Raw genomic sequence first — 144,179 nt, forward strand, 5'->3', positions numbered from 1 at the left:
AGGTTAAGAATTAAGTCAGCTGCTTCAACTGTGAAAGCTTCTCCTCTGACTTCACAGACAGATGTTTTTCTGTCTTCTGTAAAACTGTTAAGTGTCAGCTTTAGCAGCGATCATACAGGTGTCATCTTCAAAACTAAATAGAAACTGCGTGTGGGGAGGCAAATGAGCTACTTGGGGAAAGCTCAATTAACATGGAAGGAATAGTCTCTGTGACCAGAAATTGAGTAAAATGGGAAACATCATGTCTATGTGTGTTTCTAAGTGGTATAAATGTCTTTTAGGTTGCAGAACGAGCACTATACTACTGGAATAATGAGTATATTATGAGCTTAATCAGTGACAATGCAGCGAAGATCTTGCCTATCATGTTTCCATCCCTGTACCGGAATTCAAAGACGCACTGGAACAAGTAAGGAGCTATTGAAGTATAGTGCTTGGTGCACTGAGATTTAAAACTGCCCAGCTCACAGAATTTCTTATCTGCATACAAATTTTTGGTAACGTTTCTGTAGTGCACTTTCCTTATATACGATTGTATGTCAAACAGGACAGGTGAAGTTACATGTCATATCACAATAATGGAGAAAAAATGGGTAGATAGATGATTGAATCATATATAATCTGTTGATTTGTGCAGTTTTCAAACATACACTCATGAAGGGTATGAAACTGAGTATGAGGTTAACAAAAATTCCTCCTGTACCTCTGTATATAGCAGGAGTAGACATCCTATAACCTATGGACTGCATACAGCCGCTGAGGGCTCTGTTACCTTTCAGTATCTTTTTAAGCAGTATTTGCGTGCTCCCCCCCCCTCTATTTTTCTATCTATCTATCTATCTATCTATCTATCTATCTGAAAAGGTGCCTTGTGTTCTCTGAGAGAAATTTGGCAGGATAATTTCACTATTATATTTCCTTCTCCTCCCACCCTCCAAAAAACCCATCATGTTTTAGGACAGAGGAGGCCTTTTTTAAAAAAACACAAGCGGCTTCCAAGTCACTTCCATGTTTCTTAAACTAAAAAAGCAAAGCAAACCTCTCTGGATTTAAATCACACCAGGGTGGGTGAAGACAGTTGTCCCCTAGAGGATGAATGAATGAAATTTATTATGGTCAGTGACCAGTACAGAGGATGAGAGGATACTTTTCTATTGAAGAAGGTGGTGAATCTTTCGGAGGTGCAGCAAGGAGAAGTGAATCCTTCTGACGTCTACCAAGGGACAACTGAAGCCCTCAAATCTAAGGAATTTCCCCATTCATTGTGTCACAGAGAATCTTCAACATATAGTGGAAGATCTAGGCAGAAAAGGACAAGACTAGTAGGTTTTAGCTCTCCAGATTCATAGGGGCAAAGTCTTTCATGAATCTTTTTTTAATTAGCTGGTTAGAACGGTAAAAGACAGTTGTAATGGTATCAGGCTCTGCCAGTTTTACTATGGATCTATTGACTGAGCACGTTTCAGAGCAATAAGTGAATACAACTTGGGGGACCATGGAGAGAAATGTACAAAAGCAATATGTCATATTTCAAGACATTTATCCAATCAATTTGTAGATCAGTTCAAGACATTTATTCAGCTGATAACATGTCCACATCCAGATATAGAGCCATATTTCACATCATATGTATTTTCTACTGCTGCTCTTTCTTATGGCTATCCATTATCTATAGAACAGTAAATTTGGGACTTTGAATTGTGATCCATAACCACCTTTTGAAATTATTTAGCTTTATCAGTTTTAAGATCATTGTATTCTCCCTTTCTTTTCTTTTCCCCTCTCTTTCTATATTTCTGTCCAGTTTGTTTGTTCTTTTGTTATATACAGGTGTGTCTTCTGTCAATTTTCAGCCACACAATAGTTTAGAATTCTGGCATGAACCTAATTCTGTCCACTTTGATTCTGCAACTGTTTATGTCTAAAGAAGCTTGTATTTGAGCTGCTGTGTGAATGCTGGCTGCACTGGCTGTTGCAAAGCCTGGTGCTAGTTATGGACTAAGAAATACTGGTGGGGTGGCCAACAATGCATGATAAATCTGCCCTTCAACAGTGTATAAACAAAACATAGTAAATAAAAGAAACAGCATAAATGGTATCAATAAGGGTTGGTTCTTATTAACTGAATGTAATTAATCCATAGATATACTGATTTTGAAGTAACATGGGTTACTGTATTAAAAAACAAACTATTGTTAATTTTCTTCACCATTTGTGGCCATCCTGTCCTGTGCATGAATAACGTCACCGCACACGCACCGTATGACACATCTTTTCACCTGTTTATCTTGCATGGTGCAAGTAACCATAATACTTTGCCTCTTTGATCCAATAACATAACATGTGATAGATTACTTTTACAGAATAACTTAACTTCCCTGGCAATGAGTGCTGTCTGATTCAGGTGAAGAGCTTTTTCCCTTAATTTTTAAATACTGATCTCTAATCTTTGAAATGGGCTTTAACAATGAAAGGACGGGGTAACCTAATATATATTTTTCACCAGTGGCCAGTCTAGGAGGAATGCATCTTGCATATTGCTGTTTCCAGGGAGCAGCCTAAGCCAGTATGTTTGCAAATGTAATGCAATTGACTAATTTTCATAGCCCCATGCATGTCTTTTGGCTAATGTTTTTATTGCTATATGGAATTTAGCCATGTTAGTTATTATATGTCTTCACATTCTTAAAATCAGTTGAGTGTTAATATAGAAAGGTTAACATGAAATTAAAAGTATTACATTACAACATCTAGTATTTGATAGGCTGAGTGATGAAAGGTTATAAGTCTAGAATGCCTATAATAATGTATACTTAATTTTTTCATGTAATTTGGCATGTTTAGATTACACAGTTATAATGCAAGAATTCAATTTTAACTGCCATGGTTCTGTCCTGTGAAATTCTGGTATTTGCACTTTAGGGAGAGATGTTTAGAATTCTGTCAAAGAGCTATAGTATCTCACCAGACGACTCCCAGGATGCAGTAGGATGCAGCCATGGCAGTTAAAGTGGAATCATAGTACAGGTTTGAATATCCCTTATCTGAAATGCTTGAGACAAGAAGTTTTCTGTATTTTGGATTTTTTTGGATTTTGAAATACCTGTATTTGCTTATACATAATGAGACTGGAAGAGAAACTGAAGATCTGTGAAAGGGTGGGTGGGAATCTTAAGCATAGTGTTTGACGTGAATCCATCCAGGGTGGGAATCTAAATGTAGTGTTTAGCATGAATCCACTGTTTCATAGATCCTTTCATCTCTCCAGCCATATTTCTCTCCAGCCTTGCAAATACATAGAATCATAGAGTTGGAAGAGACCGCAAGGGCCATCCAGTCCAACTCCCTGCCATGCAGGAACTCTCAATCAAAGTACAGTACAGATACATTCCTCTAAAAGTTGGATTTTGGAGTATTTCAGATTTTTGAGTTCTGGATAAGGAACTCCAATACTTAACCTGAAATACAAAACGTATTGTTTGAAAGGGCCCATAGCTTAGCCCATGGAAACATCCATTGATTTTTGTGTGTGTGTTTCAAAACAAAAAATGCAAAATTTACTTTATAGGACAATACATGGCTTGATTTACAATGCTCTGAAACTCTTCATGGAGATGAACCAAAAACTTTTTGATGACTGCACACAGCAATTTAAAGCAGAAAAAATTAAGTAAGTTTTCTCTTAATATGCTTTCTTATTTATTTATTCATCACTTATTTAGAAGAGCTGTTGTGATTGTACAGTGGACCCTTGTTATACGCTGGGGTTTGGTTCCAAAATCCCCCGTGTATAACAAAATCCATGTATGCTCAAGTCCCATTAGATATAATGACATAGCAAAATGGTGTCCCTTACAAAAAATGGAAAATCAAGGTAAATTTATACTTTTTTGGAACATTTTCAAACTGTGTATGCTTGAATCTGTGTATAAAAAATCCGTGTATAAGAAGGGCCGACTATTTCTTTCTTGGTTCTGTGGAGCCAACTATACCTGAATATTGCAAATCTAATCACAATTTAGGTCCTGATGTATATTATTTTTAACAGCAGCACAACTAATTATATATTAAATTTGACAGATATCACTATCCTAAAAGTTCCAAGCATCCAAAGAGAACCCAGTACAGAACCTGATTGCAGGACTCTTCTGCCTTTGGTGCTCAGTAGTATTGTAATGTTTGGACGTACACTCATCCCTCCCTGTTCGTGGACTTATAGTCCACGGTTTTGGTCCTTCACGGACGGCAAGCAATGAAGGACAAAATGGTGTGCGCAGGAGCATGCCTCCATTATAACCAATGGGGTTTGAAAATCGGGTGGTGGTGGCCCAGAACGGATCCTCATGAATCGGGAGGGACAAGTGTAATATGAAATCTCTTACACAAGATAAAAAGGCCATCTCCGTATCTGTGGCAACTGCAGCTCCTCTTCAGCTCCCCTCTCTTTCTGACCTCATCTAGCAAGTACAGCCTCCGTAGGGTTTCCCCAGCCACTTTGTCAAACCAGTAATTCACAAGGGTTACATCAGTGTAAAAGAAGCCTGTGTGTTTCTCTAAAAATATCCAGTGATTGCTCTTAGCATTATTTTACATTGCACTTCTTCATAAATCGTCACATGAAATGTATGAAATTCAGCTGAGTTGGAGTTGGAATGCTACTAGTCTTTCCAAACCTGTTTTGAGTAATACTTGGGAATTTTTCCCGAAGTCAGAAAGATGGAATCTGAGTTTCCAGTTCTTCTGTCCCATCATTTTCTTCTCCACATTTTTCCTAATTAAATATTATGTGGAATGTTGCAGGATGAACTGCAAAAGGCAATCGCTATCCCTACACTTTCAGTTTTCTGTACTGAAGGTTTCTGAGTCTTGCAAATACCCTATTTTTCTCAGGAACTGTGGGAGTTGTGTGTGTGTGTGTGTGTGTGTGTGTGTGTGTATTTCTGTTCCTTTGGCAAATAAATAAGGTAAGGAAGAGTTCTTCCTACAATCAGCCATCAAGTTCTCTGTGTGTAGAAGTGTTCAGTATGGAGTGAACTGTCTACCTTAGAAATGTTTATACTCCCGTACTTTACAGTTCAAGGTAACGTAAAAATAGCCTGTGGCTTGGTTCCTACATACTTTTGTGTTCTTTTTAATTAGGGAGTAAAAACATTTTGACAGATCCCCAAAAATTATCTTACAAAAATAGTTTAAACAACCTTCAGTATTGTCCCTTGCTTCTGTAGTTCAGACATACAGCTACATTCTTTACTTCTTCATTAATCTTCGGAAAGTGTGAGAGAAATAAAGAGAAATTGCCAAATCAAAAGTAAATTCATTCATTTTTTGGAAAGGCGGGGTATAAATAAAATTTATTATTATTATTATTATTAAATGTGCCATTGGCGTAGGTTATAATGACTTGGATTTTAATGTACCAATTTTTTCTAAAATTATTCTCTATCCAAAAGATCTACTGGCATTAGTCACACATTATAAAGTAATAAATTGTTATTTTGATAATATGTGTAAAACTCTAAAATAATAAAATGTTTAAATCCCATGCTTTTACATGTTTCAGTAGTTTTTATGGTAATTTAAATTCTTTGAACAGTTAATGAGCTTTGCCTGTGATGTGTGTGATCTTTTTTTCTTTAGGGAGAAGCTAAAAATGAAGGAACGGGAAGAAGCATGGGTTAAAATAGAAAATCTAGCCAAATCAAATCCCCAGGTATCATTCAAAAGCTTTTTATTAAACTTTTTATTAAATCTTTCTGGAAGAATAAGGGCCTCCACAGATATTTCCCTATTCATATTTTTAAAAGAATGTGAGGATAATAGCTAAATAGCACCATCTCATCTGATTTTGAAAACTAAGCAGGGTCAAGTCTCATTAGAACTTGGATTACAACAGTTAGGAAGTACTGTGAGATAGAGAGAGGCTGTACCTTTGTGGTAGATAGAACATGTGCTTTCTCTAAAGCGTGTCCCAGATTCAATCCCTAGCTTCTCCAGATAAAGCTAGAGAAAGCGTCTCTCTGAAAGCGTCACCCCATGAAAATAAATGGTGTAATTTAGGCTTTGTTCTGGATTAAGGCCAGTGAGCTATGAGAAAGTTTAATATTAAATTACATATTGTTAATCTAAATCCTGCTATCTGAGCAAGATCAGAAGCTATACTTTTGTTTAAAAAATTGCAGCAATGTGATTTCCTTTTTGGCAACAATTTTGAAAGTAGTTTGATTTGAGATAGCTGACTATTTTTGTTCTTCTCTCCTTTGCACCCCTGCATCTGCACTCAAGAGTCTCTTAGCCTTACAGGACACATATTGAAGATCCATGGGGAAAGGATAATTACCTCCCAACCCATTTTCTGACAGAAACCATTAAGGCGTTCATCGGATACTGCCCCATAAGTTTCAGCGTTCCCCTATTGCTAACCATTAAACAGATATGAATACAGGTTTAAATATATAGCTTGGACATATTAACTGCACAGATGAATAGTTCTTTAATTTATAAAACAACACATAGTGTCCTGGTTTAAGAGTTCATTTATCATAATATACAGTAATATAAATAGTTTGGGAAGTATTAATATGATAATTTTATTTTGAATACTTTTAATCTGTGGTGATGCTGTTTTATTTATTTTATGAAAAGGTTTGTTTGAGATGCCAGAAGAATCCTGGTGAGAGTTCCCAATAGAAAATCTTGTGCCTTGTCAGTTGAGATCCTTGAATTAAACTTCAGTTCTAGACAGACTTACATAGGAGTAAATCCTGTAAATCACAGTGGGATTTAATTCTTAATAAAGATCTATAAGATTCCTCTATGAGGAAAAGTCTATAAGTTTGCATTTTATATCATTTTTACTTTTACTTTCTACCCAAAAAAAGGCTCTCAAAGTAGCTTACAAAAATATATTGAGATTGCCCCTGCTCTAAAGCTTAGAGTCTAGAGAATATGACAACAAGGAAAAGGGAATGGAAGGGAGGTGGAGAAAGGGGCACTTTAGGTAGTAGAATCATAGAATCATAGAGTTGGAAGATACCGCAAGTACCATCCAGTCCAACCCCTTGCCATGCAGGAACTCTCAATCAAAGTATCCCTGACAGATGGTCATCCAGCCTCTGCTTAAAGACCTCCAAAGAAGGAGACTCCACTACACTCCAAAGGAGTGTGTTCCACTGTCAAACAGCCCTTACTGTCAGGAAGTTCCTCCTAATATTGAAGTAGAATCTCTTTTCCTGTAGCTTGCATCCATTGTTCCAGGTCTTGTTCTCTGGAGCAGCAGAAAACAGGCTTGCTCCCTCCTCAATATGACATCCCTTCAAATATTTAAACAGGGCTATCATGTCACCTCTTATCCTTCTTTTCTCCAGGCTAAACATCCCCAGCTTCCTAACTTGTTCCTCATAGGACATGGTTTCCAGACCCTTCACCATTTTAGTCACCCTCCTTTGGACACACTCCAGTTTCTCAATGTCCTTTTTGAATTGTGGTGCCCAGAACTGGACACAATATTCCAGGTGGGGCCTGACCAAAGCAGAACATAGTGGCACTATTACTTCTCTTGATCTAGACACTATACTTTAGTCCTACTTTAGTCCTACTATACAGTAGTCCTACTTACACATTTCATTAACTTGCAAAAACTGAAATACTTTCTCAGGAGTTGCTGTAATGTAGTTGGACACAAACCTTATGATATGGGGCCTCAGAATTCTGACCTGTAGGAGAAATCTGCCATCTCCCGACCCCTATCATGGAAAGTAAGCATGTATTGGTCCAGATGATACACCTTCCAAGCATATGCACTTTTTGCTGTAGGCTACTCACAATTCAGAAGCAGAAATTTCTTATAAACAGCTGCAATGCAGCTGGAAACTGCCAACCCAGAGAACAGAGCCTTATCTTTCTGAGGCCTTGATAAAATCTGTCCTTCTTTGTCCTTATTCCTGCATTGCAGGAAAAGTTTGAAAAGACTCCAATGATACCTGCCTTGAAAGACAGTCCTGTGGCTCTTAATTATTGAGCAATTGGTTCCAGTGACCACTGTGTGTGGTGATGAGAGGTCCCACCCACTTATTGAAAGCAATAGCAAGTGAAAGAATGAAGATGGCAATTTACCTTGGTGACTGCTATTCATATACAGTTACCTTTGAAAGCATTCCAGCATATGTAGCTTCATTAAATTCCATTTTAAAATAGCTAAGAATTTTTTTTCTATAAAAGTAGATATTTATTCTAATAATTTCAGGAACCATTGGTCTGAATCCTGTTGGTTAATCTACAGTAGACGTATTTGAATTACTTGTGGAATGATGAATCAACACATAGGTAAAACCACTGATGCAAAGGATCTGTTGTATTTGAAACAAACAAATAGGATTTAGGTCATTGTTTTATTCCAAGTTAATTTAATGTTTGTCATGTATTTTCTCTTTTTTTAAACATATATTTCATGTATCTAATATTAATGGGACTTTTGGATAGTTGTTCAAATCAGTAACATGACTTGGCGTAGATTTGGTGATTCTTACACTAGGATGAATGTAACTTGTATCCTTGCCTCTTATTGTTGTAGGGGTTTAATATAAATTGTTAGAAGATCTGAAGCTGACTTATATGTACCCACCAACTACGTGGGTTTTTTTGAACCACACAATCATTTCATGAATCACAATTTGTTTTTGAATCTGTCCTTTCAAAAGTGTTAGAACATAGGGAAGAAGAATTTAAATATGCAAGTTTGAAGTTACAATGGGAAAACATACAATGTCCATGTTTCTTTAGTGGATACATAGAAGAAGCCCTTTGGATAAGCCAAAAGAAATTGGGCTTGGAAAAGTTATCCTTGGGCTACAGTTTCCCAAATTCTCCAATTAGCATTCTATCTGACATGGAGATTCTTGGAATTGTAGGCCAAAGTGTAATTTCCCCAGTCTCTGCCTGTAGTGCTGCATCTTCTTTCTACAATGGCAATTCAGGTGGTCTAGGAAGCTCAGAGCATCTAAAAGCCATAAATCTCGCCAGTTGTTCCTCCCTGGGAGATGATTAGCATACTGTTCCTGAATCTAGATGGCGCATATAGGCATCATGACTTATACTAACTCATAGATTCATAAAGCATGGATTTCTCTGATTCTCCTTTGAAGTAATTGGGGCTGGTGACTATTAATACACCTTATAGCAGCGGATTACATAAATTAAGTTCTATATGAGAATTTTCCTTACAACTGTCAATATTCTGGCAATTGCATTGAATTAAATTCTGTAACAAGAGGAAGCAAAATTGTACCAGCTTTCTCTAGAGTGCACTTTTCCTCCCCAATACATAAATACATAAATTAATCTTCTCTTCTCCAGGCTAAACATCCCCAGCTCCCTGAGTCGTTCCTCATAGGGTATGGTTTCCAGACCCTTCACCATTTTAGTCGCCCTCCTTTGGACACGCTCCAGTTTCTCAATGTCCTTTTTAAATTGTGGTGCCCAGAACTGGACACAGTATTCTAGGTGGGCCTGACCAAAGCAGAATACAGTGGCACTATTGCTTCTCTTGATCTAGACACTATACTTTTATTGATGCAGCCTAAAATTGCATTGGCCTTTTTAGATGCCGCATCGCACTGTTCACTCATGTTCAACTTGTTACTGTACCAATGAAAGAAATCTCACACAATATTTATATATAAATTTCTTTTTTTTTAATTGTATTAGAATTCAGTAAGCTGTCAAATTCCTTTATTTAAGAAACTGAAGCTATTTTTTTGTTCATGATTCAAAGGTAAAAAGCATTAGAATGTGTAAGATAGTAGTAAGGTTAACATTCCTAAAAGTGAATTGCCTGAATTGCTATAGCTTTCAATGTTAAGTTTTACTATCAAAATTCTGACATAAACATTTTGCATTTGGTTAGTACTCAGTATATAGTGACACCTGTCTAGTGAGCAGTCCTGTTGCAATGGAAACAGATGGGCCTTTAATTGAAGACTTGCATGTGCTGAAAAATACAGTGAAAGAAGAAGCTTGTCCGGTAAGCACGTAGGAAGAAAAATTAGCCTACTCGTTCCAAACTTGATCCAGAAGTATTTACTCCTTTTAGTCATAAATTCTACCTTTTTTCTTTAATTGCAACAAATTTGAAACGAGCAGTATAATTTTAGTAATTGCTTAAGCGTAGGTTTCCTCTTGTTCTAAGTGAAATGGTTCAAGCAACTATTAACCTAGTTAATAGTGAAATGGTTCAAGCAGCTCTTAACTTGTGCAAAAAGTAAGTATTGTCTTAAGAGCATTAAATGGCTTCCAAACCACCAAGTTAATTTGAAGCTAGCAAAGTGGCTTTTGTTCCTAAGATCATATAGGCAAGTGACTGCTTAACAAAAGCTGCTAATTGACATTTACGTATTATATTACCCCATCCCACTTTGACATTCTCAAATGTTTAATAACTAGAACACTCTGCCATGTCTTCCCTGACATTAGAAGAGCTAAGCCAGTGACTTCCAGTAGGGCTGTAGTCTCTTTTTAACAAAGCTCCACTGAGAAATCAAGAATTCATCTGGACAGTATTTAAAGTATGAAATACACCAACACTGTATAATTCAGTATGATGAAAAATTAAGGAACAGTGGCCACATTTGGTTGCAACAAAAAACAGAATTCAGGCAAACTCCAGTTTGTCAAGAACAAGCCAGCATTTCGGTCCATGGTTTGTTTATTGTAATTTGGATACCCAGAGGAACCAAATGTTTACCTTCTTCAGCAAGCAGGAACAGTTCAGCAGAATTCAATGGCACAGTGTTTACCCATGGTAAGCCAGGAGTCCCACAGATCTTATGACAGTGTGAAATGGGCCAGCAAATTTCATTAGGGGCTTCATGTCTAGTGCAGGGGTGGGAAACCTGTGGCCCTCCAGGTTCTGACAAACTACCATTGCCATCATAGCTCACCACCAGCCAAGCTGAAGGAAGTTTTAGCCAGGCTCATGAGGGCTTGGTTGTAGCACCTCCATAGCATCACCATAAGGTGAGGAGCTACAGCCAAGCCCCATGAACCTGACTAAAACTTCCTTCACCTTGGCTGGTGGTGAGGCATGGTGGGAATGGTAGTTCATCAGAACCTGGAGCGCTGTAGGTTCCCCACCCCTGGTCTGGAGGAACTATGTTAGTTGCAATAGGTGAATGTTTTAATATTGCTACTTCCCCTGCTTCCTACATACACTCTTTCTATCCCTTGTTACTTTATTGATCTGAACAAAAATGTGCTTTAACCATTATATGTATACTAACACCAGTTTTCACATATGTGGTTTCTGGACTTGAAATACACTTTAGAACATAATTACCAAATAAGAATGCCAGTATTTAAAGGGGCGCTTATCAAGTCCATCCATCCCCATTTCAGCTGTCACTAAACCCAGCCCTAAATCCCACCACTGATGCTTTTCTAGATGCCTGCTTGGCACTAGAGACTGCGAGCTCCCATAGCAGTGTCATATATCTCCTCAGTAAGGAAACAGTTCAAAGACTTTTTCTGATTGAGTGCTTCCGGGCCTTTTCCCAGGTAGCTGAGGAAGCCAGGCAGATGTAGTACAGCTGTGTCTCCCCAGACATAAAGCTGTGGCAGCTACACACACAGTCTTGTGACTCCTTTCTGGCCTTATTGACCCATTTAGAAGCTGCAAATACAGCCATTATAGTGCTGTACTGTACTTTCATAGGCAGACTGCTACGGTGTTGCTCTCACAACTTGAATAGGCACTTGTGGTGGCAGGAGAGTTAAATACAGTTTGCTACATGACTGCTCACCAGGGGGAACTAGGCAGTGCTCAAAGTTCATACTATATAATTATAGCCAGTATTATCTTGGACTACACAAAATGGTTAATTTGTGTTCCCAATGTTATTTGGGACTTGGTGGCTTCCTAGAGACCCAGAGAGACTCTAATAGTTCATAATGATACCTTGTGTGCCATTTGTTAGTTTGTAAAACTTAGTGACTTCCTGAAGAGCCAGAAAGAGTTAAAAATAAGTTCAGCAAGATACCCTATATGGATAGCATTGCATCACCCAAATCATTATGGCATCATCAAGTAGATTTCCCAAGCTGCTGGAATGAGTTTGTTAATACTGATTTTTCCACTCTTCTTTTAAACAAAATGCCTGTTGTATAAGACGTAATTGAATTTTTAAAACATTGCATTTTGATTTTAGGCACCGAAGGATCAGAAGAAGGAGCGTCCTATGGTGCGGCGCAAGTCAGAACTGCCTCAGGATATCTACACCATGAAAGCCTTGGAGTCCCATTGCCGAGCTGACGATCTAATATCACATGATGGGCATTAGACTATTCAAGTAAAATTTGGAGGAAAACCCTTTTGTTCAGGACTCTGTTCTACAGTAGAGAACTTACTTTTTGTGCCATACTGATCAGTTACACACAAGTCAAACTTTTTTCAACCCCATTCTGACCGGCAATAACTTTGATACAATATGCACAGCTCAAGATTAATAGTTCAAACAATGGTAAATTGCCTGATTCTGTATGAAGAAACTTGGGGTGGTTAGTGTTAGACAAAGACCTTTTGTTGGTGCTGTTTGTATAGGACCAACCAATTGGAAACATGCACTTTTTCATATTACTACTAGGAGAAAAAAACAGTCTTCTAGGACAGATCTGCAGGCCCTGGTGCTGTGCAGCCCCTCAGTGTCTGTGTGCACATAAAGCAGTTCTGCATAAGAAAATCTATGAAACCATAATGTCTATCATGTTTGTGGCACATACATCTGCTGGAAAGCTACAGTTGGTTGTAGCTTCTGGTTCTTGTACATCAGACATGAATATGACAAAATGTGTGTGTGACTGTCAAATGGGACAATCTACACAGAAGTTCCATGTTTTTTGTTATGTGGAACAGCTTCTTACAAGCGTACTATCTGAAATAACCTTACGTGAATTTTTATCAATAAGCACCACTGAAATGATTGGAGATTGGACTACAGAAGTGCCTGGTAGACTAAGCCCTTTTTCTTTTTCTTCCTGCAGCAGCTGAAGTTGGTGATTTGGCAATGGGATTCTAAATTCATAATCGGCATTTTTATAAGACTGAAGGGAGGGGGAACTTGAAAACTGTTCTGCATTACTGTCTGTAGTTATATTCTGGCAATTTCAAAACACACAGTTAAATTGTTCTCTCATTGCAGCTTACAAAATGGTAATTTTCATGACAATCTTCAATCACAGCTAATTTCTAGGAGCACCAAAAATGTTCCAGAGAGAGGCACTCTTATCCAAGTACTTTATACGGACTGAAGCCATATTTTCGAGTGCTTTAGCTTGTAATGCAAACTGAGTATTTTGGAACAGAGCTGGTAGAAGAGGAATTTGTTTTCCTAAAAATGAAATTCTGTCTGCCTTGACTAGAAATAAACTGCATTTTAAAAAGTGATTGCATACCTCTTTTGTTTTGCAAAGCTATTCATTTATTTACCAAAATGGCCTCACTGCTTTCCACCCTTACTTGAGCTTATATCGTGTGGCGTACTTTGGGCTGTAAGAGTTCTTCCCACAGCCATCATGATGCCAGCTAAGTCACATACATTTCTGTGCATAATGTAGTTCAGTGAAAGTACAACATCAATACTTTTTAAATTATTTTCAATAAAGCAAAACGTTTTCTAATGGCATGCCATTTTCCAGATGCCTGTCTTAAGAGTCAAGAAATTAATTAACATTAGTCCTGTCAATATTCTCTTCTGCGGTGAAGAGCACATGTAATACATGCACACCTCACCAAAAAATAAATTAATACATTGATCATTTAAAAAAATCTGAGTTGGTGTTGACCTTCAAATGCTGCTATATATTCCATAAGGTTACTTGTGTGTTATGTGCTCTTTTTTCATTGTTCTAGATGGAAAGCACGGATAAATTTTCCAAATATACATGTAGTGCTTTGTCTTCAATATTTGATTTTACTCAGGGTGACAGGTATTTTAAACTTCATACTCTGTTTAGGAGCTGTTTTAGATGAGTTCCCCCCCCCCCCCCCCAAAATGATTGTCTCTGGCAGTAATAATATAACAATATTCAGTATCTTGATACAGAAAAAAGTTAACTGTGTAGCTTCTTTAAAATAGTTCTTTAAAGGCAGTCAGGTATCCTGAATCTATGAAAATGATTGTGTAAAACAGGCTTTTGTAGTAACCTTCCTGCGGATGTAATGTCTGCTGTCTAGTCTCAATGAAAAACATCCAGTTTGTATTGGAAAATCCTTGTGGGGAAAATCAGATCAGGTATGATGGGAATTACTGCTAAGACAAAGCTAAATTTAAAGACCGTTCTAAACTTCAAATAAAATACCCATTCAGTATAAAATATAAGTAAATAAATTCCTGTTAAACTTGAAAATATATACACTTTTGCCATAATCAAAAAATAAATAAAACTAATAAAGCGGCTTAAAGATGTCTCCTTCCTTTTGAGGGGGGAATGGGTGCTTTTATAATTGCATAAAACAATGTCTATATGTATTTTGATATACCATTGTTTGAACTTCCATCTTTAGCTGATAACTTATCAGTTTTTAAAATATAATTTGGCCATTCAATAGGTTGATGAAAGAAGTTTCTGGAAAGAAGCTCTCTAATTTTATCCGGTGGGGGAAGTGGGAAAATATTGTATATCAATGTTTGGTTGACTGTGTAACTCAACGTATAAGATCTTTCACTGTCTAGATTTTATTTTTCCTCTTTACTGAAGATAAACATTCACCAAAAATTAATGTTCTGGGATAGATAGAGGAATTATGCCATGGCAATTTGCTCTTGAAATTTTAGGCCAGTTGACAAACTTGCCTGAGCAATATTCTAAAATTTAGCAGCACTAATTGTTTGGCTTGTTTGTTACCACCATTTTTATGCTCTGTATAAATTCTGTATTAAATTATTCTAAAAACTAATACATCCAAAATAAAAATGTGCAAATAAAACAGTTTTGGTGATTGTTGTTCTTCATAAAGTTCAGTGGTAGCCACCTTCCCATATTCTCTAAAATTTTATGCCTGTACATCAGGAATGTCGAAAAGAATATTTCAAGTGTCTTTTTTGTGTGGCTTTAGTATGGCTTCATTTTAATATTGTACATACATTGTACTTGGTTTTATTGTAATGAATAATAAAAATGTAGACTTCATATTTTGTACAGAATGGTCCTATGTACAGAATAAAAAGTTCCTAGAAACTGAAAGAAAATAGGTAAGTGGCACAATTTTCTTTATATTCTATCTGTATCTTTATGCTTTAGTGGAATGCTACATTCAAATGTACCAACATATTTTTAAATATTTTGTAATTCAAACCTTTTTTGTTCAGACATTGTTTTTGAAGAAAAACTTCATACGCTTGCCATTTAATACTCTCTTTTATCTAGTTTTTAAATTCTAAAAATGGTGTATTATATGGACTAAATAAAGAAATGGAATTTTACATACTCATCATAAAACTATTTTTAGATTTAGCACAAGACCCTCTGATGAGAATGCATACTGTATTGGTATCAAAGAAGAAAGCATATGAAATAAAATTGCTGTTACAGTGGATTTTTAAAGAGCTGCAACATGTGCAGAAGACCCAGCCAAACCCTCCACTTTCTCTTACAACAACAGAGTAATTGGCGTTGGTGAGATAGCAGAGAGACTGGATACTCTTTATTTGTAACCCGTTAGCAGTCAGACCTACATGATCATTCTGTCCATTATCGGGAATATTACAGAAAAAGTCTGCCTGAAAAATTGACTTGTGATGTTTGGTTTTCCTCATACAAAGCCTGGAAAGTTTTAGCATTTTCTGTTGTCTTGTTGCTCCATGTAAACACAGCTAATTTTCTTCAAGGGTGTGCATGATCCAAGCAACTTCTTTCAAATTAATCTCATTAACTAAAATTGCGAAGGATTTGAGGAATTTGAGTATGCTTAAACTGTGTGTAGCTAAACTGACATAGTAAATTTTTTCAGGGATGCACCACGGTTGATAGGTGCAGAGAAATCTCCCTCACTGCCATCCAGATTGGGGACTGTTGGTTTCTGAAGAGCCTTTCTGCACGATGTCTAGCTTCAAGTGGGTCCTCAAACCTAAAGACACTCCAGGAAGCCTTCCAAGTCTGCTTTTCTAGAGCACCTTCAGTTAAACCAGGCACTGCAGAGATAGACTGCTCAAAGAGGAAGAAACTGGACAGTGAGATGGTCTTCTGCCTTCTTTATGCCACTGTGCCTGCCCATTTTTTATGTACTCTTGATGCTGCACCTTCCATATGTGCTGGCACAAGAACAAGCAGAATATTGGCATCAGTCTACACTTACTGAAAAACAAATCCATTTTCCTTTGATTAAATTATTTCATTAGACACAAACCAGTTGAGATACGTTTCCTTATCTTTAGTTGGCTGACAGATGTCAAGAGCTTGTGCTAGAGATTACAGTAGGACTCTGTATTATGCACAAGATCAGTTTTGAGACCCTTTGCTTACAACAAATTTCATATATAGTCCAGAACACTATTTCTCTTTCCTGAAATGAACCTAGAGACACATAGCCCCAAATCCAGTTGCTAATCCCAACTATAATAGACTCATAGGACCTATATCGGCTTGGTTGAGCCTATGATTTAGGCTGCGATCTGAAACTTGATTTTTTTTGTGGAACATAGCTTGTATGCATTTTATTGGCCAAAGTTTATGTTTACCATATATACTTACATTATAAATCAACCTCATGTATAAATCAAAGGGTAGGTTTTAGGGCCAAAATTATGGATTTTGATATGATCCATGGATAAGCCAATGGTAAAACATAGGAGCATGTATCAAAGGATGTAAAGGACAAAGTAAAGCAAAATCAAAATTACAAAATTCTGCTAGGGGTAACTGTGCTCACCCCAAAGGCAGGTTAGATGAGGAGGGAACTATGGTAAATAGCCCCCCCATCCCCCCAAAAAAACTGTAGGGCTAAAGTGCCAGTAATAGCAGCCATTTAGGCGGATGATGGGGCGCAGTCTCAGCACAGGGCTGCTTGGATCCATTCCACAGAGAGACGAAAGCACTCCTGGCTGCCCCAGTGCCATTTTCCCGCTCAGGCATTCAAAAAGACTTCACCATTCAACTCAGAGAAGAGGGATGGCTCCTTTTTTTAATTGAAAAATTAAGGTCTGGTGTTAACTTTTATTTTTTTAAAAAGAACAGCGATTTTGATCTCTAAGTAGAGTGACAAAAGGCTTGCCTGAGTGCTGAAAGGTTTGCCTTAGTCCATTCCAAAAGAACCTAAAAGAAGCATTGATCCCCTGACGCCAAAGAGCCACTGCCACCATTTTTGCACCCACACATTCAAAAAGCTAAACACACTGCTGCAACAAATAGAGTAGAACAGTGATTCCCAAACTTTTTCCTCCAGGTATTTTGTACTTCGACTCCCAAAAGCCCCAGCAAACTTGGCCAACAGTCAGGAATTTTGGGTGTTGAAGTCCAAAACATTTAGAGGACCAATGTTTGGGAACCGCTGCAGTAGGATGAACTACTGGGTCTTGAACAGCAAGTTTCATCTTGTCTTACAGCTGTCTTTCAGTCGATGCATTGACGCTTGAAGCTTAATATGTCCAAAACAGAGCTTCTCGTTTTTCCACCTAAGTCTATTCTTCAGTACTCCTTTTCCATTTCTGTTGATGACATTTGTATTTGACCATTCCAGGAAGCCCGTAGTCTTGGTTTTATTTTTTATTCTTCTTTGTTGTGTATCCCCCAGATCCAGGCCACAGCCACAGTCTAGATTCTTTCTCTACAGTAAACAAACAAGCTTCATTTATATACTGCTTCATACCGCCTAAGCAGTGTCTAAGCGGTTTACAACTGTAAGCTAATTTGCCCCCAACAATCTGGGTACTCATTTTAGCGACCTCGGAAGGATGCAAGCCTGAGTCAAGCTTGAGCCCTTTCTCTTAGCCTCTGCTGCCAAGACCCTGGTCCATGCTCTGGTGGTCTCGCAATTAGATTATTGTAACCTCCTTCTGGCAGGGCTTCCTCTCTCTCACTTCCATCCATTGATTTCTATCCAGCATTCAGCTGCATGCATTATTACATCCCCTCGCCGCTTTGACTATGTTTCTCCTCTATTATCATCCCTTCACTGGCTTCCCTTCCCCTTCCATATTCAGTATTAGCTCCTGTTGTTGACTTTTAAAGCCCTGCATGGGCTGGTCCCTCCTTATTTATCTAAACTTCTTTCTCCTCACATTCCCACTCGTACCCTCCATTCTGGTAGTCAAGGTCTGCTGTCTCAGCCCAGGATTTTCTCTGCCCCGTCCTGGATTCATCCCTTCTCACTTGCTGCCCCTCACTCCTGGAACCTCCTTCCCCCACGAGCCACACAGGTCATCACTTCTTTAACCAGTTTCAAAACTGAGTTGAAGACTATATTGTTCAGGAAAGCATTCCCAGGCATTGTGTGATTGTTTATCCAATTGTTATCTGAGATCTGATATTTAATTTGATATTTGATCTTTATAATTTGTTGTCTGCTTTTTTATCTAATTCTATCTTGTATTATTATCTATTGTTTTATATATATTTTGTAGAATGTATGCCATTGGCAGGTTTCATTTTTATCAATTTTATTGTTTATATGTACAGTGCTGTGTAAATCTACAGCGCTATATAAATAAAATATAATAATAACAACAACAACAACTAAGCTCTCGCCTTTCCCCACTCGGAAGGGGGAATGGTTCCTTTTTTGATAAAAATTAATGTACAGTACTATTGACCAGTGGATTAATCAACCCAGATTCTTTGAGTTTATTTTTTGACTAACGTTTCTCGACTTATGCACAAGTATGCATAGTATGTATATGCAGGAAGTTCCTTCTATATGGCATATAGTTATCCATTTCTGTATTAAATTCTGTTCTTTACATATATTTCAGTTGATTTGGGGAATAGATTATGTTGGAAAATTTATGATTGCATTTTCCTGTTCCTCTTTATTTAGATAGGGATTTCCTCCCTTCCCTCTCTGTCATTCTGTCAGTCTTAAGTGGCAGTTTAACTAACAGAGTCCTCCTCTGAGTGAAGTTAACAGATTTCTTCCTGCTATATTAACTCCAGTTAGATTAGCTTTTAGTTTTCTTATTTATATATTTATTAAAGCCATGAATTTTTGTTTTTTAAAGCCACAAACTACATGTTTCTTGTTTTTGAGTTAGTCTTTATTTTTTAGGAAAGCATTTTAAAATATTGTCTGACCGACATTTATTTATTTATTTATTATTAAGCTTTATTTACAAAGCGCTGTAGGTTTACACAACACTATACATACGATCAATTAAGATAAAATAAAATAAAGACCTGCCAGTGGTGTACACTCTACAAAGAACAATTGAGATTAATACATATATTAAATTAGAAGCAATAAAATAAACAACACAGGTTAAACACACGTTTTTTGCTGCTTTGCTGATGAAAGCTGAACTCTAACAAGTTTAACTTTCACACCTGCATATTTTAATTTACCTTTAAAAGGGTTAACACACTGGGAAGTTAAAATTGCACCCTACCGGTTCACAAGAACAAAAAGAGAGAGACCAATTAAATGACTTCCACATTCATACAGAATACTGGTTCAGGAATGGGAAATTATAATGTATTGGGGTTGGGGGGGTAAAGGTCAGATTATTCACAGATAAACCCAGCAGTAATAATTAAACATTTATGGAGCTTTGAGCTCCTTAAATAATGCATTTCTTTTTATATTGAAGCCTTGACCTCATGCAACTGTTACTCATTAAAAATTCAAGATAAAATGTTGCTTGTGTAACTAGTTTCTCTTATGAGTTTGATAACCCTCAGGGCAGTAATTTACACTGAATGGTTCTTTTCTAGGTCTAGGAGAGGCATTTGCTGTTAGCAGATTCAGATACTGCAAACAAGAAGTCAAAGCTGCCATGCTAGGCATCCTTAGCCAAGGGAGACATCTCCTAAATTCAGGCTTACGTCTGTGTAAACTGTGTAGGATTTTGTGTTGTAAAACTACACTGTTGTAAGAAGCCACAAGGTGCTCATGGTCACCCAAGCCATAACACAGTTACCTCCAAACAAACTGTATATTCTAAATTACAATATCTCCCTAGCAGAGAAAGTAAAAAGGATGGAGGGACCTTTTACCCTTCAGTTATTTTGTCCTACAACTCCCGCAAACAGTGCTGAGTGGGGGCTGATGGGATTTGTAAGCCAAAACATGGGCAGCCAGTGTTTTACCAGTCTTAATTCAGTAATACAAATTTGCCAAAATGCCTCCAAAATTGGATGAAAATGGAAGTGGCCATAAACGTACTTTAATTGTCCAGTGTGTGTGTGCACACACAACATAAAAACCCAATGGGTGACCTAAGGTAAACCACACACTCTCATTCTCAGGGCAAGGCAAAGGCAAACCTCCTGTGAACAAATCTTACCAAGGAAACCCCATTATAGGGTTGCCATAAGTGAAAAACAGTTTGAACGCACGTGACAACAAACTTTGAAAGACCATCTATTTGGTTAGTTTATTATATACATATGGTGTTTTGGACTCCATAAAGGAAGGACTATATCTGTGGTGGCAAACTTATGACACACGTGCCAGAGATGGCACATGGAGCCAGTTTTTGTGGCAAAAGGAGGGTGGGGGAAGTCCCAGGCCACAGAGGCAACTGAAGGCCCAGGAGGGTGCGGGAAGTCTTGCCCCTGGCACCAGGTAAAACCCAGTACCTGAAGGCCATTTAGTTTGGCCATTTCGTCCCTAAAAGGTTTACCATCACTGGACTAGATACTAATTAAATCAAATAGAGCCCACATGCAGGAATGACACAAAACCAATTGTAATTGAAGATGCTCCTCAAATACAGGTAAGTAGGAGGACTCATTAAAGTCTCAAACAATGGATGGGCTTGATTGGGGGGGGGGGGGAATACAATTGCATAGTAAGATTTCTATGAGGGAGAAGGACAAGGAGACACTTGTAGATGTCAGGTGATAGCAGTGAAAATCATCAGAAAAGGTGGAGCAAGCAGCAACAAGCTAAGATGCACCATACTCACTGCAAATGACTAAATCATTAGAGTCTTCTTTGAAATATCAACTATAGCTCTTCCTATGTCGCTCAACATAAATCAAAAAGATAGTTGTGTGTCTTCAAGTTGTTTTCACCCTGCGGTGACCTTAGGTTGAACCTATCACAGGGTTTTTGGGAATGATTTGTTCAGAGGGGGTTTGCTTTTGCCTTCCTCTGAGGCTGAGAGGGTGTGACTTGGCCCAGGTTGCCCAGTGGGTTTCCATGGCTGAGTGGGGATTTGAAACCTGGTCTCCTAGTGTCCTAGTCCAACAAACCACTGCACCATGCTAGCTCTCAAGATACAGTAAGTGAAATGTAAAGAGAAATGTTTACAATATTCCAGTCACTAATACACTTTAGCTTTAAAGGTCTTTAAAATTCACTCATTGAATCAAGAAGATACAATAAGTGAAATGTAAAGATCTTGAAAAATAAAGTGCATTCGGGACCTGAATATTGAAAGGAAAGGAAAGAAAGAAGACCACAACAAGCTTGGTGGCCATTACAAGCATTTGTTGGTTCATTCAGTTAAATGAACCAACAAATCCCTGATCTTCTTTCCCTGTGTTAGTTGTGTTACAAAATGGTGGCATTCACATGGGTAAGATGAAGAAACCTACAAAATTGGTTGTTTTTTTTTTAATGGATGAGGACATTGTTTTTGAGACAAGGGGCTAATATAAAGCAACAAAGTGCTGGGTCACTGACAAAAATGATATGAGTAGAAGGATCATGGAACAAAGTTACAGAACAAATAATATCTGCTGATAAAATTCAGGTAACAGAACTATTCCGATGTATCTGAAAAGGCGGAATTAGCGTGACACACTGATACTGTTTGGGGACACACATTCATTCCAGTGTCTCAGTGTTAACCAAGAATTAAAAACAGTGGTAACGAACAATTCTAATCCATGGGAATAATGAACCTCTCATGTAACATTAATTTACACACAACCATTCCATCCCATGCTTTCTCCCATCTGCTCCCTATGAAAAAAGTAGTCCAATTGCATCTGTTTATATGCACAGGGAAATTTTCCTGATTACAAAAAGGGATATAATGCAGGGATATAATGGCCTGGCCTGTACTTAAGATCAAACTGTCATTTAACATTACATACATGAGCCTCAAAAAGTACACTAATTCATTCTGCCTAAACTAAAACAAACTGGTTATTTAATTAGGAGTTACAGCAAGAGTGGGGATTGTGGCAGGTCCTAGGACATCTTCCTCGCCAGTGGACAAAGACAGCAAGAAGCTGGATGGTCTGGCTAAGAAGTTTTACGCCTCAGCGGCTCTCAACCTCAAAATAGCCAATTATGCAGCCTGTATGGGGGCCTATGTACAGTTCCTGGTGGAGAAGATGGATCCCACCATTGCGGACCTCCCAGATGACAGGAGACGCATGATGATCGCTCTCTGGAACGAGATCCATCTGATGGCTGGCCAGCAAGATCACCTCGCAGCACTCATGGACTGTGCATACAAGGTGCTGTGTGGATCCATAGCCTCCGTCGCTATGCGTGGCTTCGGTCCTCCGACCTCCACCCCCAAGGAAGGCGGCTATTGAAGACATGCCCTTTGTAACTCGGGCCTCTTCAACAGGGACACGGACAAAAGCTCAGCTTCAGATACCGGATGAAGACTGCAGCCAAGAAGCACGGTATGTCGGCTTTTCGTCTAAGTCCCCAAGACAGAGATATCCTGTTCAGCGCCCCTGTACCCCAGTAACCAGTACCGCTTCCGCCTCAGGACTGTCCTTACCACCAGGATAGACAGCCCAAGGTCAGCTTCCCATTCTCCTTTCCTTCCGCGGACAGGCAACAGCCGTCCCAACCCAGATACCACAGGTTATAAGAAAAAGGACGGCCAGGGCAAAGAAGGTTCTGATGTGTTCCTGCGCACTCATCAGCCCCCTCTCCAGCAGATTAAAGCCCTTTCTACAACATCTGGGCTTCTATCACCACTGATTCTGGGCACTTAACATCGTACGTAGGGGTTTGCCCTAGAGTTTTCTGAGCTCCCACCAACTGGAGCATTCATTTCAACCGTCCCTCGGACACCCTTCTCGACGAGTGCGCATTCTTTTAGACAAAGACGCTGTTTGAACCGTTCCCCTTCTGGGGTTCAACGGTGCTTTTTCTCCAAATACTTCACTGTACCAAGAGGACTTGTCAAGAAAAAGCAACATGGGTATACAGTATATGAAATAAACATGTATGTGTGGTCAGGTGACTCAGCAGAAGCCAATTGGGAACCACACAGGTGTAATAGATATGGAATTAACAAGTCCTGATGCCAAGGACAAGAAATGTAAAGTGGATAATTGGACACACTGACATTGTTAAGTGGTCAAGCTGAGATGATGATCACTAATTGTAGGATGAACCAAGAAACCAATGAGAATGTGTACACGCCTACTGGGTGGAAACAGACAAACGTGGGTGGTATCTGCATTGACTATATAATGACTATGAATCCAATGTTTTGTGGGTTGTAGTAGTGGATAGGTGGTTGTGGAGTGGATAGAGTGAGGAGTAGAGATTGTGTTGGATAGTTTGGAGCTGTCTATAGTAGAATAAAAGTAGATTTTTATATAAGACTACTGGTTGTCTGGTGTCTTGGGTGAAGCTACAAGAACCAGCTGGATCCTGAAGAAGAAGGGTGAAGACTTCTGTGAAGCAAGAGTGAGAAGGCTTGGAGAATTTGTCAGGGTCTTCAGCCTATTCTCTGTAACTCTGCTAAGCTATAACCACTGGCCAAAACTGGTCAGCCGGTGCACAACCAGGTGGTGAGTTCAAGCCAGAGGTGAAGAGCTACAACTCCCATCATCCCTGACAAGACTCGGGCCTCCGCCCCATAATGGATCTTGGGCCCTGAATGCCTTCATTGTTTGCAAGAAGTTCAGGATGGTAACCTTGCTTCTATTTTGCCACTCTTGCAGGAGAACTCCTGGTTCGTGACACTGGACTTGAAAATGCTTATTTTCACATTTCGATTTTGAGGACCACCGGAGGTTTCTCGCCTTCACTGTCGGCGACGAGGCTTATCAGTACAAAGTCCTCCCTTTCGCCTCTCTACAGCTCCAGGGTCTTCACCAATGCATGGTGCCCGTGGTGGCCTACCTGCGCCAAAGGAATCACAGTCTTCCCATACCTAGACGACTGGCTCTTCTCGTCGTCCTCCAGAGACACTCTTCTCGAGCACCTCAACTTTTCCCCTCGCGTTCTTCATGTTTGGGCATGCAGGTCAATTTCGACAAGTCCAACTTGACTCCCACCAAACGCATCAACTTCATAGGAACCACGGGACTCCTGGCACTGAGGGCATACCTTCCAGATGCAAGATTTCGGACCCTTGTGCATCCCCGCGACCTTGCCTCGACGGAGGCACCTGCAAGCTCATCTGGTACAAGTTGCCATGGGACATCTGGCCTCCACCACTTTGTCACCCCGGGCCAGACTGCGCTTCAGACCTCTCCAGTCTTTGTTCCTCTCCGTGTTCGATCCCGTCCGAGATGCCCCTTCCAAATTGCTCCCATCCCAAGGACTGTACAGGTCCTTACGATGGTGGCTCCAGCCCGACAATGTCTGCGTGGGGATGCCGTTCTGCCTCCACAACCAGATCTCTCCCTGACCACGGACGCCTCTCTACAAGTTGGGGCGCCCAAACTCTGGACCTTACCATAAAGACAAATGTCACCTGCGGAAGCTGCTCTCCACATCAACGTCTTGAGAGCTAGCCGTGGAAAAGGCACTCAGAGCCTTTCAATTGTCCTCTCAAACAAGGTAGTACTTCTCCTGACAGACAACACCAGGCCATGTACTACCTCAACAAACAGGGAGGACGACTGGTCGCGGACCCTGCGCCATCACCATTCGCATTTGGGATGGTGCATACAACACAAGATTCTTTACAGTGCATCCACCGCCGGTGATCAAAACGACCTTGCAGACCAGCTCAGCGGTCATCTTCCACCTGCCACGAATGGAAGTTGCATCCGGATGTGGTAAATCAACTCTTCGCCCACTGGGGAACCCCTCTCTTAGACTTATTCGCTTCCCTGTCAAACGCTCACACCCCGAGATTTTGCTCTCGAACCAGGGAGCCAGGATCGGAAGGAGATGCCTTCCAGCTCAGGTGACTCAAGGCCTACTATATGCCTTTCCCCCGTTCCCCCTGATCACGAGAGTGTTCGCAAACATGCTGGCCGACCAGACGGACGCAATCCTGATAACTCCGTGGTGGCCCAGACAGCCTTGGTTTGCCCCTCTCCTACAGCGAGCCCAAGAATATCTCCACTTGGAACACCGGCCCGACTTGCTCTCGCTCCACGGCGGGCAAGTCCACCATCCCGAGATGCAATCTCTCCCATTGGTGGCATGGAGGATTCAATCTTGACAACGCTTCCAACCGGTGTGCAAGAGATAATCAAGGCAACTCAGAAACCATCTACCCAGAGATCGTATGCCTACAAATGGAACAAGTTCCTTGCCTTCCTGCAGACCAAGGACATTCCACCATCCCGTGTCTCCATCCCTGTGGTCCTGGACTTTCTCATGACACTGACTGAGGCAGGTCTCTCTTTGAGTTCTGTAAAGTGCTACCTGTCTGCCATTTCATCCCACTACTTGTTTCGGGACAAGCCTTCTTTGTTTAGGGACCCTCTTATAAAGAAGTTCCTTAAAGGATTCAACAATCTGCATCCACCTGCTACGGTTCCTCCACCACAGTGGAGTCTAGACACCGTCCTGGCACATCTGGTGTCTAAGCCCTTTGAACCCTTAGCTACCACGGACCTGAGACTCCTGACCTGGAAGACAGCCTTCCTGGTAGCTATCATGTCAGCCCGCCGGGCTGGTGAGCTGTATGCTCTTAGGATGGACCAACCCTTTCTCCGTTTTCACAAAGACAAGGTTGTCCTCCGCACAGACATTACTTTCTTGCTAAAGGTGGTGTCTGCTTTTCACATCAATCAGGACATTGTCTTGCCAACTTTGGCTCCTAATCCGAACACGGACTCCGAGCATCAGTTCCATGCCCTGGACATTCGGAGGGCGCTGGCGTTCTATTTGGACAGGACATCTGCTTCCAGGCGTTCGGAGAGACTTTTTGTGTGCTACTCTGAAGCCAAGAAAGGGCTGCCGGTTTCACCACAGAGGTTCTCCAAGTGGGTGGCCAATACCATCCGCCTCTGCTATGAACTGGCTGGAAAGCCCTTGCCATGTCGGGTTAGAGCCCATACAACTAGGGCGGTAGCCGCATCCTCAGCCTTTTTGATGGGGATTCCCCTTAAGGATGTGTGTAAGGCTGCTGTCTGGTCCCAACCATTGACATTCATCAGACATTACAGGCTGGACGCCAGGGCCAGACATGATGCGGCCTTTGGGAGGGCAGTGTTACTTTCTGCCATGCATTAAACCTGTTGCACTGTTAATAAATAAAAAATGTGTTTGGTTTACATACTTTATTGATATGTGATTATTGGATGTTGACACTCCCTCCTCCACTGACTACAGCTCGCTAGTCTAAACCCATTTGTGTGATTCGCAGAGACCACGAAGAAGGACAGGTTGCTCACCTGTAACTGTGTTTCTTCGAGTGGTCATCTGCGAATTCACACAAACCCGCCCATCCATCCCCTCAGTGTCTGTTCATTTGACAACGCTTGTTGCCGCGCTGTTTGCGGCTCATTCGGAACTGAAGAGGAGCGGGCCGCCAGGGGCCTTATATATGGGTGGGCGGGGCTACCGCCAAAAAGTTGCAGAAAGATACATTGCTTTCTGCCTGGAGATTCTAGAAGTTTCCGAGCATTGCTGCACAGGTGCAGAATAAACCCATTTGTGTGAATTCGCAGATGACCACTCGAAGAAACACAGTTACAGGTGAGCAACCTGTCCATCTCTGGTGCTCCAGTCATAGAGGACACTGTGCATACCTTGTTTGATTGTTGTATATATGCCAAAGAGAGATCCCATTACTTACAACCATTTTTGGTTAGAATGACCAATTGGGATCCAATTGTTAAATTGTCCTATTTCCTTTCTAGGGACCATTTACACTTAGTACGTCGCACTGCAAAACTTATTACAAAAGCTGCTCACTTGAGAGATTTATTTATCACACATAACGGGGTCCCTTGCCATGGTGATGAGCTTTTTTATATAAGGGACACCGTTTTACTAAGCCATTGTATTTAATGAGACTTGAGCACCCATGGATTTTGATATCTATGTGGAGATCTTGGAACCAAACACCATACCAAGGGCCCATTGTATAGAATTTCAGCCTCGTGTTGGATAGCCAATCCAACATTTTTAACTGGGATGTGATGTTTTCCACCTGAGACTATTTTCTCATTCCTGGCTGTGCATGTTTCAAGTGGAATATCTTTTGCAGCATGATCTCATATAAGTTTATAGCATCAGGGCAAGATTTGAAGGCCATCTTGTCTGCACGCACCCTCAATGCAGGAAATCTCTGAGCTGGAGAGAATCCCAATAGATGGATGTCCAACCTTTGTTTGAAAACTTCCAACAAGCAGAGCTGACGCTGCATTTTATTATGTAACAAAAGTACAAGCCAGGCATTATACTGTGCCATGAATGCCAATTTGCAAAACTATGCATTAACAATGATAAAAATGAAAACAAAACGGAACAAAAACTCAACAAAACGCCATTGTGACAGGCTGTGATGTCACGGGTTTGTATTTGAAAATATTGATTGATTTATTGACTGGGAGGGGGGAAAGAATGGGATGTTGAAGGGAATGCTGTTGGAGAAATCTGCATAAGGCTGATGATGATAGACAGTTGGAAGTTTAGTTAGGCAAGGGGTTTGAGTAGACTAGGGTTGGAGGGAGAAAGGAGAGTTGGTTTGGGGTTTGGTCTGTTGTGAGTCAATTTGAGAGGAGTGTGAGAGGGCATGTAGTGTTTTAAATGTAATAATCTAATATGTTTTACTTCTGTAAATAACTATTTCTTTTTGTTTTTATACACTGCTGGGTTTCCAGAAAAGCTGACTACCAGAAAGCTTGGATTCAGACAAGGTGTCAGTTTTAGCAGCAAAAATGGAGGAGCAGCGTCCATCAAAGATGCTGTGGTTGTGTGCCTTCAAGTCATTTCCAACTTATGGCGACCCTAAGGCAAACCTATCTCGGGGTTTTCTTGCCAAGATTTGTTCAGAAGAGAATGGTCATTGCCTTTCCCTGAGGCTGAGAGGATGCAACTTGCCCAGGATCATGGCTGAATTGGTTTCATGGCTGAATTGGGGTTCAAAACCTGTTCTCCATGTTAGAACAATGGATTTGAAAAGAGACTAATTGAGACAAGGTACTATAAAAAGGCTTTATCTATAAATGCTTAAAAGGGTAACAAACAATATATATAACAGAATCATACAAAACCCATGTATACAAAGGATACAAAATAAAGCATAATAGTAATGGCAAACATAATAATAACAAATAGCAAATGATTATACAAACTATATAATACAATCAAATAACACAAGTATAATGCAACAGAAAAGAAGGCTGAGAATAGAGTGAGCAAAAGAGGGAGGGAGGGAGGAAGGCTCACTACAAAGCTATCCTCATTAAGGCTCAAAAGTTGATTAGAGCTATGCATATACAACTGTAGGTCATCTGTGTTCCCAGTAGCTCTCCATTAACCCTGTAATGGTTATTAACCCTATAATGGCTCAAGTGTAGAGCTTGTTACTGTTCCAACACTCCAGAGTCAGAGTTCAACACTCAATCCACTGCGCCACGCTGGCTGTCCTCCTAATATAGAGTTCTATCACGGGGTTTTCTTGGCAAGGTTTCTTCAGAGGGGTTTTGTTGCATCAATCTTCATAAGTAACTTGAAGGCATTTAGATTGTCCCCACTGTTAGTGTCACACAGAGGGAAAGGAGAAAGTCCTTGCACTGGAGGCAGAAGAGAGGATCGGAGAAAGCCCTCACTCACTGCCCTTGGTAACTCCAGTGAGCACCATGGACATCTTCACAGTTGGTGGGTTAAATAGTAGAAAATTCACACTTGGCCACAGCAGTGGGATTGTCTGAGTGGAGACCCCAACCTTTGGTGGGATAAGGGTTGGAAAGCCCCCATATTTGCTGGCAGATGCAGGATTGCCTGAGAGGAGAACCCCACACAGGCAATAGTGAATCCCACCGTGGGAGAAAGGCCGGAGGTAAATCCTGGAAATAAACAAATAGGGGATAATATACCTGTGTTTTAACAGATGAGTCGGTTTTAGTAGAAGTCAGCATCTTCTCTTTCCATTAGCAGATGCCTTTCCAGAATATGGACGGTGACTGTTGTACCAATTAGTCTTAACCACGTTGGTTCAGATAGCGAATGAAGGGAAGCCATCTTTCCCAAAATGCATCCTCCTCCCGTATTCCTTGGAGTTTATCAGACAAGGGAAATTGGAAGTATAATCCAATGGCAATCTGAAGACAATCATGGCGTTTAACGTTATTGCGTGATAGACTACCACATGCAATTTTGGGCAATGGCAAGCTATTTTCGGGCAACGGGAAGTCAGTTTGAATGCAGTTCGAATTCACGTAAATTTGCTGAACTAGCGAATTCACATGAATGCGTTCTGGCCCCACTTTCTTTTCCTTTGAAATTAAGGAATTCTCCCTGTGATACGTCCTTGTGTTGTTCTGGACAGGTTGGTTTCTTTTCTGCCCAGCCAACAGAACAAGTTCTTGGCTCCAGAAATTTCTGCTAGTTAGATTCATATCTCTCCTGAGGGAGCCCTTGAAATAAATAGGCGCAAAGTGTGTTATACTTTTTTTCCAAAATGAAAAACATCCATCCACTGAGTACTTGGAGATGGCTTATCTTTCTTCTTGTGGGTTTATGGGGGGGGCTTTCCAGTTTTTGCCTCTTCTCCTTATTTGAAGGAACTGTAGCACAGGCCCGGCTGTAAGAGTAGACTTGATTTTTTGTGAGACATTTAGCCTTCTCTGTCAGAGAGCTTGGTGCAACAACAAACTACAGTCCCAGAACATACAGGACCAGCCAGCTTGCTTAGGCAAATCCTAAGACACTTATTTGTGGATAGAACAAGCACGGAAGCCACGGCCTGAGTTGCAAAGACAGCACGCGTTGTTAGTAGTCAATGGTTTCTTGTAGCAACACAGCCAAAAAAACTGAAGCTGATCAGCAGGACTGCAACAAAAACTGTGTGTTGTCGGGATGCCATATCCAGCTGTAGGCGGGACCAAACCTGCTTTTGGCGCTCCGTTTCTCGGTCCCCAGTCCGGTTTTGCGCCAAAGGTGGGACTGGCCCGCCCACGGCCACCCACATCCTTCTCTTCTGGCCGCGCGTGCTGCTATGCAGCGGCCGGCCCTAAGCCACCGCCCTCCTCCTTCCTCCCTCTGGCTCTGCCCTCCCTGGGACCAAGGCAAGCGCCTAGTGCTGGTCCCGCGGATGAGGTGGGGGTGGCTGCCTGCCTGCTGCCTTGGCGCGCGGGAGGCAAGGGGGGAGCGACGCCACGTCAGGGCAGGCACGCTTGCCCTCTCCCTGCGGGGCCAAGCCAAGCACCCAGCGCGGTTTTCTGCGCGCGGAGGAGGCGGAGGTTGCCTGGCCTGTGCTTGGCGCGCTCCCCCGCCCGCGCTCCACGGCAGCAGCAGGCAGCCACCCACCGCCTCCTCGCCGCGACTGCATAGGCACTTCCTTGGGCCCGGGAGGCAGAGGAAGTAGGCTGACGGCGGAGGTGGGTGGCTGCCTGCCTGCTGCCTGGGGACAGGGTGGGCGTGGGGATGTGCGTGCGGCCCAAGGGCAGCCACCACCTCCTCCTCTGCTTGGGTCCAGGAAGCCGAGGATGGGGAGGGAGGGAGGACTGAAGGAAGGAAGGAGAGAGGAAGGACGAGGAGTAAGAAAGAGGAGGGGGACGAGGATAGCAATGATGATGATGATGCTGATTGATGATGCATGATGAGGTTCTCGAACATGAGCCAGATTCTGAGGCCCTCAGACCAATGTGTAAGTTGCTCTGATTTTTAACAAACTCATGCACAATGAAAAAAATCCAAGTCCCTTGAAAAGAACAACACCTTCTGTAGAAGTATACCGTTGAATCCGAGGGCAAACCCACTTCTGTTAAACCCCTTGACTATTCGTATGCATAGCAGGTTCATTGTGCAACAAAGAGTTGGTATGGAATAAGCCTCTGAATATGCCAAGAGATTGACTATGTCATTGTTAAGTAAAGACATGTTTAAATGCCCAAAGTCTTTTTGGAATGGGGGGAGGGGGTGGCCAGAAAGGGAAAATGTACATTTCTTTGCCATCTGTGTCTGTGAAATAATGCCAAAAATGTCCTCACATTTTGATCATTGAAAAGAAAGTGCATTTATAGTAAAATTTAAAATAAAAACATCAAATTTTTTGCATATGGTACTCCATTTTTTCAAATGTGACTACATTTGAAATATGTTGTCCTACAATTTGTCCCCGAGTTTGGAGGTCCAGACTTATGGCAACCCTAACTGTGTGGAGATGCTGTGACTTTACAACATGAGCCTCCTATTGAGGTCACAAAGCCCTTTTAAAACTGGGGAGGGGACGACTGTAAAAGCACCACGAGCAATATAAAATAGTTGGTTTCAGGCCAGAAGGCTGACAATGCTCGGAAAGAGCCTGGTGAACGACACTGAATGGCTTGTGTGTGTTTGTGTTTGTGTTTGTGTTGTGTGCCATCCCCTGAGGCTGAGAGAGGTGAATGCCCCAGGCCCCTCCGTGGGCTTCCCATGGCAAAATAGGATCATTGAGTTACACAAAACAACACGACTAAAATTTAATATTAAAAATTAAAATACTTATTTAATTAACAAACAGCACACACCACACACACCACAAACGGAAGGCGCAAGGTCTCCTGGCGTCGGAATATCTATATTATGCGTGTGATATTTTTTAACATTATAACCCAACCCACATAACACCCATTATATGTAAACTTATAAAGTGTGTGCCGTGTCGTGTCTATCTACTATACACTTATATATATTTATATAGCGAGACGAGAAAGTTGAAGAGAGATGAGAGAGTAAAATTTCCATATCAATCAGTTGGCCAATAATAAGCGTATACACTGGTGGGTTTTTGTTTGCATTGTTAAATGGAAGACACGCTACAAAACAATACAAGTGCTGACAAGTACAATACAAATACAACCAAATACAAAATAGTAGCTGTTTGCCTTTTAATTTCTGCCTTCGGGTTGTCCCGATAAAGGGCTTACCCCTGTTTTGTGGAGTGGGAAGTGTTGGGCTTTCAGTGCTACAGCTTGCATGCTGCAGTGCTTTCGCATTTGAACTACGACTCCCATAATGCTGAGCGGTCCCTTTGCCGGCCTGTTTTCCCGATGCACCTTGGGACTTGTGGTCCTTCGACCGTTGACGACGTCATTTCTTTCACAGCGTTGGGTGGTTCCCCGGGACTACGTTTCCCATGAAGCCTCGGGGCGGGCCGTCAAGGCGAGGAGGTATTTAAAGCGCGCCGTCGCCGGGCGGAGGGCTCTCAGTGCTCACAGCCGGGCTCCGCGTAAGAAGCGAGCTGCGGTTGCCTTGGCCGGAATGTCTGACCCGGGAGGCGGCGGAGGGGGAGGCGGCGGAGGGGGAGGGGAGGATGGCGGGCTGGAGGTGCCTGGCTCCGCGGTGCAGAACGTGGCGGACGTCTCGGTGCTGCAGAAGCACCTGCGGAAGCTGGTTCCGCTGCTGCTGGAGGATGGCGGCGAGGCCCCTGCCGCCCTGGAAGCGGCGCTGGAGGAGAAGGGCGCCGTGGAGCAGATGCGCAAGTTCCTCTCCGACCCCCAGGTCCACGCCGTCCTCGTCGAGAGGTCCACCCTCAAGGGTCAGTCGGGCCCCTGCCCTGCCCTGCCCCGCCCTGGGCCCCTCCCGGCCCTTGGAGGGCCTTCAGCTCAGCTCCCGCTGTCTCTGTGTGTATAGATAGGCATATGTTTCTATATGTATTTATATGTATGTATGTATGTATATGTGCAATATGTATATGTGTATACATCGTGTATCTATACATATAGGTGTGTGTGTGTGTACATTATGTATGTATTTGTATGTGTGTGTGTGTGTACATACACACACACATGCGTTGGCGTACAGGTTGTGAGCCCCGGAGCGAGGGCCTTGGCCAGGGCCTGCCAGTGGCTCTCCCTGGGCCCCCGAGTACAGTCCAGCGCTGAAGGCATCTCTCTCTCATGCTTTTGTCTTGTTTCTGTTTATTGTCGTTGTTTATTTATTGTGATGTTAAAGTCAGCATATGAGACTCAGGGACATGTGTGTGTGTGTGTGTGTGTGTCTCAGCCTCAGAGGCTGGCCATGGCAAACCCCCTCTAAAGGAATCATGCCAAGAGAAGCCCAAGAGAGCCAGGGTCGCCCTGAGTCAGAAATGGCATGAAGGCAAACAACAACACTGCAGGTGTCTAGTTGTGTGTCTGTGCCTTCGAGTCTTGTCTTGACTTATGGCGACCGTCATGCATTTGACATGAATTTCTTAGGCGCAAGGAATCCTCCCTCGGAGGTCCTTCCTCCGAAACACAGCCTGCAGCACCTGGTTTCTCAGACACCGAGGCAGTTAACAGCCACAACAACAACAACAACAACAACACCCATCCAGAGCTCCCTGGCCCTGCTTAGCTTCCAGGATCAGATGGGATCACAGCTGTGCCTTCAGCCAAGCTTTTGTGTGTCTCGGCCCCAGACACAATACATGTGCCGTATACTTGTGTGTGTGTGTATGTCAGCCCCCCCTACACACGCGCACACACACACATATAAGTCACTTGTCGACTTATGGCAACCCCATGCATTTCGCATGGTTTTCTTAGGCAAGCAATACTTGCCAAGGCGATTTTGTCAGCTCCTCGGTCTCCTATCCAGGCACCGAACCAGAGCTGACCCTGTTTAGCTTGCCTTTTAGGAATGCTTTGATGTCTTTGTGTGCTTTTGTCTCCTTTCTGACTTATGAGGACTCCTGTCATGGGGTTGTTGTTGTTGTGTTTGGGGGGGGGGGTCAAGATTTGTCCAGAGGGGGTTTGCCATGGCCATTGCGGGTTCCTGCGAGGCGGGAGGGTCGGAGCGGGTGCCCTTTCCAACTCTGAGGCTGAGAGAGTGTGACACTCCTGGCCCACTCCCTCCGACTGAGGCATTTCAACAGCGTTGTTGCTTGTTGTGTGCCTTTGTGTCGTTTCTGACTTCGGGAGGCCCCTAAGGCAACCCTATCATGGGGTTGTTGACTGGCACAGTAGAGTCCCTCTCCATTGTGCAAAGGGCCAAGATGGAGGGCAGGCGGCGGGACAGAAGCCAAGAGGGCGGGGCTCATGGCGGCGGAAGACAAGATGGCGGCGGGCCTTTGTCCTCGGGCTCCTCTGCTCCCGTTGCCTCTCTCTCCCTCAGACACAGACAGGCCGACGCTTGAACCGTTTAGCACACAAACTCAGTATGTGAGGGAAGGGTAGGGGGAAACACCTTATGGCCATCCAAACTGGAACACTATTATTATTATCATTCAAAGGTTATAGCCGTGTTCGTCTCCAGAATCAGTACATAGAGAGACCTTGTAGCACCTCTGAGAGCGAGGCTCATGGAAAGGAAGAAATTGGCACCCATCAGCTTTCTTCCCTAGACGTAATTCTACTTTATTTTTGTTCTCTCAAGTTGGGACCCAATTTTAATTGCTTTTTTTAAAAAAATGTTTTTAATGTGTGTATGTGTATATATATATATATATATATACACACACACACACACACACACACACACACATTAAAAACATTTAAAAAAACAATTAAAACTAAAATCCTCAGGTGCATTTGGGGTGAGGAAGTAGACTGAAATTGACCAAAGCTCACGCTGCCAATTTCTTATATTCAGTTGGTCTCAAAGGTGCTACACAATCTCTCTGTGTGTTGTTGTTGTTGTTGTTGTTGTTATTCCAAAAGCTGGGGATCAGGGCAGCTTACAGTATTTAAAAAAAACCAGTACAATTAAAAACATACCAAAAAGATACATCATACTTGTTTTAACTTAAGACTGTTCTAACTTTTAGGATATTGCGGTGTTAGTCTGTAGAATCAGCACACAGAGAGATCTTGTAGCACCTTGGAGACTTATTGAAAGAAAGAAGCTGGCAGTGTGAGCGGAGTGGAAACCAGGCTCAGACATTCTCCCATACCAATGGCATATGTAGATATATGTCTGTCCCTGCTTTCCTCTCCACAAAATGCATCTGAGGAAGAAGCCGAAGTCTACGAAAGCTCATGCTGCCAGCTTCTTTCTTTCAGTTAGTCTCAAAGCTACTACACAATCTCTCTCCATATACACCCAGAAGGACTATGTGTTCCTCCTTACTATCAGCCACTAATAGCTTCATCCTCTGGGCATTTATCCATTCCCCTTTTAAAGCTGCCCAAGCTTGCAGCCATCCTCACATCTTGTGATAGCAAATGCCATGCTCAAGTGTGTGTGTGTCCTTTTTTTCCCATTGTATAGTGACATGGAGCCAGCGTGGCATAGTAGTGTTGCTGCACTACAACTCTGAACACCAGGATTCCCACCTCATCCATGAAACCCAATGAGTGACCTTGGGCAAGTCACACACTCTCAGCCCAAGGCAAGGCAATGGCCAAACCCCTTCTGAACAAATCTTGCCAAGAAAATCCCATGATAGTGTCACTTTAGAGTCGTCATAAGTAAAAAAATGAGTTGAAGGCACACAACAACAACCATAGTGACACAGATGCTACTGGAGCTTCTGATCCTTTGTGTCTTGTGATGAAATCAGTTGAGGCACCATCTAACTTGGGCAGCACCACAATGCAGAAATAATTCAGGGTTAACTGTCATGGAATGATGCTGTGGAATCCTGGGAATTGTAGTTTTGTTGTGGCATCAGAGCCTGAAAGGGCTAAATGTCTCACAAAACTAGAAATCCCAGAATTCCATAGCATTGAGCCATGGGAGTTTAAGTGGTATCAACGTGGACTGTTTCTGCATTGCAGATGCAGCGTCTATACTGTTTGCTTTGACTGACATTGTTATTGATTCCCAACAGCCACAGTGCCCCACACATCTGAGAGTAATTCACATTTGGGGCTATAAATGCTATATTTCATGCAAACATAGACTTGCTTCTGTACAACTTGTTATCAGAAGCTTTTGCTGTTGAGGGGATAAATATGGGTGTCTTCTGTTCTTTGCCTGTCAAGCTGATGTAAAAGGCTTGGGGAGGAATAAAAAGCTCAACAACTTACAGTCAGGAGCAAAAGGAACAATGCCCACACAGGTTGATTTGGTGTTTTCTTTTTCTCTCTTGCTATAATTTATATGAGGGAGAGAAAGTACAGTCAAGCCTCACACCACACACACACACACACACACACCCATCAGCAATTTGATTTCATGGAGAGCTGCACTCTGAATGAAATAATGTGCTGGTTCACTGAGTGGCCCAAAGGAAGCTATTGCCATGGATTCCATATTCTTAATGTGTCTCATTAGCTTCTGAGTTGGTAACTGCAGGGACAGGCAGATACCTCTCAGGGGCCTGGATTTGTTTTGCAACATCTAGTTGTAGGTCTCTAGTTTATGTGAACACAGGAACATTTTGTTTTCTCACCCTCCTCCATTCTCCTTGATTACCCAACTGAGAAAACAGCAAATACGTAGTTTTTCCCTAGTATTTATCCCCGCTTACTCTCTTGACCAGCAGTTATTATAAAAAGCAACACATTGTAGGGTACATTAAAAGAACCAGAACCTGCGTTGTGTATTAGATCCCCTCCCGTGTCTTTCCTTATGAGAAGCTTGAGTTTAGAGGTGAGGATGCTCTGGATTTCCTGCATTGGATCAGTGCATTGGATTCAGTGGCCTATGACGTTCCTTCCAACTCCATCATTCTTTAGCGCTTTAAATTCTCTTTTATCAGATTTGGTAAAAGATGTGTCACATTTTGTATTTTTCTGAACAGACTCTCGTTTGAACAGAGAATCTATACAGTGGGCCCTTAGTATCCACTGGGGTTTGGTTCCAGGACCACCATGGATCCCAAAATCCTTGGATGATCAAGTACCATTAAATACAGTTGATAGTAAAATGGTGTCCATTATATAAAATGGCAAAATCAAGGCTTGCTTTTTGGAATTTGTATATTTATGTAATATTTTTATAAAATGGTGTCCATTATATAAAATGGCAAAATCAAGGCTTGCTTATGTGTTCAAGCAAGACATTTTGCAGTCCTCTTGACCATGACATAGTTTTAACAGGTGTGAGAATATGACCTAGAACACACCCAACATTTCCCTGTAACTGCACGCCATAAGGGTGTGGTGATATTCTTTGTGTGTTTCACATATAAAGATTTTATATCATACTCTGTTAACATTGCTCTTTTATTTTCATCATAAATTCAGCCACTGCTGTTTTTAAGACGGAGCAAAACAACTGTTTTTTGCTTCTTCGTTAACATTTGATATTCTATGATGTGTACAAAATCATCCTTAAAATGATATGCCAGTAAACTCCCTGCTCCAATTCCTGTAGTTATAAATTCATTTCTTAGCCTAAAATGTCTGTGGCATGTGAATGCATATTTTTATGGGATTCAGATGAGATTACTATGGCAAGTTATATGCCAGATGGAGTATAAAAGAAATATGTTTCTATATTTGTTAAAGTTCAGATGTTAAATTTTGGATAAGTTCTAATTAAAGTCTGGACTTGGGAAAACAGTGTGGAAACTCTTTTGCCTCCTCTATCAAGTGAGTGCTACTTGCTGTGTCATGCTGTATGTACTGATATTCCCCTAAACAGTATTCGATGCTACCATTTCCTATAGATAAGCACTTCACTCCCATTTTTGAACATTGTTAATTGGTTTTCAAAAGGCCCTTCCCATTTTGTAAAGATTACATCTGTGGTAGAGTTTGCTGTTTTCCAGACTCTACTGGGTGGGCTTTTTTGAATCTTAGATGAAGTACCATAGCTAATTTCTACAAAGCATCATGTAACACACACATAACTATGCGAAGGGATCTTGTAGTGCCTTTGAGACTATCTGAGCAAAAGAAGTTGTATCGTAAGATTTTGTTGATTTGGTCTATTTCCTCAGATGCACGGAGTGACTTTGCGCAGAGATAGAGATAGACTAAGGTCTAACCTGCATTGCAGAAATAATGCAATTTGAAGCTGCTTTAATTGCCATGACTCAATACTGTGGAATCCTGGGATATGTAATTTAGTGAGATATTTAGCCTTGTGTGTTGGACAGCCCTAGTGCCACAACAAACTACAAATTATTTCTGCAGTGCAGATTCAACTCAAGTGTACGAAAGCTTATGCTACAATTTCTTTGGCTCAGGTAGTCTCAAAGGTACTACAAGATCCCTTTGCATGCTGATATTGCATACCAACACAGCTACCATATGTCTCTGAATTCTGCTGCCATAAATATAATAAAAGTAGAATGTTTGTTTTATGCACAATAGAAATGGAAGAACTGTCTGCTTTAAAATCCTTGAACAAGAGTAGTTATACCAGACCATAGCATAATATTCTCTGTGATTCACAAGCTTTTTAAAAACAAAAATAAACATGGACTGGTTTCCTGACTGAATCATAGTTCTGGAATATCTTGATGATCCTCGTGTTATATGAACTTCACGGTTTCTAAATCAGTTAATATGTTTGAAGAGATCAGCTTCTGTTGTTAAAAGCATAATGGCTGCCAATGCAGGATCCCTACTGAGACCATGCTCAAGATGGTACATACTAGTGGTTAATACTGATTCATTGCATCAATCCTGTTTGATCCTGGAAATCCTACAGCCGTATTGGTGAATTTAATTCAGCCATGTTTGAATAATTTGAAGCGATTTCGTGTGTCAGAGAGTTTTAAACTCTTCAACTGTAGTGCAGCTTAAGTTTGAACTGAATTGCAAGTTTGAATATTCTGCTTAAATGTCTGTATTTTATACATATAAAACGGAACCAGTACTCAATCTGTAAGAATGTACCATCTTTGTTACTGGAGGTACCAGCCCAAAACTTTTAAAGGTTGCAGATGGTCTTACTGTGAGAACTTCGGTACAAATGTTGATGAGGTGTAAATACACCTGCCATTCTTAAATATTAAAATCCTAGTTGGTTTTCTATTTTGTTCTTGTTTAAAGTATCTTTCAACAAAACAGCTAGATGCCTGAAAGCAGATAATATGTTGCATACAAGCCTAAGTTCTCTGTCAGGCAAATGTAAATTGTTTGCCCTAAACATGCTGCACTGGAAATTTAGTAGCATTGTACAGAGTTTAAATACTGTAGTACATAGTGGATGATATCAGATTTGTACTTGAAGGTATGTTATGCTAAAGGATTTCAGAATTAATTAAAACCTTTTATTTTTTATTTATTATGGTATTTATACCCTGCTCTTCAGCCCTAAAATGTTTAGCTGATTCTTTTGTCCCCCTCCTCTTTTGTTGTTGTTGTTGTCAAACTGAGCTTATATTATGGAGGGTTTAACCAGTTCTCACTGCTAAAGCTGAATTCTTTCTGGCAAAGATGTACTGTATTCTCTTTGTATACTTTCTCTTTCTTTTTTCTGCGTTTGGGTGTGCCTCTGATGGGAGCGCTGCTCTGCTGCATTGCAGTGGTTTCACTGCTGTAGTGTTGGCTGCTAAAGCAATGACATCATCCCCTGACTTGGCAGTCACATTAACAATGATCTTCCCGTTTGTCCTATAGATGACTCAAAACTTAAGCTGTTTTAAGAAACGTTCAAGATTTTAAAATCTTAGTTGTACAATCAACCTGGCCTTTTTAGCCAGATTTCAAATCTCTTGTATAGAAGTCAAAGTAGGATGCTCAACATAAAAAAATGACCAGGCAAAGGAAAACATTGTGTGAACTAGTAAGAGCTTGTGCTCATAACTCCTCCTAGCTTTAAAGTTATGCCATTCTGGGAATACATGATGGGCAAGCCTGCAATCCCATATATACAGCTACACTAACCTACAAACATTAATCTATTAAACTAAGGCCCGTTACAAACGGGCCTATAGTACGGACTGGGTCTGTATTAGGGTTAGAAAGGGGCGTCACTTCCGGACGCCCCTAACCCTAATACGGACCGAGTCCGTACAAAACGGCGGCTCCCATTCCACACGGTGGCCGCCATCTTAACGTAGCGGACGCGCTGCATCCGCACATCATGCTGCACATATGACACTGCGAGTGCCCCATTATTATTATATACGCTCCGCAAAGAGAAGTGCCATTTTGGCGCTTCTTATTTGCAGCACAGAGGAGCCTCGCGGTTTGGACGCTGGAGCTCCTCCACGCTGCAAATGGCGGTGGCGGCAGACCGCCCCTTCTGGGCGGTCTGTAATGCGCTTAAATTACTCCCAAACTCTTCTAATCCCCCAACTCCTTCCTCCTATGTAACTATAATAGTTAACACAATAAACACAAACAATTTTAGCACAAGTAATCCAGACTATGGGCCCGAACAGACAGGCCAAAATAAAGCTGCTTCGGGTCACTTTGGAGGTATGCTGTTTAAATGACACACACATTTTAAGAAGCCAGAAGCTGCACCAAAGCTGCACTCCAGTCCTTAGGACTGGAGCATGGCTTTGGAACAGCTTCCGGCCTCTTAGGACGCATGCATCATTTAAACAGCATACCTCCAACGTGGCCCAAAGCAGCTTGCTTGCTTGCTTTATTTATTTATTTATTTATTTATATGATGGGGGGGGGAACCCTGGTGTACATTTAGGTCAGCAATGACAAAAGTTCTTGCATGGCAGGGGAGATGGACTGGATGGAATAGCCCAGGGGTAGGCAACCTGCGGCCCGCGGGCCAGATGCGGCCCGGCGAGGCCTTGGGACCGGCCCCAGCCCGGTCCTGCCACCGATTGCCGCCGGGGCCTTTGGCCTCTCACGCGCAGGGGCAAGGGGGGGCAATTGTCTATAGACGCCTCAGAAACATGCATTTATATTAACATTTTTTTTAAAATCAGCAAATTTTTTTGCATGTCCTCCACTTTTTTTAAAAAAGTGTCCACCATTTGAAAATGTTGTCTTACATTTGTCCCGGTTTCTTTCTTTATTTAAATTTTTTAAAAAATATTTAATTATTTATTTTTTGGCTTCGGCCCCCCAGTTGTCTGAGGGACAGCAACCCGGCCCCCGGCTCAAAAAGGTTGCCTACCCCTGGAATAGCCCTTGTGGTCTCTTCCAACTCTATGATTCTGTGATTGCATTAGTATCATCACTAGGGTTAGTGTCTCACACACAGCCCATTGATCTCCTTCCATATCACACCATACAGAATCCTTAGTAATGTTTTTTGTACTGCTGTTATTCATTGATAGTAATTCCCGTATACCACTGAAAGCATAAGCAATAGTTGTGACGTGAACTGCTAGCAAAATTAAAATTATACCTTAAAATTAAAATATCATACATATAGCCTAAATGTATTTACATGTATATACAGTGGGGCCTTCATATCCACGGACTTGCCACCTGCAGATGTAAACATCTGTGGACTGTAAGCCCCTATTGTCCCCAATTGAAGTGTGTACACATGGCCATGCTAGTGGGCAATCACACATCACATCGCCATAGAGAGAACAGTACTTGAGGTCCCGCATTTTTCGGTATCCGTGGGAGAATCCAGAACAGATTCCCTGCAGATACCAAGGCCCCACTGTAGTTCCATGTAGTTAAAGTGAAATTTTGGTAAGATGTGATTTTTTTTTTTTTAAATGTACAGGAATTTTTTGAAATTTAATTTTAATTTTAATTTAATTTTAATTTTTTTAAAAGCCAAACCTGAGACCTCTCCTTTCACTGAGCCTCGCCCCAATCACACCATCTCTTCCACTGAGCGCCAGCATTTTAAAGCAATGCTTGTTAATACCACAGTCCATTTCTGCCAAAGGGCACATGTGTGGGAAGCAGTGGTCTCACCCCCCCTGCACCCCCCTAATGATGCCCCTGGATTGCATCATTATAATAGGCATCTTAGCAAAAACAGGTGTTGAATAAGACACTTAAAACTGATACTAATGAGTGTTCCTCATTCTTTGCAGAGGATGTTGGTGATGAAGGAGAGGAAGAAAAGGAATTTATCTCCTATGGTATAAGCACTGATATTCATTATGGGATAAAGTCAAACAGGTAAGTCAGAACTTTCTCTTCTGACTTGTTTTAAGAGTTAACAGCTGATCCTGTAATCTTCTGGTCAACACGATTGTATGTTTTGCATTAATTATGTTTCTCATATATTTAATAATTTCTCCACCATAAAAAGTTACTGTTTCACTAAATGGAACAAGAAAACATAAATATGAAACAACTATATGTTAAGCCAGAGGAAGCTTTTTTGTTTTGGTATTGTAAATGCTTCTCTTGACTGAACCAAGAATGAGAAACCTTTGGACCTCCACATGTTCTGGCCTATAATCCCCATCAGTCCCGCCAAGCATAGCCAGCAGTAGGGACTGTGAGAGTTCTAGGCCAGAACATCTAGAGGGCTGAAGGTTTCCCCTGCCCAGTGTTAACAAAATAGAGTAAAGTTCTCTTTTGAGTTTATCAGACTCAGTGATAATCTGTTGTAAAGAGATCTTGTAGGACCTTTGAGACTAACTGAAAGAAGGAAATGCAGCATGAGCTGTCATAGACTAATGTCTACTTCCTCAGATGCATTTGGCTCATACTGCTAATTTTTTTCTTTCAGTTAGTCTCAAAGGTGCTACAGATCTCTCTACAACTGTTTCTACAGACTCACACAGTTATATCTTTGAATTCTACCTCAGTGATATTCTGTATTTTTAATCTTACTTTCTGTATTTTAATTTCATACTTTAAAACACAGGTAAATTTTTGTATTTTAAGTATGAAAACTAAATATGTATTCTTCAGTAACATTATTCATTTTTATGACTGATTAGTTGGATGAGGCTTTTGGAATTTGACTAAAAGAATGGGTTATAGGAGATAATAGACCCAGTTGTATGTTGGGTCTCAAAAGCCTCCATTGTTGCAGATAAAACTCTTGTTCTGGAGGCCAGGAGAGATAAGCAGAGTGGGGCTATTCTGAATTATGGGCTTGAGACTCCTTGTAGATCAGTGGTTCCCAACCTTTTTTGTGTCCCACACCCCTAGAAAATGTTTGATTAATGTTCGCATCCCTGCAAAAGTAATATCACATTTGAAGATGAAGGAGTCTAATTTACAATGCTTAACCCATAAATTGAACCACATACAATACTGTGGATGAACAAATTGAACTTAAATAAGCTTTTAACTCAGTGCATAAAATGCAAATCTAAATGGAACAATTAATTTATTCATTAAAAATGTGTGATGACTCATCACTCATAGACACAAGCCACTCTTTTGTCATACCCCCTGAAATTCCATCTTGCACCCTGGGAGTGTGGGCATCCCAGGTTAAGAACCCCCGTTCTCAGTGCTAGCACTGTCCTGAAGATCCAAAAGAGAATAGTTGATGAAGTGCTTGAATTTAGGTAGGGATTCACTTTTTTATTTTTAAAAAGGAGATAAAATCTGTCATAGAATTGTTGATTTTCAATCCGAGACACATGGGGACATGTTCTTTCCATTCAGTTTGGGGCTTAAGGCAATGTCTTATCTCAAAAGCCTGTTTAGGCCTTCTCCTGAATTTTAGCATTTATTTACTAAATGCTAAAATTCTAACATGTAATCAAAATCATAGTTCATAATTTGGAAGACTTAAGAATTTTTGTTGTTTAAGCTGTACAATTCATGTTAATTCTTTTTATTCCACAAATATCTGGTGAATGTAACACTTGCATCTTCTCAGATTAAATGGAGTATGTGTTTACTGATATTTCTTTGCTTTGCAGTTTGGCATTCATTAAGCGAGCACCAGTAATTGATGCAGACAAGCCTGTGTCCTCACAGCTCAGAGTTCTCACCCTCAGTGAGGACTCTCCTTATGAAACCTTGCATTCCTTCATTAGCAATGCCGTTGCTCCTTTTTTTAAATCCTACATCAGAGAGTCTGGCAAAGCAGACAGGTAACTACTTTTCTTTGTAACTTTTATATACACAAAAGACATAAAAGAGTGAGAACAGAATACAGAGGTGGGAAATATTCTCATCAAATTAAGGTCAGAATCTTAAGAGCTCAGATCTTCAGTGTGAAGACACCTTCCTTGATACCCAGCAAGATTGTCTGCCTCTCCTAATGTGTGTGTATGTGTGTGGATATAGATAGATAGATAGATAGATAGATAGATAGATAGATATTGCCTTGGATCCCTGCAAAGTGAAGCACCAGGATTTCAGCTGTTCCCTCCATCTTCACCTCAGACCAAACAGTATTTTGGGAGGAATGAAAATAGTAGGGGCTTTAAGTAAGGTGTGTTAGTTCATAGCACACGCAGCCACCTGTTAAAATCTACACACAAAGAAGAAATATAAAGGGCCTTTCCTGCTGCCAGTATTGTGACTTTCAGAGAAGAGGTGTGGGGTGTCCATATGGTTTGTGAGGAGGGCTATGAAATGGTCTGGGGTGGGATGGAGAAAGATACAGGATGCCCAGGGCTAATAGGGAGGATTTGTAAGAGTGGGATGGAGAGGAGACGAGGAGTGTTTCTTGCATGGTGAATCTATATGATGTTAGGTTGCATGTCCGTGAACTGATGGAGTGTATAGGTTATATAGAAGAGTTAGTGTGGCAGTAATTGAGAGAGAGAGGGGTTACAGTGTAAATATAAGAGAGGTGATTTCTATAATTAGCACATGTGTCTATGGTTCACTTGTTGGATTTGGGTGTTCTCCTATCTGGAGCAATGCCTTTGGTGGAACAAATAATGTTATAGGTGATTTGGGGAATTAATTAGTTTGCCCTTCTGTGGAATTGGTGGTCTGATGAAACAGAAAACTGGATTCAGAGAAAAGGATTTGTGTCCTAGGGTTGAGCTCTGCCCTCTGCCTTATGTCCAGGTTCTTTGGAAAGTTGTCTTTTAGCCTCACCGTTTATCTTTTGGTGAAATGGATGCATTTTGATGGGTTTCAGCCATCACAGTAGCCACTTTGTGAACAGACAATTCCTTTTCATAGTAGCCATTTTATGTGGGCAACCTGTAGCACCATTTCAAAATTCCAGATGTGCCCACATGTTGGAAAACGCCATTCCTTTTGACAAACTCTACTAAGGTTTTCATGCATTTGAAAATGCATGTGTCTGCAGGTTTTAGGATTTTCCATTTCTCTGCTTATTAGAACTTCTCATGCCACATTTAAGGCAATTTCTATAGGCCCCCATAGCTTAAGGGGCAATTTGACAGCTAGCACAGAGCACTGTATGTTGAAAACAGAGGCCTTTGCAACTGCACGTAATTGATTAACTGCAAGCAATTAACCCATTAAATCACAGTCTTCTATTACTAAATTTGAAACAGTAATATTTTACCTAGTCTTTTGGGAGGTGCACATTTACCATATATACTCGATTATAAGTCATCCTCTCGTATAAGTTGAGGGCAGGTTTCAGTACCAAAATTATGGATTTTGATCTGACCCGTGGATAAGTCGAGGGTAAAACTTAGAGGCATATAACAAAGGATATAAAGGATAAAGGTAAGGAAAACAGTGCCAAAGAACTTACAAAGTTCTGGCAGACATAACTCTGCTTTTCCAACCCAGGCATGCAAAAAGGTCAGAAGTGGAGTCATGATGGACAGAGTAGAAAGGGTTGGTGCTTCTTTTAGGTGCTCCTGGGATGAACTAAGCTCTCTCCTTTTGCCACTCTACTCAGAAAAAGAGAGTGGTTCCTTTTTTGACCCATGGATAAATCAACCCAGTTTTTGAGGGGTCAATTTTTGACTAAAATTTCTAGACTTATACATAAGTATTGTATGTGAGCTTGGTTTTGACTTACATTTCCTGTGATATACTTCTGTGTTCCCTCAGGGATGGTGATAAAATGGCTCCCTCGGTTGAGAAAAAAATTGCAGAACTTGAAATGGGACTTTTGCATCTGCAGCAGAATATTGAAATTCCAGAGATTAGCTTGCCAATTCACCCAATTATTACTAACGTTGCTAAGCAGTGTTATGAGCGTGGAGAAAAGCCAAAGGTTGCTGACTTTGGTGATAAGGTTGAAGACCCAACTTTTCTCAATCAACTGCAGTCTGGAGTTAACCGGTGGATTAGAGAGATCCAAAAGGTAAACCATACCTTCTAGGGAGTACAACAGGGCAATAGGCCCACTGATTTAATTTAGGCCCATAAGAGCCTTTGTTTAAAGAACAGGACCTGCTGTGGGCTCAGAAGAGGCTGGACAAGATAATATAAGACAATTGAGCTTTTTAAGCCTCTGGGTCTAAATCGGGGGAGGAGGGATATGCCCTATTGTGCACCTTACAGGATGCTATTGCATATTTAGTGTGTGGGTTGGGAGGTTTGCAAACTGTGGGCGAAAGGGTTTCATTGGTGACATTTAGCCCAGTCATAATCTTAAGTGATACCCAGCATATAGAGAGAATCTGCTCTAGTATGCACTACAGAGTCATCTGCAACAGAGAGCTTCTTGAATGTAGGCAGATAGCTCAATGGTAAATGTCTTAAAGTAGGAATGGGCTATAATACTTATATAGTACTACCCCCATATCCACAAAGGATATATTCCTGGACTTACCATGGAAACACAGATAATAGCGAACTCTGTTGAAATGAATGACTTCTGGAGGAGGTTGATCATAAGAGTTGTGCTGGAGGTATTTCAGGGTCTTCCAGTGCAACTCGATGGTCAGTTTCTGCTAGAAGCATCCCATAGAATCTGGTGGACATAGAAAATGCCTAGAGAGAGCATATTTTTTTAGACTTGGGTAAGTGAAAGCAGCAGAGGTACCACTCATGGATATGGGGGTTATACTGTAGAACCAATGTTATATGTATTTTAAATTGTACTTTTAATGTTGAAAGCTAAGTTTTAGGTTAATTCATTTCTCTATTCTTTAGTTTGAGCAAGACACACTCACTATTCATGTAGCCACACAACTTTTCAAAATGTAGAGCTGTTCAAGTAGGCATTGTGCTCATCTGATTACCTAAAAGACCTTATGTACATTTGGGTACTTTTAATTAAATACGTATTAATATTTCTGTCCTTTTTTTCAAGGTGACCAAGCTAGATCGAGACCCTGCATCAGGTACTGCTCTGCAAGAAATTAGCTTCTGGTTGAATTTGGAACGTGCTCTTTATCGCATCCAAGAGAAGCGTGAAAGCCCTGAAGTTCTCTTAACTTTGGATATCTTGAAACATGGCAAGCGTTTTCATGCTACTGTCAGTTTTGATACTGACACAGGTAAGAGGTTATAGATTCTGCTCAAACAGAATTTTCCAGAAATGTAGATTCTGGGTCATTTGGAGGTAAATTGCACTGCATATTATTATCTTTTAGCAGTTTGAAAAATCAATGTCAACTTTCTGTTGCACTATCCAGGTTTAAAACAGGCACTGGAGACAGTAAATGACTATAATCCATTGATGAAAGACTTTCCTCTGAATGACCTGTTGTCTGCTACTGAACTGGATAAAATAAGGCAGGCCTTAGTTGCGATCTTCACTCACCTGAGAAAAATCAGAAATACAAAATACCCTATTCAAAGGGCATTGCGCTTAGTGGAGGCCATTTCAAGAGACCTGAGCTCCCAGCTGCTCAAGGTCTTGGGGACAAGAAAACTGATGCATGTTGCTTATGAAGAATTTGAGAAGGTAAGATTGTCTTGCTGCTTATAGAGTGGAGGAAGAGCATTTTGCATTTCGAAGAAATGCCAACTCCATCACAAAATTCTCATTGCATTCCGCATAGTTCACAGAAGTATTAGCATTAGAAACAAAAAATGATGGTGATATCACTGAGATGTGTGGGAACTTTACTTAACAAATATTAAGTAAATATGGAGTAGATGGAAATACTATTAGATGTATCCATAATTGATTGGAAAGCCTTGTTCAAAGAGTCTGTGCTTCAAGTTGGTAGGAGGTCACAAGTGGGGTGTTCTCCAGGTTCTGTCCTGGGGCCGACACTTTTCCAATTTTTTATGAGTGATTTAGATGATGGAAGTAGAAGGAATCTTTCTCAGATTTGCAGATGATACAAAACTGGAAAAGGTAGCACTGGAAACTAGGAACAGAATTCAAAAGGAGCTTGATGAACTAGAAAACAGGAATGAAATTATTAAAATGAAATTCAACAGAAACAATATAGAATTTTTACACAAAAGCCACAAAAACTAAATGCATAGGTATAGGAGTTTATCAGTACTATGTATGTAAAGGACTTTGGGATTATTGTTGATCATAAGGTGAACATGAGCCATCAGTGTGATGCCTGCAGCAAAGAAGGCAGATGTTATCTTATCTTGTGTTAATAAAAGCATAGTTTCCAAGCCAAGGGAAGTAATAATCCTCCTGTATTCTGCACTGGTCAGGCCTCATCTGGAAAACTGTGTTCAGTTCTGAGTACCTCATTTTAAGGAGGATATAGACATGTTGGAGTCAGTTCAGAGAAAGGCAACAAGGATGATAAGTGGTATGGAGAACAAAACATATGAGGAAAGGTTGAAGAGACTGGACATGTTCAGCTTGGTGAACACTCTTTAAATATCTCAAGGATTGCCATAAAGAGGAGGATACAGGCATGTCCTCTGCTGCTTCAGAGGGTAGGATCAGGTCTAATGGTTTTAAGTTACAGGAGGGTAGATTTCAATTGAACATGAGAAGGAACTTCTTGATAGTGAGAGCAGTTTAGCAATGGAACCAGTTGCCTAAAGAGGTGGTGGGATCTCTTCTAGACATATTCAAAAAGAGGCTGGACAACTACCTGCTGAAGATGCTCTAGTTGGAGATCTTGCATTGTCCAAAGGGTTGGACTTTATGATCCCTTCCAGCTCTATGATTTGATGAGGTCCTGCACCTCTTAGATCCCACCACCAGCACACATGCACACCAAAATTCTTATATCTGGTCAAGGGGACAAAGAATTGCTATTCGTACAAGCTTCCAAGAGCAGCAATTCTTCTTTAAAACAAGGTATAGCCTCCCTATCTTGTGCCTTGTTTTGTTCTCAAGCCCACTAGAAGTGAACTGGCAGCTGCTTCTAATTCCATTTTGTGTGTAATTGAGTCTGTGAGGGTTTTAGAAGCAGAAAATTGTCAGTGGTCCACCAGAGTGTGCCCACTTCAGTTCTGAAATCATGTCATTGGTGGATACATCTAATGTTCAGAATCTGTATTCATCTTCTTTCAGGTCATGGTTGCGTGTTTTGAAGTCTTCCAGACTTGGGATGATGAATATGAGAAACTGCAGGTTTTGCTGAGAGACATTGTGAAAAGGAAGCGAGAAGAGAATCTGAAGATGGTGTGGCGTATCAATCCTGCTCACAGAAAGCTGCAGGCTCGCCTTGACCAAATGCGGAAGTTTCGACGCCAACACGAACAACTGAGAGCAGTTATTGTGAGAGTGCTGAGACCTCAGGTAATATATTTTTCATTCTCTTTTGCCTTGTTAATAATGATGAATGCTTCTCTTTAGTTTCAGCAGTAGTTTCTATTATGTATGCAGTTAGTCTTCTCAAACCTTTGAAAGTAAAAAAAACATTTGGAATTTTATTTTACATTTCTTTACTCTTAAAGAAGCATTTGCACGAAGAAACAAAAACATTGACATTTGTCTCTTGACTCAGATTAGTTTCCTCTTGAATACTTTACCCCGTAAAGTCAGAGAGAAAAATGAATTTACTTCCAAAGAAATTGCTTAAATGGCAAAGAGCACATATTACTAATTTTTAGGGTAAATACTGCAAATATATATTAAAATGGAGGCTAAAACTCAATGAATAGGCATGTAAATTATTGAAACCTTGTGAAGTGTTAAGACTATATCTCTGCATAATGTTGGAAATAGTATCATTACTACTACTAGCATTGTAATAAGATATCTTTAACTGTTTCTTTTTCTGTAGGTGACTGCAGTGGCCCAGCAAAATCAGGGAGAGGTGCCTGAACCCCAAGATATGAAAGTAGCTGAAGTGCTGTTTGATGCTGCTGATGCCAATGCCATTGAAGAAGTAAACCTTGCCTATGAAAATGTTAAAGAAGTAGATGGTTTGGATGTTTCCAAAGAAGGCACAGAAGCCTGGGAAGCTGCAATGAAGCGATACGATGAAAGAATCGATAGAGTTGAAACTCGCATTACTGCTCGCCTAAGAGACCAGCTTGGCACAGCAAAGAATGCCAATGAAATGTTCAGAATCTTCTCTAGATTCAATGCTCTGTTCGTCAGGCCCCATATCCGAGGTGCTATCCGTGAATACCAAACACAGTTAATTCAGCGTGTGAAAGATGACATAGAGTCACTCCATGACAAATTCAAAGTACAATATCCACAAAGCCAGGCTTGTAAAATGAGTCATGTGCGGGATTTGCCTCCTGTATCAGGCTCTATAATTTGGGCTAAACAGATTGACAGGCAGCTCACAGCATACATGAAGCGTGTTGAAGATGTTCTTGGGAAGGGATGGGAGAATCATGTGGAAGGTCAGAAACTAAAACAAGATGGAGACAGCTTTCGTATGAAGCTGAACACTCAAGAGATATTTGATGACTGGGCTAGGAAGGTTCAGCAACGTAACCTTGGGGTCTCTGGTCGCATTTTCACCATCGAAAGCACTCGTGTCAGAGGCCGAACAGGAAATGTCCTCAAACTAAAGGTCAACTTTCTCCCAGAAATAATCACGCTTTCTAAGGAAGTCCGTAACCTTAAGTGGCTTGGGTTCCGTGTTCCTCTTGCAATAGTCAACAAAGCTCACCAAGCAAATCAGCTCTATCCTTTTGCTATTTCTTTGATTGAAAGTGTCCGGACCTATGAGCGAACCTGTGAAAAGGTGGAAGAACGGAACACTATTTCCCTCTTGGTTGCTGGTCTGAAGAAAGAAGTTCAGGCTTTGATTGGAGAAGGCATTGCTCTGGTGTGGGAATCTTACAAACTTGATCCATATGTCCAGCGACTAGCAGAGACTGTCTTCAACTTCCAGGAAAAGGTGAGTTAATTTGGTATTCAATATTTGGGTTTGCCGGTTTGAAATAGGTGACTATTGAAAAGGTAATATATATCATAGAAGCTTGGAAAAATTAGCGTGCAGGTGTTAAAGATGGTAGCAGCATTTTAGTTCATCTTGAAGTGCTGATACAGTCTAATAACAGAATGGATTTTGCTAGAATAAAGTAGTTCAAGTAGAAAACAACGATGCATTTATTCTAATTTTTTCCAAAGTAACAAAAGTATATTAAGTGCTAAATATGCTGTAAATTGGCTAATTTAACTGTTACAGTTTTTAAAATACAATGTAATCTGTGAGAGAGACATCTCACCCTGGTAATAGTCATGTATTTGGTTATACATGCTAAATCCCCCATTAAATTAAAAAAATATTGATTCTAGTATTACAGAAAACAGCAGACTGGACATTCATCAATGCAGAGTTGGCTTTATGGAAAGCACCATTTTGAATATCTAAAACCAATTCATAAATGACTGCTTTACTTCTGTCTTTCAGGTGGATGACTTGCTCATCATTGAAGAGAAAATAGATCTTGAAGTCAGATCCTTGGAAACTTGCATGTATGATCACAAAACCTTCTCAGAAATTTTGAACAGAGTTCAAAAAGCTGTGGATGACTTGAACCTTCATTCTTATTCCAACTTGCCCATCTGGGTTAATAAGTTGGATATGGAGGTGAGTTTTGCAGGCAGTTGTCAAGTGAAGTTAACTTTTAATTTGGTAAGAAACATAGCTATCTGGCTTGCATACTTCAGAGAGATCTTGAGTAAAAGCATTGTTCGATTGACAGTTCTCTCTATTTTCCAACATTGCAATACAGAGTTAAACTGCATATCACTTTTATGGAGGTTTTCAGTTTGTTGTGTGCCTTCAAATCATTTCTGGCATATGTCAATGCTAAGTTGTACCAATCAGGATTTTGTTGGCAAGATTATTAAGAGAGGATTTGCCTTTGCCTTCCTCTTGAACCTGAGAGAGTGTGATTTGCCCAAAGTTTCTGTGACTGAGCAGGGATTTGAACCTTGGTCTCCAGAATTGTTATCCAACACTCAAACCACTACACCATGCTGGCTGTCTCTTTTCAGTTTAGAGAGTAACAAAATGACTATGAATACTTTGTTAAGAATGATGAGCAAATGATGTTTGGAGAAAGTGACTTAGAGAACGTAGCCAACAAACATATTAGAACTAATTACATTAAATTATTTTTTTCTTCATTGTGCAGTCCACAGCCTAAAACATGGATAGTCTACTGTCATCCATGAGGATGTACATGTGTAGCAAAGAAAGTAATTTGAATAAGCCAGCAATGACAGTGGAGGTTTCATTCTTGATGTGCACATAAAATTCAGAGGGATTATTTGTGTTTATCGATTTACTGTCACATACTGAACAGAGTTAGAAGCAGTTTGCTGGGAAATCTATTTCAATAGAATAGTGGTAAAAGTGTTGTTAATATGAATATTCAGTGGCATCTAGTGGCAGATACTAACTTAAATTTTGTATCACTAGAACAGCTTGAATTTTGAAATACATTTGCTTCTTAGATTGAGAGAATACTGGGAGTTCGTTTGCAAGCTGGGCTGAGAGCATGGACACAAGTACTACTTGGTCAAGCTGATGACAAAGCAGAAGTTGACATGGACACAGATGCTCCACAAGTCAGTCATAAGCCAGGTGGCGAGCCCAAAATTAAAGTACGTCTTCACCTTGAATTTAATAATAATAATAATAATAATAATACTTTATTTTTATTCTGCCTCTCCAACAGGATCCATGCAGTTTTATTTGTTAGCTGTGACTCATGAGAAATCTTGAACCAGAACTAGAATACGGTATTTTGTATTGATGCTAGGTGGCGCAATGGTTAAATGCCTGTACTGCAGCCACTCACTCACAAACCATAAGGTTGCGGATTCAATACCAGCAAAAGGGCTCAAGCTTGACTCAGGCTTGCATCCTTCCGAGGTTGCTAAAATGAGTACCCAGATTGTTGGGGGCAGTTAGCTTACACTTTGTAAACCGCTTAGGGAGTGTTTAAGTGCACTGATAAGCGGAATAGAAATGTACTTGCTATTGCTATTGTAAATGGAAGAAATTTAATCTTAAAACAGAATTTGGTATCCAGAGACTCCTCAGTACCCTAGCTGTTGTGATGCCATAGATGAATGTTTACATGGTGGCAAAGTGCAGGTCATGGGCTTTGTGCTACCCCTGCAAAGGCATCATTTATTATTAATGAAAAAGCCTACACACTCCTTAGGTGGTGCAATGGAAAATTCTCCCATGTTCTCACTCCCTTACACTATGTTAGGCCTTTAAGCAGGCCAGGAGAGAGAGACATCCCCCTCCAAAAAAAAGTGTGCCCATTCCCCCTACCAACTAGAATAAAAATGCAGCACACACTCAATCCATTGAACTTACATACTCAGTGGTGCATACATGACTACAGTAAATACCAGTGATTAAGTAAGTCGTGTTAGGTGTGATTACCTAACAAATGAATATACATTTACAGTGCGTCCTCACCTTACGCGGGGGATCCGTTCCGGATCCCACCGCGTAAGGCGAATTCCACCTATGCTCGAGCCCCATTGGAAACAATGGGGCTCGTGCGCGGCGGCGCGGGCGCGCACGGGGCACAACGGGCGCGCACGCCCATTCAATTGAATGGGACGCGCCGCCCCTTCCGCCCCGTGCGCGCCCCGCGGCTTGAGCACGTGTGCTCAAGGCCGCGTATGGCGCGCCCGTGTATGGCACGGGCGCACTGTACCTATAAATGCTGAATTTGGAGATTTATTGCTGAGTATTAAGAATGGCACTACTGGTGTATATTTTGTTAAAATCAGGCTAAAATCTCAAACAAAGGAATTGTAAGAGAATATGAAATTTTGCAGCTTGCATTTGTGTTTTAAATATACAGGTGTTATGGCAATCATGTAGTAACATACTTCCTAAGTGTTATACCACAACCCAGGCTGAATGTTTAAATGTATTTTCTTATTACTTTGTATAGCATAACAAAACTGAACATGTGTTTATGTTCCTACAGAATGTTGTGCATGAATTGCGTATAACGAACCAGGTGATTTACCTGAATCCACCAATTGAAGATTGCAGATACAAACTCTTCCAAGAATTGTTTGCTTGGAAGATGGTAATACTATCATTGCCTAGAATCCAAAGTCAAAGATATCAGGTCAGTATAAAAATATACTTCTGAATCGGGTGCTTGAGTTGATTTAATATCTTCAAAAATCTTTATCGGATCTGAAATTCAAAATGTGTGTTGATGTTTTTGAACTCTGGATCTTGTTAGGTGGGAGTACACTATGAGTTATCAGAAGAGGAAAAATTCTACCGCAATGCACTGACACGAATGCCAGATGGTCCTTCGGCACTTGAAGAATCTTACTCTGCAGTTATGGGAATTGTAACAGAGGTTGAACAATATGTTAAGGTAAGATGGAGCTTTCAGGGTAGTTATCAGTTTCTCCATTCATAGATTGAAAATTGGCTGCATGATAACTTCTAAACTCTTTAAAAGAATTACTTAGTTTCTTTCTGCATGTATTTAATTTGTAGGTTTGGCTGCAGTATCAGTGTTTATGGGATATGCAAGCAGAAAACATCTACAATCGCCTTGGAGAAGATTTAAATAAGTGGCAAGCACTTTTGGTTCAAATAAGAAAAGCCAGAGGAACCTTTGACAATGCAGAAACCAGGAAGGAATTTGGGCCAGTTATTATAGACTATGGAAAGGTGAACACTTTGAACCTTAATAGATTAGATTTGTGATTTATTCACTTAAGCCCTAATACTTGTGTTTTTTTAAATTTCATTTACATCCTGCTTTTCTCCCACTGTTAAATTAATTAAAGCATTACTTTAAAACAGTTAAAAACATTTTTAAATTACATATTAAAAACAGCACAGCCATTGCACATCCTTTTATTCGCACCAGTTAAAGGCTGGAGACTTGTTTAAATAAGATCTTTGTTTGCTGGTGAAAACAGAGTAGTGAGAGGGCTGATTGAGCCTCCCTCAGAAGAAAACTCCATAGCTTAGGAGCAACCACTGAAAAAATTCTCTCTCACACCAGACACGCCTGTGAGGATGATGGGACAGAGAAAAAGCCCTCCCCCAAAGAACATAAGGCTCAGGGGGCTCAGATAGAGAGATACATGCTTTCAGATATTTTGGACCTAAGCCACACAGGGCTTTATATGCCATACAAGCACTTTAATTGTGCCCAGAAATTGAGTGATAGCCAATGAAGTTATTTCAACAAATAAATTATATGCTCCCTATAACCAGCCCTGGTCAGCAGTAAAGCTGCAGCATTTTGGACCTCCTGAAGTTTCCAAACAGTTTCCAAAAGGCAGCTCCACTAGAGTGTGTTACAGTAATCCTAGTGGGATGTAGTCAAAAGGCTTGATCTGACATTTCAAGGAACAAATGTACTGTAGTTGGCACACTAGCCTTAATTGTGCAAACACACTCCTGGCCACCTTTGAAACTTGGACCTCAAAAACTGAGGACTGAGTCCAAGAGTAAGGCTAAGCTGTAAACCTGAGACTTCATTGGTAGTATAACTACCAATGAATCCCTGTTCATTGGTAGTGATGAATCCACAGGCTGAATCCCTGTTCCTTCATATCCCTTTCAACTGAACGAGAACACCTTTGCCTGATCTGGTTTGAGTTTCAGATTGTTTGCCCTCATACAGTCCATTACAGATACCAAAGACTGGTTTATTACTGAAACAGGTTCTTTGGAATTACAGTAGATGGAAAAGAAGGAGACAGTTGTGTGCCCTTGGAGTTAAATGGAGAGAGGGGAGAGAGTTGAGTGTCATCAGCATACTGGTGACTGTTGAGTAGTGCAGCAAACAGTACACCGACAGAATTCCTAGGATGTTCTGGCCATTCTTGTTAGATACACACACTCAGGGCCCAGTAGACTGGTGAGGGTGAATGGTACCCGATAAACTGCTCCAACTCTATCTCTCTGGCCCTCAGGGCTAGACTGCTGCTGTACAGAAAACTCAAGCAGATAGAACAGAGAGAGGTTTAACTCCTCATCTCACATTCATCCAGCCAGCTTGGTATATTCATTCAGCATCAAATCATGGATTGTAGTTATTTTCCCATTTACCAAGGCTTTTCAGACTATTTGATGCGGAGAGACAGTTTGGGGGCAACCCACACACTGTGGCTTTTCACCCGCTCACAGTAATATAATTGTCTACCTACTATATATAATATGTATGTGGATACCTTCAAATCCCCTTTTGACTTATGGTGGCCCAGTGAATTTCATAGGATTTTTTTTAAGGCAAGGAATACTGAGAGGTGGTTTTACCAGTTCCTTCCTCTGAAACATAGCCTGATATTTGTTGGTGGTCTCCCATTCAAGTACTAATCAGAGCCGGCCCTGCTTTGCTTCCAAGATGAGATGGGATCTTGGTGCCTCTAGAATATTTAGGTTCCCATATATTCTACTCGGCAGCAAATTCACAAAATCAAAAACATAGGTATTGCCAATATTTTTATTAGCTTTCATTTAAATGTATGTATGTGCAGACTGGAATTTGAAGGGGTGGTAGGTGCAACATAGTAAAAAGAGGAAGTTTTCATGTTACTGAGGAAGAATGTTTTAACACTGTCTTAACTATGTAGGTACAATCCAAGGTGAACTTGAAGTATGACTCCTGGCATAAGGAAGTACTCAGCAAATTTGGTCAAATGCTGGGACAAAACATGACGGAGTTTCATTCTCAAATTTCCAAGGTAAGAATGCTCAACATAAGATTGTCAAAACGTTTGTCACAGTTAGCCATTTCCTTGCTTAATTGTGTTCACTGTCCCTAATCATCATTTGCAAAACTTGCTTCATTTGCACGCTTATCATGGAAGAGATGGCTTTGTACCATGTTGGGAGTTTACAAATACCCCATGAGTAAGAATGGGTATCTGATAAAATGATAAGCCTTCTCTACCTGTCTATTATTTGAATTGGATATAATTCAGACTTCCAGTTGGGAATGGTGCCTCGTCAAGATGGGCTCTAGGTGCTCTGTGAGACGTCTTAGTTGAATGAGGGGAGCTGTCTCCCCAAAACACTTTTAGGGATCAGCAAAATTCCTGCTAGTTATAGGGGGATCAGAGGCGGCTTATAGGAAGGTCCTCAACCCATATCTACGACTGAGAAATCAGAAGTAAATTCACCCTTGGTTCAGGAGGTGAATTGAAATAAGTGGGACGGGACCTGGAGAGCATTCCACACCTGCATGGACTTAACAGCGTGGGTTTTTGCACAGAGGTGCCGCCAGCTCTTTTAATTTGAAAGGTAAAGAAGAATAAAGAAGATTATGGATACTGAGATTTTTGGAGCATAACTACTACGCCAATTCCCCTATGATTGGGAGAAAAGGGGGATTGTTGTTTGTGCCGAATCAAAGTTGAAGGACTTAAATTTAAAGGTACTTAATCAAGAGGATTTGCTGCTGAAATTTAAAAGACTATGTTTGGATTTGAAAAGGTAGGGGGAAAGAGATGTGGATATTGATTAATATATATATTTTTGAAGACTTTTGGGCTTTAAATTGTGGATCCCAAGCAGAATAAATTCTTTCTCCCTCCATCCAGAGTTAAGACAATGATTTTGCAGTCAAATGCTCTTTTAAAGAATTAAATCAGCTCTATTATCTACATGTCCTTGAAAATGCACCTGTACTCCTGTTGGGGTGTGTATATTGAGGCAAAAATAACAACAGCAGAGTTTTGGAGGTGTTTAACAAAAATAGCTTTACTCAGCAGAAGTCTTAAAACAGAAGCAAAAAACAAATGGCACAGTACGTAGCAGTAAAAAATTGAAGCACAGTAAAAACTCCTAGTTCAGCAGCATGTCGATGTTATCTTACCACTGCAGCAGTATGGAGAGCAGTATAACCAGCAAGGTCACAACTAGCATGGAGAGCATGTACAGAGAATGGTCCCAACAACCCAGGCAGTTATATTTTGCCAATTGGCTAACACAGTCACCTGGCCTAATTAGCTAATTACATGACTGACTGCTAGTGCATCTTGGGCTACACCTGCCAGTTTACTACACTCTCATCCCATCATAACTAGCATACCTTGACAACTCCGTAGGGTTGGAGAGGAGGTAGTACTTTGGTGGTGTTGCTGTGCGGAGGAGCGGTGTGGAGATATTGAGATACGTCAGAGGAGAGAAGAAGGAGGTGGATTGTTTTGAGAGAAGAAGGACAGAAGGTGGGGTCAACGAGGACGGGAGGAGGAGACGGTGTGGATAGAAGAGTGGATAAAGGAGGAATTCAAAAAGCGGAAAGCCAAAGTGGTAGAGAGACGGTAGGAGGCGGAGTTGGAGGACAGAACTACGTAAACTACATGAGGAAGAGTTGGAAGACGGAGAGTGAACAAAAGTGAACAAAATTTGTCTACCAGTCCTGAGGAATAGCAAAATAAGGACTCAGCAAATGCAAATGGGAAACCATTCAGAGTCGGGCTTTCCCAGCAGATAATGATCACCAATTAGCAGACATTAATCCTCTTTTACATTAGCCTCCCAGCCTGAGGCCAGCCATCAACCCAGAACAATACACATGCAAATCACTCCTGCATTCCCAGGCTCACACAGTATATATAGACCCACTTTTTCCAGGCAAGGAGGAGTTGGAGGAGGGGGAAACAGAGATGGAAGTCTAGAGGGTTAGATGAGAGGAAGAGGAAATAGGAGATAGAGAGGATAGAAGTGTTAATAAAAGTTACCATAGAGTAATAGGAAGTGGGTGATGTAAAGGATTCTGGTCCTGGTAGTTTGAGTATAGAAAATTGAGAATGGGAGAACTGACAAAGTAAAAAGGGGAGGAAACAACTTTGTAAGAACTTCCTGGTTATATAATATTTTGCCCTGGAGGAATTTTGAATACCGAAGAGTGTTTTTGAATAGGTATGGAGTAGATTTATATTGTGGGGGGAAAAGTTAATATATGTAAAGTAAATATATATAAATACGAGAGAATGAAAATGGCAAGGGTTTAAGGGTGGGAAGCAAGTATTTGTAAAGGGGAAAGAAAGTAATTTATCTTTAAGATTTGATTCGCCTTACACAATTTTTATTCTAACTTCTTGATTCTACATTTTGTATCGTGGTGTTGGGTTTCTCTCTTTAAAAAAAGAAAGAAGGAAGAAAAAGGAAGAAGAAGAAGAAAAGGGAGTGGGAAGGAAATTAAAGAAATAACGAACACCAGAAATCAATCACAAAAAGCAAATTTACAAAACCAAAATCAAAGAAGACCATCAATTGATAGATCTAAAACCCCAGATATGAATCAATTAATTTTGGAAGCAATTGAAAATTTGTCAACAAATTTAATTAAAGAAATGAATAATTTTAAAAAAGAAATTAAACAGGAAATCAGGACTGGTTTGAAGGAAATAAATCAAATGGTGGACAAATTAACGATGGATATGCAGAAGACAAAACAAAGAGGGGAAATCCTAGAATTTAGAAATGAAAAATTAGAGATGGACTTTGTGAAAATTACAAGTAAAAGGGAAGAAGAATTAGATGAAAAAGCTATCTAGAAACAGAAAATGAGGGAGAAATGTGTTAAAATAAGGGGTCTGCCAGAGGGGGAAAATGAGGATTTAGCAAAAAAATTAATTGTGGAAATTGCCCAATTTTTTTTTAAAAGACACAAAATGATTTGAGGGTGAAATTGACAATCTATTTCGAATTAGCTCACAAATTGCCAGACAAAAGGGGCTGCCACGCAATGTGGCAGTTTTATTTTGTCAAGAAACATATATGTGATATATTCCTATACACACACAACGAAACCACAGTTCAGTATGAAGGACAAGAACTGAAAGTGCTGAAGGATATACCAGGGAGAATTCGACGTAAGAGAAAAGAATATATTGGACTAACCACTTTCTTACGTAAGGAAGCTATCTCATACCGCTGGGAACTACCAGTATGTTTGACCTTCTGGTGGGGGGAAAATGAGTAAAAATTACTTCCCCTGAACAGGCAAAGAAATTCTTGAGTCAAACTACAAGAAAGAACAAAACAGCAGACAACAACAACAAAGGAAAACAACTTAAAGGGAATGAGGAATATGTAAGAAAATACTGGGGTGCCTCAGCAGGAAATTTATTAATAAATTTGCAAAGAAATGATGAAGACTCACTCAGTGAAGATGGTATAAATCAAAACTCAGAAGAACTGTCCACTCTAGATTTAGATTATCAGTAACTGATACAGGAAGAAAGAAGAATAAGAAGAGAGGAACAAGAAGATAAAGAGGAAGAAGAGACTGAGGATTAAAGGCCGTTTTTACCACAATTTGAATGAAATCTTAATAAAGTCTAAAATTTTATTTAATAAATAAATTTGCAATATAATTTTAAAATAAAGGAGAGTTTTTTTAATTTTCAAGAGACACATTTTGGTAATGGCTGAATACTTAAAATTCTTAACCCGAAATGTCCAGGGAATGAACACACAACAGAAAAGGGGGGGATTCATTATTTGCAGAGATTAAAATTGGATGTTATATGTCTCCAAGAGATGAGAATAAAAGACGAAGGTAAAAGACATCTGAGATGTCTTAAATTAGGAAATGATTTCATATCTGTTTCTAAATTCAGAAAAAAAAGGAGTGGTACTATATGTTAATTTAAAATATGAAGTGAAAGAAATTTACAATGATAATGATGGACACTACATCATAATAGAATTAACACATAAAAGCCAAAAGATTTTGTTGTTAGGAGTATATAGACCTTTAGAGAATAAAGGTAAATTTTACAAAAAGCTAAAGGGAAAACTTACTCAATTAGAATGTGATTCCCTAATTATGTTAGGTGATTGGAATCGGCTTATACACCCAAAATTGGATAGACTGTCAGAAAAAAAGCTTTAAAGTGCACAAGGTAAATTCTTTAATTTAACAAATCTATTGATGCTTGGAGATTAAAATATGGCAATAATACAGATTATATTTTTTTTCTAACCCCCATAAAACTTGGTCTAGAATAGACATAATCATATTTCACTTCATCTAAGTTCAAGAATTCACAAAATAAAAACATTGCCTAAAGTTTGGTCTGACCACAATCCAGTACAACTTGATTTGAACATAGGATGTAAACTTCAAAGTTATTGAAAGATGAAAAATTGGTTGCAGAATTGAATTCAAATATTGACAATTATTTTAAGGATAATTTAAACAAGGGTACATCAGTGCAAATAGTGTGGGATGCTTTTAAAGCAGTAATAAGGGGATGACTAATTAAAAAATCTTCAGAGATAAAGAAAAAAGAGATGAGAAATTAAACAATAAAGAATTTGAGAAAAAGAACGAAGTAAAGAAAGAACCAAAAAATCAATTTTTACAAGAGATATTTTGACAAAAACAAATTTCAATTTTAATGATAGAAAAAATAGAGAAAAATGAAAATTGTTAAACAAATATTTTGAATCAGCAAATCTGGGGGAAATTTAGTTTAAAAAAGAAAAACGTCAATTAGAGAAGCTGGGAAATTAGTAACAAGTCAGAATAAAATTAAGAAGATAATTTTAACATATTACACAGAACCTTTCAAAGATTCAAGAATTAAAAATTCAAAGATAATTTAATATTTGAATTTGCAAAAAAAAATAAGGAAATTTACCAAAGAACAAACAGAATCTTTGAATAATTACAAGAGTTATCAGAAGCTATATTAAAAATTAAAACAGGGAAAAACCCCACTCCCAATGGGTTCTCAAATGAGTTTCATCAATCGTGTGAAAAACATCGGCCCCTTATTACTAACGATGAATGAAATCATGATTGGTGAAATACCCCAAACATGGACTCAATCGAATATAATATTGATACCAAAAGGGGGAAAAGATTCAACAGATCCAAAAATTACAGACCAATTTCGCCTCTCAATTCAGACTATAAATTATTTGTTTTTATATTGGCAAAAAGATTTTAAAAGATATGAAAAAAATTGGATTTTAACAGATCAATGTGGCTTTCTCCCAAATAGAATGATAAAAGATAACATTAGACATTTATTACATTTGATAGAAATTCATGAAAAGAGAATAGATAAAAAATTGGCAATGATTTTCATAGACATGGAGAAAGCCTTTGATAACATAAATTGGGAGTTCATGTTTGGGGTGTTGAGAAAAATAGAGGTGGGGAGAATTTTCAGAAATTGATTGAAACAATCTACAGAAAACAAGAAGTGTATATTTTGGTGAATGGAGAGAAAACATAATACATAAAGGGGTGAGATAGGGTTGTCCCCTGTCACCACTTTTCTTTATATTGACATAGAAAATATTATTGAATATTATTAGAGATAATCATTTGATAGAAGGATTTAAATTGAAGAGAGAAGAATATAAATTAAGAGTATACGCGGATGACCTCATCCTGACAATAACCAACCCAGTTGAGAGTAGTGAACATATGATGAAATCTTTAAGGAAGTTTGGGAAAGTAGGATACCAGATTAATAAAGAAAAAACAACTATGCTGACTACAAATTTGACTAAACCGGGAATGGAAATATTGAAAGAAAAAATGGGATTCCAAGTTGGGAAAAAAACAGTGAAATATTTGGGCATCACTATCTCAACAAAAAATATAGAACTTTTTGGTAACAATTATGAGAAAATTTGGAAGGATATTTAAAAAGATTTGGATTGATGGAAAAATTTAAATATTTCATGGATGGGTAAGATAGCCACAATAAAGATGTCAGTTCTACTAAAGTTTTTTTTTCTTCAAAATCTCCCCATTATTACCAACAATTAACCTAAATTTAGAAAGAGCAGACTTAAAATTCGGACTACATGGATACCTGTTTTATGAAAAACTAAACTCGACTGTAACTTTAATAATCATTTTATTAGAAAATTCAAAACAAGATGGTGTTCAAAAATCCCTGGGTATCTACTAATGAAGCTATGTTCACAAGAGAGGTGCTAGGGGAAGATGGCTGGATAACATATGCGGATATAACGAAATTATACCAAGGTAGGAGGATAATGAAATCACAAGAGGAATTATTAAGTGAAGGCTATTCTTGTATAGTAATTGGTTTGCCTATAGACAACTAAAAGCGAGATTTGACATGGATAATAAAATTAATGGAATTGGACCAGCAGAATTAGAATTGGAAAATATCATAAAAGACCCTAAGAAACAAATATCAAAATTATATAAATTAATAATCATATTCGAGATAGAGGAGGAAACTGTTAAAGAGTGTGTGGTAAATTGGCCAAAAAACTTAATTGAATCTATTCAATTGGAACAATGGGAGAGACTTTGGAAAAAAAGAATAAATTTAACATTAAATGGGGTTTTGAGAGAAAACCTCTATAATATTTATATAGGGGTATTTAACACCATACAAGTTATCAAAAATGTTTAAGAACAATAAAATCATGTGTTGTAAATGTCAAAAAGAAGTCGGCACTTAACCTGCATTGTTGGTGGAATTGTCAAAAATCTAAAATATTTTGGAAAAATATTCATATTGAGATGAAAAAAATATTCAAATTTACGGAACGAATGGATCACAAGATGTATCTCTTGAATATAACTGATAACTTAAAATTGGAAAATAAAAAAGAGAAATTAATGTTTCACACAATTGTGGCAACAAGGATTATATTTGCAAAACAATGGAAGAAGAAATACCGACAGTGGAGGAGTGGAGACTGAAAGTAATGGACTTGTATGAGATGAATAAGCTGACTACTTTGCTGAAAAAAGGCTCATTAAATGATTTCTATAAGGAATGGGATTTATGGAAAGATTATATTCAAACAGAGAAAAAGGGAGAAATACACGTTGCTTTATATGATGAATAAAAGAAAGATAAAATTAATTTTTGAATAGTAGCAATATCAGATCTGTTGATTTCAAATGACAATATAAATATTTGTAATTAATCACTTGAATCATAGCGTCTTTTTCATAATTTAAATAAGAGTTAGTGAGTTTGAAGAATTTATGTTTTTGGAGAAATCTCAGTTATCTTAGGAAGTACAAAAATGTTATAGATAATTTATTGGACACAACTTAGTTATATGAGAAAATTTGATTATTTTGTTTTTGTTTTTTTTAATGAATTTTTTTTTTTTAATGAATTGTATAGAATTGACATTTTCTTAAAGACTTGTTTTCCCTTACGGATAAGTGATTCTAAAATATGTTTCCATTTGTTTTGGAAATGCCTTTATCATAAGTTCTCTTTTTACTTTTCTTCTCAAATCTAAAAAATGTTCTATTCAATTATTCACAGTCACGACAAGAGCTGGAGCAGCATTCAGTGGATACAGCTAGCACATCTGATGCAGTAACGTTCATCACATACGTACAGTCATTGAAACGCAAAATCAAGCAGTTTGAAAAACAAGTTGAGGTGAGCTTTCTGTGATGAGCTTAAGCCACAGATTTCAGCTGAAAAGCTTTATAATAAAGATATTACCTGATCCTTTGCTATCTACACCCATTTGAGATACAAACACTACTCATAAGTTATTCAGGTGATTCTTCAGAATTAAATACCCTTTCATCTCAGACTGTATATGACTAAATTCTCTGCATTGGGTTAATAACTGAAAATGTGACTTCTAACCTACCTTCCTCTGGCATAATCCTGCCTTTTTATTGTCTGTAGCTATACCGTAATGGCCAGCGCTTGCTTGAAAAGCAGAGGTTCCAGTTTCCTTCATCTTGGTTGTACATTGATAACATTGAAGGAGAATGGGGTGCTTTCAATGACATTATGCGTCGAAAGGATTCTGCTATTCAGCAACAAGTAGCAAACCTGCAGATGAAGATTGTCCAAGAGGACCGTGCAGTTGAGACCCGCACAGTTGACCTATTGACAGACTGGGAGAAAACAAAGCCTGTGACAGTAAGTTTTCACACCTGAAACACACTCGCTCACTCTGTCTCACACATATGCACACTGCTGTTTAATTTCTTAGCATGTTCTATGGGAGATACTGCAGTTATAATCCTGCTTACTCAAGCTGCAGCCAATTAAAGACCAAATGCTACATCCTAAAAATTTTGGGTGTGTGTTTCACCAGCGCTCCCATGCATGATCTCCACAAAACCAAACCAAAAAACTAAGGACTGACTACACAGCCTGGAAACATGCATATTGCCAGACTTTCTGATTAATCAGAAAAGCCTGAAAATAAGACATCTATTTTTCAAAAGGCTGAAAATAGAACATTCCCCTGCATTTCTTTCTCAAAACACCTAAGGTAGTGGCATGCTAACCATATAAATTTTTGTATACACAGTTCCAGATTACATAATCGTAGTAAAATTTTATGTATGCTTTCTTAAGGGCAATCTACGTCCAGAGGAGGCTCTCCAAGCACTTACCATCTATGAAGGAAAATTTGGAAGGCTGAAAGATGACCGGGAGAAATGTGCAAAAGCCAAGGAAGCTTTGGAACTTACAGATACAGGACTTCTCAGTGGTAGTGAAGAACGTGTACAGGTACAAACTTCACATGTTTCGGCGATAGAATTCTGTATCTGGAGACCATAAATGGAAAATCAATCTGTTCAGCTACTACACTCATCCTTTAAAAATTGCTACATTTCTTTGTCAGTGTGTATATCTGTATTCTTACTTTAATGGTATCTTGCATTGTAGGTTGCTTTAGAAGAGCTGCAAGATCTTAAAGGTGTTTGGTCTGAGCTTTCCAAGGTCTGGGAACAGATTGATCAAATGAAGGAACAACCTTGGGTTTCAGTACAACCTCGCAAGGTACTACTTCAGTTGTATATACTAAGGAACATAATCAGAGGGGGAAAGAGTATAGATGTTTTAATCTAAATGGTCTTCATCTTCCATGGAATTCTTTAAGTATGTTTATCCTTATAGGAACAAAGCTAAATATTGTTTCACCAGTAAAGTACAGTACTTTTCTGTGCTATTCTTGAAATATTATGTCTACTTCATTAGTTTGTACCATAGATCTCTGATAATTAATCTGCTGTTCTCAGGGAGTTTGTAGATGGGGCGGGGGGGGCTTTTGAGCAGGGTGGGGGGTTTTTTGGTGGGTTTTTTTTATGAAACAAGAAAACCTAATAATATGTAACACACTGAGAAGTATACAAAGAAATATGAAATGATAGGCAGAGAGGTAAGGTTATCTTATTTTAAAAAGAGGTGTGTATAATGCTAGCATATAAGGCTGTTCAATGAACCCAGGCTGAAGAAATAAGTGTGTTTGGAGTCTGTGGATGATACTGAAAAACACCATAAGGTATAAGTTAGGAATAGGAATATAACTGGTTTCTTAACATTGTGGAAATGAGAACAAGGTGGCTATTTGACAATATTCCTGGCTAGCAGTGAGGAATACTTGTAAAGAACAATCTTTAAAATGTATTAATCTCTCCTTGATACAAATTAGTAACAGTTTTCCAATGTTTCTTGTTTTGACAGCTTCGGCAAAGTTTAGATGGCTTACTAAACCAACTGAAAAATTTTCCTGCACGCTTACGGCAATATGCCTCTTACGAGTACGTTCAGAGACTTCTGAAAGGTTATATGAAGGTAAGCTTGCTTTTGAAAAGCATTTGGTATAATAGTACATTACTGCCCAACAAGTCAGTTTTATTTATTCCATTATTTTTCTCTTTCAGATAAACATGTTGGTGATTGAACTGAAGTCAGAGGCTCTTAAAGATCGTCACTGGAAGCAACTAATGAAGAGGCTGCATGTAAATTGGGTGGTTTCTGAATTAACTCTGGGGCAAATTTGGGACGTCGACTTGCAGAAGAATGAACTGATTGTGAAAGATGTACTACTTGTGGCACAGGGAGAGATGGCTTTGGAAGAGTTCTTGAAGCAGGTAAATACTGTCTTGAAATACTTAAGATAGTTTGAGGATTTTCATTCTGTTTCTTAGTGACGTTCCTGAATCAGATTCTTAGAAAATCATTTGCCTAGCTCTCAGTTAAAGTGTGGGTCTTATTCTAAAAGTAAAGTTCCATGTATCTTAGCTACCATGCAGTAAAATCATTGTAGAACTGGTAAATGGAACTTACAGTGTATAAGGTTAAAGGTTTGTATATTAACAGTATTACTTGCTGTGTGAACACATTATGTTATTTGCTTGGCTTTTTGCTGAGGCTCCATGAGCCTCACTGGTTTTGTCCTCTAATATAGCATAACACACATTTTCACCATTATTTCATTTTTGTGTTTTAAAGATACGAGAAGTCTGGAATACCTATGAGCTGGACTTGGTTAACTACCAGAACAAATGTCGTTTGATCCGTGGTTGGGATGATCTTTTCAACAAAGTCAAAGAGCATATCAACAGTGTTTCTGCCATGAAGCTCTCTCCATACTACAAGGTAAAGGCAAAAGGCATCTTTTGCTTTTGCAATTTTACTTTTTGTTTGTCTTGCCATATTTGACTATATGAACACATATACTTCAGTTGAGGTTCAAACCAAAAGCATGTTAAGATAACAGTCACTGAATACAGTCATGCAAACCTGCCTAGCTGCACAGGCCCTCCTCTGCCTCCCAAGGTCTCCAGAAGTATAGGCTGGAACCACTGAGCAGCTCTTCTTTTCAGTAGGTTTGCCCAGGTTTTCGGAGACTTCCTCTAAAGCAGTGCTTCTCAATTATTTTCTGTCATGCCCCCCCCCCCTAGGAAGAAGAAAACATTTCACGCCCCCCGCGCAACTGTAAATAGTATCATTTGTCTATAAAATTGTTATAAGTACACCTCTGCATAAGAGCCTTGCGCCCCCCTTTATGGAGCCTCGCACCCCCCCTGGGGGGCCCGCCACACTATTTGAGAAAGGCTGCTCTAAAGGAAGACTTGCCTTAAATTGCTCTATAATGGTCTCATGACAGGTTGCTTAAAACTACCCTTTTAAAAGAAGGCTTTTGGCCTCTGAATTGTTTTAAAGCTTTGTTTTTGAATTGTGTTAAACTACTCTGTGCTGTCACATCAAATTTTCTTTACTATTTGCATTCTCTGTATTTATTCATCTGGTTGTTGTTTTTTTATAATGTAACTTGTGAGCCCCCTTGAGGTCTGTTGTGGAAATAAATGATATAAATTTTTAAACAAATACTAATATATAATTAAATATTTATGTTAACAAACATCTAGCAAGATGAAAAAAAGTACATTTACTACATACATTTAAGATGTTTATTTATTGCTAGGTGTTTGAAGAAGATGCCCTTAGCTGGGAAGACAAACTGAATCGTATCATGGCACTCTTTGATGTCTGGATAGATGTCCAGAGGCGCTGGGTTTACTTGGAAGGCATCTTCACTGGAAGTGCTGATATCAAGCATCTGCTGCCAGTTGAAACTCAGCGGTTCCAAAGGTAATGTTCTCATCTCAGAATTAGTTTCGAATATAAATGTGATAATCAACGCAACTTGTATGTTAACTTAACATTTGGCATGAAGAAGCTGAGTATGCCTATTTCCTTAATCTTTTGCACATGAGAGTGTCCATGACTTGTAGTGGGTCTCTTCATTTGTTTCAATATTCTCTCCTCTTGACCTTACAGCATAAGTACGGAGTTTCTGGCCCTCATGAAAAAAGTGTCCAAATCACCCCTGGTCATGGATGTTTTGAATATTCAGGGTGTACAGAGATCACTGGAGAGATTAGCAGACTTGCTTGGAAAAATCCAGAAGGCTTTGGGAGAGTACTTGGAGAGAGAAAGAGCTTCTTTCCCTCGGTAAAAACTTTAATCCAATCTGCTCTGTGTTCTAGTCTTGTATATTAGACCAGATTTTAAAAGCCATTTTGTAGAATTTGGCTTTGGAAATAAGTTTGAACAGAAATTAACATTTATAAGAAGTTTGAGTATTGCCACTAAATTATAATTTGAGTTTTGTAAATATGTTCAGTGTGTTAAACTGCAGATGTATTATATCTGGATTCTGAAACATAGCATAGCTTTGTTTCAGATATTTCAGCTTTGAGATATTTTGCTACTTGACATAATACTTCATTGTTGTTAAATTAGCAGCCTTTTCAACTTTCAACTACAGTACAGCAAACTCTCCTTATCCACAGGTTTTTGATCCACGGATTCAAGCATCCATGGCTTGAAAATACTTTAAAATATATAAATTTCCATAGACTAAACTTTGATTTTGCCCTTTTATATAAGGGGCACCATTTTACTATGCCATTATATTGAAAGGAACCTGAGCATCCACAGATTTTGGTATCCATGGTCGTGGAACCAACCCAAGTGGATACCAAGGGCCCACTGTATAAAGAATAGTGTCAGTTTACTAATTCTACACATGACATATTTATATAGAAAAATCCTGGGTGTGTTGACATAATATAGGTGTGTCACTTTTTGTGTGTACTATTACTTGTAGTCTATTAACAACTTTGAATTTAATTTATAGGTTTTACTTTGTTGGTGATGAAGACTTGCTCGAAATCATAGGGAACAGCAAGAATGTAGCTAAATTGCAGAAACACTTCAAGAAAATGTTTGCTGGAGTGTCAAGTATCATCCTCAATGAAGACAGCTCTGTTGTCCTGGGAATATCTTCACGAGAGGGAGAAGAGGTGTGTGTGGGGATGTCTGGATCATATGACATATGAAGGGATCACTTTTATAAAAACAAACCAACATACAAAAATATGCCTGATTCCTTGCAGGTGCTGTTCAAGACTCCTGTGTCAATCACTGAGCATCCCAAGATCAACGAGTGGCTCACACTTGTAGAAAAGGAAATGAGAGTCACACTTGCCAAACTGCTTGCTGAGTCTGTAACTGAGGTGGAAATCTTTGGCAAAGCAACCTCAATTGACCCAGGAACCTACATCTCCTGGATTGACAAGTATCAGGTATTGTTTGGTTTTCTTTGAAAGACATTACCCAATATGTTGTGTATTACAGGAGGGAAGGAGAAGCATATGATGAAGACCAATGCTTTTTTTTCCCTTTTCTTTTTTAAATTCTTTAGGCCCAGCTTGTTGTCCTTTCAGCCCAGATTGCCTGGTCAGAAAATGTGGAATCTGCTTTGAATGGCATGGGTGGTGGTGGTGATAGTACTCCTCTGCAGTCTGTGCTAACTAATGTTGAAGTCACTCTGAATGTGCTTGCGGACTCTGTCTTGATGGAGCAGCCCCCTCTCCGCAGAAGAAAACTGGAACACCTGGTAAGCCATAGCTCTCAGCCCACCTTTTCGGTATCAGATATCCAATTTATTTGTAATTTATTTGAATTATGAAAAATACTATGTCTTTTGAAATGATTAAATTTGGATGCTTCAGCTACCAATACTGAAATACTTAATCTCTTCTTCTTCTTTTTAAAAGATCACTGAGTTGGTGCACCAGAGAGATGTTACACGATCACTGATCAAAAGCAAAATTGACAATTCCAAAGCCTTTGATTGGCTGAGCCAGATGAGGTTCTACTTTGACCCGAAGCAGACAGATGTCTTGCAGCAACTGTCCATTCAGATGGCAAATGCAAAATTCAACTATGGGTTCGAATATCTTGGTGTTCAAGATAAACTGGTGCAGACTCCTCTTACTGATCGCTGTTACTTGACGATGACACAAGCTTTGGAGGCCAGGCTGGGAGGATCTCCATTTGGTAGGTTGTCTGCACCCTGTCAGTCAAGAAATCTTTTAAGGATATAAACAGGGAGTAATGGTATTAGGATGGCAGAGTTAATTTTTATAATACACAGCACACACATTATTAACTTTACAAGAAGGGCCCTGGGGTCTAGTTTGAGGCACACTTCCTAAAATAAAACAGCTGTCTCCAGTTCCAAAACACTGCCAGAGTACCACCTGTAAATATTATGTGCAAAGTCTTAGGATTCGAGTATTAGAGAAGTGGAATTTGATTAAGTAAACTTCACACTGAGTTTAGCATATGCAAAAACATACTAATCTCAGTTCACCCTCAAAAGGCTGTTCGTTATCAGTAATACTAAACAAAATGTTTTTTATAAAATGTTAATGAATGTTAAGAGTGACTATAGGAATATTGGCGTGAACAGCATGGTATAATGGCTTGAGCGTTGGACTAGGATTCAGCCATGTAAACCCACTGGGTTACCTTGGACAAGTCACACACTCTCAGTGTTAGGATGGCAGTGGCAAACCCCCTTTGAAAAAACTTTGCAAGAAAATCCATGATAGGATTGCCGTAAGTCGGAAATGACTTGAAGACACACAACAACAAATAAGATGGAGTGATGTTGCTCAGTCAATTGTTGTAATGGTGTTACATATGCTTCCTTCTTCATATCTTTATATATAAATAGGGCCTGCTGGAACTGGTAAAACAGAATCTGTTAAGGCTCTTGGACATCAGCTTGGACGATTTGTTCTTGTTTTCAACTGTGATGAAACATTTGATTTCCAGGTAAGGTGCCATGTGGGATAATTATACTAGTTGGAAACAGCTTAGATGTGTCAAGTGTTTGTGCATCCAACAAGTCATATAAATTGTTTCAATGGTGAGTACTAAATTTTAGTGCAAGAGAAGAAATTCCAAATGTCTGTTAGTATTTCATCAAATATTTGACCAGTAAAATTATTTTAAAAACAGAAATTCAACCGCATCTTACAAGTGCCTCATGTATTGTTATGTAATACCCTGGTGATGCTCAGTATACATAAAGAAACTTTTCCATGTTTTTTCCCCTCTTTTCTTTTAGGCAATGGGTCGCATCTTTGTTGGTCTCTGCCAAGTGGGTGCCTGGGGTTGCTTTGATGAATTCAACAGGCTTGAGGAGCGAATGCTTTCTGCTGTTTCTCAGCAGGTCCAGTGCATTCAAGAAGCTTTGCGAGAACATTCAAATCCAAATTATGACAAAGGTATGAATTTTTGGATACCGTGGCAAACTATTCTTGTGCAGCTTCTCACACACAACTTTTGAAACAAGAAACCCTTTTGGTTCATGTTTGCTGTCTCTGTCCTACCCTCTATGCAACATATCTGTAAAATGTTGGCCAGTGTGTTGCTGATTTTGAAATTCAATATAATTGGTTTTTATTATAAATACTTTTGAAATAGTATGGAACAGTAGCTTGAATTGAGTGAGTCATTTTCTTGTCCAGTGCTTAAAGAGGTGCATAGATTAGACAGAGCAGATTCTTACCTTTTCAGACTTGGGAGAAGATTAAAAAGTTTCATGACAAGAAGAATAATTCCATGTTGTAGGCTAACACTGTTGTGTATGAAGCCATCTTTTGTTTTTGCAAATTGTCTGCTAAGAGTTTATTGAAGTAAATGTAAAAAATGACCATAGGTAAGCACTTTGTGTGGTTTCCCCCCCCCCCCTTTAACACGAACAGATGAGACAGGAGAAATGAACCAAGGTAAGATAAACAAATATCTAACTGCTGTAAACAGAATTAAGCCAGTGGTTTATTTAGCCTAGTACTGTCTGTGCTAGCAGCAGTTCTTCATGATATCCTGTAGCAGATTTTTACAGACTAGCTGACTTCCTTCTTATGCTTGATCATGAAAGCAGATTCATTTCAACTAACGGATTACTATTCCCTTTTAGCTGCCACCACCATTACCTGTGAGTTGCTGAACAAGCAAGTGAAAGTGAGTCCAGACATGGCAATCTTCATCACAATGAACCCTGGCTACGCTGGCAGGTCTAATCTTCCAGACAACTTGAAGAAACTGTTCCGTAGCTTGGCCATGACAAAGCCTGATCGTCAGCTGATTGCCCAGGTTATGCTGTATTCCCAGGGATTTCGTACAGCTGAAGTGCTTGCCAACAAGATTGTCCCGTTCTTCAAGTAAGGAGCACTGCTGAGAGAAGTGTGTAGCAAGATTTACCCTTAGAGCTTGGTGAAGTCATCTCTGAGTAGTCCTAGCGGCTGGCTCTACTATAGTTATGAATCCCAAATCATCAATTGCTCCTAGTATTGACTGCTGCTGGCTCTGTGTTAGTGAACTCGCTCTTTAAGGACAGTTAAACACTCTTGGGTTTGGCCTATTCAGCAAAGCAACTGTTATACTTTGAAGTATGCAACATTAAAACAATTAATGTAGAACCAAATCCCAAACTAACTTCCTTCAGAATGTAGTGGAATCTCCTTCTTTGCATGGCCATCTGGTGGGGATGCTTTGATTGAGAGTTCCTGCGTGGCAGGGGGGTTGGACTGGGATGGTTCTTGTGGTCTCTTCCAACTGTATTATTCTATGATTCGGCATGACTCTTTTTACTTAAAGATATATCTGACAGGTTCTGTCTTTGGCTCCTTAGGTTATGTGATGAGCAGCTCTCCTCTCAAAGCCATTATGACTTTGGCTTGAGAGCACTGAAGAGCGTACTGATCAGTGCAGGCAACGTGAAGAGGGAAAGGATTCAAAGGATAAAACGAGAAAAGGAAGAGCGTGGTGAAGTTGTTGATGAAGGAGAAATTGCTGAGAATTTACCAGAGCAGGAGGTATAACATAGGTTGTATGTGGGGTAATTGAATAAATAAGTAACATAAGCAGACCCTTAAGGACTGAAGGGACATAAGAGATTTTTTTGTTAACCTGGTATTTTACTGTACAGTATTCATTATTCATGCTCATAAAACCAATAATGCTGTAAATGTTGCTTTTAGCTAGAATTAACTTTTAATTATATACTCTGTTAGGAATCTAGTTGAAAGCTGTCGAAGAAGAAACTGAAACTTACAAAGTCAAAATGCTGCTGGCTTTTAAAAAGCATTACAGTCAGTCTTCCATATCCATTGTTTCTGCATCCATGACTTCAACAGTCCACAGCTTATCTCCAAAGAGAAATCCTTGGTTGATTTTGACATTTTATATAAGGGATACCATTTTAATATGTCATTTTATATAATGAGATTTGAGCATCCACAGATTTTCATATCTGCAGTGGATCCTAGAACTAAACTCCAGCAGATAGCAAGGGCCACTGTACTCACAATCTGGAAAAATTCACATATTCAACACAGCATAATTAAGCTCTATGATTCTAAGATTCTTAGATCTTCTAAACAGTAACAGTATGATACCTTATGTATCTTACCTTAAGAGTTGCTGAGACAGAGTCTCAGTTTGACATTGCACTCAGAAGGATGATTTCACTGTTGAAACATGTCACAGCTGCACTGGGCAATTGTCTTGTTTCTCACTCTGTGTAACAATCTAAATTTGTTTGCTTTTTTCCCTTACAGATCCTGATCCAAAGTGTCTGTGAGACAATGGTACCCAAACTGGTTGCAGAAGACATACCATTGCTTTTCAGTCTCTTGTCTGATGTGTTCCCTGGCATTCAGTATCACCGTGGCGAAATGACTGCCCTGAGGGAAGAACTCAAGAAGGTTTGTCAGGAAATGTACCTAACATATGGTGATGGAGAAGACATTGGCAGCATGTGGGTTGAGAAGGTAGGTCACAACATCTCTCTCAGTTAGCAAATAGCACAATAACAAATGAGTTTTGGCTACAGATAGCCATCTAGAAATCTAAAAAAGATTGCTCTAGCAGCTATCATTCTGGATTAAGGCATGTAACAGTCTGGATTTTTTCCTCCTTTGTAGGTTCTTCAGCTCTACCAGATTACCCAGATCAACCATGGCTTGATGATGGTTGGCCCTTCTGGGAGTGGAAAGAGCATGGCATGGAGAGTGCTTCTGAAAGCACTGGAGAGACTGGAGGGCGTGGAAGGTGTTGCACATATCATTGATCCCAAAGCAATCAGTAAAGACCATCTCTATGGCACCTTGGATCCTAACACCAGAGAGTGGACAGATGGATTGTTTACACATGTCTTGAGAAAGTGAGTGTGTGGAAATAAGTAAGGTGAATTAAACTGCAAAGCGCAAAGATTCTTCAGGCAGAGAAACTGTTTGAACATTCTCTCACTCGGTGCAACTTTGTTCTCTTGTCTAGGATTATAGATAATGTGAGAGGAGAACTGCACAAAAGGCAGTGGATCATCTTTGACGGAGATGTGGATCCTGAGTGGGTTGAGAACTTGAACTCCGTTCTGGATGACAACAAACTGCTGACCCTGCCAAACGGAGAACGTCTGAGTCTTCCTCCAAATGTAAGACTTAACTGCTTGTTTTTACAGGCATATAACAGGAATAAGGCACCACCAGTGTTACTTTTGAGTTGGTTGAATTCAATTGAATAAAGATTAGTACTTTTGAAGTGACCTTATGTGATTGTGACCTGGAAATCAATGCCAAGGTAGGATTTCCAACTGATATAGTGTGGATAGATCCTTTCTTCATGATCTTGTGTGGTCATTTTAAATTAGTAAATACTGGGCCTGAACAGACAGGCCAAAATAAAGCTGCCAAAACTGCACTCTGGTTCTTAGGACTGAAGAGTGGCTTTGGCACGGCTTCTGGCCTCTTAGGACGCTTGCATCATTTAAATGCGTGTCTCCAAAGTGACTCAAAGCAGCTTTATTTTGGCTGTCTGTTCGGGCCCACTGTCTTGCCTGAATGTCTAGCTATGAATTCCTACTTTGAGGTCTGATTTTCTTACATTCTGATTAGAATATTTTTAACAGTACGTAGAATCATAGATCATAGAATCGTAGAGTTGGAAGAGACCGCAAGGGCCATCCAGTCCAACCCCCTGCCATGCAGGAAATCACAATCAAAGCATCCCCGGCAGATGGCCATCCAGCCTCTGTTTGAAGACCTCTAAGGAAGGAGACTCCACTATACTCCAAGGGAGTTTGTTCCACTGTCGAACAGCCCTTACTGTCAGGAAGTTACTCCTAATGTTGAAGTGGAATCTCTTTTCCTAGAGCTTGCATCCATTGCTCCGGGTCCTAGTCTCTGGAGCAGCAGAAAACAAGCTTGCTCTCTCCTCAGTATGACATCCCTTCAAATATTTAAACAGGGTTATCATATCACCTCTTAACCATCTCTTCTCCAGGCTAAACATCCCCAGCTCCCTAAGTTGTTCCTCATAGGGCATGGTTTCCAGGCCCTTCACCATTTTAGTCAGTAGGGTTAGTTGAAGGAAGGGATTTTCAGCAAATGTCAGGTGCTCTGTGGTTCAAAAAAGGAGGTTCTCAAATGTCAACATTATGCTTTTCCCATAGGTGCGCATCATGTTTGAAGTTCAAGATTTGAAATATGCTACTCTGGCCACAGTGTCAAGATGTGGCATGGTTTGGTTCAGTGAAGATGTACTAAGCACTGACATGATTTTCAATAACTTCCTGGCCAGACTGAGGAGCATCCCTCTGGATGAAGGGGAAGAGGAAGCACAGCGCAGGAGAAAGGGCAAGGAAGATGAGGGGGAAGAAACTGCTTCTCCAATGTTGCAGGTATAATTAAGATTATAGTAACCCAGAGAAGAATTGAATTGATTTTCTCCCTCTTCCTCCCCACTGTACTTTACCTTATTAGATTGTAAAGATTTCAGCTCTGCCTAACAGTATGGTAATAATAGGCTGTAATGGTAATGAAATGCTTTATCAACAGATTCAGAGAGATGCAGCAACAATCATGCAGCCATACTTCACCTCTAATGGGCTGGTGACAAAGGCACTTGAACATGCTTTCAAGCTGGAGCACATTATGGATCTCACACGCTTGCGCTGCCTTGGCTCTCTCTTCTCCATGCTGCATCAGGCATGCCGGAATGTAGCACAGTACAATGCCAACCATCCAGATTTCCCTATGCAGATAGATCAGCTTGAACGCTACATCCAGGTAATTCCCATTTTTCCAGGCTGAAAAACAAACCTTTTGGAAGTTGTTAATCTGGCTAGTTATTTTTGGGGCCAAACAGATGGTCCAGAAAAGCTGGCTTCCAGGCAGCTTTGGGGTGTGATGTTTTGATGCTGCATGCTCTCAGGATGTCCAGAGCCATTCAGATGGAGGCAGCTTCAAGCTGCTCCGAGGCATGGGGTTTTGATGCCGCACACCCCTGGAGCAGCTTGAAGCTGCCCTGGGGGTGTGCTGGGGCTGCCTAAGGCGACCCTTTACCAGTCCAAATAGGAGCAGATCTTTTCCACTCCTATTTGGGCCAGTGGTGGGGCAGATTGAGGCCAAGGTGTGTGCATGCTGTGGCTCCAGGGCAATCGGCTCTGGAGTGGCCCTAATCTGCCCTTTGGGGGCAGTCTGTTTTGCTTCTTAATTTACTTCTTGAACAGGATTTTTTTTACATTTATTTTGCAATTGTACTGAAGAGTTTTTAATCTTTCCCAGCGATTCCTCGTGTATGCAATTCTGTGGTCATTCTCTGGGGACAGCCGTCTGAAAATGAGAGCAGAGCTGGGTGAATATATCAGAAGAATCACAACTGTGCCATTGCCTAGTGCACCAAACATACCTATAATTGATTATGAGGTAAAAGCATAGGGCATCATTCTGGTAATACTGCTTTTAATGCCATTAATGTATCAGCCAGCTTTATGGTAGTACCTAAATAAAAAAATGCTATAAAAACTACCTAGCATCATAGCGCAAGACATTTTGTGTACATATACACTTAATTACATTCATTCTTTGTTGTTTAACTCTGGAGCTATCATCAGTTAAAAGCAAGTTGAACTGTATGCATAAGTCCTAAGTTCATTCACCTGATTCGGTTCTTGAAGTTGTTTAAAACTGTATGCAGGAATAAACCTTAGTTCTCAGTTTGGTACAAAGAAATGTTTTAAAGTCTATTAACTCCCCTTTAAACAGAAAGGAAGGTATCATATAGAAAAGTGCATTTGTGTTGCTTTTAGATGATGCATGTAGGCATCTTTGTGTCTTTCCCCTTCCCCGCCTCAGAAGAGAATGCCATCTTAAGATGCCACATACCAGCTGCTGATTTTAATGAGTGCTTGAATTAAAAATAACTGCAATTTTGACAGTTATTAGGAGCACCTTGTTATTTCATTAAAACATTAGCAATCACCTTTGCAGTTGCAGTTAAATCATAAAATGGCTGTGTGAAAGTAGTATGGAGTTGGAGACAACAGCAAGATAGTAGCAACTCACTGTTTCTTCCCACAGGTCTCAATTACTGGTGAATGGATACCCTGGCAGTCAAAGGTTCCACAGATTGAAGTTGAGACTCACAAAGTTGCAGCTCCTGATGTTGTGGTGCCAACCCTAGACACTGTCCGCCATGAAGCACTGTTATACACCTGGCTTGCAGAGCACAAACCACTAGTACTCTGTGGTCCACCAGGTTCTGGAAAGACCATGACCCTCTTCAGTGCACTCAGAGCCTTGCCTGACATGGAGGTAAATATTTTTTCTATTGTATACCTATTTTGTTCCTGGTTCTGTGTAAAGCATTACGTATTATTTTTCACACATACACCTCCCAAAGTGTTTTATAAAAATATTAAAGCAAAGAAACATCAATAACATTCACAAAGTAAAATCAAGGGAAACAGGCACCAAAAAGTCTTCAGTGGCCTAACAAAACCATCAGTTAAAATGAAAACATGCTAGAGGCCAGAAGGAATAACAAGACACTGGTCTTGTGCCACAACAGAGGGAATGTCCCAGGTCATCTGTCTCTTCACCTCAGGAAGGAGGAGGCAGTCAGAAGTACATATGACAATGTTGATAACCCGATAGGTCTGTGGCACAGGCAGTCCTTGCAGTATTTGGCCCAAAGCCACTTGAGGACTTTAAAATACCAGCTCTTTTATTTGGAACAGAAACACCAGCTGCAATTTATACAGAATACAACATCTCAGTTAGTAGCTATAGCAACCAAAATGTTTTCAAGAGTAGCCCTACATAAAGTGCATTGCAGTAGTCTAAATAGGATGTAACTAGGGAATGAATGAATGAATGTAGGCCAAATATATGTGAACACAACACAGCATTGATGCACCAGGAACCAGAGTTCCAAAGTACCTATAAAGTGTGTGCTTTGCTAATGGTTACCTTTTTAAAAAAGGGTTGCACAAGAGCCATCAAGTTGTGCTAATAAAATAGTTCCTAAATTTTGCCTTGTTTTCCTCTCCTGATTTTGTCCTTGCAATTTTTTTAGGTGGTTGGACTGAATTTCTCCAGTGCTACTACTCCAGAACTTCTCCTGAAAACATTTGATCACTATTGTGAATACCGGCGTACACCAAATGGTGTAGTGTTGGCTCCAGTTCAGCTTGGAAAATGGCTTGTGCTTTTCTGTGATGAAATCAATTTACCTGATATGGACAAATATGGGACACAGAGAGTCATATCCTTCATCAGGCAGGTGAGTACATTTGGAATTTAAGAATTCAGTTTTCTCCCATTGTTAAACTTCCTTGCAACCAGCTCTCTTACTTTTCCAGATGGTAGAACATGGTGGCTTTTACCGTACTTCAGACCAAACCTGGGTGAAACTTGAGAGAATTCAGTTTGTTGGTGCATGTAACCCACCTACAGATCCTGGAAGGAAACCTCTTTCACTCCGGTAACACATCAATAATAACAACAATAACAATTTATTTATATTCTGATTTTTCGCAAGAAATCAAAGCGGTTCACGATGGTATAAAAAGAACATGACAAAGTTAAAATAGCAGTGTCACAACAAACCTTTCTAATATTCTGTGTGTGGAACTTCAGAAGTTGAACCAAGCAGTCTGTAGTCATATGCTGTGCTTCACTGAGCAGCTAGAAATTACATTTAAAATGGTCTCTTAATGTTCTGTCCAAAGGAATGGAATGGAATACTACAGAAGATGGTGTTCTATCTCTTTGGTAGTTCTTGAATTCTGTTTTTGGACTGCAGAATGATTGCATTGGAGAAATGGGCTTTGTTTGACCTGAGAATTTAATATAGAAAGCCATCCTTCCTTTATGTTTACTAGGGATTCTGAAATTTATTTTTCAAGTTTGATATGAGGAGGCATTCAAACAGTATTGCCATATTAGGTTATGGAGAATGTAGAAATGCAGCCCCTCCCCCATATTCTAATGGAAGCTCTCATTTTTTAGAGCTCTGGCTCCTAAGGATAGTGATACATTGACCAGGGGTTAAATTTATTTTCTGTCAGCTACTTTACTTGAAGAGACTACTATTTAAGAGTGTACCTGCAGTGTTTAGAACTATGTATTTCACCTAATAAATGAAATGATAGAGAGCTCAACAAGAAATTGTCTTACGTGTCCTACTAGATTCCTGCGCCATGTTCCAGTTGTGTATGTGGACTATCCTGGGCCAGCTTCCCTAACTCAGATTTATGGCACTTTCAATCGTGCTATGCTGAGGCTTATTCCATCTCTCCGCACATATGCAGAGCCTCTCACTGCAGCTATGGTTGAGTTCTACACAATGTCACAGGTAACTGGGCTATGAAAGCCTTTCACAGTTTTTAATAGAATACGTAATGAGTAATTTAAAAGATTGATACCTGCTTACTCACAGCTTCTTGTTGTCTTCCTTACAGGAAAGATTTACTCAAGACACGCAGCCACACTATATTTACTCACCCCGTGAAATGACTCGGTGGGTGAGAGGTATCTTTGAAGCTCTGAGACCATTGGAAACATTACCTGTGGAAGGCCTCATTAGAATTTGGGCACATGAAGCCTTACGTCTCTTCCAAGACAGGTAATCTATAATCATGCACAGAGTACTTGCTTTCAAATTCTTTGGGGATAGAATGAACTCCCATTTTCAAAAACACTTGCAGATACTTGCTTGAAAGAAACACTTGGAAACCAGGCAAGTTTTTCTTTATTGGACTGCACTTTTTGGCATACTAGTAGCCAAACATTCATATTAGAACTCTTGTATATTCTAATTGTACCAAGAAATTCCAATAACAATTCTTATTCTTTTGGATTAACACAGCATAGTTTAATATGCTGTAGATTAAATGTATGACCTCAAAGCCTTTCCTGGTAAATCTCACGTAGCTTATGAAGCAGAACAATTATAAATTAGTTTTTGATTTGTTCACCGATAGTAGATCAAACTTTGTTGGTTGCATATATTTAAATATGTTATTCCACTTCATAGCAGTAATCAAATCTGCTTGAATCACAGATATAACATCAGGCTGGGTCTCAGCCTTGTAGTAGAGTACATACTTCACATGTAGACTTTCATATTTCTAGATGCAATGGCTTATTTTGTATAAGTTTGTTTTTGATTATCTTATTTTTGGGAAACTGAATTCTGAAACAAATCCAACAAATTCAAACTAATGGAAGTATTTATAGATCTTAGGTTGGTGTCGTGGCTTTGGGGGCTCTCCTCCAACACAAAGATCTCTTCCAAATGAGTTCCAGAGGTTTCATGCTACTTAGTTTAGAATACAATGGCTGGCTAACTTAGTAAATACCTACAAAATCATGGCTGGATACATACTGAACTGTATCCCCAGAGATTGCCCTTATTGTTGTAATATGTGCTTTCATCTTACATTATCAGCTTACTAGTAATAGGCCTTATTTTTATTTAGACTTGTAGAAGATGAAGAGAGGCGGTGGACTGATGAAAACATTGACATGGTTGCACTGAAACACTTTCCCAATATAGATAAAGAGAAAGCTATGAACAGGCCTATTCTGTACAGCAATTGGCTTTCAAAGGTAAAAGCAGACATCTGGGATAATCTACTAAATTTACTTCAAATGAATCATATTTATACTTTGTGGAGGTTTTTTTCCAGTTGTACCAATATGTGGATAGTATATTGTTTTTAAGGTATACTGCTTCTATTACTTTATGTTATTTTTTCTTTGTGTTACTTTTTCATTCTGTTTCTGGGTACTAAGATGGAGACAACCTCAGACATTAAACTGCTCCTTAACCATCTCCTAATTAATAGTGTAGTTCTGGTGAAATACTGTGTGTTTAGGATATGATACTGTGTATTTTAAGGTGCTGCCACAAGCAAAGACAGCGCCCTCTTTTTTTTTTAGTTATGTATATGTGTGTGTATATTTATCTGTACTATCCTTTAGGATTATATCCCAGTTGATCAGGAAGAGCTAAGAGACTATGTAAAAGCCAGACTGAAGGTTTTCTATGAAGAAGAACTTGATGTGCCACTTGTTTTATTCAATGAAGTCTTGGATCATGTCCTGCGAATTGACAGGTACGGCAAACTGGCTTTCCTGGGTATTCTTAGAAACCTTGATATATGTATGTTTCTAAGCCAGTCTGATATTAAAAAGGGATGCAGCTTAGCACTGAGTGCTACAGAAAGATGCCTAATTATACTTGTTGTGTGCCTTCAAGTAGTTTCCAACTCATGACAACCCTAAGGCAAATCTCTTGGCAAGATTTGTTCGGAGACGGCTTCCTTTTGCCTTTCTCTCAGGTGGAGAGAGTGTGACTTGCCCAAGATTACCAAGTGGATTTTCATGGCCAAGTTCGATTTGAACCCTGGTCTCCAGAGATGTAGTCTGATGCTCAAACCACTACATGGAGTTGGCACACTCTAAATTATACCGCCCTTCTATAAATGCCAATACAGCTAGTGTGATGGTTTCAGTGTTTAGCTCAGACCATGAGCAGATCACACTCAGGCTCAAATATATATCAGTGACAAACCTCCACTGAACAAATGTTGCCAGGAAAACCCCTGATAGGTTCACTCTAGGGCAGTGATTCCAAAAGTGACCGGTACACATATCCCGGGAGGGGGGAGTGAGAGGAAAGGATGCAGCAAGGGGTTAGTGAGGAAAAAGGGGATTACAGAGGTTATCAGTCAAAGTATTGGTATGCAAGAATGTCAAAGGGAACCAGTGGCCTTAAAAGACCATAGTGGAGAGTAGGAGTTAGAGCAGATGGTGGCAGGAGAGAAGCGGCAACAAAAAGAAGCTTTCATTTTTAGGATCCTGCTTAGTCTTTGTGAGTTTTGCAGGGACTTGGCTGGCAGGTAGGAGCTGCACTGCTGCCTCTGCTTTGTTATGTCAGACAGGTCAAAAGAAGAGGTAGTAGAACAGTGTTTGTGGGTGCAAGGGCGTAAAACATGAATCTGTGTGGGGAAGGCACATCTAGGGGAAGGAGGAGGGGTGAACAGGGTTGATTCTTCAAAAGAGTTCTTTGCCTCTCTCAGACTGAGTGTCCTTCCTTGCCAGGTAGAAAAGTGGGGTGTTGGCGCCTGCCCTCTCCACCCTGACGAAGATGAATTGAGAGTCCTTCCTTGCTGAAGAGAAGCTTCTCCCTTTGCACCCAGTCAACTTGGGAGCAGCAAATAAGCAGCCAGTCAAGCAGTAACCGAGAAGCCTCTTGCCCACATTGGCCTTTGCCACAAAGCCAGCACAGGTGAGAGGCTTCTTGGTTGCTGCTCAACCAGCTGCTTGGCTGCAGCTCCCAGGGTGACTGGGTGTAAAGGGAACAGAAGCTGAGCAGCTGGTTGAGTAGCAACCAAGAAGCCTCTCTTCTCCTCTTGCCTTTGCTGCACAGCTGGAATGAGCAAGGGGCTTCTTGATGGCTGCTCAACCAGCTGCTACGATACTGCTCCTTTTGCACCCAGTCACTCTGGGAGCAGCAACCGAGCAGCCAGTCTCCTCTTGCTGAAAGGCTAGCACAGGTGAGAAGGAGGAGTAGGCCTGGGCTGCTGCCACTGCTGTATTCACGCATAAGAGGTGGAGGAGGAAGAGGAGGATGCAGTGGCAAAGGGGATGCAGCTGAGTTTTATGCCACTGGCCATCTGGCTGCTGCACAATCAGTAGACCTAATATCCAGAAATATGTGTTGGGGTGCTAGAGTTGTTCTCAAGAGGAAAAGATGTCGCCCAAAAACATTTGGGGACCACTGCTCTAGGGTCACCATAAGTCAGAAATGACTTGAAGGCATACAGCAAGAACAACATAAATGCTAATATATTATGCATTTTTGGCAGAGAGAGGACATGACATCTGACTTAAATGTGCATAGGATTGCTCTGTTAGTACCACTTCCTTTAACTGAAGTCTCTCTTTTCAGAATTTTCCGTCAGCCTCAGGGACACTTGCTTCTCATTGGTGTTAGTGGAGCAGGAAAAACTACTCTCTCACGATTTGTGGCTTGGATGAATGGTTTGAGTGTTTACCAAATCAAGGTTGGTATATTACACTAAACAGAAGAGTTTTAAGCAGCTGTCCCTTTCTTGAACCAATTGGCAATCTAGACAAAGCATAGATCTTAATCTGTGACTGATGTTTATAGGTACATAGGAAGTACACTGGGGAAGATTTTGATGAAGATCTGAGAACAGTACTGAGGAGATCTGGCTGCAAGAATGAGAAGATAGCATTCATAATGGATGAATCAAATGTACTGGACTCTGGATTTTTGGAGAGAATGAATACTCTTTTGGCCAACGGAGAGGTAACTTGATTGAAGGCTAGACTTTTAATCTTTTTTATTTAAAAAAACAGGGAAGGGGTGTCAGTGTGCATTTGAGTTACATCTTAGTGGGAAAATGATTTTAAGAAGAAGAGATGTGGGTATGCAAGCAGTTTGCAGCACAGTTCTATAACATTGTTCTAAGGATGCTATAAGCTGTCAAGACACAAATTGTAATGACCAGTGGCTCTGGTTTCAGATTGTAACTGGGTCCTTATACTTCCATGCACTTTATTTCTGAATGGGCCACTTGTCTTGACGTTAGCACTATACTGTAGTTTTTACAGCAAATTTCATATGGTACAGAAATGCAGCAAAAATATCAAAGAAAAATCATAATTCCTGCCTCAGACTAAATAATGTGTATCTTTTCAATTTAGGTTCCTGGCCTGTTTGAAGGAGATGAATATGCCACACTCATGACTCAGTGTAAGGAAGGTGCCCAGAAAGAGGGCCTGATGTTGGATTCACATGAAGAACTTTATAAATGGTTCACCAGCCAAGTCATCCGCAATCTCCATGTGGTGTTCACTATGAACCCATCTTCTGAAGGCCTGAAAGATAGAGCAGCTACATCTCCAGCTCTCTTCAACAGGTACAAAACAGCTTAATTTTCTGTTAACATAATACATACAGATATTTTATATTTTTAACACAATAAAAAATAAGAGGAGTTTTTCAGAATCTGCCTTTTCTCTTTTAGGTGTGTCTTGAACTGGTTTGGAGACTGGTCAACTGAGGCACTTTATCAAGTTGGCAAAGAGTTCACCAGCAAAATGGATCTTGAGAAACCAAATTATATTGTGCCAGATTACATGCCAGTTGTCTATGACAAGCTGCCACAACCACCATCACATAGGGAAGCTATTGTGAATAGCTGTGTGTTTGTTCATCAGACACTTCATCAGGTGAGTTCATTTTCTCATTGTGTATTTACTTAATAGTTCATCATTTTTTCAAACACAAAATGTAACGCTATAATGTTTTACTTAAAACATGGTCCATTTACATCTGTACTGTTTGTCATTTGGCAGGCAAATGCTCGTCTTGCAAAGCGAGGTGGCAGGACAATGGCCATCACTCCTCGTCATTATTTGGACTTCATCAATCACTATGCCAACTTGTTCAATGAAAAAAGGAGTGAGCTGGAAGAGCAGCAGATGCATTTGAATGTTGGTCTGAGGAAGATCAAGGAAACTGTTGATCAGGTATGAATATTGAAAAAGGACAGTAGGAAAGAAGTTACTTGGAAGTTCTTAAGGTAGTTGTTATCGCATGTTAGTCTGGAAAATCATTATAGCATCTTAGAGACCAAATGAAAGAGGGAAGCTCATGCTACTAAGCTCTCTGGTTCAGTTACAGCAATAACATTTCTATACAGCTTATCAATGCACTTAAGCATCCTCTAAGCAGTTTACAGTGTGTAAGCTAATTGCCTCCAACAAGCTCGGGTACTCATTTCAGCGACCTCAGAAAGGTGCAAGGCTGAGTCGCTGGGATTAAATTTACAACCTTGTGGTTTGTGAGTGAGTGGCTGCAGTACAGGCATTTAGCCACTGCACCACCAGGGCTCCTTAGTTAGTCTCAAAGGTGTTACAAGATCCCCTTGCATACAGTCATTATTAGATTTTACTTCTAACTGAGACACTGTTTTCAATCCTAGGTAGAGGAACTGCGCCGTGATTTAAGGATAAAGAGTCAGGAGCTGGAAGTCAAGAATGATGCAGCTAATGACAAGCTTAAAAAGATGGTGAAAGATCAGCAAGAGGCAGAGAAGAAAAAGGTGAAGACTTTGCTGTCTTTAAAGCATTTTGTCATATATTGTTGTGCCCATTACTCAAAAGTTTCAAGGAAAAGAATGAGGCTCTGATGTCTGTCTCACAATTTGCTTCTAGGTAATGAGCCAAGAAATCCAAGAGCAGTTGCACAAACAGCAGGAGGGAATTGCAGACAAGCAAATGAGTGTGAAGGAAGATCTGGATAAAGTAGAGCCTGCTGTCATTGAGGCTCAAAATGGTATGTGAAATGTTAGCTGTGGTGTGGGGCAAGACTTTGGTTGTAATCTAAAATTTGCTGCATGCAACAAGAATGTGCTGCTTTCTGCTTTTGAATAAGCCTTTTCAGCCATAGCTCTTAATACTATCATCTCTGATGGAAATATAATCAATCATGAAAGCAATGCTTCATTCTGTGAGCATAATTTGGGTAGCATCTTGATAAAGCAATAATAATGCTCAGGTTCTGATTGTGCAGAGCAATATTTGTTCAGCTTTTCAGACTAAGACCACGAGTTCCATAATGTTTATGTACATGCTGGCCATTAATGCCCTTACTGTGAATTCAAAAATGTTAAAAGGTCTTGAATATAACTATATTCCTATCTGTATTAAACATAGCCAGTAGGTTGGGCTGTAAACTGTATGTTAGATAACTTGCAACAATTTAAAAATTGTCCATCATTATATTTTGAAATAGGATTTTGAAGGGTGAAAATTAAAATCTGTAGTCCTGCTTTAGCATCATTAAAGTTGGTAGAAGGTATACCTAGTAGACCAATCCCTAATTCAATTATTCTTAAAATCAAAGTTGACTTTTGCTTAAGCTTAAAATCTTCAACAAGTCTCCCAAGACTTGCTAATTGCCTTGCTTTTTGCTGTTTTCTCCCAAATCAATGTCTTTCTCCTGGCTGATCGGGTTTGCTCCTGCATAGCTGTTAAATCAATAAAGAAGCAACATCTGGTAGAGGTCCGTTCTATGGCCAACCCACCTGCAGCAGTGAAGCTGGCACTAGAGTCGATTTGTCTGCTCTTGGGTGAAAGCACAACTGATTGGAAACAGATTCGTTCCATCATAATGCGAGAAAACTTCATCCCAACTATTGTAAATTTTTCTGCTGAGGAGATCAGGTGAATAATTTGCAGGATCACAATGGATGCTGCTGGGAACAGAAAGAAATTGTTTATGAAGACTACTATAGCATACAATGTATCATGTTATGAACACAAATACTATATAAGGCTTGATATCCACTTCAGATAAGAAACTTCATTCCAAGTGCTTGTAAAAATCTTCAGAAAGTAGCTCACTAGTTAATGAGATCTCTAGGTCAATAAAATCCATTAAAATGAGAAATACTGGTTGATGCAGCAACATGGATTATAAAATTGTTCCTTCATTTACCAGTGAAAAGCTCCCAGTCTTAGAATTCAGTTTCTTTCTCCAGTCCCAGCAGCTAGTTTAAATGTATGTTGCATGCTCAATAGTTTTTTCCATCCTGTTAATAGCTGTGAGCTCTATAAAGAAGCAACACCTGGTTGAAGTAAGAACCATGGCAAACCCACCTGCTGCAGTAAAACTGGCTTTAGAATCTATCTGCCTCCTTTTGGGGGAGGAGACCAATGACTGGAAAAAGATCAGGCCAGTTATTCTCAGAGATAATTTCATCAGCAGCATTGTCAACTTTAATATTGACGACATGAGGTATTTGCTTTACTTATCATGGTGATGGGATAATTTACAGTCTTAGCATTTGTGTGTTGAATTATTATGCTTATCCATGTTCCTGAAGGTTTTTTTTCCCCTTTTCCAGTGATGCCATAAGGGAGAAGATGAAGAAGAACTACTTGTCAAATCCCAGTTACAACTATGAAATTGTGAACAGAGCCTCTTTGGCCTGTGGCCCTATGGTAAAATGGGCTATTGCACAGGTAAATATTTTGTGCCAATTAGATATGGAAAATAATAAGAATACAATACCATAGGGGTGCATAGTATTTTGAAGATGGTTTCCATAAATAAATAAATAAATAAGCAAGCAAGCAAGCAAGCAAGCAGAAGAGAAATATAGAATCTAATATGACCATACTTTCCTCAGCCTACCAATCACTTTCGCCCTATTTCCAGAAGGGGGGGGGGGTGAGGGGAAGAAAACCTTGATAATACCATTCAGAGAGTTTAATTTTACAATTCCCCTCACATACTCTTGCTTACTTTTTTGTCTGACCTGTAGCAGATGGATTTGTGGAAGATTGTAAAATCATAAGTGCTGTTGAAGTGGATAACCTAGTCTTTTTTTCTCAGCTGAACTATGCTGACATGTTGAAACGAGTGGAACCCTTGAGAAATGAACTGCAGAAGCTTGAGGATGATGCCAAAGACAATCAGCAGAAAGCCAATGAAGTTGAGCAGATGATTAGAGACTTAGAAGCCAGCATTGCCCGCTACAAAGAGGAGTATGCCGTGCTGATTTCTGAAGCTCAGGCTATTAAGGCAGATCTGGCTGCAGTAGAAGCCAAAGTAAGACAACTGAATTTCCTTACATTATTTGCTTAGGATTGATCAGTGTTTTCTCCTCTTTTAAAACATCTTAAAGTCTGTTTAATATTAAACACAGAGCATTGTTTTAATATGCAATCTTCAGGAACTCAACTTTGTTCATATCTCCATATGTTTTCAGTGATACCTAGAAAGATATTTAATCAAGCTTTTAAGTTATATAAGCTGTTTTACTTCTAGGTAAACCGTAGCACAGCTCTCTTGAAGAGTCTGTCTGCAGAACGTGAAAGATGGGAGAAAACAAGTGAAACCTTCAAGAACCAGATGTCTACCATTGCAGGCGACTGTTTGCTTTCAGGAGCCTTTATTGCTTATGCTGGCTACTTTGACCAACAGATGCGTCAAAATCTGTTCACAACATGGTCCCATCACTTGCAACAAGCGAATATTCAGGTAAAAGGCATTTTATCAGTCTTAAAATCAGTCACTAATTTCTACTTGAAAACATTGCACCGGGAGAAAGGTGGGATATAAAATAAATAGATAAATATTCCATTTTTTTAATCATACACGATTTCTGTGTAACTCTGGCCTATTTTCACGTCTGTTTCCCAAGTGGTCTTCCCCCCCAGGCAGCTCACAGAGCCAGATCTGTTTAGCCTCAGTAGAACTGGTGGGTATTTTTAGACCATGGTCTATTGCTCCCAGATGTGTGGTACTCCTGTAAGATAGTGCTGTTTAAGAAAGGATGAATTTACTTGGACAATATTGGACTTGTTTCATCCACATCTTCCTTTTTGATTCTAAGTTCATCTTTCTTATACAGAAATTGCAATAAAAGTGCAACATTTTTGGAGCCAAACCAAATCACATCTTACATGTTAGACCACAAATAGTAGGAGGATAACTTGCATAGTCATTAACTATGTCTTGGATTCCTTTGACGAAATCATTGTAATGTTTTCTCTACAGTTCCGTACAGATATTGCCAGAACAGAATACCTATCCAATGCGGATGAACGCCTTCGCTGGCAAGCAAGTTCATTACCTGCAGATGATTTATGCACAGAAAATGCAATAATGCTCAAGCGTTTTAATAGGTACACTTGCTTTTCTTAGTGCATTTGTTAACAGCATATGACTTTTCGTGCCAAAAAAACTGCTAGAAAAAGTACTGTTGGAGCATTTCTGGTGATGATCTGTGCTAGTCTTTCTCTTATTTGGAAACAGTGCTATGCTGGATATTTAGCTCTAGAATTTTCATAAATGGAGCAGATGTTATCTCATGGTCTCCAAACGTTAGATTAATCTTTGGAAAGAGGCACATTTCTATCCTTTTTCATTTTATATTAAACTTTCATGAGAGTGTTTTCTTTAAGAAAAATACCACATAATGCCTCAGAGAAGCAAATTAAAAAGCAACTTGCAAAATCAAAAATATAATGCGGTGCAATTTGCACTCAACTTACATCTATAGTAAAGCTGGCCATTATATACTGATGTAGCTCATCATAAAATCTAAGCCATTCTTGAATATGCTGGTACATACAGCATTTTCAAGTGCAAAATGCTGCAGTCTGAATGTAACATGCTAAATAAGTTTCTTTCCCATCAGTTTAATCTCAACTAACTTGTAATAAATTACTCTTTAGGTATCCCCTCATTATTGACCCCTCAGGGCAAGCTACAGAGTTCATCATGAATGAATACAAGGACCGCAAAATAACCCGCACTAGCTTTTTGGATGATGCCTTCAGGAAGAACCTGGAGAGTGCTTTGCGATTTGGTAATCCTCTACTGGTCCAGGTTAGTTGTCACTTCGTATTTCTTAACAGCTAGGGACAAGTTATAGATTGCTTTTTGTAAAAGCCCAAATCACTTCATGTGTAAGTGTGTGCATGTGTGAGTAAGGGGGGGAGATGGACCAGTAACGAATAAATGTGAACTTTAATTCCTTCCAGTAGTTTGAAGTTCTTTTGACACTAGATAATGAGGTACATCCAAGCCTTGTTGGAGCCAATGAGACCCAAGTATACATAATTAAAGTGGTTAGCAACTAGTTGTCATTTTGCTGTATTTTAGCTGTATTTAAAACTCTGTTTTTCTTTGACAAAAATTGAGGATGTCCCATGAAAATGTACCTTCATAATGCTCATATTTTAAGCACCATACAAATAACCTATGTTTTTCTTGAAATAATTACATTCAAAGACATTTGGCTTCTTAATATGTCTAATGGCTCTAAAGATATACTGTTTGGGAGGCAGCATTCTTATCTAAACTTCAGTCACTGTTGGATTCAGGCTAATAATACCTTTCATAATTTACCTCAATCCATCTAGAGAATAATTGGTCATAAAGACTGAACACACAGCTGAGAGTATACTAGCACTCTATGTAAGATCAGAACAGAGGTTCCAAAGAACTGACCCATGAGTTACGTGAGGCAAGGGCATTTTGCACTTTACAGACAATTGTTTCTGTGATAAAACATGATAAGACTTCAGAAATGCAGCCTGTGTTGCAGCATGTCTGCTGGTCAGATTTAAACAAGAGAGAGATCACTGTATGTGCATATGCAAATTTTTGTGGATGCTTAAGGCTACATTTTGAGTTACAACCAATATGTGGATTGAAAGTTCTTAAACCAATTCAGGAATTTGATCTCCATTAATTCTGCTAATTACCTTTTTTTCTTGAAATTCTTGTGCAGGATGTGGAGAGCTATGATCCTGTCCTGAATCCTGTGCTGAATCGTGAAGTCCGTAGAACTGGTGGACGAGTTCTTATTACCCTGGGAGATCAGGATATTGATTTGTCTCCATCTTTTGTCATTTTCCTCTCCACCAGGGACCCAACAGTAAGCAACAAGCTTACTTTATGAAGTCACCTCATAAAATTAATTGGTGGTATGGCAGGGGAAGATTATACTATTTAAAAAGTGACACTGGCATGTGTTTTATTTGGTAGGTTGAATTCCCACCAGATCTATGTTCCCGTGTGACATTTGTCAACTTCACGGTAACACGTAGCAGCTTACAAAGCCAGTGTCTAAATGAGGTACTGAAAGCTGAAAGACCAGATGTGGATGAGAAACGCTCTGACCTTCTCAAACTTCAAGGTACAATATTGAAAAATCAACTTCTGAACAACTTCTGAACATTCCTATAGGTAGATAACAACAACAACAACAAAAGAAAGCTAGAGATGCTATGGAATCATGCTCTCCCCTCTTGAATTCCATCCTGCAATTTAAGTTTTGGCTTCACTAGATGTGAAGCATCTAGTGCTTCAGAATGCTAGTAGAACTCAGAATGTCAAAATGTTAGTCTTCTGGAAAGATGTTTCAAGAATTTAGTAAGTCTAAATGACAAGATTCCAGTTCCTTTTTTGTTGGTGATATTTAAAAGCAATACTACACCCAACTCATTCAGATCCCAAAATGAAAAAAATTCCCTAAAAGGTACCCCAAGTTTTAATGTATCTTTATAGAATTGCACAGTTGTTCAAATAAAAATGTGTGTTTCATGCTTAAACCAAGAAAATTTTGGCAAGTTTAAGCCCCTCCAATTTTCTGTAGAAACTCAAATGATGGCAGCATACTTCACTATTTGATTACTGTTGTAAAGACTATCAATTCCAAACATTCTGGGATTGAGATAGTACGGAACCCAAGGAATATTGGAATTTCTCAATAATCATGAAGTGAAACTGGTTGAATCTGTTTATCTTGGTCAAAAACAGTGTTAATACTCAGGCCCTATAGTTCTATGGCTAGAGAAGATTACAGATAGATTGGCTTTGTGTTGTATGGCTCAAATTACAATATCCTTATAGGACTTCATTTTTTTAAAAGGTGAATTCCAGCTGCGCCTGCGGCAGTTAGAAAAATCTCTTCTCCAAGCCCTCAATGAAGTAAAAGGGCGAATTTTGGATGATGACACTATCATAACCACACTGGAGAACCTAAAGAGAGAGGCAGCTGAAGTTACTCGAAAAGTCGAAGAAACAGATATTGTCATGCAAGAGGTGGAGACTGTCTCCCAGCAGTATCTCCCACTTTCTACTGCATGTAGCAGCATCTACTTCACAATGGAATCACTGAAACAGGTACAAGAGGGTGACTGCTAGCCCTCCCTCTCTTTCTCATTTTCTTTGTTACCTATGTTTTTAATAGAACATGGCAGGGCACTATAGATGTAAAAACTGCTTCTTTCTCTACTGCTTGACAGTGTATTTTCCCTTTAAATTTTTCTTTAGATACATTTCCTGTATCAGTACTCACTCCAATTTTTCCTGGATATCTATCACAATGTCTTGTATGAGAATCCAAATTTGAAGGGAGTTACAGACCATACCCAACGGCTTTCCATCATCACAAAGGATCTCTTCCAGGTTCAGTGGCATTTGATATTTCAAAAGCACTTCAAAAAACTCTTAGATGGGAAACATTTTGCCAAGCTTTCTAATTTTGTATTGACAGGTGGCTTTCAATAGAGTTGCTCGTGGCATGCTGCATCAAGATCATATCACTTTTGCAATGCTATTGGCCAGAATTAAACTGAAAGGCACCATTGGGTAAGCATATAATTCTCTCTTATTTTAACACGTAGCATTGTTTTCGGTTTCTTACAGATGTAGAGAGTGTGGTCTAGTGATGGTTTTTATGAATATTGTACAAGGCAATAACCTAAAGCACAAACGGATAAGCAAAACAATATTTTTTTAAAATCTGATAAAAAATAATGTTCTGGAAAGAGCTGCTAAATCTGTCCCGTGTTCTGAGTCCTGTAACTGATAATTCATACTTCTCTCCTAAAAACTCACAAAACCCTTTGTAGTGGAGCAAAGGTCCCAGATAGATATCTGTTCAGATATTTGTTGTGGACCTGTTGTTCCTGACCATTTGAGACTTTGAAGCCCAAAACAAACAATTTGAATTGCACTTGGGAACCAGTATAACAAATGGAGTATTATGTAATGTGCTCTGCGTGTGTTGTGTCCATCAGATCCTACTAGCTGAATTCTAGACCAATTGTTGTTTCCAGGCTTGTTTTTAAAAAAGTTCTGTAGAAAGTGTACTAAACTTGGAGAAAATAAAAGTATGAATGGCAGGAGTCTTAGTGTTTTCCCATGAGTAAAAACAAAAGTAGAGCACAGCACAAACACTCAGCAAGCTAATTTATGTTGATGCAACAGGTAGACAGGTCTAATTCCTGTGTTAATTTTTGATGAAGTAAATCTATCAAAAAGCTGTCCTGGTCTGTTCTCCCATATAGTCTTTTGTTCCTGTCTTTCTGCTTTTGGCAGTGTATGATATTTCTGTGTCATAGGTTTTAGTTTTGGATTTCCCTGCTGGTCAGGGCACGAATGCCAATGTACACGTCCATTGCGCTTCTCTCTTCCTCCTGATATTCTCAAAGGCATCTGGTTAGCCACTGTATAAACAGTATGTTAAACTAGATAGGTCTTTAGTCTGATGCAGGATGTACCCATTGTGTTCTTAAATATGAGGTCCTATATGAAGATTGTCATAAGCTGAAAATGCTTCAGAATGACTGTGGAAGTGCAAGCTTGTATTATTAGCACAGGAGTAAAAATAAACTAGCCTTGGTACTCTTTAACTGCAAGTTCTTGCAATCAGATACTTCTTTTCTGGTTTAATAGCTGGTGGCAGTATAAACATGTAAACAGAACAGTAAAAAATGTCAGGTGACAACCTGAATTTTTTTTACCTAAGAAATAGTCATATTATTTCATGTCGTCAGAAAAGAGTAAAGCAAATTGTATTGTTCTCGACATAATTTTCTTTTGTTTCAATTTAAGGGAACCTGCATATGATGCAGAATTCCAGCACTTCTTGAGAGGGAAAGAAATTGTGCTCAGCAACACACCTCTCCCCAAAATCAGTGGCCTGACTGTAGAGCAACTAGAAGCCATGATGAGACTGAGTTTCCTGCCTGCCTTTAAAGATCTTGTTTCTAAAGTTAAAGCTGATGATGTAAGTAGACTCATAAGGTAAGACTTCCCCTCTAGAAATGCATATGCTCCTGTAGTATCTTCATGCATGGAAGCTCTGTGTTTCTTGGTCTAACATAAGGTTCCTTTATGCTGCATCAGACTAATGGCTTTTCTTTTGTATATTTGATCCACAGCAGTTCTGCATTTGGTTAGACAGCAGTTCACCAGAGCAGACTGTGCCCTATCTCTGGACAGAAGACAAGCCTGCAAGTAAGTTCAAATGTCAGTGTGGATTATGTGTGAATTTAGCTATTTGGGGAAATCTCAACCATATGTTCGGATGGGTTTACAATTTTTCCATACACTGAGAATGAAACTAAGGAGGAGATCAGGAGGTAAATACTCCAGTTCCAATGAGAGGCCACACACTGCCATGTTCCCTGTTACTTGGAAGAGCTTCATGGCAGCAAGATTCCTCTCTCCAGCACTCATCTCCACCAGACATGTCCTTCTTTCTGCAGCTCAAAAACTGTTTGAGGGAGTGGAGAATTAGCATGAAACTTAAAAACTGAATGCTGATCATTTCATTACATGTATGTATCTTTGATTTCAGCATCCATTGGACAGGCCATCCATCGCTTGCTTCTGATCCAGGCTTTCCGTCCAGATCGTTTGTTGGCAATGGCACATCAGTTTGTTTCCACAAATCTTGGAGAAAATTTCATGTCTATTATGGAGCAGCCCTTGGATCTGGCACACATTGTAGATACAGAGGCAAGTAGACATTTGGGCCTTTCAGTTACAACTAGAGTAGATCTGTTAAATCAGTTTTTCCTAAGTTTTTACTCATTGTGCAGCTGTTGGTTCAGTGGGTTTTCTCTGGTTGGGACAACCAATAGGATTCAGCCTTTAAGTAGCACTTTGCTCTGTTCCTTATATTTGCATGTGCAGCTTGTAGAAGCTGGGATTTCGGGCATATTGTACATTTGGCCCTTGGTATGCACTGGGGTTTGATTCCAGGATCCCCCATGAATACCAAAATCTAAAAATATAAAATGGGAAAATATATATATATATATATATATATATATATATATATATATATGAATATTTTCAAGCCGTGGATATTTCAGTCTGTGGACAAAAAAAATCTGTGGATATGGCTGACTACTATCTATAGAAGGCGTGAAACAGACTAAAATCTAAGCTTGCATTCATTATGCTATATGGCTTTATAGATTAATTAGATGTGGAAAAATGGTTGAGACCCAAAGAACTGTACAAATAGTTCTGCCTGTGCAATTCAGCCTTGCAGATCCAGGCTTAGAAGAAAGAATTTCCTTCAAGTTCTCCATTGTTGAAAGAAGTTTTATCAGCTCCCTGGCACAAGAAACAATAACTTAGGATGTTGTAGAAACAAATCTATTTGCTGTACATTTATTGTAATCATATTATCACTTCCCTTTAACTCCTGCCCCCATCCGATTTTAGGTGAAGCCTAATACTCCTGTTTTGATGTGTTCTGTGCCTGGGTATGATGCCAGTGGACATGTTGAAGACCTTGCTGCAGAGCAAAACACACAGATAACCTCTATTGCTATTGGTAAGTCCCTCAGACACTTCTGTCACTCAAATGCTGTGCAAAGTAACTTCAGATATAAATATTAAGTTGTAATATTTTACTTGTAGGTTCTGCTGAAGGATTTAACCAAGCAGATAAGGCAATTAATACAGCAGTGAAGTCAGGCAGGTAAGCTATGTTCTGTTTGCTCAGCTTTGACTTCATGCAATCTAAACTCCAGAACTTTGTATATCTTTCGGTATTTTTAAAAACTTTTTGTTGTAGGTGGGTCATGCTAAAGAATGTCCACTTGGCACCTGGATGGCTGATGCAACTGGAAAAGAAGTTACATTCTCTTCAGCCTCATGCCTGCTTTAGACTCTTCCTTACCATGGAGATAAATCCAAAAGTAAGCAGCCCAGGAATGAAATTAAACCAATGCCTGAATGTTAGCAGGCTGTTTTATTTTAAATTCACATTGCTGGAGAAGAATGCATCTTACAGTAGCCTTTTTCCTGTGAGTTGTCCATCCTCACACTTGTCGGCTGTTGAATCTTTTCACAATTAATACAACCATTAGAAAATATTTAGATTTTTATGTTACAGATTTTGAAAGTGGCTCACATAATCTTAGTAACCATGGGTAAAAATAAAAAATGAATGCAAAATCTCTCTGGATATTCTTACACTCCATTCTGTTCCGTTGGCTGTGGAGTGATTCTTTCATGTGATCTTATTTCTATGATTTTTATTAAAAACAAGGGCCAGAATTCAGCAGCTATGAATGTGTAGCCTAGAGTTATGCATTCATTCACAACCTCTACATATTCACTGTTTTAGGTAATACGTAGAGGCTATGAAAGTCCCCCGGTCCTCCCTTACTGGGCAGCACATGCTGCGGACAACGGGTCTGTTCCCTTGTCTGTCGGGAAGCATCTGACTGACATTTCCATCTCCTCTCCTGCCAGCAATCTCTGGTGTGACAGGAACACTTATTCTGCCTGTCACAATGGAGATTGCTCACAGGAGGGGTTGGAAACATTAATCAGCTTCTTCCTGATTGATGAGGAAAAACCCTGTTGTGTGCAGTGGCAGCTGCCTGGTAAGTAGGGGTTGGGGGATTGAGCCAGAAGATACTGTTTAGCTATATAACTAAGGTGCTGTGTAACTAAGTACCTGATACAGAATTGCAGTCAAGATACCTAACACAAACATATACTAGCATAGGGTGTGAAGGCAGAAGAAATCTGAGAAATTAGAGGGAATTGTTCAGTGTGTAATGAAGGTGTCTATTCTACATACAGGTGCCAGTTAATTTGCTACGTGCTGGAAGAATTTTTGTGTTTGAACCACCACCTGGTGTAAAGGCCAACATGCTGAGAACCTTTAGCAGCATCCCAGTGTCTAGAATGTGCAAGGTAAGCTTTTATGTACTGAATAGGCACCAGAGTTGCCCAAAATGGCAGTAGCATTCCCACAGTACTAGAGTGTTTAACTTTGGTTCAAGTACTAACGTTAAAGATGGATGTTGCTCCTCCATTAGCAACATCTACTTTAACCATTTATTGACTTCATTAAGCCACACAGTGAATGGAAGGAGGAAAAAAAACTGTGTGGTACCATAGTACAGTCAGCCCTTTCTATCTGTGGGCTTGCCATCCACAGATTGGAGAATCCGCAGGTGGCCCCACCCTGTTCTCCTCAGTGGCAGTGTATGCATGTGGCTGCACTGCCACTTAGACGAATGGGAGTTGGTCCCACAATATTTGGCGTGGGGGGGGGGGAAATGGAAATCTCACAGATACGAAGGACCAACTATAATTCTCTCCAGGACCTGAACTTATAGTGCTTGTCAAAACATACAAAACAGACTTATCCAGCCCCTCACCACCTGAGACAGCATAAATTTGTTTAAAACCAGCAAAGGCCAAGATCTTTTGTTCTGATTAGATAACCATATGTGTATCCACTGACAAAGGGCTTATCTACATGATTAAGGTACTCTTCATTCTGTTATTGTGTGCCTTCAAGTCATTTCTGACTTATGGCAACCCTAAAGCGAACCTATTATGGGGTTTTCTTGGTAAGATTTGTTCGGAGGAGGTTTGCCATTGCCTTCCCCTGAGGCTGAAAGCATGTGACTTGCCCAAGGTCACCTAGTGAGTTTATGTCGAAGGTGGGAATAGTACCCTGATCTCCAGTGTCATAGTCCAATACTCAGACCACTACACCATGCTCTCTTCTTTATTCAAATATCTTGCAAGGGGGGGTTGGAAAAATTCATACTCTGCAGAAAACGGATGCGAAGATGTGCATTATTGAACATGTGACCATCCTTCTGCTTTGCATGAATTTGGATGGTTGCACATTTGCAGCAGAGGGAGGGTAAATAGTTGCGAATAGATGCAGATTGGCTTAGGAAAGTGAAGACAATTAAAAATTAATGACAATGTGCAAAAACCTTCAACAATTCACATAATATTCTTATCTGTAGACTAGCCCATAGTCTGTGCTGTTTCTTTGAAAAACATCTTTGGAAAACCTGTTTGTAACACTGCAAGATAATATAGAAAAGGAAAAAGATTTCTTCCTTGCCAACAAAAGTCTAAAAGATGAACAGTGTAGTGGATCTCAGGGAAGCAGCTATTTGGTTCTAATGGATACTTTAATCCGACTGGCACTAATGCACAATAATTATACCTATGGTTTTTTCTCTTCCTTAGTCACCAAATGAACGTGCTCGTCTGTATTTCCTCCTTGCATGGTTCCATGCCATAATTCAGGAGCGCCTGCGGTATGCTCCCCTTGGCTGGTCCAAAAAATATGAATTTGGTGAATCAGACCTAAGGTCTGCATGCGATACTGTGGATACATGGCTGGATGATACAGCAAAGGTAAGTGAATTTACAGATACTGGAAGCCACTGCTTAGCTGACAGATTAGGATCTGCAGCATTGTCAGAAACAGGAATTAATTGAAAAGCAGAGCTCATGAAGGAAACATGAGGGAATTAGAATGGCTTGCTTGGGACTCTCCATACATGCCGTGCTTGCAAAGTCTCTCAGATGGCTTGGTGCCTTTTCCCCCCTCTCAGCTTGTTTTGCAAGCAGCACGCATGTGCGCCGTTGATTCCAAACAACCCTCCATAGACAAGAATGATGAAAGAGCAGATTCCTCATCAGATTATTGGAACATGTCTATAATTTGCAACTATTAAAAGAGCTAAATAATTTAGTGTAGAGCTAAATTGCATTAATAACTTTTATTTTACAGTGCATCTTTCCTCTAAAGAACTAAACCGCATAATGGCATGGCATCATTACTCATCCCATTTACCCTGACAACAGCCTCATTAGATTGGTTAGGCAGAGAGTAATAGATTAGTAGCTGTGTGCCCTGGTCTCATACTCTAACCACTGTACTAAACTGGCACTAAATTTGTAGTAATGGTCTTGTATATTTTACCATTCACATGCTATTCTACAAGCTAAAGGTTTCTAATGTTAAGACTCTTAACAATGGAATAGGTTGGACTGTTCTTCATTGGAGGTTTTTAAACAGAAACTAGATGACTATGGTCCAGTCCACACTGCAGAAATAATCCAGTTTGAGACTGCTTTAACTGCTCTAACAGTTCTAGGCAATCTTGGGAATTGTAGTTTATTGCGGTACCACAGCTCTCTGACAGAGAAGACTAAATGTCTATGTTTCCCAGAATTCCACAGCATTCCAGGGCAATTAAAGCAGTCTCAAACTGGACTATTTCTACACTGTATTTTTGACCTTTCTCTCGGGGATACTTTGGCCTTGGATTCTTGCAGGGCAGGAATTTGGACTCCATGGGCCCTTGTAGCCACTTTGAACTATATATTTTTGTTATTCTTTTTCTCATTCAACAAAACTGTCTCTGTTTCCAGGGCCGTCAAAATATCTCGCCTGACAAGATCCCATGGTCTGCTTTGAAGACTCTAATGGCTCAATCAATTTATGGAGGCCGCATTGATAATGAATTTGACCAGCGTTTATTGAACACATTCCTGGAACGCCTCTTCACCACTTTGAGCTTTGACAGTGAATTCAAATTGGCTTGCAAGGTTGATGGGCATAAAGACATTCAAATGCCAGATGGAATCAGGTACTTAAAGTTAGCCTTTAGAAATACATATAAATTAAGCTTTTTCATGATCTCCAGGATGGTATGGACAACTTGGTCATAATCTGTCATTATGGTTTGACAGACGTGAAGAATTTGTCCAGTGGGTTGAGCTATTGCCAGATACACAAACCCCATCATGGCTTGGGTTACCAAACAATGCTGAGAAAGTTCTTCTCACCACACAGGGTAAGTATCCTCTTTTTGCTGTACATTTTTCATAACAGAAGCAAACTGGGTATCAACAGACTGATCTAGAACAAGGATTGCTCTGTAACACTTTTAGAGACAACCTGATTTTGTGTAACTGTCATTGGCCACATTAAGGAGATACACAGGTTGGTGGGGTATATATGTATGGAGGCTTTGGGGAGATGAATTCTGAAAGCTGTGATTTCACACTCTAGCTCTTGACTGTTTCAGTTTACCCATTGTGTAAACCCATAAGACACATTAGAGAATAGTTGCGTGACCCTGATATAATACAGAATCAAATCCTTAAAATATCTCTAGGGTTTTCAAAATTCAGGCCTGAATTAAAAACTTGTTGCATTTTGCATTGTTCAGAGTAAACGAGTGACATCTGATAGGCAGACCTTAGCCATTTTTAAAATGCCTGTGCATATACTTCGGAGATAGAATGAGAAGTTACATCATATGTCTTGTTTATTCCAGGAATTGATATGATCAATAAAATGCTGAAAATGCAGATGTTAGAAGATGAGGATGATTTAGCCTATGCAGAGACTGAGAAAAAGGCACGAACAGACTCTACTTCAGATGGGCGTCCAGCCTGGATGCGAACACTACACACCACAGCTTCCAACTGGCTCCATCTCATCCCACAGACTCTGAATCATCTGAAACGAACAGTGGAAAACATTAAGGTGAGAAATGCAGGGTTGTTTTTTTTTCTTTTGGTGTAAGAGACAAAGAAGGGGATACAAACCAGTAGTTATATAATCCTAGGAGACTGTGTTTAACAAACAAACATTATCTTGGCATCAGAAACTAAAATCTAAAGTTAAGTAACTTTAGGAGTTGTAATACACAAATGTATATACCACTTATGAAAAATACCATAGCAATATAAATCATACAAATCACAATATAAAATACGAAATATATCTTATAAAATTCTAAGTCACAACTCAGAGTATTTATGAAAAGTCTTAAGCAGCTACCTATAATTAAAACAATTGATTGCTTACATTTCATAGGAAATAAATTTCATACTAATAGGGATATGCTAACTTGCTTTAGTAGTATATTGATAGCAAGTGCAGTTCTTTTCAGGAAAGATAATTACTTAACTTTCCCATTGCTGCATTCTGCACCAACTGCAACTTTGAGGCTAATCTAAAATGGTGTGGAGAGTACATTGCTGTAATCCTGTTTTGATTTTACCAGTGCCTGGATCTTGTCATATTCAGATGTACTGAACTGTCAAGTTTCTCTTAAGGAACTAAAAATCTGCTTTTCCTCTTGAAACCAAGGATCCATTGTTCAGGTTCTTTGAGAGAGAAGTGAAGATGGGAGCCAAACTTCTTCAGGATGTTCGTCAAGATCTTGCAGATGTAGTGCAAGTGTGTGAAGGAAAGAAGAAACAGACTAATTATCTGCGAACACTCATTAATGAACTAGTGAAAGGTGAGCTATTCTAAACTATAAATGTACACTCAGCTTCCTAAGTGAAGAAACTGGAAAGCTGCTGCAAGTTAGAAAAAGAAGGGAAAAAGAAAGGTTTAACAATGACATCTTAATTATGATGCTTGCAAGGTGAAAGAAACCAAGTGCCTACATTAAAGTAATAAACACAGTTTAATGCTTGATCACATTCCATGTCTTGTCAGAATGTTCCCTAGATGCTTCAGTTTCGACTCTCTTCATTTTACATAGATTTGGAAACCTGTAGCTTAAGTGAATGTGGGAAAGTTAAAATAAGTGACATAATTATGTTCTTCACAAAATGCTCATGTCTTTCAAGTTTAAAAACAGCATTGGTTCACATGCTGCATGAAGTCAGGAACTCTTTTATATTTTCTGTTGCAGGTATCTTGCCTCATAGCTGGTCTCACTATACTGTGCCAGCTGGTATGACAGTCATACAGTGGGTGTCAGACTTCAGTGAACGCATTAAACAACTGCAGAATATTTCCCAGGCTGCTGCATCAGGTGGAGCAAAGGAGCTAAAGGTAGGCTAGAATGTTCTTTTCATGTAAATTCAGTGCAGTTAACATGAAAATGCAGTCAGTCCTCTCTATTCATGGATTCAGTCATTCATAGCTTGAAAATATTATATAAACTGCTATTGGAGAGAAAGAGACGGAACAGGAAATAATCAAGGAGCCAATGATCAGATGGGCACAAGATCTTGGACATGGAATACTGTTAGACAAATGGGAAAATGCATGGGAAAAAACAAGTGCCTTTACAGCATGACAACATTTAAAAGAAAATTTTGTTAAAATTGCAAACAGATGGTATTACACACCTTAGAAATTATATAAAATCTATAATCTGCCAACAGATAAGTGTTGGAAATGCCACAAACTGACAGGATCCTTTCTCCATATGTGGTGAAAATGTCCATTGATAAAGAAATTCTTTTTCTAATATTCATATAAACTTACAAAATATCCTCAAGATACAGTTCCGTTTCTCTCCAGAACTATATGTTCTTAATATGACATTAATATGGTTGTTAAGAGCTTATGATATGAAAGAAATTGATAAACTGACATTCTTACTGAACAAAAAATTAACAAATAAAGTAGAGAAGGACTGGTTGTTATTCCCCAGATACTGAGAGACTTAATTGGGACAATAAGAAGATTAACAAAATTATAAGTTAGTAAGTAGATCAAATTACAGTAATCAAAAGAATTTAAGATAGCGATAAACTGACAATATATTTATTTTATTACTACTGCTGCTGCTACTTGTTTAGAAACAAAGGGAGGAATAGAAAGAGTTAGATAGTATAAGTTGGCATTATAAAGAAGGCATGAATGTAACCTCTCTACAAACTTTGAATTTATTGTATTATTGTTTGAATTTATGGAATGCAATGTTAATGGTATACAGTATCATAAAGCATAATGGTAAGATGTAGAGAGTTGTAGAAGGCTTCTGCCTTTCAAGAGCAGAACTGGGCAGATCTTAAGGGTGTAAGTCAAGCAGATGGGTTTAAATAAGAAACAGATAAAGCTTAAGATGTCACGATGGGTTGCAATAAGAAAAAATGGAAGAATTTTCCTGAGGAATGAGAAATAATTGTGTAGACAGATTGGGAAACGAAATTAGCAGAAGGAGAGGGAAAGAGGGGGGTTCTACATTGATTTGAAAAGACACACCAGTTGCAGACCTTTGGTACTGATGTAATATATCATGATGTATTAAAATAAACTCTACATTTGCTCAACAGAACATTCATGTATGCTTGGGAGGCCTGTTTGTACCTGAGGCCTACATTACTGCTACAAGGCAGTATGTGGCCCAAGCCAACAGTTGGTCCCTTGAAGAACTTTGCCTAGAAGTCAATGTCACAACAACTCAGAATGCAGTACTGGATGCCTGCAGTTTTGGAGTGACAGGTTAGTTGGAGATACTATTTCAAGGCAGAAAGCAAAGTAAATGTCAGAAGTTCCACATTTTTGATAGATTAAAGATAACATATGCTCATTGCAGGGAACAAAATAATTTAGCATGGAAAGACTGGGAGGGGTTTTTTTGTACAGAAATTCAGGTTGCTGAAATGTTCACAGGAGCTTATCGGGTGAGGGGAAGCATTGGATTCCCTATCACTCCAGCATCTGCCGATTCTTCAGTTTCATGTATGCAGTTAGATGATGCTACATTGTGATTGCTGAGGACACTAGTCAAGCATTTTGTAATCAACTTAAGATAAAACAGGGTCACTGACAGTCCAGATAGGAGAGACTCCTCTGTGCATGAAGGCTGTCTATGCAGTTATGTATGCTGAAAAATTAGGGAGTGCCCATAGAGACAATGGGGCTAGGATGCTCCCCTCCTCTCATACTTACCTCAGATAAATTACAGAATGCTTGAACAGACCAACATCGAGGATTGTTTTTCATATGCCTGCATACATGTGGCATGTTTGTGTAAAATGTGTGTTTTCTGGGGAGATAACATAGGCTTCTTGGTAGCCTTTAGATGAAATCATGAAGCTGTGCTATAACTTATCATATGTGCTTCATTGCTCTTAATAGGTCTGAAGCTTCAAGGGGCAACATGCAACAACAACAAGCTGTCACTTTCCAATGCTATCTCAACAGTATTGCCCATAACTCAGCTTCGCTGGATCAAGCAAACAAATGCTGATAAGAAGTCTAATGTGGTGAGTAAGGGGGCTTATTGATGTTCATGCTTTACAGCCACCCATGCTGCTTTTGCATATCCACCTTCTAACCATCTTCCTGACCTATTTACAGGTGACACTGCCAGTTTATCTGAATTTCACTCGTGCGGATCTGATCTTCACAGTTGACTTTGAAATTGCTACCAAGGAAGATCCTCGTAGCTTCTATGAACGTGGTGTGGCTGTTCTGTGTACTGAGTAAAAAGTAACCTGTATCCTATAACAAATAACATTCATGTGTTTTTTTGTATGTGTAACCCAATTCTATAACTCTGTTTTAACACTGAAAGGAATAAGTAAAGTTGTCAGGGATGTGTGTAGAGATGACTAGGATAGAAGGATGGATGGATCTGATATGTGGAGATAACTGGGACAGAGCTATTTGAAAGGTTTAAGCTGTTGGAAGGATTTATTGTTTTTAGATGGTTCTAGATTGGTGTACTGATGTTAAATGAGTTCTTAAATAAAATTTAACAGCATGATTCCTGGTTGTGGGTTTTTCTTAGAACATATTCATCAAGAATACCAAAATAAATAACTGCCGTCTGTCGTAACCATCTATCATAAATGTATGCATTGGGGTATGTGCCTATAAATTAAACTTCCATTTAGCTCATTTTGGCTAATACCCATGAGTCTGTCTTCCAGCTTTTCGGCCCTGTGCTGAACCTCTTCAGGCTAGCTCTTCTTTTCCTCTATCACCAACCTATCAAAGACCCATTGCAGCAATGGTCCATAGGCACTCACTACAGGCTCCATGCAGGGAATGGGATGAAGTATTAGTAAAGTGGTGCCTTTACGCTAGCCTCTGTCTCAGGGTTGAGAAAAATGAGGCCCACAGACTACATACAGCCCCTAACCCCCTTTTTGTACATCTCCAGCCCCTCTGCTAAACTCCAAATTAATCAATTACCACTCCTGTGACCATCTAGGAGCTGAGGTTTATATTAACCCCCACCTAATAGATCTCTCCCAACCCTGGAAGTGAATTTTAGTCACATCTAGGTAGGGTTTTCAAGGGTGCTGGGATAGGTATGAAATTTGGCCACTACTACAACTTCCCACACCTGCTTTGCTTTGTGCTGATCAAGCATTCACTTTTTTCTGTTATCTAGAGTGGTGAGACTTAACGTATGACCTAATCCTAGGTGGCACTGCCCTCCTGCAACACTCTGGCAAAATAGGGCATAATAACTAGCATAATAATTCAAAATACACTTAATATATTTAGCATGAGACAGAGACACCAGATAGCTAAAGAAGCTAAGGGCCTGAACAGACAGGCCAAAATAAAGCTGCTTTGGGTCACTTTGGAGGTATGCTGTAACTATTTGGCTCAGGAGTACTACATGTGAAAAGGATGTTGGGATTATAGTTGAACATGAGCCAGCAGTGTGATGGTGCAGGAATGAAAGCAAATGCAATTTTAGCCCGTATTAATGGAAACAGGTCCAAAACACACTGCAAAAATAAATAATCCAGTTGGAGACTGCTTTCACTGCCTTGGCTCAATGCTAGGGAATTCTGGAAACTAATTTTGTGAGATTTGGGCTTCTGTGTCAGAGAGCTCTGGTGCCACAATAAACTACAATTCCCAGGATTCCTAGCATTGAGCCAGGGCAGTTGGAAGCAGTCCCCAACTGGATTATTTCTGCAGTGTGTTTTGGACCACAGTTTCCAAGTTGAGGGAAGTAATAGTCCCTTTCCAGGTCAAGCCTCATCTGGAATAGAGTGGTCAATTCTGAGCACCTCATTTTAAGAATGATATAGACAAGTTGGAGCAAGAAGGGCAACAAGGATGATAAGAGATATTGTGAATAAAACCTATGAGGAGAGATCAAAGGAAGTGGGCATGTTCAGCTTGAGAAGACTGAGAAGATTGAGGGCTACCATGAAGAGGTGGGTGCTGGCTTGTTCTCTGCTGCCTCAGAGGATAGAACCTGGCTTAACAGTTTTATATTAAAGGAATATAGATTTCGATGGAACCTGAGAAGGAACATCTTAACAGTGTGAGCAGTTTGGCAATGAAACCAATGGCTTAGAGAAGTGGTGGGGTCTCCTTCTCTGGACATCTTCAAAAAAAGACAGGATAACTACCTTTAGAAATGCTCTAACTAGACGTCTTGCATAGAACAAGGAGATGGTCTTGGTTGCCATTCCAACTCCTGATTATTTGACTGATTATAATTTGATTCTATGACAACAGTATGTATTTAAATATCAAATACTGTAGGGGTAAACAAAAGCATGTCTTAATATGTCACCTAAATACCCTAAAGCAGGGGTAGGCAACCTACGGCCCGCGGGCCGGATGCGGCCCAGCGAGGCCTTGGGACCGGCCCCAGCCTGGTCCTGCCGCCGATTGCCGCCGGGGCCTTTGGCCTCTCACGCGAGGGCAAGGGAGGCAATTGTCTATAGACGCCGCAGAAACATGCATTTATATTAACATTTTTTTTAAAAAAATAGCAAATTTTTTCACGTGTCTTCAATTTTTTTTAAAAAAAGTGCCCTCTGAAAAATTTGCCCTACATTTGTCCCGGTTTATTTATTTATATAATTTTTTAAATTATTTATTTTTTGGCTTCGGCCCCCCAGTTGTCTGAGGGACAGCAACCTGGCCCCCAGGTCAAAAATGTTGCCTACCTCTGCCCTAAAGGCACCATCTACTCTTGGAAGCTAAGCAGCGTCAGTTCTAGTTAGCAGTTGGATGGGAATTCATCAACGAATACCAGGTGCTGTAGGCTATATTTCAGTGGAAGGAACTGAAAACCACCTCTGAGTATTCCTTGCCTTAAAAAAGCCCCCTGAAATTCATGGGGCTGGCTTAAGTCGATAGGCGAATTGAAGGCACATACAGAATCTCCATATAGTGCTTGTAGCACTGAGGGGCTTAGATCAGTGCTAGACTTGATGGAGCCTGTGTAATTACAGCAGCATTTTTAATGTTTATCATTCCTGTCTCCCAACAAATAAAGGCAGTCCATGCATCTTGCCTATTTGTCAGAAATACAAAATGTAAAGAAGTCACAACTAGATGGTGGTTTTATTTTGCCTTTGTGTGTGTTTGAATTACTGAAATCTATAGTTCATAGCTAGAGGTGATGGAAGGCTAACTAAGTGTTCTTCAATTATTCTGACCAGAGGGCCCAAATCCTGTTTTAATGCAGTAGTATAATGATCTAATGGGAAAGATGGACAAACTAGAAGAATATGTGCTAAGAAACTACTCATTTTCAACCTAAGCAGGAAAAACTGGGACTTAGAAATGAACAAATCCATCTTTCAGAACATTTCTGGCAAAGTATTTTCGAACAGCACGATGCAGTTTTATCCTTTGTCCACTTCCTCTTTGCAAATATCAGTAATGGTCATCAGCCTCTGGCTACAGCATTAACTCTGACATCAGTTCTTATTCTTGACATGTTGTTCTGGAACAAGCAGCCATTTCAACTATACGCTTCCTTATTTCAACCAACAAATGCAAAATTCTGCATTTAGGCCCCCAAAACCAAATGCTTATTAATAGGATGGGGAATGCATTTCAGCAATGCTACATGTAAAAAGGACCTTCAGATTATTGTTGATCATAGATTGAACATGAGCCAGCAGTGTGATGCTGCAGCAAAGAAGGCAAATCTGTTAAGCCTGCATTAATAGAAGCATAGTTTCCAAGTTGAAGGACGTAATATCCCTCTATCCTCTACACTGGTTAGGCCTCACCTGGAGTACTGCATTCAGTTTGGGGCACTTCGTTTTAGGAAGGATATAGACAAGTTGGAGCTGATTCAGAGAAGGGCCACAAGAATGATAAGAGGTACAGAGAACAAAATATAGGAGAAGAGATTAAAGGAGGTGGGTATGTTTAACTTGGCAAAGAGAAGATACAGGGGTGACATGAACAATTTGTTTAAATACTGTAGCTCAACTGTTGTCTAATGGTTTGAGGTTACAGGAAAATAGATTTTGATTGAACATTAGAAGAACTTGACAATAATAGTGCTTTGCCATGCACCCCTGGGCACATAAATTTATAATTATGTTTACTATGTTTCATCCAATACTAGACCTGGAATGTGCCCTAAGGTGAACCTGTCACAGGGTTTTCTGGGGCTGAGAGTGTGTGTCTCACCCAAGGTGGGAAATTGAACCCTGGTCTCCAGGGTCCAACACTCAGAGCATTACAACACGCTGGCTCTCCAGCAGCAGCTAGTCTCCAGAAAATAATGTCTCACAGCCCATATAACAGAGTTGCGGTGGACAGCCTATGTCCTCTAGATAATGTTTGACTGCAGCTCTCATTTGCCCTTGGCAGCATAGACATAGTGAATAATAATGGGAAAAGCACCCCAGTAATATCAGGAGCTAGTGTTGCATAGTGGTTTGAATGTTGGACTACAAATCTGGAGATCAGGGTTTGATTCCTAGCCCGGCCATGAAACCCACTGGGTGACATTGGGCAAATCACATGCTCTCAGCCTCAGGGGAAGGCAATGGCAAACCTCTGAACAAATCTTGCCAAGAAATCCCCATGATACATTTGCCTTAGGGTCTCCGTAAGTGAGAAACAACTTGAAAACACACAGCAACACAACAGCAGGAAGGTCACAATAAGCCTATTCCTTCTTTTTGTGTGCTTTCAAGTATTTTCTTGTGTGCCTTATGGTGACCGTAATGCAAGCCTATCAAAGGGTTTTCTTGGCAAGATTTCTTCAGAAGGGGGTTTGTCTGTGACTCCCTCTGAGGCTGAGAGAATGTGACTTGCTAAGCTGACCATACATACTGTTTTAAACAGTGGTGAAAGACCAAAATTTGCTGCATAAGATTACTTCATCAGAGAAATATTCATGGTACGATGGTGGTAGAATATAGTGTCACTCTGCATCTACCTAAATTTTTGTATGGGTGCTGTTGCTGAAGAATAATTGTTAGTTCAGTATGTTCATATAATAAAACTTTTTGTTATCATCTTACTTTTTCATAAGTACAGAATATTGCATAACCCCATCACGTTTTTGCCATCCCAACTTGCCGTTTTGGTCTCAAGGAAATATGGTCGGCCTATGACATGCCTAAACTCACCCAGTGGGTTTCCATGGACAGTGGAAATTTGAACCGTGGTCTCCAGCAAAAACCACTATGCCACACTGGCTCCCTACTCTTTCTACTAGGGAGGCAAACAAATCACTCTTTGTTACTAATAAGTCATAAACTGAGGGTACTACATCTCTTTCTTCCACCCATTCCTTTTTCAAGACTGCTTCTGTAAGATGTCCACAGACTCAAAAATGACTTCCTTGAACTGGAAAGCAGCTTTCAGAATAGTAACATACCTTCAGTCATTTTTTTTAAAATGATTGCTCTACATATCCGCCATTATTTATTGTTTTGACAGACAATGGAAATAACCACATTCCTCTGTAACATCAACATCTAGCCGCTTCATAGCTCAGGTCACCCGTAATCTCTTCTTTTTTTCTCCAGCACTCTCTAGGACAGGACGCCTTTGCTTCCTATTGATGTTAAGCTCTTCACACAGCCCACCGTCGCACTCCATCAGTGTGGGTTGTGATAGCACAGAATCTGAAGAAGCATCTTCAAAGAGTCCCTGCTCTTTGGAAGGCAGGGGGCCCATGAAATTGGGAAATTCTCTGTTCAGCTGCAGTGTTTTGGCTGTTTTGGGTGGCACAGATCCATCCTCCTGGATTACATTTTTGGAGAGCGCTATGGGAGGTGGCACAGAGAGGAGATCCTCCTGTTCCTCTGTATGAAGACTCTCTTCTTCCATAATGAGGTGCCTCAGAAGGATTGCCCTGCTATGACTTGAGTCAAGGGAACCCAGACTACAGTCAGAGTCACCTGAGATTTCTTCATAATCACCATCATAAGGATCCAACAACTAAAACAAGAGTGACAGACACTTTTTACATTCAGGAGGAGAGACCAAGCAAAGCATCGACTATACAATCCTGTTCCTACCAACATGGCTATTGGGGTGGGATGATGAATAAGCTTTACTCTCAGTGACCGGATGATTCATTTACTATGTAAGTCTAAAAATTTTAGTCAAAATTTTGACCCAAAATCCCTGAGTCAACTTATTCATGGGTCAAAGTCAGCACTCTACTTTAACTCTTAATAAAAAGACAACCAACCCTAGATAAAAGGATTGATCCCTCTCTGCTCTCCCATCCATCCAGCCTTTATGGTGATGCCTGCTGAAATTTTGTAAGTTCTTTGGCATTGTTTTCCTTTGCTTCATCCTTTAGATCCTTTATTACATGCCCTTAAGTTTTACTCTTGACTTATCCGTGGGTCATATCAAAATCCATAATTTGGCCCCAAAGCCTGCCCTTGACTTATACATGAATGGGCTCTTCAGACCAGCCCCCAAGGGACAGTGCAACGCCATCCTTTTCCTAGCTGGTTCGGGGCTGCAGCAACCGCATGCCACAGCCCTAATCCAGTCTTCTCAGGGTGCAAAAAGAAGCTGCAAAGAGTGGCTCCTTTTTGCACCCTGGAAAGGGTGCAATGGCTGTGGGGCTTAGCTATACAGGGCTCTTTAGGCGCTGTGTCATCTAGACACAGGGCCAGAAGAGCTTTGCAATGCCGCACGCCATGTGCAGCAACGCGTGGCATCATGGCGCCCTGTAGGCGGAGTCAGGGCATGCGTCATGGAGAGGCTACGCCCCAACTCTGTCCCCCTGGTGGCCCAAAGTGCCAGTCTGAAGAGCCCCAAGGTCAATATATAGTCGAGTATATATGGTATTGGATTTATACCCTGCCTTTCTGCCCAAAGCCGGGCTGCGTCTACATTGCAGAAATAGTGTGCAGTTTGACACCATTTTAACTGCCATGGCTCCATCCTACAGAATCCTGGGATGTGTAGTTTTGTGAAGCACCAGCACTCTATGGAGGCCTCACTCTTCCAGATTTCTCCAGCAATGATCTTTCTGGTCAGGGAAGTTCACTCAGACATTTTAAATGTGAAGCACTCTGATTAGGAATGCTCCCTACTGCAGCATATGTTTCACCCCTTCAATAAAAGGCATTTTAGAATTGTTACTCTTTTAAAAAATAATGCTTTTTCTTTTCTAGATTTCTTTAGGAGCTCTGGTGACAGAAGTGGAAAAGAAAGGCCACTGTACAACAAGTTGAATAACCCTTATCCAAAATGCTTGAGACCAGAAATCTTTGGTATTTTGAATCCCCCCCCCCCCAATTTTGGAATACCTGTAATTGCACATACATAATGAGATATAATGAAGCTGGAGGGAGACTGAAGAACTGTTAAATGGTGGAACTCCAAGCATAATGTTTGGCACAAATCCATGCCTCCCATCATTTCACAGATCCTTGTTTCTCTCTCCAGCTGCATATCCCTCCAGCCATGCAAATAGAGTACAGGTACATAACTCAAAAAATTTGGATGTTGGGGGTATTTCAGTTTTTGGAATTCCAGCTATGGCACACTCAATCTGTAACAGAGTGATTCAGAACTCAAAATTGCTGTTTAAAAAGAGAAGCAGAGGTTGCACTTACTTGAAGTTGCACAAGGCTTGTTCTATCCAGGGACTGTTTATAAAGGGCACTATTGGACAAAACCTGTTTGGGACAAGACACTGTCAGATATATACATAATGCACACTCAGAGCCTAAATACTGTATGTTAGCAGGAAGAGTTCCCAAGTCCTGAACAATTCTAGCCCCAGCAATGATCCCTGAACTGAACATATATGCTCCACTTGTCTGTTTCCCAGTTCATTACTAAGGTTCAGCTATTTCCTTTACTAGAAGAATTGCTCCCTTTTGTGGCAACCTTAATTGCCTCTTTTTTTTCTCTGCAAATCAAACAGTATATGTTAACTTTTATTTAACTATTTCTTTTCTTCAGCTCCATCATCATAACAAAACAAAACAAAATTGTGCCATATTATGAAAATAAGGCAGAGGGAGTTAGATTGTAGGGTCAATATCAATGGCAATTTTTAGGGGGAAATGAAATATTATACTTCTTATCGTAGGACCACAAGACTGGATTTTAAACTGCTCCCTCTATTCTTAAAAAACCTCTGTGCTAACAGAAATCTATTAGGGCAATAAAAATGCTATTTTATCTGATGTGCCAGTTTTCCCTATATAAGGAAGCATGCATGGGTACTAGAAAAAAATTAAAAGTAGTAGCTCCCGCCATAGTCCATCCTGGTACTGTATTTCCACTTTATTCTTCTGCATGTGTAGATCCAGCTAGGAAGACCTTCTGAACACTTTATAGTCAAAACAATCCTAATCACTGAGGGAATATCTTGTGTTTGCTTTCAAACTGGATTTTTTCATTCTACCCAGTAGGGTCTTCTTTAGTTTTAGTATAACCTGGCCAAGTAGCTTTGCAGATCACACTTTCACTCTGTCCTTCCAACTAAAGCAACACAATCAATTCAAGTCAGTTAAACATCCCCTTGCAAGCCTTGATTCATATTGAAGTCATACTGTGCTCAAGAGAAATTCAGGGTGTATTCACACTGCAGAAATAAAACAGTCTGACACCACTTTAACTGCCATGATTCAATGCTATGGAATTATGAGATATGTAACTCTGTAAGATATTTAGTCTTCCCAGTGCCCCATCAAACTACAAATCCCAGAATTCCATTGCATTGAGCCATGACCGTTAAAGTGGGGTCAATTTGTGTTATTTTGATAGTGTGGCAGCAGCCTCAGACACATTTTGACCGTGATCCTGCTCACATTTTATGAGATCATAAATAACCTAGAAACTTTTGAAATTCACATTTACAAACCAAATATGGCCCAGCAAAACTTTCTTCTACCAAAGGAATTACAAACCTACCAAAGGGTTCATGAGGCACTGCAGATCAGTGTCCTGGGAAGTTATGTCTTTAGCATTCTCCCAGTCATGGGGTGCATTGAGAGAAGCAGTTGCAACAGGACCCCAAGCTCCCCAACCTTTAGCGCCATGTAAACCATTCAATTGGCATGTTTGGAAGAGGTTTAGCAGAAGTAACTAAGCTGTTCTGTTGTTCTAAGTGATGACGCAGGATCATGCCCCAAATGTTGAAGTAGGGTGTAATTTATATATTGGAATCCCTGACATCATATGGTATATTATGTTATGATGTAATAATTTAATATACAGTGGTCCTGCCACATTCGCTGGGGAAAGGGGTGAAAGACCCCAGTGAATGTGGAAAAACCACAAATTAAAAGAAACACTGTTCTTTTTAGCTGAGAGAACACCTCTCTAGAAATCTCCAAGTCCTCCACTGCAACTCTGTGGTCTACATCTGCCAGACGTTGAGCACAGAATCATGCTGAAGGATCTACAAATGCCCAGAGAAATGTTTTCTCTAGAAACTTCTAGGTTCTCCAGCACAACTCTATGGTCAACTTCTGGCAGAGTTGTACTGGAGGACCTAGCGATTCCTAGAGAGAACATCTTAATCAAAATCACAAAAGTCAAAGGCGCAAATGTGGAGGGCCATTTATATTAACATATTAAATTATTATCATATTAAATTACTCCCTGCTTGAGCATTTGAAATTCTTTGAACAGCTGTAAGACTGAGTAAAGGTTTCTCCATTCAAACAACAGTACACACATAGGCGGGTTATAGACCGCTGCTTTGAGGCGGTCTGCTGCCGCCGCCGTTTGCTCCATAAGGGAGCCGTCGCAGCCACACCACGCGGCTTCCTTGCGGAGCAAAAAAGAAGTTTCAAAATGGAGCTTCCTTTCTGCGGCGCCCTAATGATGTCGCGAGGCGCTGCTGGCGCACTCACGACGTCATTACCACCGCGACACGTTCGGACGCACAGCGTCCGATACATAAAGATGGCGCCGGCCATGTGGAACGGCTGGCATCATATTGTACGGACAGAGTCCGTATTAGAGCCAGGGGCGTCTAGAAGAGACGCCCCTTTTTTAAAATGGGACGTCCTGCGGACGTCCCAAGTGCCGGTCTGTAACCGGCCATAGACAAACACACACACACATACATTACCTCTGTATTAGTATCCGATTCAGATTCAGTGCTGGATTCAACTGTGCACTTTTGCTATGAACCAAAGATTAGGGGAAGGAATGGAAGCTGGTAAACATAAGGCAGTTTTATTTCTTTACATAATAATTTACCTAAGACATTGAGGGAGCTGGTTATGTTTTACCTTAGTGAAGAAATGACTGAAAGGTTACATGACAGATATATTTAAATACTGAAAGGATGCCATGTTGAAGATTAAGCAAGCTTGTTTTCTGATGCTCCAGGGGTTATAACACTAACCAATGAATTAAAATTACAAAACACAATAATACATTTAAACGTTAGGGAGAAAATCTTGACTGTAGAAGCTGTTTGATAATGGTATTAACTGCCTTGAAGGGTGTTAGACTCTTCTTCTTCGAAGGTCTTTAAAGAGAGGTTGAAGGAGCATCTTCTGGGAGTTTGGCTCTCACAGTCCCTTCCAACACTTATCTGCAATTATTTCCCAACCGTAGTTCTCAGAAGTTCCCATTAGTAAGGATCAAAGTATTTTCAAATATTTCAAAACTGAACAATCTTAACCTGGTTGCCTTTCTCCATCTTTAGACAAGCAGCCTCAGGTACTCTTTGAGGAACCAATCCGAGCTGATAGGTTCTCTCCCCTTGAATTTACACTATTTCTGACAAATAATTACTTCTCAGGAGTTTATCATGCAAAGGAGATCGGGAGTTTACACCGTGAATATCCTGGAAAAATTGCATAATTGCATGAAACAATTTCACACAACGTTGCACAAAACCCACCATTAAAGGGTGGATTAAAAAAAAATCCATGGATATGGGGGGACAATTGTAGAAATTAACTATGAAGATGAAAGTATATTGCACTTTGATGGAGTTTTGCAATATTTTTTAAAGTGCTGTTTGAAAAGCACAGCTGGTTCTCCCACCCAAGTTGATCTTGAGGCACACACAACACACACAACCTTTAAATTGGCTCATTCCTGGAGTCATTGCAAATGCAAGTCAGCTCTATGGGGCAGATGACAGGGAGTTCATGCTCATTGCTTTTACTCATGGCACACCACCTGCAACAGCTCCTGGCCCGTTACACAGCTGGCTTATATTACCTTGTCTCACCCAAACCACAATATCAAGGCCCATTTTTTACCAGTTCAATTAAAAACCACCCAAAAGCCAGATATGTGCCAATAAGTACTCAAGCCTCCCAGGCTCCACAGAAGTTGTTGTTGTTTTAAATCAGTATTTTAAAAATAATCCTTACCATGTACTTGTGAGCTAATTTCTCTATATCAGCAGATTTTTTTCTGGATCTCATGAAAATTTCGCATGGGCCTACTACAGAAAAATGAAAATAAATTTATTAGGAAAGTGAGCCTTTAGGCTGGTTAGTGGTTAACATTTCCCTCCCTTTCTTCCTGATTTCTTGACTTTAAATTCAACAAGGATACTTCATCTGAAATGTTGTTTGGGCACATAAAATCTGAGGCTACTGCATACAGACGGAGACTGGAAGTTACAATACACACAGTCTAGCTCAGAAAACAGGAAGGGCAAATTCCGACTTTTACTTTATAGGAATATATCACTGGGATAGCCTTTTCAATATATATATGGGGGGGGGGGGGGAGTGGGGAACTGAATGGAAAATCAGTCAACTTATTATTAGATATATCTTTGAATGTATTGGTGAGCTAGTGTGTCATAGTGGTTTGAGTGTTGGACTACGATTCTGGAGACCAGGGTTTGAATCTCAGCTTAGCCATGTAAAGCCACTGGTTGACCCTGGGCAAGTCACAGTCTCTCAGCCTCAGAGGATGGCAATGGCAAACCCCCATCTGAAAAAAAAAAACTCGCCAAGAAAACCCCCGATAGCCTTGCCTTAGATTCACCATAAGACAGAATTGACTTGAAGGCACACAAATAGGGTTGCCATAGTGCCGGACCTCCAAACCAGGAAAAATGTAGGACAAAATTTTCAAATGTAAGACACAAAAAATGTGTCCTACATTTGAAAATTTTCTCCTACATTTCCCTCGCGATCGCGGCGGGGAATGGAAGCCAAGCGGCGAGGGAAAGCCTCCACTTAAGGAGGCTTTCCCTCCCTGCCTCGGCCCCGGGCCTCGCCACGATCGGAGGCCAGGATCGGGGCCTCGTCTCATTCCTGGCCCCCTCAGGAACCAGGAAGGAGGCGGGGAGAGCGCCGGCCGGCGCCGGGGCCTCGCCTCATTCCTGGCCCCCGCGGAGGCCAGGAAGGAGGCAGGGAGGCTGCAGGGAGGCGGGGAGGCTGGCACGGCTGCGCCCAAGAGGCGCTGCCTCCCTGCAGCCTCCTCCGCCCCAGGCCTCGCTGCCCTCCTTTTCCTCCGCGCGGACATGCACGGCGGTGGAGGAGGAGGACAGCGAGGCCCCGAGGGTTGCCTAGCAACCCCGCTGCAACCGGGCTTTTCCCGGTTTTTGGCTGCACCCGTGCCATGACCAGGCAGGTGCCGCCAAAACCGGGAAAAACCCGGTTGCAGCCGGGTTATGGCAACCCTACACACAAAAACAACATTTATATTTATTTTGTGTTTATCTAAGTATTTATACTTATTACTTAACCTTGCCTCCTCCCCCCCCCCCAGCTATTCACGCCAACATGCATATTAAGACCCAAATCATAATTTGAAGACAAGTGGGAAGAATTTGAGTTTATAGCCAAATTCTAGCTTACTGATTCATAAATAAATTTCACTGAGTTTAACAGAGCCTGAAACTAAAAGGCGTTATTTGGCCAAAATCCAGCTAAAGTAGATATATGTAAGTATTGATTAACCAAGTTCATATTTATGTAATGGGATTACAGTTGGTCCTCCATATCCACAGATTCTTTATATATATAATGCATAAATAAAAAATAAATAAATTCTTTAGCCAGGGATTCAACCATCACAGGTTAAAAATATTTTTTAAAATTGTATAAATTCCCAAAAACAAATTTTGATTTTGCTAGTTTATATAAAGGACACCATTTTGCTATGGCATTGTATTTCATGGGACTTGAGCATCCACAAATTTTAGTAACCACAAGGGATCCTGGAAGCAAACCCCAGTGGATACCAAAAACCCACTGTACTTAAATTTGGGACTAAGAGTTGGATTTAGGATGTACAGTTGCCCTTTGGTATCTGGTATCTGCTGGGTTTGGGTTCCAGGAACCACAATGGATACCAAAATCCGTGGATGTTCGAATCCCATTATATGCAATGACATCGTAAAGTAGTGTCCCTTATATAAAATCACAAAATCAAGGTTTGCTTTATGGAATAAATATTTTTGGGAATATTTCCAGTCAGTGGGTACTTGAATCCATAGATTTAAAAATGCATGGATATGACAGGCTGAATGTAAAATGGTGTCCCTTACATCAAGTGGCATAATCAAAGATTGCTTTGTGGAATTATTTTTTTGGGGGGTAGGAATATTTTCAAGCTGCGCGTATAGAATCCATGGATATGGAGAGCCAGCTGTAATTTCATTTCTATCTCAACTTTCTCCCAAAACTGAGACTCAAGACCACACATTGAATCGAAGAAAGGTAAGGGGGTGCTGTAGAAACCATGACCAGGGCTATATATGCACTGGAGAAATGATCCAGTTTGACACCACTTTAACTGTCACGGGTCAATGCTATGGAATTCTGGGATTTATAGTTTTTGGTGGCACCAAAACTCTCCAATAGAGAAAGTGAAATATGTGAAGTCGAAGGCTTTCATGGCCAGCATCCATAGTTTTCTATGGGATTTTCGGGCTATGTGGCCATGTTCTAGAAGAGTTTGTTTCTCTGAAGATGCCAGCCACAGATGCTGGCAAAACATCAGAAACAAACTCATCTAGAGCATGGTCACATAGCCCAAAAGAACCTCACAAAAACCTAAGGCAAAATATCTCACAAAACTGCAAATCCCAGAATTTCATAGCATTAAGCCATGAGAGTCAAAGTGGTGTGAAACGAGATCATTTTCCAGTGCAGACGCAGCCAAGGAGGAAGATGTTTTATACAAAGTCTGGCTTGCAGCTCCATCTAGCTCAGTAGTTTACTGGTATCAGCTGTCCAAGGTATTTTAAAAAGACTGTCTCCCAGTCCCACTTGAAGATGCCGTAGATTGTAGCTTGAAATTCCAGTCTACAAAGCATGCTCCATACCACAAAGCTACTGGTCCCTCGCCCCAGTACCTTCCATAGGCTTCCCACTTTGGGATTTTTTCCTTCTTCGCTTCCTTTGCTCCAGGGCTGCCATTCTGTCTCCAGAAAACCTTCAGGGCTCCCTAGTTTTGCCACACAGCTTGGCTGCTGAGGTTTTCATCTCAAGTATTTGCACCTGTGCACATCCCTCTTGCAGCTTCTCTCATTAGGACTGGCCAGGTGTGAAAGAGGACAGTTGTGAATAAGGAATTGCTATGGCTGGTGCTTTCTCACTCTTTTATAAGAAACCGGGGAAGGGGGGAAAACCCACTCATATTATATTTCTGTCAGGGTATACCTTTTGGCTGCAACTACACTGCAGAATAAAAGCAGTTCGACACTGTTTTAACTGCCAAGGCTCAATGCTGTGGCATTCTGGGATTTGTAGTTTTGTGAGATAGTTAACCACCTCTGTCCGTGAGCTCTGGTGCCACCACAAACTACAAATCCCAAGATTCCATAGGATGAAGCCATGACAGTTAAAGTGGTGTCGAACTGCATTAATTCTGCAGTGTGGCAGCAGCCTTTGGTAGCTCAGAGTTCCCCTCCATAAAACCAGTAGTCCTTGTAAAAGGAAAATAAACAACTAACCCTTCCATTGTATTTAGAGCCATTTTCATGACCTTCCAGTTACTACCTGTTGAGATTTTGTTGAGTTAAAAATTGCCATTGGTTTGCTTTTTTCCTCATCCTTCCAAATCATGTTTCCTTTTGCTGGTAAACCTTTGGTTTGTAAGCCTAAGGGCAAGGACCTACTTTGTACTGATCTTTGTAAAAATCTTTGTTGAGTGATTTTCCATTCAGCTGAAAAGCAGTTAAACACCTTTCTATAAACAAATGATAGCTCTCTTTTTTTCATGGTTCAAGTAGGCATCACTCCCTAGAATAATTATGATTCCATCTGGATTTCTTTTTAAAGCATCTCAGGCAGGAAAACCTAAGCATGACATCAGAGTTTCACATCATCTTGTCCATTGAGCTCCAGTGTTTTAAAGTAACACAGGCAATTACCAGTGCCCATTTTTGCCAAAGGGCAGATGTTTGGGAAGTAGTGTTGTCATCTCTGCTTAGAGTGTTACCTGGTGTGGTTCGTATCCCTGTGATGTTCCATTCCAGTGATGTCCCTGGTCTGTGTGGATATTCAATATTTTTAATCTTAGCAAAATTGATGACAGCAGATAATAATAATAATAATAAATAATAATAATAAAACTTTATTTATATACCGCCTTTCTAAAAACCAGGGCGGTGAACAACAGTTCCAACAATATAACAACAGGTCATACAAAACATTAAAAACAGATTAATAAAAATAATAAAATGTCCATGCCGGCAAGACAGTGCTGACAAGGGGAGGGGGGGAGAGTAGCTGGACAGGGGTAAGCTTGTTCAAATAAGTGGGTCTTTAGCCCCTTCCTAAATTGGGCTAGGGAGGTGGCTGAGCAGAGCTCGAAGGGCAGTGCGTTCCAGAGGTTGGGGGCTGAGATGGAGAAAGCCCTCCTGGTGGTAGAACTATATTTCGCCTCTGGAACAGTTAACAATAGCTGCCCTGATGATCTGAGTGTGCGGGGCGGATTGTACGGAGAGAGGCGGTCCTCCAGATACCCTGGGCCCAAGCCATTTAGGGCTTTATAGGTAATAACCAACACCTTGTATTGCGCCCGGAAGCGAATAGGCAGCCAATGTAAGTCTTTAAGGACTGGTGTTATATGACTGGCCCTGGCAGTGCCAGTAACCAGACGGGCTGCCATATTCTGCACAAGTTGCAGCTTCCGGGTATGGTACAAGGGTTGTCCCATGTAGAGCACGTTGCAGAAATCCAAACGAGAGGTTACCAGGGCGTGTACAACCGTTTCAAGGTCTCCCCGGTCGAGGTAGGGACGCAGCTGGCGTATCAGCCGAAGCTGATAACAGGTGCTCCTGACCGTCGCATCCACCTGAGATGTAAGGTGGAGCGACGAGTCCAGGAGCACCCCCAGGCTGCGTACAGAGTCCTTCACGGAAAGCGTGATTCCATTCAGGACTGGTGGAACCACCGCCAACCCCGGACCGGGGGAACCTATCACGAGTACTTCCGTCTTCTCTGGATTCAGGCTGAGTCTGTTGTCCCTCATCCAGCCCATTACCGACTCCAGACAGGCCACGAGAGGAGAGACGCCAATCCCGGTCACTGGATCAGTCGGAGACATAGAGAAGACTATTTGGGTGTCATCAGCGTACTGATAACACCGCGCCCCATGTCTCCGGATGATCTCTCCCAGCGGTTTCATGTAAATGTTGAAAAGCATGGGAGACAGAATGGCTCCTTGAGGGACCCCAGATGTAAGGGCCCTCTCGTCGGAGCGCACGTCTCCCAGCTGCACCATCTGGGACCTCCCGGAGAGGTAGGACCGGAACCACTGGAGCGCAGTGCCCCCGATTCCCACCTCCGCCAGGCGTCCCAGAAGGATACCATGGTCTATGGTATCGAAAGCCGCTGAGATGTCCAAGAGCACTAACAGGGACACGCTTCCCCTGTCCATGCCCAGACGGAGATCATGGACCAAGGCGACCATAGCAGTCTCAACCCCATAACCCGCCCGAAAGCCGGTTTGAAATGGGTCTAGATATTCCGTTTCATCCAAGATCGATTGAAGTTGGATTGCAACCGCCCGCTCGATCACCTTCCCCAGAAATGGCAATAGCGAAATAGGCCGATAATTGTTATGCAACAGGGGGTCGAGGGAGGGCTTTTTTAATAGAGGTTTAACTACGGCCAATTTCAAATTTGTTGGAAACTGCCCATCCCTCAGTGAGGTGTTAATAATCCGCTGTAACAGCAAAGTTACAGCTGGGCCCCCCTGTGCTGCTAGCCATGAGGGACAGGGATCGAGAGGGCATGTTGTCTTCCTAACACTTCCAAGGATCTTGTCCACATCCTCGGTACTGACAGACTCAAACTGATCCAGACTAACCAAGTTCACGGATGCCCTGGATACCTCTACTCTAGGTTCTGCTCTAAGGCTGGCCTCAAGACCTTCGCTTATCCGAGAGATTTTATCCGCGAAGAAGTTGTTAAATTGGTCGCAGCAGGCCTTAGAAGGTTCAAGGATCTGATTCGGGGCAGGAGGGAGCTGAGTTAGCTCCCTCACTACCCTGAACAACTCTGCCGGACGCGACTCCGCGGACGCGACACGTGCAGCATAGAACAAATTCTTAGCTGCACGTATCGCCTCTCCATAGTCCTTCAAAAGATGGTCTAGGAGAGTCTGGTCGGATAAGCACTGGTGTTTCCGCCAGCGGTGCTCTAGCCGTCGCAGAACCCGCTTCCGTGCCCGGAGGTCTTCTGTATACCAGGGCTTTCGTTTGGAAGCAGGCCTGAGAGGGCGCTTGGGAGCGATACTGTGTATAGCCTTGGAGAGACCGGTATCCCAAATACCGGTCAAGACATCAACAGAATCGCCGTCATTTCCATCCATAAGCCCCTCTAGGGCTTCCTGGAACCTTTTGGGTTCCATCAGCCTTCGTGGGTGGACCATTCTAATAGGTCCGCCACCTCCGAGGGGGATCTGGGTAGACGCCTTGATCGCTGCCTCCACAAGGAAATGATCCGTCCATGACAGGGGGGAAATGTTGGTTATTTCCGCCCACGGATTTTCCATGCTCGTACAAAAAACCAAATCGAGCATATTACCCGCAGAATGCGTTGGACCCGAGACCAGTTGAGACAGCCCCATGGAAGTCATGGTATCCATGAATTCACGAACTGCACCGGATGGAACATAGCTGGCCGCGAAGGGAATGTTGAAGTCGCCCAGGACTAAAAGCCTGGGAGACTCCAACAATACCTCCGAGACCAGCTGTGTCAGTTCGTCCAGGGAGTCAGTCAGCGCACGAGGTGGCCGGTACACCAACAAAATCCCTAAGCTGTCACTGGCCTTCAGGGTCAGGTAAATATACTCAATATAAGAAGTTTGACGAACATGGTTCCTAGAAAGAGACAAGGTGTCCTTATGGATCAAGGCGACACCCCCCCCCCCCCCCCACCTAACCTGATCTGGTCCTTCACTGAGTACCCGGCAGGCAGGGCCTGGGCCCACACAGCTTCCCCTCCAGGCCCAAGCCAGGTCTCAGTAATGCAAGCCAGGTCGCAGTTGTTGTCCTCTATCAGATCGTATACAATGTGGGACTTGTTTTTAATGGACCTGGCATTGCACAGGAGCAGAGTCAGGGTTTGTGGTATGGATGGAGTGACCCTCAGGTTCCTTTGGATAGGAGAGGGACAGGAAGGAGAGATAGGTATTAAGCATCGATCTCTCCTTCCCCCGTAACGCGAGTCCCTCCTCCTACCGCCATACCTCCCCCTGCCCCACACAACCTCAATGGGAGCTCCGCTCATACTAGATGGACTATCCACTGCCTCCCCAGCGATTCCATCCCCCGCTACCATGTCCTCCCCCTCCCCCCACAGTACAGCAAGAAAGGTGAAGAAAAGTCACAATGACCATTCTTCGCCTTAAAGCCGGCACAGATCCGCCTCCGTTAACCGTTGCCGTAGCTGCGCAGCTGCGGAGCCGCAGATGGTGAGTCCTATGGCGGCTCCTCTGTGTGGGTGCACAGGAGCACAGTGTCCTCCAAACACGGAGGGCCGTCCGGCGGCGAAGCAGCAACCCCAGCAGCAACAGCACAGTCCTTGGGGGCGGAACGGAGGCGGGACGGAGGAGGAGGGCCAGACAGGCAGATTTTATGTGTGTTGCTCTCACCAACACGCCTCCTCTCCCCGCCTTCCTCCAGGTGTGTCTGGCCCCCGAGATGAAGGCTAGCTTGCTGGGGAGCCGCAGATGGTGAGTCCTATGGCGGCTCCTCTGTGTGGGTGCACAGGAGCGCAGTGTCCTCCAAACACGGAGGGCCGTCCGGCGGCGAAGCAGCAGCCCCAGCAGCAACAGCACAGTCCTTGGGGGCGGAACGGAGGCGGCATTCAGGAGAGGTGCTGGCTACCAGGTTTGACCAAGAGAGGCCTTTTCACCTAACCCTGGCATTCCAGAGAGTCAAAGAGGTTCAATTTCAGGACATACACATGTGCATCTTAGCAATGTTGTGCAATATGACCATTGGACTACAGTGTAGCCGCCCCCCCCCCCCCACACACACACACGAAAAAGTCACAAGATCCCTTATAGGCATGTGAACTCAGAACATGTATGAATTTACTCTTGTGCTCTGAAGACATACTTGTTAACAGAGTTATTTACAAGGAGAGGTTTGGTAGGGGTTTTTGGTTGTTGTATAGTGGTTACATAATGACAGTAAAAGTGGGTTGGGATAGTATATGCCTGTCATACCATCATAAGCCACAAACAAGATGCCAGCTATTGCGAGACAACAGAGTAACTGGAAAAGGCAACGATGCTCAGAGAAGTCAAAGGCTGCAGGAAAAGAGGAAGGCCACATTTCAGATGGATTGGTTCAGTCAAGGAAGCCACAGCCCAGAGTTTGCAAGACCTGAGCAGAGCTGTTGATAACTGAGATTGATGGAGGTTTCTCATTCACAAGATCACCATTAAGATGACACTGACTTGATAGCACACAACTACAACAGCAAATAAAAATAAATGGTTGAAATGTACATTCAGCCCTAATTTGTATTGTGCCAACATGGTGTAGTGGTTTAAGCATTAGGCTACAACTCTGGAGATCTGGGTTTCATTCCCTACGTGGTCTTAGGCGAGTCACAGACAGTTAGTCCCAGAAAACCCCGTGATAGGTTTGCCTTACAGTCACCATAAGTTGGAAATGACTTGAAGGCACACAGCAACAGAAATGGTGCCAAAGTAACATTGAGGCTGCAAGAGATCGATTTATTGTGGAAAGAAAGAGTTAAAACTCAACCAACAGGTTTCTTCTTCCCCAACTAATGCTTTATTTTACTGGAGCTATTTTAAAACGTGTCTATTTGTGAAGCTGTGAAAATCCAATTGTGCTGAGCAGAGTCAAGCATTCTCAGACAGTAGAAAAGGACTCAAAGGAGCCTGGTGATTCATTTCGGCATCACTGCAAAAATGGAAAACAGTATAATGAGCACATCCAGCCAAGCATCTCTACAAAATTAAAGCCTGAAGAATATGTCAAATGTTGGTACTTTCTGTTAGATCAGGATAAAGCAGAACTAACTGTTGCTCTGTTTGACTGAGTGTAGTCAACAGAAGAGGTAGGCAAAGTGTAGTCCTCCAGATCTTATAGAACTGCAGCTCCCATCATCCTTAGCCAGTATAGACCATAGTGAGTGTTGATGGGAGTTGCAGTCTAAGAACATCTGGAAAGTTACAATGCTATACTAATCTGGTATCTTTCAGATGTGTTGCACTACAGCTCCTATGACTTCCAACTAGCTTGGAGCTGATAGGAATTATAGTGCAGTAGATCTTAGGAGAACCAGGATGGGAAGAGTTGGTCTGCACTGTCTATCAACAGCTCTCTGAAATCTTTCCAAGCCATTCCTGGATATGTAGGGACCAATCCTGGGAAGTTCCTGCATGCGAAGCATGTGCCCCACTACTGGGTTATAGTTCCATATTAAGACATTAGAACAGGAAAGGCTTGCACATTTATGGATTTTTAGTTGAGGAGGGAGGGAACAGCTAGGCAGGAATATGATAAGAATCTTCCTTGCATAACATGGAGAGAGATTCCTGTCCCCTCTCTCACACTCACCCATAATATTTAACATAAATCACCCAAGAAACATGGTACACTTGCTAAGAAAACTGAATGATACATAGAGTACCCTGAAGGCTGAAGATCCCATTCAATATTGGAAGCTACACATGGTCAGGCCTAGTTGGTACTTCGAAGGGGGAGGTGAAATTCCAGAGTGTGTTCACTACAGTCAGCTCTCCATATTTGCCACTTTGACTTTTGCGTATTTGATTATTCGTGGATTTGAATAATATGTTTTCTATCTCTAGGTCCTCCAGTGTGACTCTGCCAGACATTGGCCATAGGTTTACACTGGAAGACTGAAAGATTCCTAGAGACAACACTTCTCTAGGCATTTGTAGGTCCTCCAGTTTGATTTTATCATCAACTTCTGCTTGTCCCGTTTGCCCTGCCCTTCATGATTCAACACCTTATTTTCAGAGCCTGGAAAAGTTGTTTTTGGAGGCAACAACCCAACAGATTTCTACAACCAGCCACTGGGATTGTGTGGGGTTGTTGTCCAAATAAAAGTGTCATTTCCAAGCATGGGTTATTTCACTAAATGTTAGCAAAGAGTCAATTTTAATCTACCTCATGCCTGGGTTGCACGTAGTTTTTTTTGCCGTAAAGTTTCCCCAACCCGCTCTAGAATGGACATCTCCTTTGACTTCTTGAGCTTCCTTTCCTCGTTCATGACAATGTCGCCACCAGGCTCTGCTAGCAGGGGCTGTGGCAAGAGGGCCCCCAGTGTGCTTGGTGTCCAATCTGATTCGGAAGTCTCCACATCCATTAGCAAGGAGTTGTCAGGCAACCAGGCCAGATCATCTGCAAAAAAACCCAAGCCTTTAGGGAGCTCTGAGGTCTTTGAAAGTCTTTGAGGCACATTGATCACGGTCTCTGTATGGAGGCTTTCATTTGCCATCTGGACATCATTGGTTAGTTCCATGTCAATATCATAATGTGTTCCTTTTGATGGAGAGCTCCATGTTTCCAGTCCTTCAAAGGATTTTGGCTCCCCCTTTTCCAACTCTTCCCTCAGGTGTATGACAGAAGAAGGAGCTTTTTGAAGCCGTCTGTCACTGGGAGAATTCATACCGAGGTCAGGATGAACTGACAGCTCTTCCCAAAATCTACCACCAGAATCTGAAAGCTACCACAACAAAAGAGCATTAAAAATGTACATATTGAAGGCATCACATTTCTAAAACATTCAAATCATTGGAAATTCAAATAAGAAAAATACCATTTCCATAGGCCTAAATTTAAGTGCTCTTCCCAACTAGCATAGGCTGACTGAATTCACTGTTTAATGATAAATCTACACATATCTAAACTCAACTCACCTGATAGCACTATTCTAGTTAGATTTGTGTTTTATAGCATGCAACTACAAGTGGAAGGAACAGATCAGTGTTACAGCACATGCTCTATAAGACACCAAATTAATTGTTTCATGATTTTGCCTTGCTGTATTATACTCAGCTGGTTTAGATTAATTTTCCCTCTGGAAGGGGAACAGAAGTACTACAATCTCATTCAGGAAGGTAAGGTAAAAGCCACTTTTCTCTTGCTGCCTCTCGTCTTTCTTTTGTAATGTGATAACGCACCTAGAGTTACAGATCTGTAGCTGGTCTACGTTCAGTAAGGATGTAGTCAATGTGATGTAGTGTTGTGATTGCTGGGCTACAACTCTGGAGACCAGGGTTCAAATACCCACTTGTCCATAGAAACCCAGTGGGTGATCTTGGACAAGTCACTTTCTCTCAGCCTCAAAGAAAAACAAAAGCAAAGCCCCTCTGAACAAATTTTGCCAAGAAAACCCCGTGCTAGGGTTGCCTTAGGGCCACCATAAGATGGAAATGACTTAAAAGCAGACAACAACAACAACATGTAGTTGTTAGTTACTATAACACCTTACTGTAAAACTCCTTAAACAACATCCTAGCCCATCTGAAGAGCCAGCAGCTGTACTTGGTGAAGAAGGTCTCTAGCTTCTGATTGGGATGCAAGGAAGATGGCATTTCTACCTTCCTCCCACCAGTGAGTGTGGGTGCGACAATCACAACCAGAAACCCCACTCACGCATGTTTTTTGCAGCCTCACTTTTTGGTCAGAGGAGGTGGAAACATTCTCTTTGTGACCTGATCCAAAGCTGAATTGACCACCTTCACCTGATCTAGCCATCACAGTAGGTCTTGTCCCATGCTCCTACCTAGTATTACTATGATAATAATGCACCCATCACTTACACTACATGGTCCAGTTTAATTTCTATAAGGACATAAAATACCTATGTCCAGTCAGATCAGGGTCCAGTCTCTTGCAATCTACTTTGCATGACTTGTACACTTAGCTCCATAGCAAAGGCACTATCAAACTCTTCTAGAAAACTCAGAAAATATATCCCAGCGCACCGACGATGCTTTTAAGAAGGTACTTAAGACAGATCTTTTCCAGCGGACTTATACACCCGACCTTGTATAGGAGCCTTATTAAATAAATGATTCCACTCCTTTATGACTGCCATGTTTGCTATGACTGTCATGCAATTTTATTAATAATGTCAGTATTTTATTGATTGTATCTTTGTATTTGCATTTATTTTATCAGATGTAATCCCGTCTTGATCCACTGGGAGAGGCGTGAAATATAAATTATTATTATTATTGTTATTATTATTATTATTATTATTATTATTATTATTATTATCATCCCTCTGTGTATCAGTCCTGTTCGACATCGTCCCATTTCCATTGGTTCTGATGTGCATTGGCCTCATTGTGCATCGGTCTTGGTACACATCAGTTCTGGTACACATCAAATCCTGATGTACAACAGTTCCAATAAGCAACTGTCACTTTGCAGGCTCCCCTGCATAGTACAGTAGGCCCTTGGTATCCACTGTTTGGTTCCAGGATCCCTCCATGGATACCAAAATCCATGGATGTCCAAGTCCCATTATATGTAATGGCATTGTAAAATGGTGTCCCTTATATAAAATGGCAAAATCAAGCTTTACCTTTTGGATTTTTTTAAAATATTTTCAAATGAATGGTTAAATCTGTGGATAAAGAATTCATGGCTATGGAGGGCCAACTGTAGTGTCACTGTCTGCAGCCCCTTGCTGAATATGGATATTGTAAAACGGCTTGATTTTATTTCTCATATTACTCCAGTTCATAACATTACTTCAGTTACAAAGATCTTTGTAACATTACTCCAGTTACAAAAACTTAAGTCCCTTACTGGATTCTAGTCAATGTTTTGTTTCATGCCACCATCTTTGGAAAACTGTTGAGGCTTGTTGTGTCCCAGGAAAAAGGACCATTACCAATATCTGGAGATTTCAAATTCTGCTCCTCTAATTCTGGTTTGCCGCTGTTCACCTGCCATCTCCAAGTGAATGAACATCAACACCAAGAGAGTTGTTATCTTCACCCACCTCCATGGATCTCAAATTCTTGCTTCAGGAATAAATCAAATCACTGGCCATAGATGCATTGCAAGAGACTAGAAGCTTATCACAATACACTTATACTTCAATTATAGTGTGTGATTCCTTACCTGGTGACTAATACACAATGTTGGGTCTTCTCCAATCCTGTATTCCTGATGGGTCATTTGTAAATCAATTATTTTCCCACTTGAAATAATCCATTAATTCCCCCCCCCCCATCCCACTATGGTTCAATAACCAATCTGAATACAAATACCTCAATCCACTTTGTTGCAGTATTGGGCATATATGTGGGTGTTGCTTAATGGCTTCTCCTTTGGGATTTCCCTTGATGTCTCCAGCAGGGAAACCCCAGAATATTTCCAGTTCCAACGGCTGGGCAGAGAGGACACCCAGATTCCCAAGAGATCCGCTGTACATTTGGGGCTCCATTTTAGAGCATGTTTTTTACATTTTTTTCTTTAATTTTACAATGAGGAGAGTGGTGCAACAGCTCATTTCCCATTTCCCATGTAATCCTATTAAGGATTGATGCCCAGAGAAACCATATGGTTAAAGATAACATTAAAGAGTAAATACACACAATTTGAAAGGGCAATATATGAAAGCAGAAGCCAGGCAAGTGTTGGTTCACAGGAAAAAGCATAGAAAAGACGGTCCAAGTGGCATGGGATGTGTTCATCTTCCTGATCTAGCATGGGAATGGGAATGGTTATACAATATTGTTATTATGCAATTGCACAATTCTGCTATTTTTGCAATGATGGCTTATCTTGAAAAAAAAACCAATGATGGAGTAGGAAGCAGAACAAACAGGATGATACAAATGACATTGTCAAATTTCACATATGAGAAACACAGACACTAACACCACTGAAGCAACAAATGCAACTATGGTACAAAAGAATGCATTATTCCACTACCTTTCTGAGTACAAGATAAACTGTTTTCAAAGGGAACAACCTGAAACAATTGACTAGTATGATAAGCACTTGAGACATTTCTCACATGCATTCATCTCAGTCTGCTGCATGGGAGGCTCTTTGTTGGCTCCCAACTGCTGTTTAGAAGTGAGTAGATGTGATATTACGGTATTTGCCTTTTTAAATTTGCCTTTCCTGACTCTTTCTTTCCTTCAGAAGCCATAACTCAGAGAAAAATAAGATGGGGAGATATTATTAGAGTGCAGCCTAAATACTCTAAACTAGATTCCATCTCATCTTGGAAGCTATACAGGGTTAGCCCTGGTTAGTACTTGGATGGGAGACTGCCAACAAACACCAGATTATATTTCAGAGGTAGGAACTAGCAATATAACCTCTGAATATTCTTTGCCTAAGAAAACTCTATGAAATTGATGGGGTTACCATAAGTCAGTAGGCGACTCAAAAACACATACACAAACACACATATCTACATGTGTGTGTTTATTAGGCAATGTGGATTAAGAACAGATATACTATAGGGGAAAATAAAAGAAAATAACTGCATGCAGGGAGAAATTTTAAAAAAATTGTTGTGAAAAAAGGCAGAAAAGAGAGGCAGAGAAGTCATTTGGAAGGTTCCAACAAAAATATAATTCCTGCTTCTGGACTGTGGTACAAGCAACTGACAGCATTGTTGTGAATTGCTCTTCAGCACCAACTTGCAAATGAAATATTCATGCAGATAATCTTTTCTGCAAGGAATTCTACATATGCCCCAAAGTCTAATATGCCATTCTCTCTGTGTGTGTGGTGTGTGAGCGTGTGTGTGTGTGTGTGTGTGTACACACCTTCAAATTGTCTGTCAACTTATGGCAACCTCACACATTTAATAAGGTTTTTTAAGTCAAGAAATACTCAAAGGTAGTTTTGTCAATTCCTTCCTCTGAAATTCCTCTGAAATTTAACATGCAGCACCTGGTATTTGCTGGCAGTCTTTTATCCAGGTACTAACTAGAGCTGATTCTGCTTAGTTTCCAAGATCAAGTGGGGATCTGGTGTCATTTGGGTATTTAAGCGGTCTATATTTTCCTAAGCACTTGGAATTCTGGAGGAATGGTTGGAGTTTGCTGCTCCCACATTGTGGCTAGCTATAATGCAACTAACTTTATTTTTGTTTTTAATTTAGGCCTGTATGTTTTATATCTTCTTCAACTGTGCAACCTTTAAGGCTCAACAGTTTACTTAGGCTAGGAAGAGAAACAAGACATACATGGGTTTATCTCAGTACTTCCTCGTTGTGGATTACTAATCTGACTGCACATTAAATTCAGTTTTTTCCTTTCTTTTTGACCCCCAAAAAGGCACTGGCCACAATCCTTTTGGTGTATGTAAATTCCCCTAACAAAGCAGTTGGACATTTTTGTCCAGTGTAGAATATCTGTATTCATTTCAAGATTGTGGAATGGTGCAAATAGTGCTATTGCATATATTCGTGCACAGCACATGGATGGACATCCATCTTGAATATGGATACATACTGTGTGGTGTTCATGCAGGTGTGCATGTACATCTGGAGGCACATTCTGTTTCACTACATTCAATTCACTAATGAAGTGGCATTAAGTGCAACTGCTGCATAGGTCCATGAAGTCACATTCCCTCTTGTTGATGTAAGATCTCAGCCACTAAATTATCAGACCCCCATATTATGTCAGTTAAAGTTACCAGCATGCTGCAGTGGATTGAATGTTAGACTATGACTCTGGAGACCAGGGTTCGATCCCAGTTTGGCCATGAAGCCCACTGGGTGATCGTAGGCAAGTCACACTCTTTCAGCCAGATGGGAAAGACAATGGCAAACTTCCACTGAACAAATCTTGCCAAAAAAAACCCAATGAAAACCTTAGGGTTGCAATAAGTTGGAAATGACTTGAAGGCACACAGCACACACACAATGCTTGGTAAGGTGGAAAGCAGTAGAAAAACAGGAAAGCCGCATTACAGATTGATAGAATCAAGCAAGGAAGCCACAGCGCTGACTCTGCAAGAACTGGGCAGGGTTATTACAAACATGGTGACTTGGACATCTCTAATTCAAAGACTTGCCATATGTCAAAGGCAATTTTACAGCAATTAACAACAGCAATGGTTGGCAGGTTATACAGAGGAATGCAGTGACAAATTCAAATGGAGCAGACTTTATTGTCTGTCTAACACAAATGATAAATGGCAAGGATTTGGTTGTCAGACTCATATTAGTCCCACAGCCTTACTGTCTGGATGGTACTGTTTGTTCATCGGCTGTTTTGAAACAATCTTGCTGGTGGTGTGAGAAGTTGCTGGAGATGGAAAATACGTGAGCGCAGAGCAGAGCTAACATTGTGTGCACCTCCTATCTTTTCAGTGCGTTGCTACATATACAACCAGGCTTTGTAACCCCTTCTTCCCTCTCACCAAACAAGAGAGCACCCATGGGCACCTTGTGATGAGAAGATGCCATTCTCCTCCATAGCTTCCTGGATCCTGTTGTGGCAATGATGCCGAAGGCTCCCCGGACGCATTTCCGTTCATTGTGCTGTTCATCTGCCATGTACCAGAGGGGGAAAGGCTCGTTCAGCATATTGTTATGGCTGTATAAAGAGAGGAGGTTACCCCTTTTTTTCTTTAGGCATTTGTGCCACAAATGCAAGATGGAAGCTGATGCTCAAACTTACTTAACAACTTAAATGTTTGATGGTTAGCAGTGTTCTTATTAGACTTGGCTTGGGAATTGCACAGCCCTTCAGATATTGTCTGGATGCAACTCCCAGGAGCCCTTCCCAATGGTGAAGACTGTTGGGAGCTGCAATTCAAATCAAATAGAGGGGTACACAAATCCCATTTCTTGTTGCTTTTTTTTAAAGGTCTCTCTTGGGCAGATAATGACCCTGAGGCCCAAAAAGTGGGGGAAATGCCACCACAGCCCCAGAGGGTGTTAGGGGGCAAAACATTTTTTCCTAGGGGTACAGTGAGAGGTGCAACCCTTCAAGGTCTTCTGGTAGGCTAATGCAGCTGCCACAGTTGCCCATCTAGAGGGTACATACATACTAATTCTTTACTCTAGAACTATGACACTTTCATCACTCATTTGTTTCCTATAACAAACTTTCAATATCTTCAACCTCTGTATTTTTCCAGACACATGGTACATCTACACTATAGAAATAATGCAATTTGACACCACTTTAACTGCCATGGCTCCATCCTACAGAATCCTAGGATCTGTAATTTTGTGAGGCACCAACCAGTGTGGCACAGTGTTTGACTGTTGCACTATGACTCTGGAGATTAGGGTTCAACTCCCTGATCAGCCACAAAACCCACTGGGTGATCTTGGGCAAGTCACATAATCTCAGCCTCAGGGGAAGGCCTCTGAACAAATCTTGCCAGGAAAACCCAGTGATAGGTTCACCTTAGGTTCACCATAAGTCAGAAATGACTTAAGTTGAAGGTAGTTGATAAACAACAATGAGGTACCAGCACTCTTTGGCAGAGAAGGCTAAAGACCTTGTAAAGCTACAAATTCCATAGGTTTCCGTAGGATGCAGCCACAGCACTTAAAGTGGTTTCATCCCACATTCTCAGCTGCTTTTAAAATGTCCTGTTTTCTCTGTTCTCTCACTTTCCTCCTTTTTCTTCAGTTTACATCAATTGCTGCAAACTGAGCTCAAAGTGCAAAAGTAGTTTGCACTCAGTTAACTCAGAAGGAGGAAAAGAAGAGGAGCAGGCAGAGTCCTGCCCTTTGTAGCAGGCTTCTTTGTTTCCCCCCCCCACCCCACCGCAAGCATTTTTTAAATTCAGTATCTAAATTCCAGAGTTTCACAAAGTGTTCTAGGTTATTATTGTACCTCCACTCCTTAACATAACCTATGCTCTACCACTGTCAGTGTTGTACATAAAGTGGCAGGAGGCAGTATCTTATTTTCTCCACCTCACACATGTCTTGACTTGGCCTTGAGAAAACCCCTGTTGGTCCCTTTTTGCCTGTAAATCCAAAACTTGTAGCACTGGAAGGCTGACATCCTGTGAAACTGTTACAAGAGCTAGACTGATGGCCTCATAATGGTTTGGTATTCATATTTATAATCATGGTGCTACTGCCATGATTGCAAATGCCCCTGAAATCCAACTTAAAATGCAGGCAGCTGCACCAAAGGATGTAGTTCTTTGGCACAGGAATGACTAGTCCAGTCCCTTCTTACCAGCAAACAATGGTATGATAGGGTCTTATGACATAATCCCTGCTTCTGCTTGTCACACTGTTACTTGGTGGTGGGAGAGGGCTGGATGTATTATCCTTCAGTTCCCTGCTCACCACTGCCAGCAAACCCACCTCTTGATACAGCTGCCTGGATTTTAAGATGGATTTTGGGGGTGTGATGTGGGAATTGATTACCCTGAAATCACTCCTGTGTGTCTGATGCAGGATGTCACCTGAAGTGACTAAGGCACTTGTTAGACTGCAACTCCCATCACCGCCAGCAAGCACAGCTAATAGCAAGGAATTGTGGGAGTGGCAGTTCAAGAAAACCTGGAGGGCCACAAGCAAACATGTTGGTGTGGAGAGTCAGGTACCTAGATTGCACTGCTAGGCTCCTTCCTTTTAAGATCCTTGCTGAGAATTTTAAGCAGCTTGCAACTGAAAGGAAGCAACACACATGGACTGAGATCCTATATCACTTCAGTGTAGCATCAATATCAGCCACCAAAGCTATTCTATGCAATCCCTGTACTGAATAACAAACTAGCACAATGTATGTGGATCAATGGTCAGTGTACAAGGACAATGATCACTGTACACTGTGCGATTGCAATGTGTACAAAGGCAATACATAGAGGCTACTGCACATTCATACACTATTATACATGTCCAGCTACAAGAGAAGAGCTGGACACATCTGCTCATCACCTTGCTCTCTATCTAGACAAAAATGGCTGTATTGGAAGGCCTTGCTGCTTACAAAGTGAGTGGGAAGGTATGTGTAATATAATGTGGTTTATCCCATTATCTGAGCATCAAATAGCCTTCTCAGGTAACAAAGGTTTAAATAATGTGATGAGTTTTCATTTTAATGGAGCTCAGTGTCACAGAAGTGGCAAAAGAAGCGTGAAGCTTCAAGATCCTTCTCAGCAAGATGCTTATTATAAGCCTTGAGGTCGGCAACCCTAACAAAGGGACGCTTGGGGACAAGGGCTCCTATCCCACTTGGGGAAACTAGTGAGGTGAGTCCAGATGCCTAGTTGCCCTCATGAACATCAAGGACTACAACTCCCATCTGATCTGTGAATAAAATAGGAGAATGCATTAGCTAGTCGCATTGGGGACTTACTATTATTATTCTGTCTTGGCTGAAATGATCTAATCTGTCTCTAGTTTGTAACTTGTAAATGTGCCTAAGGGAAGGTGGTCCTTCATGTAAAGAGACATCCCTTTGCAATGGAGATTTCTTACTTAGGACAGAACCCTTTCCTTTAAAAATACTTCTGTCTCTCACACTCCTAGGGAAGAGGAAAGAACATCTCTGCAGCATCAGAGATGGGAAGTACCAGTGGAATCCTAGCAACATCCCATTGCGTTACTATAAAAGGGGAATTAAAATCAATGGGTTGTGGCTGATAGATAGAAGGTCCCTGGAGGTCCCATTCTGCTCAGCTGAAACAAGAAGAGGGGACCGCAGAAGCACTGCAGCTGGGATTCTGACAGATGGAACAGCCATAAAAGTGACTATGACTTACACCATCACAATTCACTAACAGAATACTATCCAAGGTTTTCCCTTAAGACTAGACTTACTATTTCTGTCTTGGCAATATTTCCTTGCCCTATAACGTTACAATATTTGGCAAGGATATATATTTTACTCTGTTTCCCTCATATAATAGTTCGGCCTGTTTTCCTGGCAAGTGGAAGAACCAGAAGTCTGACATACTGAAATTGACAAGTCTGCTAGTGTTTATAGAACAAACTTAAAATAATAATAATAATAATAATAATAATAATGTACAAACCTAATTGATGAGCCACATGACCTTTTTTCTCTGGAAGGCTATCAGCAGGCATGTGGGTTATGCCCTGTTTCAGAAATAGTTACATCTTAAATATTCACAAGAAATATTTAAGAAAACTAGCTGTCATCCACTTACACATTACAAGTCTTTCATCCCCTAGCTAAACTGTTCTTGTAATAATGTATGGAAATTGTTGGGAAACTACATATATGCTCAGCATTAGCATGGAAGTCTTCTGATGAAAGATGCCTTACACAACTGACATATATAGGATTATGCCAAGGGCATCACTGAAGAAGTGCAGGAAGTGAAGTCCTCAGCATGTACTACTCTAAATGGGAATGACACCACTACTCCCCAAACATCTGCCTTTGGGCAGAAATGGGCTATGGCATTCACCTGCATCCCTTTCAAATGCTGATGATGGTCTGAGTGGGGTGAGGTTCAGTGGAAGAAAAAAGGAGAGGCCTGGGGGGGGGGTGTAAATAAATTTTGAATTTAAAAAATTAAACTTTAACATTATTTTTTAAAGATCTTTCAATTTTATTTAATCACATCTTACCAAATTTTCACTTTATCTACTGAAACTATGTGCATGTAAATACATTTAGACTGTGCATAGTATTATTGTCATTTAAAGGTATACTTTTAATTTTGCTAACTGTCTATGCCACAACTATTGCCGTTGCCAGTTCAGTGATATACATGAATTATGATTTATAAGTAACTTCAGTTAAAAATAAACAATACTAAGGCCTGTTACAGGACAGCCAAAATAAAGCTGCTTCGAGTCACCGTGGAGGTATGGTGTTCAATGATGCATGCGTCTAAGAGTCCAGAGCCACACCAAAGCCCATGCTCCAGCCCTAAGGACTGGAGCATGGCTTTGGTGTGGCTTCTGACTCTTAGGACGCATGCATCATTGAAACACCATACTCCACTGTGACTCAAAGCAGCTTTATTTGGCTGTCTGTAACAGGCCTATGGGTTCTGTATGGTGTTTTTGGTGTTTATTTTTTTTTACTTAGTTTATTTTCTTAATCACATAGTTAAATTGATTTTTAATTATGGTATAATGGATAGCTTCAATTTTTATTCTGTTATACTATATTAGTTATGTATGTGTTGATGGTCGAAATATTTTATAGTATGGATAATATAAATATATGACTAATACATTTGTATTTTTTTACGTTTTCTATCTATATACATATGGGACATACTTATATTAGGTAATGGGATTTTTATTTTAATTAATAAATGTTATTATGGGACAAGGTAATTTTGGGGGGTGGACCCCGTTACCGCACCGGATGATGCCAACCCTAGTGATGCCACTGGAACGTGCTATAAATCAGTCAGTCATTTGAATTGTATAGTTAATTGATCAACTGATAAATCTGTTCAAATCTGCATATATTCATTTATTCATTCATTCCATTTAGGCAATGTAACACATGTACTGGCACCACCACAATTTCTTCGAACAGATTTGCATTCTCTGCTAGACAATCTGAGTACACTCCTCTGACTACAACACTGGAACTATCTAAACAGAGAATTCTGAGTACCTTACTAAACTACAAATCAGAGGATGCCTTAAGAGGAATCAACTGGTATCAAACTGCTGTAACTCTTTAGTGCAGATGCACATGCCGTAAAAGATCCTACACGTGTGTTTAGCTTGGTATGTGGAATTTTCCACCCTGGTGCTGCTTGACAGCTTTCAAGCTGTAGGAGAGACCTTGCTGCTGTCGCTACAGGAGGGCCAGGCAATTTAAATCATGGAGAAACCTCTGGGCTCAGCTTGGTTGGAGGGAGAAATGAGGATGTACTCAAATGGAGTACACCTGCTTTTCTTTTCCCTAGGAGCCCAGAGTTACCAGATCTTCATGGTCTGAATTGCTTTATTTCTCCTTCCATTCCCTACTAGTAAATGACAGTTGTAGGGACTCCTGGGACTTGACTGCTGCCAGGCAATGGGCATTTTTAAATAGAGGACAAAGACAGGAGCATAGCCCTTTGTGTTGTATCCAAAAAGAGACTTATGTACATGTAACTGGAGGCCAGTAATAGCGAGCATATGACATCCTTGTTAAAATAGCTTTCCTGGCTACCAGTTTGTTTCTGGGCACAATTCAAAGTGCTGGTTATGACAAAAAAAAGCACTATACAGCCTTGGTCCAGACTATCCGAAAGACCGTATGAACCTGCCAGAATTTTAAGATCATCAGGGAAAGGCTTTCTCTTGGTCCCACCACCATCACAGTCTTGCATGGTGAGGACATGAGACAGAGCCTTCTTGGTGGCTGCTCCCATCCTCTGGAACTCCCTTCTCCAGGAGGCTGGGCTGGGCTGGCCCACTCCCTGCTTTCTTTTCATCAGCCAACAAAATCATTTTTATTTCAGCAGGCTTTTAATACATAAGCAGTGGAACCTCTGACTAGGACATGTGTTTTATTTATGGTTTTATATCATGTAATGTGGAGGTTTTTAATTATTATTATTATTATTATTAATAACTGATCCTCTTTGGAAGCCCACTTGGGTTCCACTTTCGGAGAAAGGTGGCATATAAATGAAATGAAATGAAATGAAATGAAATGCTGGCTTCTGACTTGCAAATCTCATTTCACAGAATTACAGGGAAACACTGGCAGATTGAAAGGATCACTTTGAGGCTACCAAGAAGAGCCTGCAATTTGAGGAAACCCCTATTTGCTTTCTCCTGTCCACAGAGAAGGGAGCCAGTCTTCTGGCAAAATGACAATTCCTACCTTAAGGTTGGTATCAGAAGATGATCTTGTCCCAGACTCCACTGTGCAATTCTGCTTTGGTGGAGGGAGATAGTAAAGACAACCTGTTACATGACTGACCAGAAACATGCAACACACTAGTCTATTTATCTTTTTATTTATGAGATTTATAGTCTCTCCTGTCTCTCATTCCCACCAAGCAAAATAAAGTAGAGTAAACCTTCCTCCCATAAGCGACATCCAGTGTGAGGGGGACTTGTGACAAGGTCCCTGCTTCTGGCTGTCACACTGGAGATCAAGGGGTGGGAGTCATAAAATCAAACAGCTCTTACTATCAGGAAGTTTTTCCTAATGTTGGGATGGAATCTCTTTTCGTGTAATGTGAGTCAGTTGCTTCAAGATCAATATTTTTTATTTATTGTATTCAGGAGAAATGACCCATGTTTCCTGCAGCAGCTGCTCCCTGGTACATGGGGATGGCCAGGCTGGGAGACACTACTTAGCTCTGTATGATTTGGTTATGTAGCTAAGTAGGTGCTATAAAAGCACAGCCTAGGAAATGTACCCAACATTACACGGGTTGATGTGAATGACTCCACTTATGATTTGAATGAAACCAAACTGGTAAAATGTATAATCCTTCAAAATGGTGTATCACACACGTTCCTTGTGGAATGGACCCAAAACATCAACTTCTCCCACCCAACCAGTTTACAACATAATCTGGTTTGCTAATCAGTCCTGAAGTTGCACAAAAATGTTTGGAATTTTAACCTAAGGCTGAATATGCACTGCAGAAATAATGCAGTTTGACATTGCTTTAACTGCCGTAGCTCAGTGACATGAAATCCATGGAATCCTTGTAATTTGTTGTGGCACCAGGCCTGTCTAACAGAGAAGGCTAAACATTTTACAAATCTACAAATCCCATAGCATTGATCCATGGCACTTAAAGTGGTGTCAAACATATTTAAACTGTCCTTTCTTCATAGGAGATTTGATGCAGAGCCTGCAGCCCCTTGGTTATGTTGGACCTAAACTGGGAAAACTTCGGTTCAGATTCTCACTGAAATTTACTAAGGTGACCTTGATCTAGTCTACATCACAAGGTAGTTGTAAAGATAAAAATGAGGTGGTGGTTTAACTTGTTGAGAGCTGTCTGGAAGAAGGACAGATATTTATTTATTTACAGTTGGTCTTCTGTATCCACAGATTCTTACCCATGGATTCAATGATATTGCAAATATTTTAAAAATATATAAATTCCAAAATTCAAATCTTGATTTTGCCATTTTATATGAAGGACACCATTTTACTATGTCATTGTATTTAATGGGACTTGACCATCCACCAATTTTGGCATCCATGGGGGGTCCTAGAATCAAATCCCAGTGGATACTAAGGGCTTATTGTGTATTTTTTTTTTGGTAACCCTCTTATATGTTTAGGGAACTAATTTGAAATCTGAACATGTCCAATAGTAACAATAATAGAAATTAAAGATAATCAAAACAAGGTTAAACTTAATTTATAAACATTAGAATGATAACTACTTTCTTCTACAATGAGGAACTAATAGGTCAAAAGACTTTGGGAACAGAGGGCAAATAATTTACCATGAATCTGTGTCTTAATCCCTCCATACAGTCTGAACAGCTGGCAAAATCCATCAGAGTTGATATCTAAAAGAAAAAGAAAGTCTTGCTAAAGAAACGCCTTGTACTAGACCCCATAGCAAAAAGTGGCAGTGATTTCTACAATTCTGGCACTATGTCATCCACTGTTTCCTTTCATCTTTGTAGCTGGTAAACCATGTGAATAGTTTAATGTTTTGTGGTCCACTTCTGGACTTTGTGCCCCCTGAGGAGGGCTATAGGGAAGCCAAACTCCTGGAAAAAGGCTTTGAGGCTGATGTTGATCTCACCCATTGTGACACAATATGTTGCCCAGAAACAGATGCTAGGTAAGTCTTAGAGTTGGCCCAAGACCCTTTCTTGACTGAGGGAGGGTTGCCAGGTGTCCCTTGTTATAAGGTATGATCCTTATTTGATGCTTGGGGAGTCTGCCCCTTATAACACTTGTAGGCATCCCTTGTTATACAGTATGTCCCTTATTTAAGGGTCGGAAAGCTTTTCTTTTATATAAACTGAACAAAATGGGGGGGACGGCATATTTTTAAGTGCAGCATCTTATGCAGCAAATTTTGGTCTTTCAACACCATTTAAAACAGTACATATGGTCAGTCTAGCAAGTCACATTCTCTCAGCCTCTGAGGGAGTCACTGACAAACCCCTTTCTGAAGAAATCTTGCCAAGAAAACTCTGCAATAGACTTGTTTTATGGTTACCACAAGTCAGAAATTATCTGAAGGCACACAAGAAGAAGAAAAAATAGGCATATTGTGACCTTCCTTATGTTGTGTTGCTGTGTGTTTTCAAGTCATTTCTGACTTATGATGACTCTAAGACAAATCTCTCCTGGGTTTTTCTTGGCAAGATTTGTTGAGAGGAGGCTTGCCATTGGCTTCTCTTGAGGCTGAGAGCATGTGAACTGCCCAAGATTACCCAGTGGGTTTCTTGGCCAAGCTGGAAATCAAACCCTGGTCTCCAGTCATAGTCCAACACTCAAAGCACAATGCCATGCTGGGTGTAGTGGTTTGAGCATTGGACTGCAATTCTGGAAACCAGGGTTCAAATCTTGGTTTGGCCATGAAAACTCACTGGGTGTCCTTGGGCAAATCACATTCTGTCAAGGAGCCAGTGTGGTGTAGTGGTTTGAGCATTGGACTATGACTCTGAAGACCAGGGTTCGATTTCCTGCTCAACTATGAAACCCACTGGGTGACCTTGGGCAAGTCATACTCTCTCAGCCTCAGGGGAAGGCAATGGTAAACCTCCTCTGAACAAATTTTGCCAAGAAAGAACTCATGATAGGTTCAGCTTAGGGTTGCCATAAGTTGTAAACGACCTGAAAGCATGCAACAACAACAACAAAAATGTGTGCATCATGTTATTGATGAATGTGGACAAAGTGTTAATTTTCCAGAGAAACACACACTACAGCCACACTATCTTTCACCCTATTGTTCATATAGGGATATAGCTTGCAATTTAATTTTTCACTTTGTACACTTTTCTCAAGTACATAATGAAGGAAAGTGCAAGTGAATTGGGAGGGGATTTCTCAAAAAGCTGTGGAATTTTCAGTGCCTAGTGAAAAGACTGCTAGTGTAGGACTTTACTGTAAGCTGCACTCATGATACTCACTGGGGTCCTGTTATTCTTCCTCTGATCTTCTAACTACTTCTTCTTCATAAGCAAGTTGGTCTACTTATATATTCAACTTGCTTATGGTGGTATTTGGCTTTTTCCAACACCTGTGAAGGAGAGAAGGAAAAACAGACAGATTGGCAGCTGATCCTAACTGGAGTCAATATTTGGAACCTAACATTGTAGGCTGAGATTCTACATTGCCAATATAGCTAAGGCACAGCTCTGCTCCTATGGCCAACATCGAAAACATACCTCTGAAGCCAGGCAGCACCTCAACTGAAGGACTTCTAAGAAGCTGCAGATCAAGCAGTGGGAATTGATGACTGCAGGGCTCTCCCAGTCTCAGGACATGTTGATAAGGGCAGTTGGAGACATCCCCCAAGGTCTCACTACAGCTGCTTCCTTCAATGGATCCTGTAATTGGGAGAACAGATGTTATTGACCAGCATCCACAGAAACCCTTTGGTTGCAGCACTATCTGGCTTAAGAGATAGGTTTTGTGGGTCATGTTGAGCCATCAATGACCAGTTCTAGTCTCCACAATTCAAGAAGGATGTTGACAAGCTGGAGCATGTCCAGAGGAACACGACTAAAATGGTGAAGGGTCTGGAAACCATGCCCTATGAGGAGAGAGTTAGGGAGCTGGATATGTTTAGCCTGGAGAGTTAAGGGGTGATAAAATTTAAAGCGATGTCATACTGAGGATGGAGCAAGCTTGTTTTCTGCAGCTCCAGAGAATAGGACATGGAACACTGGATTCATGCTATGAGCATTAGGAGAAACCTCCTGACAGTAAGAGCTGTTTGACAGTGGAACACACTCCCTCAAAGTTTGACGGAGTCTCCTTCATTGGAGGGTTTTAATCAGAAGCCACCTGCCAGGAGTGTAATCCTGCATGGCAGGGGCGTTGGATTGGATGACACTTGGGATCTCTTCAAACTCCATAAGTCTAGGATCAAACATCAATCGGAACAGAGACTGCAGTCAAGAAATTCAAACTACAGGAGAAGAGATTCCACCTCAGTAATAGAAAGAAATTCCTGATGGTGAGAGCTGTTCAACAGTAGAGTACACTGCCTGAGAGTGTGGTGGTGTTTCCTTCTTTGGAGGTTTTTAAACAGAGGCTGGATGACAATCTGTCAGGGGTGTTTTGGCTATGGGTTCCTGCATGGCAGGAGTTGGATGGGATGGTTCTTTGTGGTCTCTTCCAACTCTGTGGTTCTATGACCATAAACGTGAATCTCAAAAATTACAAAACTGTATGTTCAGCTTACGCTGTCATAAATATTAAACAGGAGACCAGCCGTACTGTTTGTTTTACGCACACTTAGCTATTCAGTGCAAGCCAGGCACACATACCAGATATCAGATAGAGTGCTGGCTAGAACCAGAAAAGGATGGCCTTGCCTTGAAGCTACATGATGCTGCCACCATTAAGATTACAGCCAAAAAAATGCCCTGGCATTGTAGGGAGATCATGAAGTACACTAGACTGAACAGAGCTTGGATGGGATGAGTCACAAGCAATGTAGTTTCTTGTAGCAAGTTACTTGAAGAACAAAAACAAGTGTAACTATCATTTCAAAAATGCCATTTTAGATGCAATGAAGCAATCTTTTCTAATTACTGTACTTTTTAGTTACTTTTAACAGACAGGTCAAAGAATTTTTAAGAGGAAGTTTGAATTGAGTTTTTCACATTTTATGTCATTTCTTTATCAATCCCAAGATATTTTACCCTCTCCCAAATTTACTAAAAAGCATGAGCAACATTATTAATGAGCATTGCCAAAAGCTACTTTTTAAAAAGGCTGTTGACAAATTAAAGCTGTAAC

At 40.5% G+C, this 144,179-nt stretch overlaps 3 protein-coding genes across 14 annotated transcripts in view; 2 read left to right on the forward strand and 1 right to left on the reverse strand.

Annotated features, from left to right (window-relative positions):
• Positions 1-13,432, forward strand: part of PPP2R5C (protein phosphatase 2 regulatory subunit B'gamma) — a 102,908-nt gene extending 89,476 nt beyond the window's left edge. For 3 of the 5 annotated variants that reach the window (XM_042466425.1, XM_042466426.1, XM_042466430.1), the window contains 5 exons: positions 282-409; positions 3,569-3,670; positions 5,638-5,710; positions 9,902-10,018; positions 12,198-13,432. In XM_042466425.1, coding sequence (XP_042322359.1) covers positions 282-409; positions 3,569-3,670; positions 5,638-5,710; positions 9,902-10,018; positions 12,198-12,329 — 552 coding nt within the window. In that variant the 3' untranslated portion in view covers positions 12,330-13,432. The remainder of the gene's footprint in view (positions 1-281; positions 410-3,568; positions 3,671-5,637; positions 5,711-9,901; positions 10,019-12,197) is intronic. The other 2 variants (XM_042466427.1, XM_042466438.1) reach the window with 1 other exon arrangement.
• A 19,265-nt stretch (positions 13,433-32,697) lies between these two features.
• Positions 32,698-105,456, forward strand: DYNC1H1 (dynein cytoplasmic 1 heavy chain 1). 3 transcript variants are annotated; one of them, XM_042446506.1, is made up of 78 exons: positions 32,698-32,999; positions 42,258-42,345; positions 44,058-44,231; positions 46,132-46,387; positions 47,342-47,528; positions 47,667-47,938; positions 49,475-49,702; positions 50,190-51,266; positions 51,783-51,962; positions 52,835-52,984; positions 54,340-54,486; positions 54,607-54,747; positions 54,873-55,049; positions 56,969-57,079; positions 64,637-64,756; positions 65,015-65,254; positions 65,699-65,854; positions 66,014-66,127; positions 66,812-66,922; positions 67,012-67,221; positions 67,583-67,729; positions 68,559-68,725; positions 68,915-69,088; positions 69,777-69,942; positions 70,036-70,224; positions 70,344-70,538; positions 70,699-70,981; positions 71,664-71,764; positions 72,060-72,219; positions 72,915-73,158; positions 73,629-73,812; positions 74,557-74,769; positions 74,923-75,161; positions 75,275-75,431; positions 76,449-76,676; positions 76,834-77,064; positions 77,563-77,703; positions 78,358-78,591; positions 79,355-79,561; positions 79,641-79,762; positions 80,470-80,635; positions 80,742-80,905; positions 81,762-81,891; positions 82,267-82,400; positions 84,239-84,353; positions 84,461-84,622; positions 85,021-85,235; positions 85,344-85,548; positions 85,675-85,848; positions 86,304-86,423; positions 86,536-86,656; positions 87,351-87,546; positions 88,230-88,347; positions 88,721-88,936; positions 89,156-89,368; positions 89,888-90,015; positions 90,568-90,721; positions 91,629-91,775; positions 91,886-92,036; positions 92,772-93,025; positions 93,176-93,310; positions 93,399-93,493; positions 94,742-94,916; positions 95,071-95,146; positions 95,490-95,650; positions 96,368-96,479; positions 96,566-96,626; positions 96,723-96,846; positions 97,742-97,855; positions 99,161-99,331; positions 100,355-100,572; positions 100,676-100,779; positions 101,266-101,477; positions 102,087-102,240; positions 102,643-102,785; positions 104,018-104,186; positions 104,826-104,953; positions 105,048-105,456. In XM_042446506.1, exons 1-78 carry the CDS (start codon positions 32,723-32,725, stop codon positions 105,174-105,176), a joined length of 13,962 nt encoding a protein of 4,653 aa, XP_042302440.1. In that variant the 5' UTR covers positions 32,698-32,722; the 3' UTR covers positions 105,177-105,456. The 3 variants fall into 3 exon arrangements, with proteins under 3 accessions (XP_042302440.1, XP_042302442.1, XP_042302441.1); XM_042446508.1 differs by having other exon boundaries at positions 95,074-95,146; XM_042446507.1 differs by lacking the exon at positions 87,351-87,546 and adding an exon at positions 87,925-88,120.
• A 19,579-nt stretch (positions 105,457-125,035) lies between these two features.
• Positions 125,036-144,179, reverse strand: part of LOC121928873 — a 21,573-nt gene continuing 2,429 nt past the window's right edge. The window contains exons 2-9 of one of the 6 annotated variants that reach the window (XR_006103610.1): positions 142,598-142,759; positions 142,340-142,449; positions 140,690-140,755; positions 139,095-139,145; positions 136,318-136,381; positions 132,749-132,899; positions 126,478-127,036; positions 125,036-125,241 (exon numbers count right to left, since the gene is read on the reverse strand). Coding sequence is in view for 3 of the 6 variants with exons in the window: in XM_042464202.1 (XP_042320136.1) it covers positions 126,479-127,036; positions 132,749-132,852; positions 136,318-136,381; positions 139,095-139,148; positions 140,690-140,743 (834 nt within the window). In the remaining 3 variants the exon portion in view is untranslated. Of the gene's footprint in view, positions 125,242-126,477; positions 127,037-132,748; positions 132,900-136,317; positions 136,382-139,094; positions 139,149-140,689; positions 141,063-142,339; positions 142,450-142,597; positions 142,760-144,179 lie in introns of those variants that run through there. The other 5 variants (XM_042464202.1, XM_042464338.1, XR_006103612.1 and 2 more) reach the window with 5 other exon arrangements.

This window comes from Sceloporus undulatus, chromosome 1, assembly GCF_019175285.1.
Source record: "Sceloporus undulatus isolate JIND9_A2432 ecotype Alabama chromosome 1, SceUnd_v1.1, whole genome shotgun sequence".
In the NCBI taxonomy this organism is placed as follows: Eukaryota; Metazoa; Chordata; class Lepidosauria; order Squamata; family Phrynosomatidae; genus Sceloporus; species Sceloporus undulatus.

Excerpts from the sequence above, each read along its gene's own strand:
- DYNC1H1 (XM_042446506.1), top strand. The coding sequence starts at position 32,723 with ATGTCTGACCCGGGAGGCGGCGGAGGGGGAGGCGGCGGAGGGGGAGGG. Across the intron at positions 73,159-73,628 it reads AAGATTGTCCCGTTCTTCAA|GTTATGTGATGAGCAGCTCT; the intron begins GTAAGGAGCACT and ends TTGGCTCCTTAG. Across the intron at positions 86,424-86,535 it reads AAGAGGCAGAGAAGAAAAAG|GTAATGAGCCAAGAAATCCA; the intron begins GTGAAGACTTTG and ends ATTTGCTTCTAG.